The sequence below is a fragment of the Acanthochromis polyacanthus genome, chromosome 14 (genome assembly GCF_021347895.1).
Source record: "Acanthochromis polyacanthus isolate Apoly-LR-REF ecotype Palm Island chromosome 14, KAUST_Apoly_ChrSc, whole genome shotgun sequence".
NCBI classification, from domain to species: Eukaryota; Metazoa; Chordata; class Actinopteri; family Pomacentridae; genus Acanthochromis; species Acanthochromis polyacanthus.
Genome location: NC_067126.1, coordinates 19,726,024 through 19,847,919, shown reverse-complemented (window position 1 = coordinate 19,847,919; position 121,896 = coordinate 19,726,024). Strand labels below are relative to the sequence as shown.

The following is a 121,896-nucleotide window of genomic DNA, read 5'->3' as shown; positions in this document are numbered from 1 at the left end:
ATGGCCCAACACAGGGCACAAACCTCAGCATCCAGGGTGCAACGTCTACACTGCAAAAACTCAAAAATCTTACCAAGTCTGTTTGTCTTGTTTTTAGTCAAAATGAGAAAACTGCTATTTTGTTGCATGTCTGGCTTGTTTTAAGACACCTAAGCTTGACAATCCTGGGAAAATAACCCTCGTGTCACACTGCAGGTCAAAATTGACCTGTGTTGAAGTTTGAAAATGTGTGTGTGTGTGTGGGGGGGGGGGGGGGGGGGGGGGAATATATTTTCACAGTGAAATTTCTGATGTCCACATTTTCAACAATTTTTGGTGGAAAAAAAATGAATTTTTTACTCATTTTAGAAAATATTTAGAAGAATTTTCTTGACAAATTTGCGGGATTTTTTTTAAATTCAATTTTTAAGGGAAACTTTTAAGGAATTATTGGAATTTTCTTCTTGAAGGTTTTGCAAATTTTCAGAAATTTGGGGGATTTTTTTGCTGAATTTTTTGGATTTTTTTCAGACAAGGAAGCAATATTTTTTGGTGCTTGTAAATGAAAAGAACAGGAGGGTTAAACTAAGTTTTCCCAGCTATTTTTAAGATCTCAATATTCTAAATATCATATCTTATTTCAAAAAATCTTACCAAGCCATTTTTCACTTGTTCTGTTGGCAGATTTTTTTTTCACTTATTTCAAGGTAAAAGTTCCTTGAAATAAGTTTTTTTTTTCTTGTTTTGAGAGGGGCATTTTTTCCAGTGGATGACTTGTTAACATTCCACTAGCCTCCAAAAACTCCTGCTTCAAACAGTAACAAAGTCAAAGAACTACTGGACACTACAGCTGTATTTAATGTCCTGGGAATGAGAAGGGGCAATTAGTTCACATTACACATCCATTTAAATTATTATTGACATAAAATAAACTGAACAGAGCAGCTTTGAACAAACAACTGCAAAAGACATAGCTTCAGGAAGTGTAAAGTGACCACTGGTTTACAGCAGAGTACAGAGCAGTTACTGTATGTCAGAAGAGGAACGGCATCTGAACAGTGGGAAATAAATTATGGTTGGTCTTGAAGGGAAACCTGTTATCACTTGACAAACAGCCTTGGCGCTGGTCTGTGAGATCCCAGCCTCAGGTAGTGATGGAGCCAAATTAAACATCCTGCAGGAGTACCTGAGCAGGTCTGTCTGAGGTAACAGCAGTGACTTCATCCTGTGTAAGTTCACTAAATGTGCTGCCAACATCCAACAGTCTGAACAGCCGATTAAAGAAACAATCCCAAACCTCTGGAGCAGCAGCTGAGCAGAATTTTGTTTCTTCATCGACTTCAAGCCCTCTGCTTTCATGTTTGACATCTAAACAATGTTCATATTGTTAAGCTGGTGTGGTGGCAAGATGGCAAGGGTTGGGGGGGAATCATTTTCATAATCAAATTAAAAGAAGCTCACAGGAGGAGACCTGAATCTAATCAGTGACATGCCTGCAGCCATGAGAACAGAACATTGAAGTTTTTCTCACTCCCCTTTTGACAAACAAAGACAGCGGACACGGTTCCATTTGATGATCCAGCAGCTGCGAAGCGTCTGTCCTACAGACCTAAACATCCTTCAACTTTAAACATTAATGGAATGTCCTGCCACAGCCACTTTGTCCGTCATGTAACCCATCTCTCCTTCTTGATTGGGTATGTTGTGACAACCACTGGCCCTGAATCCATCTGAAGAATTGTGCCACAGCTGTGTTCTTTCCTGTTTCCTTTTATTTTCATGGTTCATAAGCTTTTAAGCAGCTCTTTAGTCACTGCATTAAGACACTGCACAACAGATTCAAGTAACTCCTCCATTATGTGATTTATCTTTTCATATTTAAAGTTAGGCCACCCTCTAGTGGAATGAAGGCACATTGCATATTGGCACATCACTTCCTCTTGTTACGTTCCTGAATATTCACATCTGCCTTTTCTCACTATACCTAACTTTCAGTTTACTTCTATGCCTCCCAGAATTAATTTTTAAAAATGGTATGCTTATTTTGAGTACATCCTGCTGATAGGAAACGTGGAGTATTCTTCTCATCCAGGCATTATTTTTTCAGTAAAATACCTCCAGAAAGGGTTGTGTAGTCGTTCCTTTATTACAAATTACAGTAATCGAGACATTATGGATGCTTTACTACTACAAGAGATATTCCAGTGGCTTAGCTTTCAGTAGTATTTCCACAATTTACACATAATGTTTGCATGCAGGGCTGCACAGTGGTTGGCACTGTTGCCTTGCAGCTGGAAGATCCACAGTTTGCGTCCTGGCCGGGTTTGAGATCTTTCTGCATGGAGTTTGCATGTTCTCCCTGTGCATGCATGGGTGTACCCTGGGTACTTCTGATTCCTCCCACAGTCCAAAAGCATGATGAGGATAATTGGTAACTCTAAACTGTCCTTAGGTGTGAATGTGATTGTCTCTATGTGTAGCCCTGTGATAGACAGGGATACTGTCCAGGGTGTCCTCTGCCTTTGCAATATGTCAGCTGGGATAGACTCCAGCCTCCCTGTGACCCTAATGAAGATTAAGTGGTTTATAGATAAAGGCCGGATGGATGGATGTTTGCACGTAACTGTACAGGATATTACACACAGAACTGCCAAAACATATCAACAAAACCACTTTTGTTATATTGTGTAGGCCACCAAAAACTGCTCTGACCCATCGGGGTATGCACATTTGACCTCTACGTGCCAAGTAACATCCACATGAATGCCATTATGCAGGGATTCCTGGAAAACCATTGCATTGTAAGGAGATGATCAATGTCATTCATTCACCTGTCAGTGGTTTTGGCTCATCAGAGTAATTTTACAGCTGTTGCGTTGTGCTTTCATTTATATAAACTTCACAAGCAATGCATCTCCGAAACAGAACAACGGTGTCAATACTCTAAACAATGTTTAATCTAGTTCAGTCAGACTGCATCTGTGGCAAGCTTATACTAAATGCATTTGGACTTGTGGATCAATGACTGTAGGCAGCTGTCGCTTTGAGCTCTGACAACACAGCAAATGTAATTTGTGCGATATCTGTCAGGCACAGAAAAAAAGTCAGACCTCTAAAATTCAGGGAAGCCTGATCAAACAGTATAAACCATGGCAGATGTGAGACATTTGCTTTCCTATAATACGTTGTATGTGATGGCTTAGCAAATCAACATTTAATTAACTGTGTTTTTCACTTAAAAATAATTTTTAAAAAGATGTTCTGACTAGCTCATTCTCATGTTTTAGTTTCCCAAAGTATTTTTTTTTAAATTGGGAGCATTTAATGATCATTGTTTAATTAAACATTGATTTTTTTTTTGATTTAGCTGTTGGTACCCAGTAATTGCTATGCACCTTGCAGACCAGCAGAGGGACATGTGATTAATATTTCTTTCTATTGCAAGAAAATCCATCCATCCATCGGTTATACACTGCTTAATCCTCATTAGGGTCTCAGGGGGGCAGGAGTCTATCCCTTAGGGTGAAGACAGAGGACACTCTGGACAGGTCACCAGTCTATCACAGGGCTACACATACAGACAAACGATCACACTCAGATTCACACTTACAGACAATTTAGAATCACTAATTAACCTCAGCATGTTTTTGGACTGTGGGAGGAGGCCGGAGCACCCGGAGTAAACCCATGCATGCACAAGGAGAACATGCAAACTCCATGCAGAAAGATCCCAGACCCATGCTGGGACGTGAACCAGGGATCTGCAAGAAAATCCATCTTAAGCATTTCTTTTTATTGTAATTGCAACTGTTAAGCATGCAAATGGAGTTTAACTTATGTGACTTACACGGTGAGAAAAGTATACTATCTCTTTGTGTATTTTTGCAGGTGCTGGGTGAACAAATTGTGCAATAAGGCTTTCAGAGCATCTGCAGCTCCGTAGCGCTGTTATATGTTGAGTGTTCTCAAGAGCTCATCCACAGCACTCTGAGGGGAAATCCAGAGCGCTCAGAAGTAGGGAGCACAAAGCACCAAACAGTGCTGCTGCTGGGTTTATCCTGCACTGAACTGAGCTCACACATTGTGGACGTTGGCAGTGTGTGCTGTCATAACTGGCAGGAGCCATTTGGTGCATGGTTTGCAGTGGACTCGAATTGTGAAAGGGAGGCTGGGGTGGGGTGGATAGGCGAGTGGCTGCAGATTTTAGGATCTTCTGTCTGTTTCAGAGGAGAAGGTTTAGGTCTTTTGAAGAAGCACAGGAAATGAAGAGTACTTTAATTACAGACAGGACATGTTCAATTCTAACCTCGAATCACTACAATAGGCCTAAATTATATGAGACTAGAGCATGTTGCAACTCTCCTTGAATGCTAGCAAAGTCCTTCTCACCTGAGATGCTCCATCAAGGTAGAATATCTCAGATGAAAATGAGGCAGGGTGCCGACAGCATCCTAATTCAAATGGCTTCTTCACTCAAAATTACTTTGAGAGGCAACAATTATGCTGTTTCCCTTAAACGCTAGCATACCCTTCTTCTGTGAAATAGAACTCTCAGATAAACATGTAGCAAGACACTAATAGCATTTTCATACAGGAAACCAATACAAACTAAATTAATCTGTATGTGAAGAACCAGCAGGCTGTAATTTCCCTTGAATGTTAGTGAAGTCCTTCTCATCTGATCTCATCAGCTTGATATTGTTGATGCAAAACATACTCAGACACTGCATGTTTTTATGGAAGCAAGGTTGCTTCTCTTCTATTAAAACAAGCCAACTTAGCAACCAGCAAGCAGGAGTTCAAATATGGATTTCATTAAGATAGACACAAGCATAAACTAAGTTTGAATAAAATATTATCCATTGATCAGCTAAATAGCACGCATGACCGAATAGAAACTCCCCCCAAAAAACTTCAAACCTTATGAGGAACATATGCCAAACACTGATTCAGCCCATACACTGTTATTGCAGTTGTCACTTTGAGCATTAGCAATGTTTAGCTGACTGATGTGCCAGTTCAAATTAAAATACACAAAAATTGCAAATGAATATACAGAGATAATTCAGTCATGCTCCCCACAAATTGTATCAAAGCAGTACAGCTAGAGGCTCTTAGATGTTTGGATGTAATATGGTAGCTTAGACAAAGGCTACCACTGTGCAAAACAAGCAGCACAAGAACTGTAGCATGAGTGACAATTTACTTCTTAATGAAGGTGTCCAAAATGAGATAAATTGCACTTGCCAGAGTGTGTCGGGTGAAACATTTGCACATTTCACTTGAACAAATACAACTGGGAGTTAATGGCTGCACAGCTGTAAATAAACCAATCATTATAAAGCAGAATAGAAGTGACTGGTGCCTTTCAGACAATACAAACAGAACTCGCACCAGAAGGGCTTTAAACCAGGATCCCTCAACAAGATTGATTGCACATCAGAGAAGGACTAGTGTACTAAACAGATATTTGGAGACAACTCAACCATAGATCTAAAGACTCAAAATTTGCAATTTATCAAAAGTACTTTGCTCTAACCAGATTTGTTTATGTGACAAAAATTCAAGGATTATTTGTCTGAACTGGGCTGAATTGCAGGTTATGCCTCCTGAGACAAGTAGGGAACCAAAATGCAACAAGAAAAGCAGTCAGAGAGCACAGGACCCTGCCAAGACTGCTCAGTCATTGTATGATTTGACAGATAAGTCTGGGTAGATTTGTAGTAGAATTGCAATCATGTGATCATCAGCAGACAGCTGACGCAGTCTTCACTTGTAGTCATAGTTAGAGTGACGCAGCACCGATATTGCGCAATGATACAAATATCTTTAACAAATCTGTGGGTGCAGACTATAAGCAGCATCACTGCCAAAATCTAATCACTTGTTCCTTGTGTCATTTCTGACCTTCCCCGAAAATTTCATCTAAATCCGATATTCTGTTTTTGAGTAATGCTGCGCACAGATAAACAAACGTACACCAATGGTCACTTAACTCCGCCACGTTCTTTGGCAGAGTAACAAAAATGAAGTTGAGTGTTTAGGTCCAACCAAAATTATTACAGATCAGGTGAATCACAGTTCATGGCATGGGAGAAAATTTTGTTTGAACAATGTGTGGGGAGGGGACACATTAAGCAGAGATCTGGGTGTCCTTCACCAGGAAATTTTGATTATCAGACACTGAATTTTCTGCATTCCTTTATTTCTTGTGTATCACTTTGTACCTCTTCTGCATCAATTTATGGTGTGAAAGTGTTTTTCTGTAGAAAGATACTATCTTTGCTTCTTTCTTTTTTTTTTTACTTTTTTAAAATTATTATTTTACTGGAGGGTCAAATGAATGAGTTCTAAATCCTGAGGATGACACATCCTCTGCATACCTCTGAAATCTACACCTATGCATCTGGTGCTCTATAGGGGCCAGTGGGGGTCTCAGACTTTAAAAGCCTTTTGTGTAAATCTGACAGTGTACTTGAGGCCTCAACAATGAAGCTGTAATCCTTTTGGTGATTAATTAATCTCCCCTTTGAAACTTCATGTAGGGATGGTGTTCTGTCTATGACTTTTTTCTGTTGTTTGTTATATATACTGCTGTTCAAAAGTGTGGGGTCATTTAGACATGCCCTTAATTTGAAAGAAAAGCATTATTTTCCGGTTAAGTTAAATGAATCAGAAATACAGTGTAGACATTGTTATTGTGGTAAATGACTATTCTAGCTGGAAATGGCTGATTTTTCATGGAATATCTCGGGAAAAGAGGCCCATTTTAAGCAACCACCACTCCTGTGTTCTAATGATACATTGTGTTAGCTAACGGTGTTGAAAGGCTAAGTGATGATTAGAAAATCCTTGTATGTTAGAACACGAATAAAAGTGAGTTTTCATGGAAAACATGAAATTGCCTGGGTAACCCAAACTATGTGGAATTAATTATTAATCATATTTGACAAGCAGTCTGTGAAAAACTCACCTGGGCAGTTAGATATAGAAAACAGCAATATATCCCACATGTAAATCCCCTCTGTGTTATGTGTGTGCATATAGTCTATGGGAGTGTGTGTTCTTCTTAAGAGGGGGCAGGCCCGTGTTAGGAGTGTATGATATATGAGTGTGTATACTACGTGTAGTAGTAGTAGTGGTGGTGGTGGTGGTTGTAGCTTCATGTGTTGTACCTGGGAGGACACACAGCTTGTTATTGAAGTGCATCCATCAGTGACTTGAGATGAGCAGGTTGTCCTCCACAGTCACGTGGTCACTGAGCATCCTTGGCAGATCCAGCAGGCTGCGTGGCGTGTCTTCACTAGGTTACAGGATGGACCAGCTCGACTGTGGCCGTGTGTAGCCGCAGCATTTCGTTTGCTTCTAGTTTCCTGCCGCTGGACTGCTCTCAGAAATCGCAGGTAGGTCGGCGAACGCGGCGGTTATGGATGCAAACGCGCACAGCTTTGAGTTTTGAGTGGGCAACTACGCACTGGCATCAGAACGATCCCGAATGCAACAAAGACGTGCACAGTTCGCAAAGTAAATGGCTGCCAAATGTTACAGATCGCCTCGAAGTGAGACGTGCAGCAATGGAAATCAGTGCTGAGGAGTGGGTCCGTGCAGGCAGCCTGTGGTGTTTGTGTGCACGGCTGCTCTGGGAGGCAGACACGTCTTCATTGTGTGCAGGTGGAGCAGCGCTGCTCCGGATCGGAGGCGGTGGCTTTGCCGAGTCCACTACGCTCATCGTGCTTGTTGTGCTGCAGTGTTTCTTGCCTGTGCAGAGCAACAAAAAAAAAAAAAAAAAAAAGTGCATTTACTTGTAGCGCAGAGGAGGATCACATCTCATGTAGTGAGCCGCGTAAAACAGCCCAAGTTGAAGCAGGGGCTGGAGGTGGCTCAGGTCACATAGTAATGACTCAGCATCGTGTGATGAGAGGCAACTACTGGGGCTGTAGAGGGATCCAGAAAGTGGACAGCTTACTGTTTTGTTTCTGTGCAAACCAGATCAGTGGAGCTAACCTGACACCTTTTAGCTTCTGTTTTATAAATAAGGGTTTTCAGAATTGAGTGCAAATATTGATTATTATACCACTTATGTGTGAGGCAGAAGCAGCAGAGTGGGATTTTGAAAGCTGTGCACATGACAGCATGTCCTCCAGAAGGACTGTTGTTAGCCATAAACTGAGGCTTATAATGCATTCTATTCATTTTGGGGAAAAAAAAGATGATTGGCCTCTTGTGATTAAAGGCTCAGTCCACTCTAACAACATGCCAAGTATTTTCTCTCTACCTGTAGGGGCATCTTATCATACACATAGCATAGGTTTGGCTATTATTCAAAGTTCAAGTGTAAAATTAAATTTTATGCAGCTAAATGCTAATGTCAACATGCTAATATGCACACAGTGACAATGCTAATAGGCTTGGAAAGGGTTAGAATATACTGTATGTGAATGAGGAGCTGTTACTTCACTAAATGGTCACAGTAACCAGTAATTCAATTCAAACTTACACATCTCACCAATGTATACTCTTTTGAGTTTTATTTATATTTTTGATATTTTCTGTATTGGTAAAATCTTATTGTGTGGTTGACATTGTTTTTGTTCTTGTTTCTCTATATATATACATATATATATATATATCTATGATGTTGACGCACACTTTATTCTGTTAAAGAACGCGTGGCTTCTGGCTCTTCTGACCAGCTCTTGTACTTAATCGTGAAAAAAACGACCACCAATAGAATCTATATTTACAAAAAGCAATTGTCCAAGCTCACAATTATGAACAGCCATATCATCAATTTATTTACCTTCTGGAGTTCATCAAAATTATCAAAGAGCAAAGTCTTTCCAACAGCCCACCACGTTAAACAACAATAGACCTCCTGTATGCGGCACACCTGTGTCAATCAGGCGTGAACTAACCGTGACGTCACCCGTTGGTTTCAACGCCGAGAAAATGAAGCCCGGATTTTGCTACTTCCTGGTCGCCATTTTGGATTTTTTGGAGCCAGTGATGTAAAAAGCGTCATCAAACAGGCTGGACCGGAGAGCAACTCGGGGCAGGACCAGTCAATGGGACTGTCAATCAAGTATAGCCACGCCCCCTGGCTCCGCCAACTTTAACGATTTATTTAAAATTCAGTATTGATTTATTTTAAGATCGGTCACCTGATCTCTCATTTTGACCATGAAAACTAACGGGAAGAAAATCCTGAGCTGTAGAAAATCAGTCTATCAAATTTTATTTTTTCCAAAAATGAATTGGGGTCTATGGAGCAAAAGCTTTTTGCAGCCAACCCTAGCGGACGGCATGATATTGCAAGTTTTTGACACTTCTGGGTGGGCTTCAATTTTGGAGCCAGATGGTACGTCCATCTTTATATACAGTCTATAGTGTCAATTAGTGTGACCTTTAAATACACAGATAACTAGGTCACAGCACCACCTACTGGTTGCCGATTGAAATGGCTCCAGCATATGATATATGTTGTTTGTTGACCCGGATTTGAAACAGATGTTCTTCTGACAAAGATTGCATTGGGCTCTGCCTTCTTCCACAGAAAAATGCATCCAAATGCTGCTACATTTCCATTTATACTGGCTCATTTTATGTTTTTTTTTTTATTCGTCGCTAATATCTCCTCCTTCCTGATAAAGAACTAAATGTGGCTCCGCTCCAGTCTTCAGTCAGTCGAACTCGGGTGACGTTCACACTTCTCTAAGGTAGCTGTGCTGGTATAGCTGTGTTCACATGAATGGAACTCAAACTATGTCATTAGTCGTTCACGTGAAGGCAGCATGGGCAACTTAGACTCGTGGGGCACGCAGGTGACATGTGAAGAAAGCAATTTTGCCCATATACAGTGCCTTGTGAAAGTATTCAGCCCCCTTGAACTTTTCAACCTTTCACCACATTTCAGGCTTCAAACATAAAGATATAAAATTTTAATTTTTTTGTCAAGAATCAACAACAAGTGGGACACAATCGTGAAGTGGAACGAAATTTATTGGATATTTTAAACTTTTTTAACAAATAAAAACCTGAAAAGTGGGGCGTGCAATATTATTCGGCCCCCTTGCATTAGTACTTTGTAGCGCCACCTTTTGCTGCAAGTCGCTTGGGGTATGTCTCTATCAGTTTTGCACATCGAGAGACTGAAATTCTTGCCCATTCTTCCTTGCAAAACAGCTCGAGCTCAGTGAGGTTGGATGGAGAGCGTTTGTGAACAGCAGTCTTCAACTCTGCCCACACATTCTCGATTGGATTCAGGTCTGGACTTTGACTTGGCCATTCTAACACCTGGATACGTTTATTTGTGAACCATTCCATTGTAGATTTGGCTTTATGTTTTGGATCATTGTCCTGTTGGAAGATAAATCTCCGTCGCAGTCTCAGGTCTTTTGCAGACTCCAACAGGTTTTCTTCCAGAATGCTCCTGTATTTGGCTCCATTCATCTTCCCATCAATTTTAACCATCTTCCCTGTCCCTGCTGAAGAAAAGCAGGCCCAAACCATGAGGCTGCCACCACCATGTTTGACAGTGGGGATGGTGTGTTCAGGGTGATGAGCTGTGTTGCTTTTACGCCAAACATATCGTTTTGCATTGTGGCCAAAAAGTTGGATTTTGGTTTCATCTGACCAGAGCACCTTCTTCCACATGTTTGGTGTGTCTCCCAGGTGGCTTGTGGCAAACTTCAAACCAAACTTTTTATGGATATCTTTGAGAAATGGCTTTCTTCTTGCCACTCTTCCATAAAGGCCAGATTTGTGCAGTGTACGACTAATTGTTGTCCTATGGACAGACTCTCCCACCTCAGCTGTAGATCTCTGCAGTTCATCCAGAGTGATCATGGGCCTCTTGGCTGCATCTCTGATCAGTCTTCTCCTTGTTGGAGGTGAAAGTTTAGAGGGACGGCCGGGTCTTGGTAGATTTGCAGTGGTCTGATACTCCTTCCATTTCAATATGATTGCTTGCACAGTGCTCCTTGAGATGTTTAAAGCTTGGGAAATCTTTTTGTATCCAAATCCGGCTTTAAACTTCTCCACAACAGTATCTCGGACCTGCCTGGTGTGTTCCTTGGTCTTCATGATGCTCTCTGCACTTTAAACAGAACCCTGAGACTATCACAGAGCAGGTGCATTTATACGGAGACTTGATTACACACAGGTGGATTCTATTTATCATCATCAGTCATTTAGGACAACATTGGATCATTCAGAGATCCTCACTGAACTTCTGGAGTGAGTTTGCTGCACTGAAAGTAAAGGGGCCGAATAATATTGCATGCCCCACTTTTCAGTTTTTTATTTGTTAAAAAAGTATAAAATATCCAATAAATTTCATTCCACTTCACGATTGTGTCCCACTTGTTGTTGATTCTTGACAAAAAATTAAAATTTGATATCTTTATGTTTGAAGCCTGAAATGTGGTGAAAGGTTGAAAAGTTCAAGGGGGCCGAATACTTTCACAAGGCACTGTAAACGACTCGCAACTGTGAACCGGTTCTCATCATTTAAAAGAGCCCTTCAAATGACTGACTCATTGCGAACATCACATCTCCACTGCACGCACCACTCTTCTCTGTAAAGGTGTGAAAACATACCTGTGCCAGCATGAACAATAACAAAACCAACTAATATCTGAATGTAAGCTGAGCAACAGCTCGCATTCACCAACTGTGAACTAACAACATGTCAGACAAATTTGGAATTACTAGAAATCATATTTCTCCTCTGTTGGTGGTAGCTGCCTTCCAACAACTCCAACCATCTTGCTAAGCTAACGCTGATGTGGAAACAAAGTCTCAAATCAGGGGCCAGAGTCTAAGACTTCACCGGGTTAAAATGTCCTAAAGCTTCTTTAAAGATCTTCATAAATCAGTAGAAGTCGACATTCAAAGGCAGCAGAGTTAATTTGTCGACAAAAATTCCAAGAGCACTTCATAACAATGTCTGGCATCATCAAAAGTACTGACTGAACAGAACTTTTCATGCCTTTGCATACTGTCAGAGTTGGCACTTTTTCCATGCCTATAGGGTGCATTATTAGATAATTCTGACACCATTATACTTTCTAAATCTATTGGTCAGATCATTGCATCAGATCTTCAGATTATACCATTAGGTCATGCTTTACAAGAGAACATATTCAGACATGCTCTGGCCTCACTTCATGCTTGCCCTTGTTATTATCCTCCGCCTCCACGAAGTGGAAAAGGGGGATATAGGTTTGGCCTCCGTCCGTCCGTCCGTGCTTCCGTGCGTCCGTACGTCCGTCCATCCGTACGTCCGTCCATCCGTACGTCCGTCTGTCCGACATGAAGGGGACAGCTTTTCTCGGAAACTATTACAGCTAGGATTACGAAATTTAGTGTGTAGCTTCACACCATGGACACCTTGATCAAGTTTGAAAATGAGACCTGTGCGATAATATTTAACAGAGTTATGGCCCTTGATCACTATTTTGGATGTAGACTCATAGACATCACATGTGGCGGGGGATATTGATGACCATGTCGTCTTGTTTCTTATGACAGTCGTCTTACATTTTCCACCATTTTGGATTGTATGTTCCTTGTACAAATTTTTAAAAGTTATATTACCTTAAGTAGATACCATTATTTTTTGAGTTCTCTTGATATTTCATTTATTAAAACAATATGATTTGTCTTCACACAAAAAATCCATGTTTTACTTTATGTGACCTTCCACCAACATTCCAGACATTCTCACTGCTTAATTGTCTTTTTTTTAAACCCTCATTGCTACACACACACACACACACACACACACACACACACACACACACACACACACACACACACACACACTGCCATCAGAACATCACTGATTACTAGAATATTCATCATTATGTACACTACCATTCTAAAATTCGCTCAGGAAATTTCGTGTTTTCCAGGAAAACTCGCACTTTTGTTCATGTACTAACATAATTGCACAAGGGTTTTCTAATCATCAATTAGCCTTTCAACATGATTAGTTAACACAATTTACCATTAACACAGGAGTAATGGTTGCCGTAAATGTTCCTCTGTACCCCTATGTAGAAATTCCATTAAAAATCAGCTATTTCTAGCTAGAATAGTCATTTCCCACATTAACAATGTCTAGACTGTATTTCTGATTCCTTTAATGTTATCTTCATTGGAAAAAAGGCTTTTCTTTCAAAAAGATGGATATGTCTAAGTGACCCCACACTTTTGAACATAGTATATTTCGCATGTTTTAACACTACTCATCAATTTAACAGCATTTGATTATATGACTATATCATCTTTTACTTTTTAGCACGTCACACCCAAAAATATTATACTACAACATATTCTACATCAGACACTCCAGTGAAAACAAGGTAGGGCAATTACCAAATTTCAAATATCTTAAGCCTTTGTACTCTTTTGTGGACACTTGCAGAGCTAAAGTCACAAAGAACATGCAGTTATTGTTATCACAGTAGTGTCTAGTCAGCTTCGGGGACCCTTCCATGTGTGTGCACAATGTTAGCATCTATGTATTTTGTGCATGAACTATCAAACATATGCCCACAGTCTCTTGTGTATTTGTAAATGTGGAAAACATAAGGCAAATGTTACGCTCTCCTTGTCCACATGTACACAAGGGTCAGCTGGGGTCTGTATAAATAAGCTTGAGTCCGCTGGGACACCTTCACTTTCGTCCTTGTGTGGCCCAAAATTTGTGTTCGTACACTACACTCCAAGGCAGTGTACAGTTATGAAATGGTGTCTTTAAAGTGATCTAGAAAGCAGAATAATAACTCTGCTCACATGGTGTCCATAGCAGTCTGTGTTCATGTTCACAAGGGAGTATAATGAAGGCCTACCACTGGACATTACTGAGAAACACACGTCAATGTAATGTGTCACTATAATGTGTTGGTTTGCATGCTAATAATCTAAGTACACTCTAGCAACACACACACCAAAGTACAGTGTTCTCGCCAGCACATTTCAGCGTAACGGTATATGTGAGTTTAAAAGATTCCGCTGTGATTACGGCCGTTACGCTGTTATTTTGACAGATAATGTCATGTGCGTTTGTTTTTATCGACTGGGTGCCTATCTAGGTTAATTTATGTCTCCCCACCTCAGCCGTACTTTCCTGTCGATTGACCTGTTCCCATCTAAAATTAAGAGTCGCTTCCAATCTCGGGGTTACAATTAGCATGTCTCGGTTGTTTCCGTGATGCCATGTATGGTGAATAGTGACCTAAATCACGAGCATTTGGAGCATCTGCGTGACGCTCATTGGCTGACATCTGGGCCGGCCGCTTGTGAGATTTAATGAAGGCTATTGTGCGTGCGTGTGCGCGTGCGTGTGCGGGAGGACCTGCCGTTACGCTGTTAAAAAATCCTGGTACCCTGAAGTACTAGACAATTTTTGACCTAATAGACTCTATTAGATTCAGGTATTACATATGATATTGAAATCCATTCAGAGGATAATGTGAGTATCTGTTCACAATACATTCACACTGGGTTCAATATTTGTCATTTTGAATGCTTTATGTTAACTTTCTGGTTAGAGACTAGAAGGAAAATAATGGGAATTACCTAAGTCATTATGCTAATTCTTTAAATAATTTGTGACAAAAAGTAGTAGACAAATAGCCTAGCCGCGCTAGACAACCCACGGCAACAAATTTAATTGTCTGCCACGGTGGGTCTAGTTACCCTCCATAAGGCTCGAGGCTGGATGCTCCTAAAACTGACCGGACGAATCACCATGAAGTGTAGAGTCAGAAGGCGGGCATAACGAAGTGACGACAGAGGCGCGACGATTCTGACAGAAACAACCGGCGCACAATAAACAGTTATCTTTCGACTCGGCTTTGGCCACAGCCCTTAAAGATTTGAAGCTGAAATTCAACTTGAAAGATAAACAAAGGACGGCACTGAAGTGTTTCATTGAGAAGAAAGACGTATTTGGACTTATGCCGACGGGATATGGCAAATCTTTAATATACCAGTTGGCTCCGCTGGTTGGGAAGCTAATGGGACTTAGCCACAATCCGCCGGCGCTGTAGGAAGTACGTCAGCCTATTCGTTGCACTGATTGGTTGTATACCTACCCAATTGCTGCAGAGTGATTTGATAGACAACCTTTTAGCCCGCCTCCCTCCCTGTCGAGCGGCCCTAGACCCTTGTGCCTTCAGAACATGGGTGTTGCGCGGCTAGGCTAGTAGACAAAATGACTGCACTAAAAACCTAACATTAATCTCTCCTTTCAGATAGTGTCCCCCATTTACTGTTGGATTTGTGAAGTGTAAATTTGTGCTTCTACAAGTAATTGAATATATTGATTGGTCTGGAAGAAGTGATTTAAAACTATTACAGAGCCACTTACCAGTACATTTTGATGTCTTTTTCTTTTCTTGTAATCATAGTTAGCTGACCTTCAATATTGCATGTTTTCTGTATTTTTTAAAAACAACATAGTGATCATAGTTGAGCTTGTGACTATCTTTAGTGATAGAAGTTTAAACTGAAGTTGTAGTTGAGGAATGATCAACTCAAACTGATGTCCTTCAAATATTCAAAAAAATTTTTTTCACATTTCTTCCAATCCCACTGTATGTGTGTACATCTCTGATCAATATATTCATACAAAGAGATTTGTTTGTTGCCTACATGCTTCAGTTTTGTCCTTGGTGCTTATATTCTTGCTGTTCTGTATACGCTCTTGGAATTTGAGGCTGCTGTACAACTTTGAGCCACCATCTCTGAGTTTGCAGCCCACTAGTCTGTAAATATAGATCTATAAATTAAGAAATAGCATGCTGTCTTTTCAGAGGTGGCCTGGTCTGGCCTGGAGTAGGGAGAGTGTTTTCAACCGGCAAAAACCTGTGAAAGACGATGACTTTCTGACCAGCAGGGGAAAGCAATGGCTGTCTGTTTCCAGAAGACAAGAGCAGTCTGCACTGACTTTATTTTGGCAGCGCTTCCTGTTGTATGAGGTTACACAGAGTACTGACTTGCATTGGTGCTACTTCAGACTGATATATGGGATTTAACAGGTCAAGTGTGGTTTTGCAGTAACTCACGATCTTACACCCTCCCTCTGCACTGTATGTGAAGTCCTGGCCGTGTTTGTCAGTGTGTTCTGTCAAACTCTGCAAGATGTCTCTGCACTGATGCCAAGACTGATACTTGGTCAGTGTTTGGTCGAAGTTTGTCCCAGATAATATGATAAACCAGTTACAACAAAAACCAGGCAGAATAATCTCTCACTGACAATATAATAAATTTATCATTTTGTTTATATATATATATATGTTACTCCGCCTAGGAACGCTGCAGAGTTATCTGATGATTGACGTACATTTGTCCATCTGTCTGTATGTCCGTCTGTTTGTCTGTCTGTCAGCAACATTACTCAAAGACTAGCGGATTTCGATGAAATTTTCAGGCAAGGTCGGAAATTACATAAGGACCAGCTGATTAGAATTTGGGAGTGATGCGGATTATAGTCTGGAGCCACGGATTTATTAAAGATTTCTGTATCATTGTGAGATGGCGGCACAGTGTCACTGTAACTATGAAAACAAGTGAACACTATGTTCAGCGCAAGGTCATCTTTTATTAAAGATTTCATCTGTCGGAAATGATACAATGACTAAGCAGCCTTGGCTTCATTTTTTTATAAACTTGCTACAAGTAACATTAGCTAATGTGCTGTTATTTGCTAACTTGCCATTAGATGAGTCTGCTACCCATACAGCTATTGTAGCTTACGTTATGTTTTGAATTCAGTTGACGTATAGCTCAGTGCTGCTATCTGCAGTCAGTATAATCACACTAATGTGATCATGACCCACAAGTGAGCAATAGAGAACGCAGAAAGACAAAAGCTAACTAATGACTGACTTGCTAGTTCATTGCATTTAATCAAATTAATTACTTCACTGACTAGCTAAACATTATGGAAACTATCTGAGATAATGTAAGTACACAAATCAACAAAATATATACCATTGCTTTAGACATTTTAAGCATTTTAATCTGTAAATTTGTCTTGGAATACCTTTGAAATAAACTTTTAAAGTGAACTTTTCTGACATTAAATAATCAGGTAATTATCATCAATGTTAGCTAGCTGACCTGTCATGAATATTAATAAATATGAATGTATTAATAAATACATTTAATCGGTGTTCTAGAAAACAGTGAGAAATGGCCCATGCAATATCTAGAGCACCTTCACTTCCCTATAATGTAACAAACACAGCCAATTTACACAATTTTGATAATCTATCAAAACAGTTTCTCATTGATTTTCTTTTAATTGATCATTTTCGCGTCTGAAAATCTTGTAGTTCTTTCTTCCTCAAAGAAAAAAGCAGTGCCATTAAATCTGATTGAACAGGGTCTCTTGTGCTCATGTCATAAACATGGTGTGTTTGTGACGGTATTTATGAGTGTCTGATTGTAGGAAATTAATATCAAGATGATTAATATAATAATTATTGAAATGTAAAATAAAATAAAACATCAAATTAAAAAATGAAAAGAATATAGGTTTAATAATCATTGTTTAGTGATAATTTTATATTTAAAGATCATTACCACTGGTGTCTTGACCCATGTTTTCATTTTACGCTGTCTTGGATCTCTTATTAATATTGTTTTAGATGTAGAGATTAAGTACAGTAAGACAGATGAAAGTAACAACCTTAGCTAATTAAATACGTATGCTGCAGTAATAATACATAAATTATAAATAAAAACAGATAATTAGTATTTATAACATTTGAATAATTTTTCAAGCTTTAAGTTCTGAGTTTTGTAATGTCTTCGCTAATTTTGTTCTATTTCAAAGTGGAGTTCTGGAGTCTGGAAAGGGATTGTTGATGTTTAACGTAGTTAGCATGTGGCACTTTGTTTCCCATTAACAGAACCAAGATTGTGTACAAACTCCAGATTTTTTTCCAACGTACACACAGAATGGACAGTGGCTAGTGGACCATGAGGAGATATTCAGTGAATTCGACGCAAAGCGTATTGAATTAGTGGCGCGCACTTGACCTTTAACCATGAAAAAAACTGGATCATCCTGAACTAGATCTTTAAAGACATGCTTTCCAACCAGCAGATGCAAGGACATCAGTAAAGCAGTGTACTCAGGTGAACATCACCAGTGATACTGAACACTTTGTGATTCATAACTGCCTGTGGACTGGTTTGCATGCCAGTTGATTGAATTCCTGGACCCATCTGGAGGTCGCAGGGGAGGAATCTGAGTTTGGCATCTGTAGCCTAATTTGTAAAGTGCTGCACCAAAGCATAGTTCCATTAGACACTGTGATCCACTACAGTTACCTTGATTAAATGGCGTGCAACAAACGCCAGGTTGCTGAAAAATAGCCACGCAAACATCCGTGCCTCACTGCTCTTGTGCACATCAAAGTGGTAGTTATGGCTCTGAACCCCTGCTAATTTACTTGTGACATCGTGAAACTCATCAAACAAATAGTTTGCAGTCAGAGTCATTTAAAAGATAACTTTCCTCTTTCACAAAACATCTCCACAACACACTACATTAGAGGTTCAAAATATATTGTGTGTTACTGTAAAAATCACACTTTTATTTGAATAGTCGTGCGAACATTCTACATAATTATTAAGTACTGTTAATGTGTGCAGCTATGTAGTAGAAGTGGCTCAAAGTGATATCTGTTTACACCTGTGGCAGCAGTAGTATTGTGACTTAAGGATTAGGAATGTCTGATAATATCGGTAGCCCAATATTGGCATAAAAATGTAAAATCAGTCAATATAATTATCGTTTTTTTTTTTTTTTTGCCTATTATGAAAACTGATAAAATATTGCCTGGATTTCGCTGGAATTTACTGGAGCGCAAATGATGACATGACAATGTTTGCATTTGAGAATGCATCTAATGGGACATTACAATAAAATTAGGCATGATATGCTAATTCCATGATAGGAGATATGCGATGTTACCTAAAAGTAGTTAAATAGCCCACATATATCGGTATCTGTTGATATCGGAATCGGAAATTGAGAGTTGGGCAATATCTGCATATTGGTTATTGCCAAAGGAAAAGCCAATATCGGACATCCCTATTCAGGATATATTCTAAAGATAATTAGAGAAATGACTGCACAGTGGATTGATGGTTAGCACTATTGCCTTGTAGCTAGAAGATCCCTGGTTCGCCTCCCCTAGTGAGGATTGAGCGCTGTATAGAAAATGGATGGATATTGATAACAGTATTAGTATTGGCCTCACAATACATTCCAGTGAACTCATTAACAAATCCTTAAAGCACTTATTCTAGTGAATCACCCTGCTACATTGTGGTTTTCATTTATGATACAGACCCTTGGAGCAATTCCATCATTACTGTTGGCAAAGGCGTAGTTAGTGCAAAGCTCTTGAAATGGGTTTCATCATTGTTGACTTGTTCACGGCAGCAAGTAATTTAAACAAGGCAGGTGTCATAAAATCCCGCTGAAATAAAAAACCCTGGGTATTGTCAAAGTCAACTGTAAGGTTAAGCATTTGCACTTGACACAGTAATCTGATGAAATCTGAAGTAAAAACACTATTTTTGGCTGCCTTATCTAACAAGCTAGTGGCATGAATTTTCAGTCTCATGCTCACATTTGTATTGTAATCAGTGTGTTATCAAAGGCAATATTTTAGTTGCTTTTCCTGCTCAGTCACTAATGTCATCAAAATCATACAGTATCTGTAGTATTGCTTTGTAGTTGAAATTGATGATCAGATGGTGAAAGATTAATGAGATTAATGCCTCGTGTTTTATTACTGCAATGAAATATGTAGTTGATCATTGCAGGAGAGTCCGTCCTAAGTTGCCCCCATCCTTTGTAATGTAGACCAGTCAATCACCAAAGGTTTTGTTTTCCCATTATTTTATGTCTGTTGGCATTCCTCAGCAACACCATGAGTGTCTGTCACATGTGTGTGTCCGCGCCCCCTTCACACATTCAAAGGGCGAGCCATTCAGAGCTCTCTGATTACACAGCTGGTGTGAAGGGGGTGGGACATTTGATATTACTGGTAGCGGTGAGTTTAGTGGAGGTGGGCTGGGCAGGAGCTGGGTCAGCTTTGGCCAAGGTGACTGCACATACCACTGGTGGCCAATTAGTAGACACATGGCACTTCAGACATAATGGAGGGCAGTTTGAGGGGGTGCGGTGAGGTCCTCGTGTTTTTCCATGGCCCAGTCAAACAGGAATCCTGCTTAATGGAAGATGTGAAACAGCGGGAGTTGCTCAGAATGGATCCATCTGTGGTTATGCAGAGATAGGTACATAGAAACTGTCAATTTAATACTTTGTACTACATGTCATCCTAAAAACTTTTAGAATAATTCACCACAATGCAAAACATTCATCCATCCATTGTCTTTAAACCGCTTAATCCTCGCAAGGGGACTGGAGCCTATCCCATCTGACTTAAGGTGAAGGCATTTTGAGTTTTTACACACTAAATCATACTCTACAAACTAGACATTTTACACACAAAAAAGAAAGAACAGAATTGTCCATAATTGTAAAACCTTTGAACATAAGAGAGGAGGTTTGGGGATGACTGAGAAAGACACTGTTGCTCATTCTTTGAGATGCAGCGCAGCGTAAAAAGGCCATATTGTGCACAATAACTGCTTAAATGTTCAAGAGACAACCCCAAACTGGTCTGCATCTCAACAGCTTACTTTTATTTGCGCAGTGCCTTGTGCATAATGTGAGCTATGCACCAGATGTAAATGTCTCCAAGGGAGCAAATGAGTCAGCTGAATAAAACTGAGACAGATGTAGAGGCTCTTATTGTGACAGCAGAGCCAAACAGAGTGGGTCATTTGGGATTTAGCAGCAATATTCCATCATTTCCCATGATGTCTCTATATCAGCAGCGCTCATATTTTATTTGCTTACTTCACTCTATTTTTTCTTTTGTTTCGTTTTTGTACATATTGCAGCTAAACACTGTAAAACCCTTTCACAAAACACTGAACTGTTTGCCTCCTCATAGACCCATGCCATTAAACTACAAGTGATACAGTTAGCTAGATAAATGAAGAACTGTACAACGAGAATGTAATGATTGCACACCAGAAGGACTAGTGTACTAAACAGATATTTTGGAGACAACTCCACCACAGATCTCAAGCCCTAAAACCTGCAATTTATCAAAAACACTTTGCTCTAACCAGATTAGGTCATGTGACAAAAATTCAAGGACTTTTCACCTGAACTGGGCTGAATTGCAGGTTGTGCCCCCTGAGACAAGCATGGAACCAAAATACAACAAGAAAAGCACTAAGAGAGCACAGTACTCCGCCAAGGCTGCTCAGTCGTTGTATGAATACCAGCAAATAAGTCCTGATAGGTCATCAGCAGTCGATTTGTAGTAAGATTGCAGTCATGTGATCATCAGCAGGCAGCTGATGTAGTGTTCACTTGTCATAGTTACAGTGACGCTGTGCCACCATCTTGCAATGATACAGAAATCTTTAACAAATCTGTGGATCCAGTCTATAAGCCACATCACTGCCAAAATCTAAAGATGTGGTCCTTGTGTCATTTCAGACCTTCCGTGAAAATCCGTTTTTGAGTAATGTTGCTAACAGAGACAGACAGACAGACAAACCAACGCCGATAGTCACATAACACATTCTTTGGTGCTATAGTTTTTTATGATTTCTGGCATTACAGCTTTCTCATATTAGGGAGAAGAGACATCTAGGTTTCCTCTCTTTCTGGCCATGGTTGTACTGTTTCCATAGATGTCCAGGTTTGTATTGAGACCCCAATGAGGAAAAATACAGCACAGGAGCAAAATCTACCGTGAAACTGCTCACGGTTCAGAGGGTTAAATGGCAATTGTTTTTGCTGGCCTCTCCCACCCTGCCCAGAGTAATTACAGACTAACAATCATTGGCATGTCCATATGGATGAGAGGCACCTGTTTTTCCTCCACATAAAACCAATGTAGTACATATTTTCTGGTTTGGCATCAACAGAATTATCAAGCAGGACCAATGTGCTTTTCCCCTGCTTCTTTATATGCATTTGTGCCTTCGTGGTTTTCAAATTAGACTGATTATTGAGAATTAATGCCTGTAGCAGCATATGTTCCTGGAAATTCATTTCAAGTGAAGACATCGTGTTACATAAAACCATTTGATCCCTGAAACAACGTCAGTAACTGTAGTCTAATTTGATCAGTCTGGAGCTGCTAAGACGCTATTTGTAAACTTTCATTTCTCACATATCTGTGTGCAGTGTAACACGGATCACTTTTAGTGATGATCCCACTGAGAGTCATCACCTAGCTTTGGGATTTGTCTCACCTCTGAGGAGTTTCTTCTTTATTTATTTTACAAAGCTAGAAAAAAACAACTTGGAATCAGCATGTACAATTTTCTGTGAGTGCTGTGAGCAGTGGTGTAGTCTACGTGATACGCAGGTATACGCCGTATACCCACTAGAAATTTTCCATATTTCCCTATACCCACTTAAAAATGCGCAAAGATACGTGTACCCAGGGGTGTAAACACACAGGTATATGTTGTATACCCACCAGAAAAGGTCCTGAATTTCCATATAACCACTTAAAAATGCGCAAACACATGTATCAGTATGTTTTTTGACATAATGTTCGCTTTCCCGTTCATAAATTTGCCTTCTCTGTGTTAGGAAGCCGTGAAGTTGTATGGGACGGGGGAAGGTGTCTGGCTGAGAACAGGGCTCACTAAAAGGCAGACCGCGGTCCGGATCTGGACCCAGACCCCGTCTCTACGGGTGTAAATTTGACAGGTCGCTTCTATTTTACCGGTGCAGCTTTCCAGTGTTTATCATTGGTCTATCAGCTCAGAAACACACAGACCAATTATGTACGAGTTCAGCCATCCCACGTGACGCTACTCAGCCAATGAAGTCTCTGCAATGCATCGCAGCTCTGCCTTCAAAAACCAGTTGAGAGATGAGGGACAGAGAGGAGGGCAGTAGTGAAGGAAGTTCGGCTCTTTTCAGAGAGCTTTTGACACGGCTTCCAAAGAAAAGCCGGTTCTTTCGGCTCCCATATGGCTCCTAATTTATTATTCTTTGTAGTCTCATGTTTTTGCCTAACCTGGTAAATATGAATCATTTGTATTTTGACAAACTCTTTTTCATTCAGTGTTTTTATGAGAAGCCTTGTAATTGACTCATTTTGTACATTTGCTCCGTTACAAAAACAGGTATTTTTACTTTTGTTTATTATTTCAACAAAACTTTTTTGCTCAAAAAACAAATGAACAAAACTCTGCACATGAACCCACAGAACCAGAACAGAAACAGAACCAGACTCAGTATTCAAACAGTATAAATGTCTTCAGAGCAGGCTGACATTCAGAAAAATCAGATGCCTGAGCTTGGATGGGCTGATACATTTCTTCTTTCAGTGAATATCTGCCGTGTTTTTGAGAAGAAGAGATGGAAGAAGTTGTCTCTCTTCCATCACCTTCACCAGGTGGGGCAGACTGAGGCCTTGTCCTGCCTCCAGCTCAGTGGGTCGTCTGCAGGTTGGATGAGGGCTTCCTCTAGATATGATCCTCCATTACCACATCAGCTGTAGGATTTCTCCTGAATCATCTCCTGTAGCTCTTCCATCAAAGAGGCTCCACACAGCAGACGTTTGAGGTTCCTCCTCCACTTGGTCCTCTAATGGTGGAGGTGTCAGGCTGCTGCTGCTGCTCTTATTCTCTGAACTTTCTTATCAACAGCTCTGTTGTAACTGAAGGCAAGCTTCTTTAATCTGGGATCCAGTAACGTGTTTTCTGCGAGGACAGTGTTAAACTCCATTAAATAAGTTGGGAGTCGACTCTTCAGATTCACTACAAAGCATCGGCTCTTAGAGTCGTATCTTTTGTGCCTTACACACCTCTAGAGGACAGACTGTGGTCACATGCTGACCATGTTTGGCTCAGCAAACAGCTGTAAGGCAGCTTTCTCAACTATGAACATAATCAAAACTAAATATCATTCCAGACTCACCAATGAGCTCCTCTAAATATGTTTGAGAACAGCTCTGACACCATTCAGGCCATGATTGAAAACACTGGCAGGACAAGCAGCAGCTCAGCTCTCCCATTAAGCTGCAGAGATATAAGGGGAGTGATAGAAGACAGAAAAAAATGTAAAAGTGTTCAAATGCTTACATTTATGAGATTTAGGTATTGTTAAAGATGTTAATAAGTTGGTTCAGGTTGTTCAGCCACATTTTTTTTTAAGTTCTTCACTTTTTTTAAGATATACAGTTATATATTAATAAATCTCAATGTTTTTGAACCGTACTGAATTTATTTGACAGTCAGTTTTTGATTACAGGCAGACTTCAATGTAACTACCAGGTTACATCAACATATATCACGCTAATTCAAGTTAGACAATATGATGTTCTGGACCTTTGCTTTAATCCATTTTCTCTGACTGGACCTCTCTGAATTTTTTACCTGAATACCCCTGGCTTAGAAGAAGAGGGACATGAGTCAACAACGTCTAATGATCCAACACCAGTCAGTAGAGGAAAAATAACAAAAAGAAAGCAAAGCCAAATGAAACTATTTCAGTGTTTTAATAAGCCTGTTGCCTGTCCTGTGAATACTGCCGCTTTAGGAAACACTACAGCTGGAGCTACGGTTAACATTTAGGAAAGGGAGCCTGATGAAGAGGAAACATCAGCTCTACCTGATGGCAGGAAGAGGAGCTGCTGACGCTATAACGTCTATAAGTATCTAATTGGTAGTTTGAAATAAAGGAGCTGCTGTTGCTGTGTGTGTGTGTGTGTGTGTGTGTGTGTGTGTGTGTGTGTGTGTGTGTGTGTGTGTGTGTGTGTGTGTGTGTGTGTGTGTGTGTGTGTGTGTGTGTGTGTGTGTGTGTGTGTGTGTGTGTGTGTGTGTGTGTGTGTGTGTGTGTGTGTGTGTGTGTGTGTGTGTGTGTGTACGTACGCACGCACGTGTGAGTACACCCGCACATATGAACCTGACCTGGCTGGAGTATACCCACTAGAAAAAACTAGGCTACACCAGTGGCTGTGAGTGCTACCAAAACTGGACGAAAATAGTGTCACTACATACTATAGATGTTGAACTTTACTCCACCAAGGAATACAGTGGAGTTATGTGATGATCTGCGTATATTTGGCTGTCTGTCTGTTCGCAACTGTACTTAAAAACAGACGGATTTGGATGACATTTTCAGGGAAGGTCAGAAATGACAAGGACCACCTCATTAGATTTTGGCAGTGATGCGGCTTATAGTTTGGATCCACGGATTTGTTAGTATCAAGTAGAAAGTCCAAAAAGGAAGCGAAACGAGTGAGGGCAACATCAGCGTAGTCCAGACAGGGGCCTCTTGTTGTCTGTCAGTGCCCTTTATGTCCACGACACCGATAAAAGCACCACCAGGTTCAAAAGAGATGAATTTATTCATTTAATAATAAGCCCACACGCAACCTTACAGTTGTGAAGCAACAGTGATATATCTAGTGCTTGATTAATTATATAATCAAATCAGATTTAGAATAAATTTTTCAGCTTTGACTTTGAATGTAATAAATCTATTTTGAACTATGTGTGTGTAGGTGTATACTCCTCAGCATACAGTGATCATGTACAGTATGTGCAGTAGCCTAGCCGCGCTAGACAACCCACGGCAACAAATTTAATTCTCTGCCAGGGTGGGTCTAGTTACCCTCCATAAGGCTCGAGGTTGGATTCTCCTAAAACTGTCCGGACCAATCACCATGAAGTGTAGAGTCAGAAGGCGGGCGTAACGAAGTGACGACAGAGGCGCGACGATTCTGACAGAAACAACCGGTGCACAATAAACAGTTATCTTTCGACTCGGCTTTGGCCACAGCCCTTAAAGATTTGAAGCTAAAATTCAACTTGTAAGATAAACAAAGGACGGCACTGAAGTGTTTCATTGAGAAGAAAGACGTATTTGGACTTATGCTGACGGGATATGGCAAATCCTTAATATACCAGTTGGCTCCGCTGGTTGGGAAGCTAATGGGACTTAGCCACAATCCGCCGGCGCTGTAGGAACTACGTCAGCCTATTCGTTGCACTGATTGGTTGTATACCTACCCAATTGCTGCAGAGTGATTTGATAGACAACCTTTTAGCCCGCCTCCCTCCCTGTCGAGCGTGCCTCGACCCTTGTGCCTTCAGAACATGGGTGTAGCGCAGCTAGTCTATATGTGCAGTACAGTTTATATGCTTTGTTATTGGTCAAATATTCCTCGTATCTGACCACTAACTTCCTCTCCTCTATCCATTCTCTTGTAGGTTATGCCACCCCAAAGGCTTCCTGGATCTCCAGCCGTGAAAGAGAAGGGCTGATCCCCGTCCTCCTCCAGGTTCCCGCTGCTCTGCACCCCATCTTTCCCTCCTTCCTTCTCCTGCTAACTCCCCTTTCCAGCGGCACAAACCCACCCGACTCTCACACCTATATAATCCCTGCCACCCTTGTCATCTTCCACCTCTGAGAGTGTTTGTCCAGTCACTTCGCCCTCCCCTTCCCACAGCAATTCCTTACCCAGTCTCCTAGTTTTATTCCAGCCACACGAGCTGACATTTCCTGCTGGCCCCTGCTCTCCTGAGAGGTCTACTCTTTACCTACTGGCTGCTTGCCAGGCCCCATGGCTACAGGAGGACATGCCCCTGACATAGATGTGTTGATCAACCTACAGCAGGTAGGAATTATTCTGTGATGTTAACTTAATTTGTTGATACAAAACAATATATAGCAAACAGTCATTATTTTACTGTACTTGGCATTGTTGCCTTGTAAAAGGAGATATGAAAGTGTAGATTTTTGCACTTTTCGGTTCCATGCAGCTCTAATAATCAGCATTTCTTATAACTTTTATTTATTCAGAGCTAGTCAGCTCCACACTGGGGAGATTCTGTTGTCTTTTGGCATACACTCCTCTCAGGAGGTTCATTGTCCAGGGCTTTTAAATAGCCTTGCATAAAAGCCAGTAACTTTCAGTCTGATGTGAAATGCCTTAATTAGACCTGAGCGCTGAAGTGTTGAAGAACACTGTCAGAATCACTGGGGCAAGGAAGGCAACTGACAGTTGTGCTCTTTCTGTGTTTACTCCACTCACAGGTGTCTATTACATACAAGCTTGTGCATATTTGCTGTTTAGTTGAGTATTCATGTTAAATCTCCAAAATTGCTGAGCAGTCTGAAGTATTTTGGAAATCTGGTTTTCACCTTCTGTCAAAGAGTGCTATGAGATGTTTGAGTTCATTAAATTTAAACCTTGAACCAGAATTGGTTTAGCTTAGCTTATCATAAACAGAACAACTAGGGGGAAACTAGTAGCCTTGCCCATTTCAAAGGTATCAAAAGTAGTCTTACCAGCTTGACTATGTAACACATATCTTTCTTTTAAAGTCCTAGAAATATATAAAAGTACACAAACGAAAGTTTACCATTTGAGAAAAATAATTCAAAATGTCAACCAACCAGCATTTCTCAAGCATACGAATAACTACTGTATGTCTCATTTGTGTAATCTATACAAACAAAAATGCAAAAAGAACAGTTTGTGGTTTTATGTAACTTTCTCTCAGCAAAACAAAATTGTTGCGGTGTCCTCAGGGTAGGTTTGTTGTTGTCTGTTGTTGACCTCATTAGGGTCACGGGGGGCTAGAGTCTAACCCAGCTGACTTAGACTGAAGGCAGGGGACACCCTGGACAGGTCACCAGTCTGTCACAGGACTACATGTTGAGACAAACAAGCACACTCACATTGATACCTACGGGCAATCTAGAAACACCATTTAACATCTGCATGTTTTTGGATTATGGGAGGAAGCCAGAGTACCTGGAGAAAACCTACACATGCACAGAAAGAACATGCAAGCTCCATGCAGAAAGATCCCAGGAAGACCTGGACGTGAACCGGGGATCTTCTAGCTTCAAGGAAAAAGTGCTAACCACACAGCCACTGTGCAGCCAGTCCAAAAACATGCTGAAGTTAATTGGTGATTCTGAATTGTCCGTAGGTGGCGTTTCTAGATTGTCTGTAGGTATCAATGTCAGTGTGATTGTTTGTCTGTACATGTGGTCCTGTGATAGACTGGTGATCTAGGCCTTCACCCTACATCAGCTGGGATGCACTCCAGACCCCCCATGACCCTAATGAGGATCAAGCGCTATATAGATAATGAATGGATGGATGGATGGATGGATGAACGTTGAACATGATTTGCCCTTTTCAACAGTCAGTTAATCTTTGGTGATGCAATATTAAAGAAAGCCAAGGAGTAGGTGAGGCACTGTATGCAAACATGGACGACTAAGACATGAAGGAGAGTTGGACTTGCAAATCAGCTAAAATCTTACAATGAGAAAGAGATCTGGACAATGAGCCTGTAGCAGATGTTACCCTGTCCGTTTGTGGAATGGAGTCTCAGCAAGCCTGTTAAACTGTCTCAGAGCTGCAGTCGGTTGCCTTTTTAGTAGAGATGCAGCATGGCTGGAAGCTTGAGAGCGAAACAAAGGAAGTGAGAAAGCAAATCTTTAAATTTGCCAGATAGCTTTGAAATATTTTTTTGATTTAGTGTTATCTCAGTTCTTCGCTGCAACATTCATTTCACAATTTCACACCAATCAGCTGCCAAATAGCTTGTTTATTGGAATCCAGGGAGCAATGCCTGTGGATCGGTAAAATGTGCTTTATGCTGCACTGTAAGCTGAAAATAATAATTGTTGTTGTTCTTGTTCCCTTTTTCCCAGACCTTGTATTTTTCTAGCTGGATGTGGTATTTCAAAAGGAAGCGTTGGGCTGTAACTGTTCTCCAGCCCCCAGGCGAATGCTGCCCTTTGAAACACCATGTGTATCATGAATGTCAAAAACAAAGGGCTTGTTTCTGTTCTTTCTGAAGGCATTTTTTTATATTGTTGCAACACAGTAATAAAAACAGACAGCTTGAATTCCAGTAAGCTGTGCCCTAAATTTTTATATTTAGTTAAAAGGGAAATTTATTGACAACAAGCAGTTGTGTTTTCTCAGATTTTACTCAACAATTTGATAACAGTTTGATGTGATTAGAGAATTTCTCTTCTTGAGATCAGTAGAGTATATGAAAGAAAAAATATGTCCGTCCCTTTTCCATTCACTGTGTACACTAACATTCTAAAATTTGGAGTTACCCAGGCAATTTCATGCTTTCCATGAAAACTCACACTTTTATTCATGTGCTAACATAATTGCACAAGGGTTTTCTAGTCATCAGTTAGCCTTTCAACACCATTAGCTAACACAATGTAGCATTAGAACACAGGAGTGATGGTTGCTGGAAATGTTCCTCTGTACCTCTATGTAGATATTCCATTTAAAAAATCAGCTGTTTCTAGCTAGAATAATCATTTATCACATTAACAATGTCTAGACTGGATTTCTGATTAATTTAATTTCATCTTCATTGAAAAAAAAATACCTTTCTTTCAAAAAAAGTGACCTCAAACTTTTGAACCGTAGTGTACATTATAGACACACAGGCGAAACAAAATGAACCTTAACATCTCAGAAAACGTACTTTAAGAAGGATGGCTGATGTAGCAGAATACCTGGTATACTACTGGTCACTTTCAGTCATCATACCTCGCTGAGCTCACTAGTTTGCTAACTGTAACATTGTTAGTTTGGTTGGTGTTTTTGTGGAGCAGGTTACGTGGATTGCGCAACTCTACCAAAAAAGCTACAATAGCTTTCTCAGATTTATAGTGTCCAGCTCTCTGTTCCCTTCAACGTCAGTGTTGGATGCTAAACTGGCCGATCTGCATGTCAGGGGTCACCAAAGCTGACGGAAATGCAGAGATTCCATTAAGTCATTGATTTTGCCATAAAATTATGCAGTTTGAACCACTGGTGTGATTGGGCTCTTATCCTTGCTCTCATTTAGTACCATAGAATTTCCTCTCACAATGGAATGATGGTTATCAGCAATGAAAAGAGCACTGAAATGTCTATAAGGCTGAATTGTTCCCTCAACACATAGATGACTCACACTCTGTTGAAAAAGCTCACGGCCTGCATGGCAGGATGCTTCTAGCTTTGCTTTGAGTGAAACAGATTAGCCTGTGTTCTCAGGGAGAAACGGCACTGCCAACTAAGTAGGTGATGTGTCATTATGCACAGTGAGGACCATGTCATCCATGGTGTGCTGAGCATATTGTGACACCAGTCGGAAGGAAATAACAGGCTGAATGCTTGCCGACATAAGTGGACCCCTCAATTTTCTACCCTCAATTACTTGTGAACTCTGCATCTAAATCCCGCACCTACAGAATCCACAGTGACTGAACATCTTCTCTGCAGTTACTTCCGATCGCTGATTGATGGCGGTAGGAGAGACTTTGTTTACTGTGGTTTGTCGAAGGATGCATCTGTATGAAGGTTATGAAAGCAAATTCCTGCAGCCCGTCTGAGTCTGGGTTGCCAGAGAAACATTGCCAGCTGCTGCCAGCTTATGTCACCTGCAATTTGTAAAGAGACGCCCTTTATGGGTGTTGGTGGTTTATCCATTGCATGGGTGTCTTAAGATGCTGTTTGATTCAAACAACACCGACTAGGTTCTACATTCTAACTCTACCTGAATTTTTTTTATCACTACTTGTGCCCTGGAGCAGTGTTTATTTGTTTTCTTCTCATGTCCATGCATGTGGAGGTAGCGTGCCAAGGAGCATAATGAATTGAATTGGACAGTGCTGTATGTATTTGCAAAATGCTTTATCATGCCACGTGCATGATCATATTAATTTATTTAACCACGCCCGATGGGTACATCGGCGGGGTTATTGCATTCGGTGCGGTATCTGGCTGGGTAAGTATGTATGTATGTATGTATGTATGTTTGTATGTATGTATGTGGCTATGTCCAGTCCGATATCTCTGCAACCGCTGAAGTCAGGATAATCAAACTTGGCACATAAGATCAGTCTAAGGTCCCCTGCTCAGTTGTGGAGTTACAGGTCAGCAAATCAAGTAGGGAGGGAGATACGTACGATGATCAAAATTGATACATATTGCATCAGTTGTATAGGGAGGACAGGGTTTTCGCCAGCAGAGGGCGTGGTTCTGCCCTCTACTGAAGGCTCATCTAGTTGATGAAAATCTTTACTTTAGTTGCAGTCCTTAGTGTGCAGGCGGTCAACATAGGCTTCACAAAAATACATCCAGCAAACTTAAACTGCTCCATTTTTGGTCAGTTGTTGCAAGCTCCTGTTGTGCAGCGTCATACTTGTTGTGTTTCCATAATGTATTGTCATGCACATTAAAAGTATGACATTATTAAAGTTGATAAGAAGAACAGAGTTAATTCACGTCCTGGCTGATGGAAACATCCACCCATCTATCTATACACTGCTTAATCCTCATTAGGGTCATGTGGGGCTGAAGTCTATCCCAGCTGACTTAGGGTGAAGGCAGGGGACACCCTGGACAGGTCACTGTCTGTCACAGGACTACATACAGAGACAAACAATCACACTCACATTCACACCTATGGACAATTTAGAATCACCAGTTAACCTCAGCATGTTTTTGGATGCACTGCACAGTGGCTTTGGCTTAGCACTGTTGCCTTGCAGCTAGAAGATGTGATAGACTGGTGACCTGTCCAGGGTGTCCCCTGCCTTCACCCTAAGTCAGCTGGGATAGACTCCAGTCCCCCTGTGACCATAGTGAAGATTAAGCGGTGTATAGATAATGGATGGATGTTTTTGGACTGTGGGAGGAAGCTGGAGAACCCGGAGAAAACCCACACATGCACAGGGAGAACATGCAAACTCCACGAGAAAGATGCCAGTGGGGGATCTTGGAGCTGCGAGGCGACTAGGGATGGGAATCTTTGGGCACCTCACAATTCAATAACAATTTAGGAGCTACGGTTTGGTTATGAAATGATAATTGATGCATCTTTAATTTATGTATATAGATGCACTTTGCCTTTTCCAATGAGGGTGGCAGCTTTCTGATTGCTGCCTCGATTGTTCTGTGGTCGGTTGCACCACTAGTAGCCGCAGCAACAACAGCCTGCCGTCTGCCCAACTATTCGGTTGGATGGAATCAACTTACATGGCTTCTCATAGATAAATAGATAGATAAAACCTTTATTGATCCCACAGTGGGGAAATTTACGGTGTAACAGCAGCAAATAGAAAAACAGTTTGACTAAAAAGAGCAGGACACAGTGCACACAGTGCATAGATATAGTATGTTTGTTGTGTTGCCAAAGTATTTGAGTTTTGTACGACACTGCTTACATATAACGTGGCTTTTGGCCAGTTCACTTCTGCCCTCGACGTTGTAGAAGCCGAAATGTTTCCACACGTCTGCTTTTAAATTAGAAGGAGCTGTTCAGATGTCACAGCGAGGTGGCTGGGGGTCAGCCATGTTTGTTTTCCTCTGTGCATGTGTCGATGTGTCGACTCCAGGTGCGCATCCCAAAGTGTCCTGGAGATGACATGTGCCGCGCTTCTTAGTTCCGCATTATTATAGCATTCCGTATTACTTTAATAAACAGATTTAAATAATCGAAATTTGGACATTAGTGAATCGATTCAGATTTGTACACTTCCAAATCGCGCTGCATCTAAAAATCGGAAATTTTCCCCACCCTCAGAGGCGACAGTCCTAACCACCAATGCACTGTGCAGCCCCTGATAGAAACACCTTCTCCTAATAAGTTCTGATGTAGCAAACATACTGGTGAGCTGTTTCTGCTACTTTGCTTGTCTTTGTCTCTTGAGGGCATGAAACATGGTCCTTACCAGCTGACTTTAAGGAATACTTACAACTTCCCCAACTGAAAACAATGCCTGCTGGCTTCACTTAGATGGCTGACTGGCTATTTGTTCGCCTTCAAGGTTTTTTGTTGGTCAACAAACACCCCTTTTTCTTTTTTCTGGCTATATCTGACAACCACTACAGTATATTAGAATGTGATAAAGAGTCTTAGAACAACATTTGCAGTATAATTCCATTTGACGGCACCTTGCAGCTACTACAATCATGTTAGAATAACAGCATAATTCATAAATCACAACATGACAGAGAATGTGAAATTAATTTTTTAAATAACCTTAATACTGAATGGAATAATTAGCATTTTCACTAGTAGCTAGCTAGTATAACATTTGGAATTATGTCTTTATTTCCTTTGTATTGATCTTACAGTAGGCATAAACACATAGTTGAGTACACTTTGGCATCACTCCAGTGGTTCGATTGAACTAAATCTGTTAGCCAAACATTTGTTAGCCACAGATAATAAAATAACACCTGAATAAAAGTGCTCTTTATTGCTGCTACTGTTTGATATTGCGAGTCCAAAGGAGGTAGGAGAAAAAATTGGGCTTGTGAGCATTTAAGTGCATGCAATAATTGGACCTTATTTAAGAAAAGTTTGTTTTCTTTCATTCTATTTTTAAAAGAAATGCTATTCAGTAAAAAGGCACACATGTTTAAATAACTGCTCATAAACATCAGCTGTACAGTGCAAAGAAAAGCAAAACACTGATGCTGATATTTATGTCAGTTGCGATTTGTTTGTCTGGGAAGTGTGCCAGCTCCTTCAATCAAAGAGGACCGGCATGAAGGGAAGAGGAAGCTGCGAAATAAAATGAGCAGGAAGCAACAGAAAGCAGAGGACTTCACTGGGGAATGCAAACTGACATATTTAGCATATTTTTATCAGTCTGAATTTTACTATGAAGGATTATCAGTGAAAAAAATCACAGTTCACAACTGTGTGATGGAGGACCAACATACTGAGTAGAACTGTCACACACTGAGGCTATAATACTGCACTGCAAAGTGTTCTTTGTTGTTCCTCTCAGAAATAGGAGTGTAGGGGCTGCTAAAAATGAGTCAAAAAGCATTTGTTGATTTATTTAACTGGTTTGACTTGCAATTGTAGTTCATCTGAAATATCCCTTGTGGAAAATTTTGGATTTTTTTAGTTCAGATTTGGCAATTTATTACAGACCTGCCAACCTGTACGCATTTTGCGTAGCAGGTACGCGATTTGACATCAAAATACGCTGGTATGCTCCGCCTTATTAAACTACTCAAAAAGCTGCAGACATCTGTGAGTGCTGTTAGAAATGTGGACGTGCAATTCTTATGCCTGACAACAGGATGCAGCAGTGTAGTGGTTCAATTTCAACCAATCATCATAGAGTAGCGGAGAATAACGAGTGTGCCGAACCCTTGTTGGCCCGCTCTCTCCTGTCCTCTGCCTCCATCCGCCTCTCTCCCCGTTCCCTGTGCCCCCACTCGCAGCAGCTGGCGGTTAAAATGGTAAAATGGTGTGTGTGTGTGTGCGTGCGTGCGTGCGTGTTTGCGTGTGCATGTTTGCGCGTGCATGTGTGACATAGAATATAGCAGCTAAGCTAGCTACACAAGTGGTACTCAAAATATTTCGCCAAGGTTGGCAGGTCTGTTATTGGACGTAAATGTCCATTTTAACACAATTAATGCAACCTCTTGCAGTGTGTTTGACTTGAAGTTCAGTTTTTTTCTTTAAAATGAGAAACTTCTGGTGGAGCCAATTGTGCCAGATTGATTCAAAGATGTGTTCAGTGAGTCAGACAACAAACGTGAAGGGCCAGGAACCGGAATCAATACCGGACTTAATTATGGTTATCTTATTTTTCATTATTATAAAGAGAAGCAACCAAGACTTAATTGAACGTGTTAAAGACACACAGCAAGTTTGGAGACATTTAATAATGTGGTTTGTTTGTCTCCTTTCACAACTTAATTCAGTGGGTTGAGTGAACTCGAGCAGAACATTCATTTACAGCTGCAGCTATTGATTGTTTTTACTGTATATTCTGCTAATTTTCTCATTAGTTTACTGGATAATAGGATAACAAATAAGTTAGTCAATATGCAATACAAAAGACAAAATAATGCAGAACTTTTCACATAAACAAAAGACAACAAAAATGGTTTCCTCCATCCATCTATTATCTAGACACTGCTTTATCCTCATCTGGGTCGCGGGGGGCTGGAGTCTGTCACAGCAGACCAGGGTGACGATGTTTGTTTGTAGCTGTATTACTGCTGGTAGCTAAATCAGCTTTAGTCGGTCTGACAGGTGACAGAACTCCACACTACTGACTCATGTGATTAGCTCAGCTTCAGTTTGCTAGCTGCCAGTGTGCTGCTTGTTGTTGACTGAAACAGAGGAGTCATGTACTTGAGTCTGCACTTTGTTAGCCTATATCTCAACTAGCAGTCATATTGATTTATGTTAAATGCCAACGTTAACTTGTATCAAGTCCCTCTATGAACAGGAGGCTCTGAGTTCATTTCAGTTTCGAGCTGCTCTTGTTTATAAGTTCTGAGATAGAAACATAAAAAGAAGAAATCAGGAAGCTCTTGTGCCAGATATTGCTCCGAAAAAATCACAGTTACATGAGAATAAATGCTGAGGATAGCACTAAAATATAAGTATGTTGTACTACTACTAATACAAATGAAAATAAGCTAAGAATAAATTCATACTCGAGAAGTAAGAAATAAAGCTGCATGCTTAGATTTACGATAACGAGCAGAAATGGAGAATAAAGGGTAGGATGCTCATCATACAGATCTGAAGATATATGGAAGAAACACAGGTCAAATTGTGTTTAAATTTACCGTTTTGTCATCAAATTAAACCATGACACATTGCAACACACAGTTGTGGACTCACTACCATTTGTTTTAAAAAAAAGAACAGCGTATCATACTATAATAAAGGCACTAAAGCCAGTTAAGCTGCTGAGGAACTGGGCCAGTAGTGTGTCTGCTATAGCTAGAAACCTGCTGCTGGCAGCAGAAAAAACTATAGTTGTTCCAATCTCATCTGGATAAGAGCCTTTAAAGACTTTTATCTTCGGGAAAGGAAAGAAAACAATACATTGTGTATCTTAATTGTTCCAGCATTTTATGGAGACTGTAGACTTCTACAGTACATTGTTAAAACAATTTAGATATTCTGGATGTCTTGCTCATGATTTCATACACAGTTTTCACTATTTTTAGCACAAATATACATTTTTCAAACTAGTACACTGAATAGTAAATTTGGGTTTAATGATAGATTTTAATGATGGACCTCAGCAGGTTCATATGTTGCATTGGTGTTCAGCTATTACTATGCAGTAATCCTAGCCCTCTTGGTAACTTTAGACCTGTGAATTGAAGGTGCAGCACTTTGGAAGTGTTTCCTGATCACTAATGTCAGAGCAATTGGTCCTCACAAACAAGGCAAACAGACACACACACACACAGGCCCTCCTGAATACTAGTCAGCAGCTGATAAATATTTTAATGCATCTCTCTGTCTCATCATTGCACTAAATATGAAATATTCATGCTCTAGTAGAAGTTGGCCAGTTCGTGAGAAAAGGTTAAATAGCATATTTGTAACTCAAGTGCAGCTCGGCTCTGCTGATCAAACTTTTAATTGAAGCCTCCCTTTCTTGTAATTGATTAGCGGTGGCCAGACCAGCCGCAGAGAAGTTTCATTTTCATGCATGAAATATTGTGTTTGATGTAGATGGTAACCCACAGTGATAACTCTCACAGTAAACAGGCTGGGAGGGGATAAGAGCCCCTATCCAGAATTAATTATCAATATTTATATTAGGAGATTTTAGTCTCCACCTCCACAACATGTCACTAAAAAATGCATTAGATAACTGCTATGTGCTCTAGTGGTTTTAGAAAACACATCAAAGGGGCCAACCCTAGTGACTCCTGTGTATGTTTTACATTTTCTCCCATTAATAAATGAGTCACATGGTGTGTGTCAGTGTCAGTAAATAGTTTCATAGATATCACTGTTCCCCAGAGACCAAAATGACTTGATCCAGGGGCCTTTTCTGTCCCGCAAATAGTCCAAAAGTCAATGATATTCAACAAAAGCATCTAATAATCAGAAATGAGACTTTTAATGATGAATTGTTATCGCTACAGAACATCACAATCCACTATTTGTTATAGCTCAATGCAAAACGTCTCTCCGAGTCAGTTTTTGGTAACCATGCTATCTGAGTAAAATTAAATCCATATTTACTACAACTATAACTATCTGCAAGAAAGCAGCTAGTGTAAAAGTTGGTCTGTTATAATTTTTTTTTAGAATTAATAAAAGAAAGTAGCTGCACTAGTTAAAATTATAGCTCAGTAGTGTATAGGTTCTAAATGTGAGTGCTTTGCATGCTACCATTAGCCTAGCCGCACGAGACAACCCACGGCAACGAATTTAATTCTCTGCCAGGGTGGGTCTAGTTACCCTCCATAAGGCTCGAGGCTGGATGCTCCTAAAACTGGCCGGACGAATCACCATGAAGTGTAGAGTCAGAAGGCAGGTGTAACTAAGTGACGACAGAGGCGCGACGATTCTGACAGAAACAACCGGTGCACAATAAACAGTTATCTTTCAGCTCGGCTTTGGCCACAGCCCTTAAATATTTGAAGCTAAAATTCAACTTGAAAGATAAACAAAGGACGGCACTGAAGTGTTTCACTGAGAAGAAAGACGTATTTGGACTTATGCTGACGGGATATGGCAAATCCTTAATATACCAGTTGGCTCCGCTGGTTGGGAAGCTCATGGGACTTAGCCACAATCCGCCGGCGCTGTAGGAACTCCGTCAGCCTATTCATTGCGTTGATTGGTTGTATACCTACCCAATTGCTGCAGAGTGATTTGAAAGACAACCTTTTAGCCCGCCTCCCTCCCTGTCGAGCGGTCCTAGACCCTTGTGCCTTCAGAACATGGGTGTAGCGCGGCTAGGCTATGCTACCATCAATTCCTTGCACATTATTCTGTGTAAAATACTGCAGCTGTGCCAGTAAAAACAAAGCATTCATGTTTAATTGCAATAGACTAACCTCCATACAGTTGTTTTACATGAGTTAATCTGAAAGGTTGTTTTGTCCTTCATTTCCACTAAGAAGTACCACTTTGGCTCTTTCTTCTTTTGACAGAGCCATATTTGATCTGTGGAGGCAAAAATGATTATTATATATTAATTACAGTTATCGAGATTTCCTATGTGTCCAGACTTACATAAATGCATCCAGTCAGATGTGTCTTAGAGTGACTGCCTCCATGAGAAGGGACTGTTTGGATGTTAACTGACAAACACATTTTTTACTTTTGTAAACCTGTATGATGAAAGTTGTAAGATGTGATGCTATGCTACAAGTCGCTATGCCTCGTATGCTGTATTTGATAAATTCACTTTTGACATTAGTCAAATATAAAAGATTTAACTGAAGCCCATCAACAGAAATATGTAACATTCACCTCTAATACACTGAAGTTATTGTTTTAGCAGTTCTGAAAATGTCACACTGAAACACATTACAATGACAAACATCTACATTTTAAATTATTCCTTTGATTAGTTGCTAAATGTAATATCTATTGTCTTTAAAATACCGTAGCATTTGAAATCACTTTGAATCACACTGTATTGTCTGTCATCCTATTCCTATTGAGACAGAGCCTCCACCACCTGGGCGGGGTTTGCCCACCTCCTGTGTCCTTCCACCCCAACTGACTTCAAAGCTGACATGAAAGACTTTAGAGTCATTTGCACCAACAGAGCTTGAGCAGAGGAAACCAGGTTTTCCTTCTCCGTTACATCCTCAGCTTAGAGAATTACTCCTTCTTGCATTTCATCACGACCATTAAATTCAGGGTCTTACTCTGATGAACAGAGCAAGTTAAGCAAATGAGGAAATGAATCTGGAAATTAGCTTGCAGGAACACAGAGCGTCTTAAATAATGAGTACAACTGAACTGGGGCCTCCAGTGAAAACAAGGCTTTTACAGCTCACTCAGTTTAAAATCTCCCTTTTCTATTCTATCTGGCTACGTCTGCCTCGGTCTTGTGTAGATAGGTAGCTCGGATCATTAAATGCATCCTGTCCCTTCATCCCACTGGTAATTAGGAAGTAATGGAGCCCTGGCATAGAGAAATGTGAGACCACTGAGCAGTAGCCAGAGAGCTCACTGTGCCAGCACCAATCTGGGGCAGAGGGAGCAGCCTGTCCCAGTGATTTGACCTATCAGAGGCACCGATCCTCCGAGGCAGGACACTCCCATCAGCCTTCACTGTCTCCAGGGGCTCTCTCTCGTGCATTAGGTCTTTGCCGCTTAGCACTTTGTTGTATTGATTTGATGTCTTCTGCAAATGTAGTGGAGGATATACAGACACTACGTGGCTATTCTAATGCTACAGGATTGTTTTAAACTACATTTTGAAAAAAAGAAAAAGCAATTTCTGGCTTAAATGTGGGGAAACAATGAAAAGCTTTGTTGCTGCTATCCACAAATCAAAATTTTAAGTAGACACATGCTGTGTGTTGTGCTTCTCTATAAAATAGGAACTCCCCCACATGTCTTTGTTCCTCCCAGATTGGCATTTTTACTGTAATTTGGCAAGAATATGCTCCCTGTGTGGCTGCTATTTCTGATTTCAGAGCAAAGCTGTGTCATGCTAAAGGAGTATCTGATTGGACTCCCCGCTTGGGTAATACATACACTTTAGCAATCAGGGTGGCACAATTCATGTAATCATCCAGTTCCACATTCATGGCAATGGCGGTGTCTTTCTGCATGAATAGATGTCCTTATGCATCAGAACAAAAAGTCCCCTATGGATTCCATAACAAACTGAAAAACTGACTGCCACATGATTGGCCATATCCCCTTTATGTGCTTTAGGACAGACAATTGCACTTTCGTATTCCCAAACACCATGTTGACTCATTTTTTTCTGTCACGTTGAAGGTGAAGGTGGAGGAGGAAGATGAGGATGGATCTGTGGAGGAACAGGAGGAAGAGGAGGAGGAGGAGGAGAACTGGGAGAAAGCCCTGTCTGTGGAGCGCTTCGGAGACATCATCAGTGACTCTGCTTCCACTAGTGGGGACAGGATGGGCAGACACTACACTGAGAAGGACTTTGAGTGTAAGCAAAGCTACCATGTTCAGTTTGCATGTACCGTGACTGTCGGGACCACATTTTATTATAGCCACAGTGACACTATAAATATTACAAACTGTTTTTGTAAGTTAGCATAACCCACATTATGATCCTAAAGTAAGCTAATGAGATATGAATTATAAATGACATTTTATTTGTTATATTTCAGGCTGAAACTTACTCCTTATCTTCAGACTTGATTTGTAGTATTTTCATTCACATTGACATTAGAGTTGATACAGTCTTTGAAGCATTTTTCAGATTATCGGTAGCTGTATTTTCATTGACTGATTATTGATCAATTAAAAGCTCTACTTCAGGTCTGAAGCAGCAACCTCTGTCTGTTGACACTGTGGTCTCAGAAATGTCTCAAGCAGAGACTGCAAAAACTGAACAAGAAACACGAGCTGCTGCCACAAACCAGGACACCACAGTGACTAAAACTATGCTACCAGCTAGCTGCTAAGTTAGAAGGCAGCCACAAAATTACCAAATAATTTATATTGCTTTAGGGTACGGATCTTCGAACATATTTTGAATACAATTTGGAAGATTATTATAATATGCTTTATACTTGACAGCTAATGTATTGAGATCAATAATGTCATATATTTTTAATGTTTTTAGCGCAACAAAATGGGATTGGATGGTGCATAAAAATCAGCATGACTAACAATTCTTAACTGCCTTTTTTGAAGTAAAAATATAGGGTCGATATTGACGCTGTAATTATTTCCCCATATTTCCGCTCCATAACTAAGATATGGAAGGACAAGTGAATTGTATAATATCCCACTAAATGTACTGTTAAGCCTTAAATTATACAGACTCTTACTAAATTGTGGTTTACAGTGAATTTTCATTTGACCGATAGGTTTCTTCTGGCTAGAAATGACATCACTGAGTGACAAAAGGCGGTAAGAGATTGGGTTAAAGATGCTGATGATACATTTAAAGTATTTTAATGTTGTTTTTTTCTTGTTACATTTTTACTAAAAATGTAATGTCCAAAATTGTTCATGCACTTTGAAATTGTTTCAAAATTTGTGAGAAATGCAGCCTCAGTGCCATTTCAAATAGTCCTAGTAATGTGGTATCTTCTTTCATGTTATAGAGCATACTTAAACACCAAGAACACCATCCTGTTGTCATAGCTAAGAGAACTGGATTATGATTTGAAGGAAAAACTCGCTCGGGCAGTACTGGATCTTCCCACATGACAATGATGTGAAACACACAGCCAAAGTGGTGAAAAATGATTAAAAGAAAACACCATCAATGTTTCTGACCTGCCCAGCCAGAGTTCGGATGAAGATCTATGGAGGGATGAAGACAAGATGGTTAGAAGGAAGCCTTCAGCCTCAAACTTGTTAGCTTTACAAGATTTGATTGGTTGCTGAGGTAGGCTTTGGACTGAATACAGGGACAGAGCATGAGTATTTTCAGAGATAACATTTCATTTTTTATATATTTTTTTTTAAAAAAAGCCCTAAACCAAACAACAGAAATAGTTAAATGTTCTGTAACACAGTTTCTTACTGTGTTTTGTCACTTGTTGGTGACATTTTCAGCCAGAAGAAACCTGTTGGTTGAATTCACGAGAATTACAAATGTACCCTAAGTGTGAATAATTTTGTGCTCAACTGTATTTGCGTTAATGTGTGTATAAATACAGTGCATGCAAGCAGATCGTGACCTTCTCCATCGTAGTTATATTAAGAGATCAGGGCACCATATTCTGGGAGTATTTGGGTGGATTAGTGTTGGAGAGATTAGCAGATGGGTGCCACATGCTCTGACAGGAGATAATGGAGGCTAAGATTAGATAAAGCTGCTTTCTTTTGATGTTTATTACACAGAGAGTGTCTCCATTATTACATGTTAATTAAAATTAGAAGCTTTTGTTTATGTTGTGTCTTTCAAGTGTTTAATAGGGAATTAGAAGGAGAGAGAGTCTCTCATCTGAGACCATTTTCCCCCTGCATGTTTTATTTAATGGAGTTAAGAGCCATCAACAGTCAACATTGTTTGTTCCAATACAGCAGTGGGAGTTGAAAACTCATGACTGTAGTCATATAAGGTGCTGTAGTTTTCCTGAAACAGTTCTGTGTTATCCATTACATCGTTAAGGTCCCATTTTTACTCTCTTTGGGCTAATTTTTTACTGCAGTATAACAAATGTTTTATGGCATAAATGATTTTAAAAAAAAGTTAAAAAAAAAGAAGGTTACAGTTTTTTTCTTTATTTCACAAATTGAAAAACCTAAAATGTACATTTTCCAACTGGCCACAAGTGTTATTAAAATTTGAGAAAAAAAAAGATGACTACCAGCTTTATATGCACTACTGTTCAAAGGTTTGGGGTCACCCAGACAACATCTTGTTTTCCATGAAAACTCACATTTTTTATTCATGTGCTAACACAATTGCGCAAAGACTTTCTAATTATCAGATAGCCTTTCAACAAAATTAGCTAGCACAGTGTAGCATTAGAACACAGGAATGATGGTTGCTGGCCTCTGTACCCCTATGGAGATATTCCATTAAAGCTATGCCATTTCCAGCTAGAGTAGTTGTTTATCACATTAACAATGTCCAGATTATAATTCTGATTAATGTTATCTTCATTAAAAACAATGTTTTTCTTCCAAAAATAAGGACATTTCTAAGTGACCCTAAATTTCTGAACGTAGTACATTTTTAATTTGTTGTCATACTTGTCTTCTATCTGCTCTGATTAAACAGACTGCAGTTCAGCCTCTTTCAGAAAAAAAATGTGCCCGACTTTTTGTCATGTGACCACTGGTCACTGCTCTCAGATGTACCAAGGAGGTCAGAATTATATTTATTCTTTTTTTTTTTAAACATATTCCAATTAGTGCAATCAGTTTATCTTTGTCATTAAAAACTGAGACATGTAATGAAATGAGACTTGTAAGAATCAAAGGATTTTAATGAAATATTACAATTTAAAATTTGATTAATTGTCCTGAAGAGCTACATCCTCCACAGGATTAGTTCAATGACTGTCAGGAAGCTAAAAATCTTAAGTATTCCTTTTGTTGTCACAGTTTCCTGGGTCTGATGAATGGTCTAATTCCTGTGACCTTCTAAAGATGACATGCCAAGAGTTTCAGTAGGTTAAATCCAAGCTGAAGTGCAGTTTTTACAAAGTGTTTGGGGAGAAATCATCCAAGAGTTTTCCAGACAGGCTGCAGTGTGTGAAGCAGCTCGGAATAATAACCTCGCCTCAATATTACTGCTGTCATCCTGAGGAGAACTCATAAGTTAGATTTGCAACATTAATTTAGTTTCATATCAAAATCCCAATAGAACAGTAGTGTGTCATCTGTTCTCACACTTTGCATACATACACACACACACACTCAGTATTAGACAGTGTGTCACAGCGTCTGCTCAGTCAGCAGATATATACCAGTATACTGACATTTGATGTATTTATGACTATTCTCCTTTATAATTTTTTTATCGCAGATCACAGACACACATTTCACCACACGCACCACCCCTTGTCCACCCACCTGCCTGTGCCACAGCGTTTACGTAAGAGGGTGCACAGTACGGACAGAAGGCGCAAAAAGAAACGTAAGAAAAAAAGACCTCGCTGCCCCCCTCCGATGTGACGCCCACCATACACGAGGTAGACGAGGAAGAGGCGGAGTCTGAGACGGAGACACCCGGCATGGCTGCCACACCCACAGAGCTGCCTGACATCCAGCCACAGGTAAAATAAGTCTGAAGAGCCATGGTGAAATAGATTTCTATGACAGATGCACACTCTTAACTGCTGTTGAAATGATATCCTGATAGATAGAACCACCTGTTGGCATATTCCACCCCTCTCAATGATCTTTGTCTTCCTCTTAGTTTAGTTTGGGGAGCCAAGAGGACTTGGAAGAACCCCTTCCACACACTACTGTCCACACGGAAAACGAAGAGCATCCACTGTCGAAGAAAACCGCACTGACTCTGATAAAGGAAGCAGCTCATAATGGGGATATTACTGTTCTTGGACAGAATGACGAGGTGGATGGAGAAGAAGCGGCATGCAACAGGTGAGCTGTTTCAACATCTTGATATATTTTCCTTGGACTGGCTCCTCTGCTGTCTGCATGGTTTTAAAATGTGAAACATACAATAATGGTAAGTCATTAAAAGACTTGCAACTCTGCTTGACTGTGTATAATGTGACAGTATTGACTCACGCTGATGAACCCGACCCTGCAGTTTGTCTCTCTTCTAGTGAGCCTCTTCCAGCTTTACCTTTCCATTCACTAATGCAATATTTAGCTTTAGTCTCACTGCTGATTCTTGCTTTTGCTTGGCTTCAACAACAGCAGTTGTTTTTAGAATACAGCAGCTGCACGCTACCCACTCAACTAGATAAACAGAGTTAGTAAATAGTTAAGTAAAAGCTAGGAGTTAATATGCAGTTGCTGTATATCTAGAGATACATGCTACCCTTTAGCAGTTAGCATTTATGGAGTCACTACAAAAAATTCAGCTCTTATACACAAGGAGGAAATAGGGGCGCTATTACTTAAAATAAACAAAATGATCTGCCAGCAGAACAGGAATTCTATATATTCTAAGAAATCTCTAGCCTCTGAAACACTGTAAAGGAGCCATATTATGCATAATGACTGTGTCTCCAATTTTACCATTGACTTATAAAATAAGAGTAAAGACCACCCTCTTTTTTAATTTTTTTTTCACCATTGATCAGGACATATGTCTCCTCCCGAGTCGTTTAGATTTGAAACCTGTTGTGATGTCACAGCAGGATAAGCTCCGCCCCCGCCAGACTCCTCCTCTTCCTCCTCCTTTTGGCTGCTCTCTGCCACTCACCTAACAGAACAGATGCAATGACAGGAGACCTCTGATTGTAAGAGGGGTGGCCAGCAACAGCTCAGTTTCAACTGCAGAAAGTAAACCAGCATGTTTGGGTTTGCACCAAAGACAAGGTAAAATTAACTGTCTATTCAGTGCTTTGAGCTGGAACTTGAAATACACGTTGTCTTTTTTCTTTGTTAAAAACCAGTAAAATTTGGGACCAACCCGTTGCGCTTCAGTGTCCCGCCCGCGGTACACTTTGAGATCTGCATCAGCAATTTGCTAAATGTCTGAAACTGCAATACAAACACTATACGCCGATGGACAGCTTAGATTCTCATGAATCCGCTGGTATAAACCACTTTCAGATGTGATTACCACAGCGGGTAATATAAACACATTTGTCCGACAAACAACGAATATCCATCCATCCTTTCTCTGTACGCGGCTTCAACGTACACAGCGCGACTCACATTTCCGGGTTCATTATTACACACAGATGAAAATATTCCACAAAAAACGGCCATAATCCAACCTTGGACATCCAGACGAAACAAGCCAGTAACATATTTTGTCCAAAACATGTCTTGAAGTCGGTATAAAATCCACGAATCGGTCGTTTTCAAGGAAATGCACCTCGCGATGCGCGTCCAATATTCCCTGTATTTCTTGTCATATTTTTATTTACAAATAGAATATTAGCGATTTTTTGTACTGAAAACGGCTGGAATTGACTGAAGCTTAAAGGGTTAAAATTAATGTGGCCCAACTTAATGCAAGTGCATTTGTCAAGATTTCAGAAAGATTTTCTCAGTATTTTGAGAAATATCCTTAAATGTAGCATCCACTGGTCTTCAAATAGACTAAATAATTTACTTCACAGAGACAATAGATTATTGAGTTCAAAAGATGTAATCCTGGCCTCGAATATTGTGCTTGAACAACTACAAGAAATGTGCTTGTCTAAAGAAAGAAATGAATTTCAATGCCACGTTGAGTGGTGAGTCACTCTTGACAGATCTCAGCAAGAGACTTTGAGTCTCTTTTCACAGCTCTTTACTTTCGACAATGAGAAGCGCATCATTGTGAGCACGCTAATCAATATCATTAACCCAGCAATCCACTGCATTCATGGTGCCACCGCTTTGCTACTAGTGAAGGTGAAGAAAAAACTGTATGACCAAATGAACCTTAAACATAATGGAGCAAATACGGAACCACTCAATAAGGCAGAAAATGTGTTTGGCTTTAGCTAACATATATAAGTGCAGCTACAAACCGTCAACTTCCCGGACGCACTGGGGACACCACGTTACATTTCTACACTTATTTGTTTAGGACTCAGAAGACATGTCTGCCTATCATGGTGGATACAAAACTTGATTAACAATAACAAGTAATTTGGTCATTTGTTCTGAATATATATGCAGAGATGAATAGGACAAAAATCCTGATGTCCACAAAGCAGTTTTGCTCTTGTCAGTGTTGATCAAACAGCTTCAGAATTCTGGCAATTCCCGTTTTAAGCATGAAAATACTCAAAACTGCTAATAAGATCTCAGTAACAAGTTAAAATGTGTCATTAAGATAATGAAGTGACCAACAAAGCTTGAAATAACTGAAATGCTCTAAGATTAAAAAAACTGTCTGGTATAAAGTAATATCTTGTCAGACAAAAAAGCATTTTTAGCCTTGTCAGATTTACTTTTTACAGTGTAGAGCCCCTTTTCATAAATATCTTCATATGGGCACATGCACTACCGTTCAAAAGTTTGGGCCCACTTAGAAATGCCCTTATTTGCGACAGAAAAGAAGTTATTAAATGAACCAAAAATACAGTCTAGACATTGGTAATGTGGTAAATGACTATTCTAGCTGGAAACGGCTGATTTTTAATGGAATATCTACATAGGGGTTCAGAGGAACATTTCCAGCAACCATCACTCCTGTGTTGTAATGCTACATTGTGTTAGCTAATATTGTTGAAAGGCTAATTGATGATTAGAAAATTTTTAGGAGGATCACAATCATGTGATTGTCGGCAGGTAGCTGATGTAGTGTTCACTTGTAGTCGTAGTTACAGTGGCGCTGTGCTGCTATCTCACAGTGATACAGAAATCTTTAACAAATCCGTAGATCCTGACTATAAGAAGCATCACTGCCAAAATCTAATCACTTGGTTCTTTTGTCATTTCTGAGCTTCCCTGAAAATTTAATTGAAATCCATGGGTCAGTTTTTAAATAATGTTGCAAACAGACAGACAAGCAAACATACACCAATTGCCACATAACTGCGCTGCATTCCTTGAAGTAATAAGCTGGTCACCTGGCAGAAGCTCAGTCAAATGTAGGCATGTAGAGATGACTGAATGGATCCACTGAAGTTCAAACAAGCATCAGAATGTGGACGGGATTTAAGTGACTTTGAGCGTGGCAATACTGTTGGTGCCAGACAAGCATTTTGAGTACCTTACAAACTGCTGATCTAGTGGGAATTTCATGGAAAACCCTCTCTAAGATTTACAGAGAATGATCAGAAAATGGAAAACAAAAAACATCCAGTGAGCAGTGATTCTCTGCATGAAAATGCTGTGTTCATCATAGAGACCAGAAAAGACGGACCAAACTGTTTTTGAACTGATGGAAAGGCAATAGCTACTCAAATGTCCACTTATTGCAACCAAAGAAAGGCATCTCCGAAAGCACAATATGTCAAAGCTTAGAGCAAAAGAGCACAGCAGCTTCTGCTCCTCTCAGCTAAGAACATTAAGTTTACACTGGGCATACACTCACTAAAATTCAACAATGGAAGATTGGAAAATGACAAGCTGGTATGTGGAGTCTCATTTTTGTTGTGATATTTTCATGGAAGGGCCAGAATTTGGCGTTAAAACCATGGAAGCATAAATCCATCCTTCCTTGTTTCAACAATTTAGACCAGTGGTGGTGGTGTAATGGTGTGGAGATAATTTCTTGGCTCACTCTGGACCTCTCCGTACAAACTGAGCCACATTTAAATGCCACAGTCTAACCATGTCCATCCCTTTATGACCACAGAGTACCCATCCTCTAATTGCTACAGTCTGCAGGGTATCACACCATGTTGTAAATCTCATATTATTTTGGCTTATTGAACATGACAGTTCATGTTCACTGCCCTCAGGTGGCTTCCACAGTCACCAGATTTCAATCCAATAGAGTATCTTTGGGAAGTGGTGGAATGGGAGGGTGACATCATTAAGAAGATGCAGTAACTGCTTGATGCCAATATGGACAAACAACTGTGAGGAATGTTTACAGAATCTTGTTGAATCTATGCCACAAGAAATCAGAGCATTTCTGAAAGCAAGAGAGGGTCCAACCCAGGACTAGAAAGGTGTAACTACTAAAGTGTATCATTTTACATGAACGAACCCTCCACGACTTCGCATGTGGATGCCATGAACAGTGATTTTGAAGCTCAGTGTGATGGCTCTGGTAGTCGCCATTTTGATGCTACCTGAGTCCTGCTAACTCCTAGCTAATTCAACAATGAACAAAAGGGTAGAATGTGAGAACCCACCTGTCGCTCAAAGTGGCCATGTCCTTCAATATGCCTTACTGTAAGAGATACACTACCAGTCAAATTCAACGCTTGTTATTTATTTGTATTATATTCTACATTGTATACTAATAGTGAAGATTAACACTTTTTGTTTATAACATTATTCCATATGTGTTCTGTTATAGTTGTCTTCAGTATTAATCTACAATGTATAAAATAAGTAAATAAACACCATTGAATGAGAAGGTGTGTCCAAACTTTTGACTGGTAGTGTATATCCAGTTTAAACTGGTGAATTATTTCAAATATTCACACTGTCCAGTTCTTGGTTCCAGTGTTTAAACATGTTTATTCCTGCTGTATAGTTGGTCACTTTGACATGAGGGTCTACTGGGACTGACTTGCTTTTGGAGCCAATTTCAAGTGGCCATTAGAGAAACTGCAGTTCTTTACACTTCTGAGTTGGCTTCATTTTTCATCTTTGGTGATTGCCACATGTTAGCAGATGTTAAAGATGTCTGCTTTTATATTTTTTTGCTCTGCTTTAGTGTAGACAAACTGATCAGATAAATATATAAATGCCTCAGTAATGTTCCCCAGCTAAATGCTAATGTAGTCTCTCTGCTGTCTGATGCTGGACAACTAGCATCCAGAATGTTTATTAGAACCGCTGCTGCTGGAAACATCAGCCTGCTGAGGCTGAAAACAAATCTGATCAAAGCAGCGAGACAGAATTAAAGTCATGAGCCATTAAAGTAAAATAACCTACTTAAAGATGCTAAAACACAGAGAGGATGTGGAGGAGCTTTTTCCTACAGGCTGTCCGCCTGCTGAACCTGGAAAACTAGACTCAACAGACAATCAGCTTCATGTTCACAAATGTTTTCTAATCATCAGTTAGCCTTTCAACACTATTAGCTAACTCAATGTAGCATTAGAGCACAGGAGTGATGGTTGCTGGAAATGTTCCTCTGTACCCCTATGTAGAAATTCCATTAAAAATCAGTTGCATATATATATATATATATATAATGTAAAGATTGGTGTTAATTTGTGTCTGTGTGTTTTTTAGCAACATTACTCAAAAACGGATTTGGATGAAATTTTCAAGGAAGGTCAGAAATGGCGCAAAGGCCAAGTGATTAGATTTTGGCAGTGATGTGGCTTTTAGTCTGGATCCACACATTTTTTAAAGATTTCAGCAGTTTGAAATTATACAACGACTGAGCAGCCTTGGCAGAATTGTGTTTAGTTGTGTTTATGACAAATAAAGATCTTGAATCTTGAATCTGAAAATACTTTATGTAAGCAGTTATTGATTATGCGGCTACAAAGATTATTTGCTGTCAGTTGATGCTATTGTTGCTGCAGAGCAATTTTACCAGGGAGAGTTTACTGGTAATAAAACATACCTCACACAGGGGTGCGTTGCTGTGGTTACCTGCGGTGTAATACACCTTCTGTGGACTTGCTTTCCAGCGACTAGTTAAATTCTCCCAAGCAGATTTAACAGCTACCTGCTGGCCAGACAAAGAGTAGCATTTTTTCATGTCAGATATGCATAGGAAGTGAATACACCAATTGATTAAAGATAATTCATTTGCTCTTCAAAGGTTTATTTTGTGTTCTAAATTTGAAAACTTTAAACAAGTCAGATGCTTTTCTGAGCATCAAAGGACAGAAAGCAAGATAGAGCAGACAACAATAGCGTATTGTTCCTTCTCTCTTTGCATACAGAGGCTATATTTTTAGATATATGAGCATGTCTTCAGCTGCTTCATTAGTACTATAACCCTCAAAGAGATCACCACTAATAGCTCATGCACTTCTTAAGGCAATTACCATCCACTAATGGCTCCTGCTTAATCCTACATAATATACGACCCATCTGGCTATCTTACATGCATAACCATCAGAATATGAATTATTTGGTGATGCTTTGAATTATGCATGGGGTCCACTCCTGGGAGGTCAGGGGCTCCATGGTGATTCAGGTGTTTGTGTCTGGATTTGTGGCTGGATAAAAGCACAGGGACAGCCACGATGCCCGTGCCATGTAATATTGTGTTTCTGTGTTTGGATGAGCACAGCTCAGGATGACTCAGAGGCTTGTTGAGTAGATCCAGGTCTGTTGCTGTGTTGTGAAGCCCTCTGTTGGTTAAATGAGAGCATTGCCACCAAGAGTCACAGAAGTGGATGTGTCATTTTGCAGATTTTATTAAACACTTGTGTTTAATTTAATGTTGTGAAGTCAGTTTGTAAATGCATCACTGGACAGAATGAATGACATAAAATCTTGGAGGAAACAAAAAGAAAGAAATGAGTTATGATCGGCTTTGGTTTGTCTGTTTGTCTTTCTGTTAACAACATTATTCAAACACGAACTAACTGCTCTGGATGAAATTTTCAGGGAAGGTCAGAAATGACACAAGGACCAACTGATTAGATTTTGGCAGTGATTTAGCTTATGGTCTGGATCTGTGGATTTGTTAAAGATTTGTGTGTCTCTGCAAGATGGCATCACATCGTTACTGTAGCTATGACAACAAGTGAACACTAGGTAAGCTGCCTGCTGACGATCACATGATTGTGATCCTGCTACAAGTCCACCGCTGCAGACCACGAATTGTTTAAAGATTTCATCTGTTGGAAATCGTCCAACGACTAAGCAGCTCCCTGAGTGCTTTTCTTGTTTCCTAATGTCATGTAATGTGGATCGCTTAAGGCAGCATTTAATAAAGTTTACATTTTTCTCACCAAAATCTTTTGCCTTCGTCAGTGTTCCCCCAGGCTCAGATCCCTCCAGTTCGACCTCCAACCGCGGCTGGTTCCGCAGGAAGCCTGTCCACCATCGACTGCCAGGGGCCCAGCGAAGCAACTATGACCTTCGGGAGCGGATCTGCATCGGCAGCATGACTGCTCTGGAGACTGCCGTCTACCAGCAGGTGCCCACTGATGAGGCCGAGGCCCAGATGTTGGCCAGCGCTGATCTGGATGACATGAAGAGTAAGAAAGATACTGTGTAATAAAAGGTTCTCAGGTGCACTGTGTGGAAGCCCTGTTGGGGGATTTTACGCACTGGATGACAGTGGCTCTGATTGTATACATAAGCATACTACAACATCTATCCATCCATCATTTATACACCACTTAATCCTCATTAGGGTCGCTGGGGGGCTGGAGTCTATCCATCAATGCTGGGAAGGCGAACTGGGAATCTTCTAGCTGCAAGGTGAAAGTGCTAACCACCAATCCACTGTGCAGCTCATACCACAATATAGCCAATTGAAACACATTCAAAAGGGATTGTGTATTGTTTTGTTTCTGTGTTGTTAAAACTAACAGCTCATTCAGGGCAGGTAGAATTCATCTATGTTCTTATGTCTCTGAAAAATAGTGTGTTATGAAGCTACATATAAGCTAGATAGTCCTCAAAATTGTGACTTTTAAATTTTCTGACAGTTTCTAACTTACAGATGGAATTAAGTGTAAGTTGTATCTTTAGTAGCAAGTGACATGCGGGCAAATACAAACTGGATGTGGACCTGTTGTATATGTAAGTTCACTTTAAACAACTCATATAATCATTTTGATTTCCTCACATATTATTCATAAAGTGTATGATCTCATTGCTATTTTTGTTACCATTTTGAAGTTCTTAAAAAGAGATGTGTGGCAGTTTTTATCCTAACTACGGCTGCCACTTAACACTTTTTGTAATAGTTATTATAATTGGCCATTTGCAGTTATTTTTTCAGCATTGTGATTATATTTAGCAGCTACAAGGACAAACGATATCAAAAAGCTCTCGCTGTGAATGAACAGACAGTGCTTTGGTTGTGCCTTTCTGGTGGTACGTCTTCCAGAGTAGTCAGAATAGCGTTTTCACTCTAGTAGTGCTGCTGTGCTATGCTACCAAAACTTTGCAGTGTTGCACTCTGATGCAGCTCTAGTGATGACTGCACCTGACTCATGACTGTAGCCAAAAACTCTATTTTGATGCAACGTTTGTTACAGTGAATGGAAGCTATTTGGAAATAAAATGACAAAAAACATGCGTTGGTTTGGAATATAGGTGTTGCACTATCAGCGCTATGAATTATTTCAGGGAACCAGTCCTCAGTTGACAACACATTTTGGAAAAGTTGAAGAAAACAAAAATATGGGTCATCATTCTGATGTTATTTTTAGCTGTAACTGACTTTTCTTCTCAAGTTGCTGTGTAGCACGGCAGCAACTCAAAGTACGGTTGTCATGACTAGAGTTTGACATGTAGCACTCTGCACACTGACAAGGGGTGTTGTTTACAGAAAGGATTTTTGGGTTAGGGTTAGTCCCCAGTTTCAGTTTGAGGTAAGCCTGTCAGACAGAACGTAGCTTGCTATAGTAGTGTTGCAAAGAAGCCATTCAATCAGTCATCAATCAAAGCTGAGTGGTGCAAAGGATTTGTACCAGCAGAAACGTTGTTGCTGACTGTATACTGGACAGCACTATGTCTACATATATACATTATATTGCATGTGCATAAGATACTTTGGAAGAGTTTCCTTCATTGTACCAGATTTGTGGTGAACTAAATGTTAGAAATGCTTTTCAAATGCAGTGCAGGCATTCAGAAATATATTTTTGTCCCAAAAACAGGTGAACTGTGGTTGTCCCTGTCTACAGATACAAGAGTGACTTTTATATGAAACAGTTTCAATGCGGTAGTGACTTACTAAATGATCAGATTTCAGGGGCACTTTAAAGTCTGATTGAAGAACTACCTTTGTATTTGTTCACTGCTACTAAGATATACAGGCCTCTGAGCAGGGGAATGGCAGTTGGTTCCCTCCATTTCTAAAAGCACCTTCTTAGATGACTCAGTTTTAGTTTTCACCCACACCACAACAATGTCGTGGGGGGATCTTTGTGATGTTTCTCTTTCTAGGTTGTTATACATCGGTCAGTGACTGTGCTCCTCCATTTCCTCATCAGGCCTCCATGATAGCACCAGATGTGTTTGTAAAGACATTATTCTTATAACTGCCACATCTCTATTGCAACTGATGTGGTCACACATGAATATTTTGATGGAAAAAGAACTTAAATTGTTGAACATGCACATACTCTAGACCAGGGGTGGGCAAACCTTTTGGTTCAGGGGACACATTGACTTTTGAAATTCGACAGACGGGCCAGGCCAGCATCAGATGGTTGGAGATTGTGCAAACTAATATGAATGACATGTTAAAGACAATACTGACAAAGGAAAGAATACTCACATTCAGTTTCAGTGGGAACAGTGTTATTGGTCACCCTTTTCTGCCAGTGCATCAAAGTCTGGTGTCAGTTTGGTTTTGGCACTTCTCAGGATGGATCTGAGGTGTTCATCAGTTAACTGGGATCTGTGGTGTGCTTTGTTGATGTTCATCACATGTCTGCTCACATACGTGGGTAGATCCGAACAACACCAACGTCCTCTGTGCCATCTTCCAAATGTTGGGAAATTTGGCTTTAGTTAGTGAAGAGTAAAAGTCATTCAGTTTAAGGGAGCTGAACTTCTCCTTTGAATATCAGTCAGTTCCAACTGCAACTCCTGAAGTGCTGTTTCTGGGTCTTGTGACAAGGGACATGATACCAGCTGAAATGTCTTGTCAATTTTTTCCAAATCAGAGAACAGACAGCAGAATTCTCTGTGTAGGTCTTCTAGTGATTCCTTATATTTCATCACATGTCCACTGGCCTCGGTCAGCGTCGCCAGTGCAGGGAAATGGAAGGAAATGGAAAGGATTTTTTTTTTTTGACATTTGTCTTGAGAATAAAGTCAGTTTGGCTTTGAAGGCTGTCACATTTGTGTACATTTCGTGCACAAATTGATCTTTCCCTTGCAGCTTCACAGTCAGCTCATTCATGTGCGTCAGTATGTCCACGGCAAAAGCAAAATCACAGCCAATCTCTGTCGCGCAGCTCAGGAAAATCATCAGTATTCCCGATTAACTCCAAAAATGAGCTAATCTCGTCTTTGAGCTCCCACACTCAAACCAACAGTAAAGGAAAGTGATTGTCAGCATCCATTTTACCTGCAAGAGAACATTTTAAACATTTAAATGTGTCCATAAAGGATACACGATATGTTTTGGTCTCAAAGTTCCTTCATCTGCATTCTGGATTCAAGGCAGTAGTTATCATTTGCAGATACAATTGAGCTCCCTCTACTGGCCATTGAAAGTATTACTACACGGTTGTCTATTACTGAAACTATTTAGATTTTAAAATTTTATTTTGTGACGTCTGTTCCTTTTTGGTAAATTGATAAAGGGCCTGCATAATAAGAGATATTATTTTCACTTTTTGTTTCCCTTATATATTCAAAGTTTTTTTTTTTTTTTTTGTGGCAGTTCATTGGTTGTCAATAGTTTCCTTCACTGATGTCTCAGCAGCTGCTCGTAAGCTTGAGAAAATCTGAAAAGATTCTATGCAATTTATGAAATCTTGACTATATTAAATATTAACTTCTGCTTATTTTCCATCATCTAAACACCTCCTATGCAGGACAAAAAAAGTGCATTTAAATGTCTTGTAAATGTCATATCCTGACATTCAAATGCACAACAGCGACCATTATCCATTATACTCCAGTCTTTCCTCTTAACTATAATGAGATCTTCTCAGTGGGTGAAGACAACATGTTTTCATTAGCTCCCCATCCACATAATGGATTTCATGTCAACAGTATTGGTTCAGTCACTTAGTCACTTCTGATAACCATAATAACAAAATATTGCTATTATTCCTGCTTCCTATACATGCGGCTCCACCTGGGACGTCTGTTACCACATCTACTGAATCTCTTGCTGCACTGAGGCTGATCATTGACAAGTTTTGTACGCTGCTGCTTGTGATTTGGCTCTACCATGGGCATCCCACACATTCTGTCTCATGAAACCAACCCACACAGCTCCTGGCCCACACATGCACAGTTTAAAATAAGCCTCCAACACAATCACACAAAGGATGCAAGACAGAAAAATCTCAGCATCCGCTCATATGCTCTCTGTAGATGATTAGCACATGTAGGTTGCTAGAATGTAACCAATGCATGATCAAGCATGTCAAGAACAGGCTCACTGCAGCTGAGAATACACTTAACATGTGTTTTTAATTTATCTTAACATGTGTTTTTAATTTATTTAGTCTTCTTTAAAAATTAATAAATGAAACTGATATCTCACTCATGTTGCAATTGCTATTCAGGATAGAAGACAAAGCTGTTGTTCTCCCAAGATGCAGACTGAAACCTAATTGTCTGTAATTAACAGGAAGGGAAAAGTAAATGATATGAAAATAATGGCAAGCAACAACAGGAGAGAAAGCCTGGCAGGCAACACTCGTAGCCAAAGAAAAAACGTCTCTCCATCAGGGCGCATTAATTAACAGAGGGTGCAGTCGATTCCCCTTCAGCAGTGACCCTGCCTCTGGCCTTTCCTGCTTTACCAGAGCAGAGCAATCATTGACCCATCTGGAAACGGAAAGCAGGGCATCGAGAGTCACACAGAGCGAGCTATCGGATTTGTAGCGACTAAAGCTTCATATTGATGGGCCACAAATATCACCTGTTTATGGTCATCTGTTCCATTCTGCTCACTTGAGCTTCAAGTGCATCCACTGTTAAAACTGTGTTTTTAGGTGCTAAGTTAGAGCTCAAGAGCTCATGTCACTCCCCTGTTCATCTCTCTTCACTGGCTTCCAGTTGCAGCCAGAATCAAATTCAAAACTCTCCTCCTGGCTTACAAAACATTTACAAGAACGGCCCCAGCCTACCTGGATTCCCTGATCCAGGTCTACTCCCCATCATGCCCACTTCGCTCTGCATGTGAGAGACGCCTGGTGCTTCCAGCCCAGCACAGCTCAATATCTCTAGCCAGACTCTTCTCCTCTGTTGTTTCCAAATGGTGGAACAAATTACCAAACTCTATGCATTCTGCTGAGTCCCTTTCTACTTTTAAAAGACAATTGAAGACTCAATTGGTTAGAGAACACCTTGGCACTTAATCTGACTCCACCTTAGGGGTAGAATAAGTCAGGTGGTCCAAAACCCAGCATTTATTTAGCGCTGACAAAGTTAAAAAAATATATATATAAAAAAAGGGGGGGGGGGGGTTGGCAATTCTTCTCCAACTTGATGGCAACACCTTTGACCAATCGCACTTGAAGCACTTTTTGCACTTACTACAGGTTTTTCCTTATGTCTGAATTCTTGCTTGTGTTGTACGTCGCTTTGGACAAAAGCGTCTGCTAAATGAAATTGTAGAATTGTAGAAGTTATGCTGTGAAATAGTTTTAGTCTGTTTGTGACCTACGAGCTAAAATAGGTGACAATAGATTATGTAGAAATAATATTCTCATTTTGCAAAGTAGGGCTGCACAGTGGATGGTGGTTAGCACTGTTGCCTTGCAGCTGGACGATCCCTGGTTCCCATCCCAGCCTGAGTCTGGGATCTTTCTGCATGGAGTTTGCATGTTCTCCTTGTGCATTCATGGGTTTTCTAGGGTACTCCAGCTTCCTCCCACAATCCGAAAACATGTTCAGGTTAATTCTAAATTGTCCACAGGTGTGAATGTTAGTGCGATTGTTTGTCTCTAAGTGTAGCACTGTGATGGACTGGTGACCTGTCCCGGGTGTCCCCTGCATTCATCCTATAGCTTGTTTTATTCTTGACACATCCACAAGGTTTGTATGGGTCAGTGCGGACGAATTATGTCATTTTAATAGCCATGTCCCCTCACACGGCCTTTCTCAAGCGGAAAATTTCCATGTTGTGCACCTCCAAATTTTTCTAACGATGCAGACGGAGACACACGAAAAACTGGCGGAAGAACAGGAACGCGAAATACAGGCATTTATATGATTCATCACACAGATCACTGTGATAACCGAGTTATAAATAATTCATGGCATGAAATTAAAAATAACTGCTGAAAGGCAGCTATTTGGTAAAATGGCGTGTTGTAAGTAGTGTAAACAACAGCAAACTTCTTCTACTCTAGTTTAGTACTAGAATAGACTAGGTGGATTTGTGGTTGCGATACACCGCCCCTGCAGTTTGGGAGCAGACGCTGCATGGAGTTAAAAGCCACACATGTTCTCCTGAGCGGATTTCCAAGCATCTCATTTCCGCGCAGCACGTTAGTGCGGAAAGCATAACCTACCCTTAAGTCAGCTGGGATAGACTCCAGCCCCCCTGCGACCCCAATGAGGATTAGGCGGTGTATAGATAATGGATGGATTTTGCAAAATGATTGCATTAAATGTATGTGATATGTCTTTGTATTTCTCAGTCCTTAACAGATCCCAGTCAAACATTATTTCTCAGAGAGAGGAACAACACTCTGCTTTTCAAACATCAATACAATACAGAGTGCTTTTTATTAAGTCTTCATCAGCAGGCCAAGTGTCAGTAGTGAGTGGTGTAATAGACCATAGCTGATCTGTGATCTGTACAAATCCTCATATGTGGTTCAGTAGTTGTGAACCACAGACAACTGCTACTCTAAAAGAGGATTTATCTGTATGGTTGTGTGGTTGTGTGCATACCATGGTTTCTCACAAAAATAATCGACAAATCCAAACCAGCCCTCTTTTCATGGGTTAAAACACATACTAATGCTTTCAGACTTAACTTTGATGACCATAATTGTGACAGTTTGTTCTTTTCATGAAAGAAGGTTGACAACTTGGTTCACAACTTGTCACCATGGTGTAACAGATAGTTTTACTGTTGCAGCTACTTCTAAAGTATCTAGGAGGACACCTGTGAGAGTGCAGTCGTGATCCTGGTTGTTCACTGCAGGAAGATGTTTAAAGAAAGCTGTATTTGGCCTTTTCATCTGGTACTGTGCCATGTAGAATCTGACAGATTCAACTGCGATGTCAACTCTGAGTGCAGCAAAATAAGAAGAAATAATGGACATAGCTCTAGTTCTGTGAGCATATAGAACATCGAACAGTGGAAGGTTTGCTATGTGAGCCTATATGAAGAATGGTGCACTGAAGATGGTGATGCTAGGGAGAGAAAGACTCGATGTTGAGACCTGAACAAGATGTTTTTCAGGACTAGGATCTGAGTCATGCCATATTGTCTGTTTAAGATCACTATTGACAGTTTAATGCTTCTAAATCTCTGCTGCCATGATTTTGTGACCATTTGCTAGGAAATGAAGCTAATACTTGGGTCACAATTGTGGCATATCAGCAATCTATACAGGAGTACATACATGGAGTGAACTAATTGAGTAACACTGGCATTTAAACATAGTTATGTGACTCTCAGATAAGAGAGGAAAAAAGAACATATACAAGAAGACAGAACCAGAACTAGAAAAGCACTCGGAGAGCGCAGACCTTCGCCAGGCCATCTGTTTGTCTGTTTGTCTCTTAACAGCATAACTCAAAATGTCATGGACGGATTTTCACCAAATTTTTACAGAATGTCCAGAAGAGCAAAAGTAACAATCAATGAGATTTTGGAGGTGATCCGGATCACCGTCTGGATCCAGGATTTTTTTTGAAGGACTCTGTACAATTGAGAGATCTCTCAATGGTGGCTTCAGAGCATCTCTGTGACCATTCTTGACTGGCCCAGCCAGAGCCCTGACCTAAACCCAATTGAGCATCTCTGGAGAGACCTCAAAATGGCTGTCCACCAACGTTCACCATCCAACCTGACAGAACTGGAGAGGATCTGCAAGGAAGAATGGCAGAGGATCCCCAAATCCAGGTGTGGAAAAACTTGTTGCGTCATTCCCAAGAAGACTCATGGCATGAACTTTTTTGATTTTGGCAAATGGCTGCAATAACACAGAGAGTGAAAAATTTCAAGGAGTCTGAATACTTTCCGTACCCACTGTATGTGCCCTGGGGGAGCTGCTGCCAATCTTGCAAGACAACAAACAGCTGCAAACATGATATGTTTGAAGGGCATGGTGAAACTATAATACAGGGTGTCCCTAAAGTCTGCACACATAGGAAATATCCTTGACTGTCATTTTTGCCTCCATTAATTAAATATGGCTTTATTGAAAGAAGAAAGAGTTGAACTGGTACTGCTGACGTTAAGGATGAACATATCAAAAGATAGGGTTAGGGCAGTGATTTTTGGGGGGCTAGAATGAATTTTAGCCATGTCCAATTCTTTAGTTTCAGCTGATACATTTGGTCATCCAGAACAGGGTTTGTCCATGACACTGCCCATTTCTTTAAACTTTATTACCACCTTTGCCACCGTGGAAAAACCAAGTGGATGACATGCATTGAATTCATCTGCTGTCTTTCGATATGTCCATCCTTCACATCCACTGAGAAGTACCAGTTCAACTCTTTCTTCTTTCAACAAAACCATATCTAATCTGTTGAGGCAGAAAATGTATAGTTAATGAGATTTTGTATGTGTCCAGACTTTAGGGACACTCTGTACTTTGAAGACCATCATTTGCTTCAGACTGTACATTATAGGAGAAAATCACAGTTTAAATTTAAATGGCATTCACAGCTTAGGTTAGACAAATGTGTTCTATTTATATATTTTCCAGGGATTGTTCAGTTTTATAATTAACTGCACTAATACGTTTTATAATCTGCCTTGAAGCAGTATAAACCAATTGGAAGTGTCATTTAATTGACCGCAACTACAAGTTCAGATTCTATGTAGAGACACAGTGGTTGTGCGTTTATGTTAATAAACTGAAGTCAGTATTGTACTGCAGGCACGAACACAAAAGGAAGACGGTGAGTCACAACAGCAACATTAGAGCATGTGGAGCACGTTTTTATGGCGGGTCCTCTCAAGCTCTCATTGGTGCACCTGTTGTAGACGAGTCAGACCACACAACACCTCAGGGATGCATGGTTTCCATAGAGACGCAGGGACAGTAATGGCACGGCTCTGTCTGAGAATTAGCCCCATGATATCTCCACTAAGCAGGGTGCTACAACCAATGGGCGTTATACTGCTATTCTAATCAGTTGGGCTTAATTTTGATGGTATTGTTTTTATACTTCTCAGTACTCTCCTTGGCTTTCCAATTTAATGCAGTTCAGGTGGAGGCACCAGCCTCTGGAACTTGACCTTTACCCTCCTACATATCACATGCTTTGAAAATGATGGCAGCACTATGGAAACAACAGGCATCAGGTCGTCTGCTCTGATTCTCTCTTTCTTGCTTTTCCGGCATCAGTGAAGATCAATAGGCTGTGGACATCGTTACAAAAGGCGGCACTAACAACTGGCTGACAGGCGGGTCTCACTCAGTAGACCATCCCTTATCAATACATCCTTTTGGAGATGCAGCAAAAGCAAATGCTACCATTTATGTATCTGTCTGATTGTGGATCCAACTGGGGGGCTTCTGCCTGAGGGTGTGGCATCAACATTTTACTTGGATTTAAGGCGATAACTATTTTTTGTCACACTGGGAATCTTGTGTATATTTATTTTTTGACTGGAAGGGGAATATTGTCATTGACGAATTCTCTGAGAGTTTCAGCACTTAAGAGTGGGTTTGTTTGGACATAGGTGCATTTGCACAACTAGTACAAAGAGGCAGGTGGACCCAGGTTCTTTAGAACAGTGACCCACGGAGAGCAACGGCGTTCAAGAGTTGGAAGCCCTGGATGAGCAGTGTGTCCACTTGGAGAGAGGTGGATAGGAGGAGGTACCGACCGCGGAGATGACAGACATTGAGGGACAGGACAACCAAGGACATGACACCTCTGATAAGAAGCCTTGCACTGACCTCCATGGACCAGAACGTCGGACCAGTGTCCAGAAAGGCCTCGGCACCCCAAACAAGCACCAGCATGAGCGCCACGGCTCATCATCAAATATGGACGGGTTTGAAGACTTGGAAGAGTTTGTTTTGGATTTTGATGACTGCGACTTGCTTGAGTCAATCCACACCCAGCTGGGGTCCCCACTCGAGCCTATACGTAAGTCGCGTGAACTTATCTTTCTGTGGCGATTCACCTCTTGCTGGCTAGCACTTCATTTCCGTACATTCAGTGAAGAGCTATAAATCATGCGCATTTGACATTAGTGGCAGTTACGTCATGCTTCCGAGGTTCTGATGCAATGGTAGCAATGGGAAAAATTTACACGGACAAGCCATTCTATTTTTACAAAAATAATCAATGGACAGAAGCTCACTTGTTTCCATTGACTATGCAGCTCACTACTAGTGGAATTAATGGTCATATAGCTCATTCATGGCCACACACAGAGCAAAGTTGTTCACAGTATTGAGTTAATTGACATGGGGCTGCTGTTTCCTACTTTTCTATTGATCCAGCACCACTCATTTGGCTTTGGGCTCAGCCATAGCTAGAGCGGAAAGATATTTCATTGACAAACCCTGTGTAGTTTTGCTCTTTTATGCCTATTTAGAGACATGACAAATTAGTCTGTTGATAAAGCTAATTTTTAGCACATAGAAAAGAAATTGAAGTGGTCAGAATGCAACATGATACCACATTATAAGCACTGATAAGTTCAGTCAAAGGCTGCATGATAATGGAAAAAAACTGACATTACAATAATTTGTTCTTGGAATAAGAAATAAATTCACTAGATGACATGAAGAACTCTTTATGAAAATCATTAAATATTCTAGAGTGATTAGGTTGGTTATGTATGAGAATACATCTGTATTGGCCTGTATTGGTCAAAGCTAATTTTCGATTGCCAGCCATTAAAAACCGTCTTGATATGGTGAAACACTGGCAAAGGCATCAGCAAATTAGTTTTTTTTTTTGCTCTTAATCAAGGATTTAAACCAGTGTAAATCATAATCAATCAGTTGACTATGATGTTCATTGATTTAAATCCTTGTGGTCAAAGAGATTGTCATAATAGCAGTGACAATTGCAAGTAGCCTGTTTACCACAATTATTAATTGTACTTGACTTTATAAATAAAATAATTTTCTTGTGCATTTTCACACATAAACAGAGCACTGCTTTCACTTCCATGTTGTGTAGCTTTCCTGTTAATTTACGAATGAGTTCATGAAGAAGGATCTTCATTATTTGAATTCTGTGAACCTCCAGGAAGCTAGATAGAAAATAATATTATCCCCAAAATGCCTTACTGGCTCAATATCTGCCTACTTGCAGACTAATTTTCCATTGTTCCCTGAATACCTCACTTGAAGGCGACTTGCTAGGCGATGCACCGATGAGACTCTAGTGTCCTAACTCAGTTACTTCAGCACAGCAACTTTGTGACCAAAAATGGCATTAAAAGCAGTGAGCTAATGTGTTCTAATATCATATTTTCAAAATTTGTAGTCCCTAGAGGGTGAATTCTATCAACTGATAATGCCCTTTCCCCTCTAGTAACAGTAAGTTTGACCAACATCCTTTCATGTTCCTTATGATGTCCACATCTACTGAGTGGATTGATATATTTGGTACATATATTTAGGATTTCTAGACAAATTATCGTTAAAGCTCTGGTGAAAAACTGAGTTTTCCTGTAGCACTATCATCAAGTATGATCCTCTTGTATTTTAGTTCATGACATACCTGCAACACTGACTGGCTGTTATCATGGCATAGTTTCATTTATTCTGTTTAAGTACTCTTCATCTCATTGTCACAAAGAATCTAATGATCTGCTTTGGCTGTTATTTACGCCAAGGTATCGCTGTTAGTCACATCTGAGTCAGATTATTCATGCTCTATAGTCTGTAAGAGTTACCATCATAAATAACAGTTCACAACTCACATACTGAAATGCTCTGAAGACACTTCAAAAGTGGTGGCAAAGTTTTGTGTCAAATTGACTTCTTCCTGCTTTCACTCAGTGGTAGTTCTGGACTCCCGTTTAAGGTTGTCATTCTGACAGCAGTGGTATCCGTGCTACATGTAGTTAGCTAACGTAGCTGACTGTACTGATTGATTAATTTTATTATTTTTGTGTCATGCACACAAGCGGGCCCAATCCTCATGGGTTTACAAGACACCACTATACTAGCATTGCAGCAATACTTCCAAAACACATTATTCTGCTGCTCAGTTCACAAGCAAAATATGTTGTCTTCTGTCCCAGGCCTGGCAAAGAACCTCTGCCATGAAAAAGGTTCCCCTTTTACAACATAATTCAAGTTTTTCATGGTCATCCAACCAAAGGATATCAAAATAAACAGAGGACATCTTACTGAAAAGTACCTCACTTCCATGTTTGTATACTGGACAGTAAAACATGTACTAGCGGCATGTTGTAGCTAACCAATAGGAAATGTCAAAACATTCTGGATGAAATGAATTAATGTTCTGGGAGTGTGACATTGTAGATAAAAGGACCATTTCTTACAGTATTTTTTAGCTTTCAGGACATACCCCAAGACTTTACAAAAAGATTGATGATCCTTCATGACGTCATCCATAGATTTGCATAGGGTGTCCCGAACAGCTGTGTTGAAGCTCATTGCGGTGGCTTCGGCAATTGCCCTCTTGACAGTTCCTGATTCCTCCTAACTCCTGAGTTATTCATAAATGAGTGAAAAGATGGAGCATTAGTGGAACTGGAGTAGGCCAGGAACAGTGCTGCGATGGCATCCACCTTTTGCTCAAACTGGCCACTCCCTTAACTCTGCAACACTTAAACTTGTGGGCTATATAGTACAATTTAATTAGGTGTATAGTTATCATGCATGAAGGAAAATATCTATAGAGACCAAACTTGTCTTTTTTGTACCGGGCTGTTCATTTGTGTTTGACATTTTCACATGGGGGGTCTGTGGGGACTGGCTCTACTTTGGAGTCAGACTAAGAAAACTTTTTGAGGAACTGTAATTTTTGGCACGTCTGCATTGGTTTAATTTGTAAGCCTTGAAGGATGCCACGGGCGTACTGAACCAAGGAACAGTCTTACTGAACATCACGTATGGAGCAGTTTGGGTTGAAAACACATACCATGGTCTTGAACTATGGTCTTGAACTAAAGCTTAGTTCAAATTTATTCATGTAATTAGAAATATGCTGCATATTAGATTTTTGTGATAATTTGCTTTTACTCAGGTCAGCAATACAATTAATTATTTGTAGCCTGCAAATATGTTGAGTTGTGTTTTTTTTAAAGCCAAAAATGTATTTTTTGATATTCTTTGCATTTATTTAATGTTAAATTTATACATAGATCTGTATGACATAAAACAGTTGGTTCAATATGGAGAAAGCCCAGTTGACTTCTTTTCCTTAGAATAAATATAACCTCAAACATGTCTTACGTTCACCCATGTGAACAATCAAAGCCAATCAAGAGGCAGCTCACACATGTTTTTATGTGGATCAGACAATAAGTCTATCCATCTATCCATCTATCCATCCATCCATCCATCCATCCATCCATCCATCCATCCATCCATCCATCTCGTGATAAGTGGTCTATGATTTGCCACAGCAGTCAAAAGCCAGTGTTTAATATTGAAGATATATGTGTAACTCAGACTTGACTGCTACGTGTTGGCTGTTCTGTTCCTGAAGTGATTCCACTTTTCATAGTCTATGGTTTGAAGAATTTACCAATGTGAACTTAGCCAATGAGGTGTGGGTACCCCCAGGTTTAAGCCTGAGGCACTAAGTTGTTACTCAGTTACTGTAGATGGTTCAAATACTTTGTTATTCCATGCATACTGTCTACTCAGTAAGAATAAAGGTCTGGGATTAAGTCAGACAGCTTGTAAAGAAGCGCTTCCTTACCTTGTCTTTGCCCTGCCCTGTAGTGAGAAAATCAGCACATTCAAATCAGCTAGAATAGTTCACATGAGGCCAAACTTCAGAGCTTTTCCCCTTGGGAGGCTGTCCAAAATGAAATACAGCCTAACTTCATTTTGATTTCCATTCCTCTGTGTTTCCCCGAGGAAGGCATGACGCAGCAGAATGGAACACTTGCAGCAGTTTTATACACACTCACGCACGCATACAGCCTCCAGCTGCTCATGTAAAAATTAAACAAGCAATGTTTGTTTAGCAAGACCTCATATTGAGCCATAGGCCTGTAACTCAACTGTCCCCTCAATCTTTACCATGACTTACAAAACCCCAGGCTATAACTTAACTGTGTGTTCTTCAGGCTTTCCCTTGTTACAGCGTGGTAACATCAAATCATGTTCTGCTAGAAAATAGTTAACCAAAATATAAATAAATGTCATTTGCAGCTAAAACATGCAAAACCATTAAGTGATGCCTGGATGTAATCAGATAGCTACATGTTACCATCTATAGTTTAAAAAGCTCATTCTAAGTCTTACAGTGATGCATTATTTTGCCCAATTCTATAGTAGTCATAGCCTTAAATTATGCACCACTCTTCCCACAGTCCATTTCCCTTTGACTTTGGATGTCCCAGTTTCTTTATTCAAATGAAGTGACCATCCAAGCCTCCTGCTCTGTTACATGGCAAGTCAGTGACAGGTCTCATGAAAAAACTCATTATCCTAAATTCAATAAAATATGATTTGCGGGTCAAGGAAATTGACACTGAAATCACTTTTTTGAACTGACAAATGTGTGGGGGCAAAACCACCTCCTCTGGAACAGTTTCCCATGGCACACTAACTGTAGAATCTCTCTCACCCATGTAGCTTTTGCCTCCCGCTACTGGATATTCTTCTGTCAGCTGGAAAACCCTACAGAGCTATAAATTAGATTTCTGGCTCTCCAGCCTGAAGCATATTTTCTAACTTAAACAGGATGTTCAGTGTGTTCCTCGTCTTAATAAGTGCATTTCAGGGTACTGCTTATAGAATGAGTCACGTTGGTTGCTGAATTAATTTAGGCATCATGAATTTAGCAATGTTGATCTTCTGGTTTATTTGACTTGAAACACTTGTTGTTCTTCAGGTCACAGATTTGAGGACAACCCCGGGGTGCGACGCCATTTGGTAAAGAAGTCGTCCCGATGTCAGATGACCCGGACCAGCAACAGTTCTACACCACTGTCCAGCCTGAAGAAGAAGAAGAGGGCAGCAGATAAGAAAACTCATGAGGTCTGCAGCTCTGTGGCAGAAATATATATATATATATATATATATATATATATATATATATATATATATATATATATATGTACACACGTGGACAAAATTGTTGGTACCCCTCAGTTAAAGAAGGAAAAACCCACAATTCTCACTGAAATCACTTGAAACTCACAAAAGTAACAATAAATAAAAATGTATTGAAAATTAAATAATCAAAAACAGCCATTACTTTTGAATTGTTGATTAACATAATTATTTAAAAAAACAAACTAATGAAACAGGCCTGGACAAAAATGATGGTACCTCTATAAAAGATTGAAAACTATTTGACCAGAGTGACATGATTAACTCAGGTGTGTCATTTAATTGACATCACAGGTGTTTCCAAACTCATAATCAGTCAGTCTGCCTATTTAAAGGGAGACAAGTAGTCACCCTGCTGTTTGGTGAAAAGGTGTGTACCACACTGAACATGGACAACAGAAAGCGAAGGAGAGAATTGTCCCAGGACATCCGAAAAAAAATTATAGACAAACATCTTAAAGGTAAAGGCTATAAGGCCATCTCTAAACAGCTTGAAGTTCCTGTGACTACAGTGGCTCATATTATTCAGAAGTTCAAGACCCACGGGACAGTAGCCAACCTCCCTGGACGTGGCCGCAAGAGGAAAATTGATGACAAATTGAAGAGACGGATCGTTGGAATTGTATCCAAAGAGCCCAGAGCAACCTCCAAAGAAATTAAAGGTGAACTCCAAGGCCAAGGTACATCAGTGTCAGATCGCACCATTCGTCGTTGTTTGAGCCAAAGTGGACTTCATGGGAGACGACCAAGGAGGACACCACTGCTGAAAAAAACTCATAAAAAAGACAGACTGGAATTTGCAAAAATGCATGTTGACAAGCCACAAAGCTTCTGGGAGAATGTCCTTTGGACAGATGAGACCAAACTGGAGCTTTTTGGTAAGGCACATCAACTCTATGTTCATAGACTCAAAAACCAAGCATACGAAGAAAAGAACACTGTCCCTACGGTGAAACATGGAGGAGGCTCAGTAATGTTTTGGGGCTGCTTTGCTGCATCTGGCACAGGGTGTCTTGAAAGTGTGCAAGGTACGATGAAATCTGAAGACTATCAAGGCATTCTGGAGAGAAATGTGCTGCCTAGTGTCAGAAAGCTTGGTCTCAGTTGCAGGTCATGGGTCTTCAAACAGGACAACGATCCAAAACACACAGCCAAAAACACCCAAGAATGGCTGAGAGAAAAGCGTTGGACTATTCTAAAGTGGCCTTCTATGAGCCCAGATCTGAATCCCACTGAACATATGTGGAAGGAGCTGAAACATGCCATTTGGAGAAGACACCCATCAAACCTGAGACAACTGGAGCTGTTTGCTCATGAGGAGTGGGCCAAAATACCTGTTGACAGCTGCAGAACGCTCATTGACAAATACAGAAATCGTTTAATTGCAGTGATTGCCTCAAAAGGTTGTGCAACAAAATATTAAGTTATGGGTACCATCATTTTTGTCCAGCCCTATTTCATTAGTTTGTTTTTTTAAATAATTATGTTAATCAACAATTCAAAAGTGATGGCTGATTTTGATTATTTCATTTTCAATAAATTTTTATTTATTGTTACTTTTGTGAGTTTCAAGTGATTTCAGTGAGAATTGTGGGTTTTTCCTTCTTTAACTGAGGGGTACCAACAATTTTGTCCACGTGTGTATGTATACACATATAAAACCCAACATGATCTCAAATGGGCTGGGCCGGTAAAATCATAGAATAATAACCTATAAATAACCACAACCTATAAATAACCACAACTCCAGATATTTCCCTTAGTTTTAATGCGAAAAAGCAGAATTTTGAAAATGAAATCATATTTAGGGAACATTTTTTTTGCAAGACATTATGAACAACTTCAAATTTCTAAAGAAAAATAAGTTCAATTTCAACAATGTTATGCCTCAGTTTATTATTTGCACATTACAATTTACAGGGAATGCACAGTTTGAATTGCAGCTAGAAGGTTCCTGGTTCACATCCTAGCCTTCCTGGAATCTTTCTACATGGAGTATACATGTCCTTCCTGTGCATGCGTGGTTTTTCTCCAGGTACTCTGGCTTCCTCCCACAGTCCAAAATCATGCTGAGGTTAATTGGGGATTCTAAATTGTCCACAGGTGTGGATGTGAGTGTGATTGTCTCTCTGTGTAGCCCTGTGATAGGCTGTGTCCGAAATCGCATACTAACATACTACATACTACATTCTCAGTGAGTATATACTGTATACTACATACTATAAGTATGATTAGAATGCCGACCGTTCACACTGTAGTATACTACTACGTTTCCCATAATGCATTTCAAACCTCCGACGACAAAAAACGGAAGTACAGCTATCAAATATCTTGGCTGAATGCCGGCTTTAGGTCGATTTTACGCTAACAAACAGTAGCATGATTAATGTGGTAATTTCAAGCCGGTACTCCTCATGCAGTTATTAGCCAGATTATGCGAATCGTTTCAATTGTAGCTGCTGGCGACTGGAGGTAGCTGCTACTTGTTCTGTATGCAAAGCGAGCTGCTGCAACTAGCTGCTAGCATTCAGTAGCACGTTGTGAGGCGTCTGACAAATTTAAAACGTTGGTCAGAAAACGCCTATTTCTCAAATCTGTGGGGTGATTAGGATGACTACTTAACCACATAAAATAAAATAGAAATCGCCCCGGTCTGACCACAGATCCCGCGGAGGCTTGCATTTCGGTGGGTAACTCACAAAGCATTATGGGGCGGTTGAGTATGACTAGTGTGGTCACCGCGCATACTTAAAAATTTTCTGGAAATAATATATATCCGGGTATTTCTCGCGTACTCAATCTTTTCATACTATCTAATGTGAACGCACTACATACTTATTTTGACGTCACACTTAGTATGAGCAGTATGTTAGTATGCCATTTCGGACACAGCCATAGACTTGTGACCTGTCCAGGGTGTCGTCTGCCTTCACCCTAAGTCAACTGAGACTCTAGCCACCCCCCACCCCCCACACGACTCCAATAAGGGTGATAGATTATAGATGGATGAACATTACAACTTACAGATCACAGTGGATCAACAAAGGCACAAAACATTTAGTCACAGGTATCTGGAACTGAACATTATAGTATTTTTTTACTTTTTTATCAAAACAACTTGTCAAGGTGTAAAAATTATTAAAAATTTTAGTTTTACAGATTTACAATTTGCAGTCAGTGTCATCTCTGTAATTTTTACACTTTGCAAAGTCATCCCGCGTGCCGGAATGGACCCTCTGGTGGGCAGCTTTTGGCCCGCAGACCGTAAGTTTGACACCCCTGTGTTAAAACAATCATCTTTAAATCACCATCAATGATTTTTGTGACCACATGGAGGCAGTGGAGCAACATATAAACACAGAAACACAGTGTAAAAACAGTGACACAATATCATCTCATCAGCTATTTGTTGATCAAAAGGTACTGTACAATGGGTTAGTTTGTGTTTTTTATTTTGCTGAAAGCAGCTGCTGTGTGCCCCTGTAAAAAAAATGGAATGGCAGAATTGAAAATTAACCAAAACATAAAGTTAATCTGCAGGCAGTCTAACCAAACCAACAGGCTTTAATAAACCCAAACAGACCAGCACAGCTGAGGCGTTCTCTAGAGCTGGATGATAACTGTGTTTGTTTTTATCACTACTGGCACCCCCTATCGCATTTCACACTGTCCTTTGATCCACTGATAATGTAGAAATATTGAGCAGTGCAGCTTTAATTAAGGTTTCTGTCTGGAGCTCAAACACAATCTACCAAATTGTTTCCCCTCAGTTTGATGGCAAAAATGTCACAAAAGACAGAAATAATATCAATCTATTTTTTGTTCTGTCTGAGAACAAAATGTGACACATTGTCCCTCCAAACCACTTTATTACCCTCAGTTCTGCCCAAAACCACTCATATTTTTCTGTTGGTTGGCAGCGTGTGCTGTCTGTGTCACTGCATTAGCTGTCTTTGATTATAATCATCATTTCCCCCGTCTGTATAGCATGCTTTAGTAATAAAGAAGAGAGAGAAGTGGAAAACAAATTGCATTGGAGATAGGAACTTGGAGAATTACGGGGGTTGTTCACAGCTTTTAATCTGTTTCCAGAAACTTGATCATAGACTATTAGCAGCTTGATAGATGAGTCAGAGCCTCCTAATAATACCCAGCTGTTTAATGTGTTCCAAAAGTAATCTTGGACAGTTGCATATGAAATGTAAATCTTGTGCTTTAGTGCTTATGTTTCCGTCCTGCTTCATCTCCAGTTGTTCGTGGAGCTGAACGAGCTGATTGTGGAGAAGGACCATGAAATGCGCTGGAAGGAGCGGGCTCGCTGGATCAAGTTTGAGGAGGATGTGGAGGAGGAGACTGACCGCTGGGGCAAACCTCATGTGGCCTCGCTCTCCTTCCGCAGCTTGCTGGAGCTTCGCCGCACCATCACACAAGGTAAAACGCTCCTGTATGCATACAGCAGCAGAGCACATCCTCAGTCCTATGCTTTAACTGTTTCCATGTGCAGCTGAAATAAAATCCAGAAGGATAAACATGACGTACAGAAGAATCTGAACTGGTTTACTTGTTTGACAACAGTGCTGTGTGCTTTTGGCTTGAAGTCTGTACAGAAATATGCAGACTTGAAACAAAAACCGTATCACCAGTGAACCACACTTCTGCCTGTGATGAAATCCTTTTCAGATAATCCTGTCACAGCAGCCATATTGGATCCCCATGTGCTTCTACCTTTCCTCTCTAGGTGCCATCCTTTTGGACCTTGAGCAGAACTCTCTGCCCGGCATCGCCCATCTGGTGGTGGAGACGATGATCATCTCTGATCAGATCAGAGCAGAGGACCGAGCCAGTGTTCTCCGGGCTTTGCTTCTCAAACACAGGTTAGGAACCACGCTCACGCTTACATTAATATTTCAAACAAGTCTTATCTGATGTGCTTTGCTGAGAGAGAACAGTTTGATCATCTGTGTCAGTCCAGGAGGGCTCTTCTGGGGTTATCAGGGCATTTAAAGGACACATTGCCGACATTAGTAGGAACTTGTGTAATATGAATAACTCTCTGAAGCTCCTGTATGACTGTAGGCAAATATTTTCTAGATACCTGATGCTTTTTTATCAAGCGAATTCAACTTCCTCCGACTCCAACTTCTTGACTGGAACTTGGCTTCAATAAGCCGCATCTTAATAGTTTTAAAGATGCAGCTGTACACCCATCAGCCACAAAATTATGACCACTGAGAGGTGAAATGAAAAACATCGATCATCTTGTTATAATGCAACGTTCTGCTGGGAAACCTTGAGTCCTGACGTTCATATGGATGTTTGACATGTACCATCCATCTAAACATTGCGGCGTATAGTCTGGATCCACAGATATGTTAAAGATTTCTGTATTGTGAGATAGCGGCATGGCGTCATTGTAACCACGACGACAAGTGAACACTATGTCAGCTGTCTGCTGACGATAACGTGATTGCGATCCTACTATAAATCCACTGCTGTGAACCTATCTTGACTTATCCGAAGTGATACAAGGAACAGTTGATTAAATTGCGAAGATGTTTCCGAGTCCCATCAATTCCCGCTGCCCGCTACATATTTAGGTCATGTGATTCGGTATAACGTACACATGAATAACACATACCTGTGCTCAGCGCAAAGGTTTTTTTTTATTAAAGAACTCATCTGTCAGAAATGGTACAACAACAGAGCAGCTTTGGTGGAGTACTGCACTCCCTGATTGCTTTTCTTGATTGAAATAGTGACAACAGAAAGTGTTTGACTCATCTGCCATTTGATTAAGTAATCATTTGGATAAGAATATATAAATCAAACAACAAAGTATGTAGAATCAGTTTGGGAATTCCTGTGAAGTTGTGGCCTTTTAGCTTTACGAACAACTTAATTTTTTGTCTTTATTTTGCTGATTAACTTTCTGTCCACCAACCGTCAGACACTTAATCAACTAAATTTTCGCATAATTTTAAGTTGATCCAAGTTTTTGTTTTTTGCCAGTGTTGACTTACAGTTGACTGATGATTACTTGCTTATTTTGTCTTCATTTATTTTTAAGTCAGAAAAAGCTCCTACTCATAGTTTTGGTCTGTGATGTTAGTTACCGCGACAACATGTAGCCATTTTTTGTGAGACCAGATTTGGTTGTTTCTTTATCCATGTCTTAACCGCCCTGTCAGTCATGGGTGGTGCGGATGCAGCTTTGTTTACATTTTGTTTCTGGATTGTAAATTTGGGAATATCGAGAATTAAATCCAAGCCTTCCTACTCATTAATCATTATCCTACAGTGGAGGTTGTTAAAAAAAAGAACAACTCAGTGAGCTGAGCTGGGAATTTCCAAAAAGTGACATTTAACAAGACTTGGCTCATCAACTGGTGTACTTCCCCGAGGTTGACTAAACTGCAAATGTCAAGACTGTGCTGTAGTTGCACTGAGTCCTAAAGCTTACACTGTTAGACTGCGTTTATTTGTGGAGATCATGGTGGACCTGATGTCTGTCTTTGTTAAAGGGAAATATTAGACTTTCCCTTTTTTCTGTCAGAAAGATTATGTTACAATGGCAGATAATTACAGTAAACACAGTCAAACTTTCAAAGAATGAGGTAAATGTATGTAGAAGAAATCCTTGTGGTGAGAAAAGCTCTGAATACTAAGTTTCCAATATTTTTTTTTCTACTTTGGCAACAAACTATACTTTAGTAAATGTATATACTACTGGTGGGATGCAATGAAAAAAAAAAATCTGATTAATAAGAGACTTTTAAATTAATGAATCACAATTTATTGCATTTTTGTCAAATAGCAGTGTTTGACACAATAAGCACTGTGGATTCCCTGATCCAGGTCTACTCCCCTTCATGCCCACTTCGCTCTGCATGTGAGAGACGCCTGGTGCTTCCAGCCCAGCATGGCTCGATATCTCTAGCCAGACTCTTTTCCTCTGTTGTTCCCAAATGGTGGAACAAACTACCAAACTCTGTGCGTTCTGCTGAGTCCCTTTCTACTTTTAAGAGACAATTGAAGACTCAATTGTTCAGAGAACACCTAGGCACTTAATCTGACTCCACCTTAGGGGTAGAATAAGTCAGGTGGTCCAAAACCCAGCACTTATTTAGTGCTGACAAAGTTTAAAAAAAAGGGGGGGTTGGCAATTCTTCTCCAACTTGATGGCAACACCTTTGACCAATCTCACTTGAAGCACTTTTTGCACTTACTACAGGTTTTTCCTTATGTCTGAATTCTTGCTTGTGTTGTACATCGCTTTGGACAAAAGCGTCTGCTAAATGAAATTGTAGAATTGTAAGCAAAGTTTTTTTCTTATCTACACTTATTAAAACAAATTTTGGCTCACAACTGAATCGATGAATAGACATATACGTGAACTTAAACAACAAAAATGTTTGTTTCATTTACATTTATCGGTGCAATTTTCATCAGTCTACTACATTCAAAGATTACTGCAAACTCAACTTGAAATTATAGCGATTATATTCAACATTTTAAGATTTTATCAAAACTCAAGCACTTTCAATGTCTTGAAAAGTGGTCTACTGTGGGCAGGCCACACCATTTGCCGGCACCAGGACTCTTTGTTGTACAATTTGCACACAACCACACTTGTCCAAACTTCCATCAGGAAGTTTTGTCAAAGATAACTTTCTGCTCGGTCTCATCTTCCTTCCCTAAGCTTTCTTGTGTGCTGACAGTGTGTGATGTGCGTCTTCTTCACAGCTGGCAAACAGACTTTAGGTTCATTACCACCACCTACTGGGCTGGAGTGTTCATCAGTGTTACTGTTGTGCCACAAATGAGGGAACTGAGAAAGGTGCAATTAAATGCGTTTTCTTTTTTCTCTGTAATTATTTGATTGAAACTAATGCGTTAAAGTCCCAGCCCTAGTATCTATGCAGTCTCACAAAACGTTCTATTAATGTACTCCAGCATACAAATAACTGATGGTGCTAGGAGATCATTTGCAGCCTCGAGCAGAATAACATTGGCATACCATTAGTCTTTCCATTCCCACGTAAAGATACCGTAATAGAATGAAAGAACAACTTTGTACTGATGACAAAAGTGGACTTAAATCATGCCAGCAAAATGCCCCCCAGAGTCACCAGATCTCCTCTCTGTAGGAAGGTTCAGGTTTTTCCTCTAATTTGTCACCCATCTGTATGAAGTAATTTTTTATATATGACTTGTGATTACAAGACTAACTTCACACTTGTGTGCCACAATAAGCAAGTAATGATTGCAATATTTACCAAACAGAGTCGTCCTAGTGTAATCTCTCTGCTGTTGTTTGTGCCATCCATCTCTTTCTCTGGATCATATTTGGGCTTGAACATAAATAAATAGGTTTGAGAAGCTACCAATTCAAATCAAAGGCAAAACATTGTGGGACTTAGTAGGTTTGAAGTCTGCTTTCAGGACTTCCATGTCAGCGACAGCATTAGGTGGTGCGCCCAAGCTAAGAAAGTGTGCTTTGAAAAATAAAGCCGGTTTCAGGCAGTTGATAAACAGATGAACTGCATGAATGCAGTATGAAATTAATCTTGATTTGGGAATCAAGTAAAGTTGCACTAGTGGAATCTCAAAATATACACATAGAGCTCGATATATCAATGATATTCCCCATTTATGGCGGTTTCTAATCTGATTTTGTGTTGAACTTCCTTCTATTTTATCCACACGAGTGTGTTCCAGTCTAATTACTACACAGTGAGAATGAAAAGGACAGTTTAAAGAAAATACATGACCTGGCAAGCTTAAGGCTTCATAAATCCATGCCTATTTTATGGCTGAGATATTTGGTTTGAAATAAGACAGGTCTTGAGATAAATGGAAAATGGCTAACTATCAAGGTATCTGGGTGTTTTCATTTTTAAAGTTCACCATTTCCTGCCAAAAGTTGTTATTTTCGCTCATGCGTTTTTGGTGCTTTGTAATTTCTGTATGATTCTTTACAGCCGGACAAGTCAGCCAGTGTTGGTATCAAGGTTGATGGTGTTGGAAGTTCTTGAGTACAATGTTAAACCAGAAAAAGTGTACATGAGTACATTTGAGTTCACAAAACGCCAGAGGGGATTACAACTTCAGATCCTGTGTGCTTTTAGATATAAAGTCCGATAAACACAAACATGTGGATGCCACTCAGACTGTAGCTGTCTCCAGTAGTTCCCATTTATGGATTGGCACTTGCATTGACATGCCAGCTACACTGACCCGACACACATGGCCAATGGAATACTGCGCTACAACATAGATTTTTCAGTTACATAACAGAAAAAAAAACAATTAGTGAAATGTGGACTGTCACACTGAATTACCAGTGGAAAGACATGACTTGAATGTAAGAACTACAGGAAATGTTGCCGTTGCGTTCACTAATTCTCCATTTAATATTTTCTGTCATTGATGATTTCAAATTCAATATTCTGCATCTAAAACATTTATAAGGTCTCCTAATAAAGCCTGCTAATTGAAGTCCTCTCCTGACTTTTCCTCTTGCACCACTATTGTATGGAGCTAAAATATTGATTGTGTAGGCTGTCATTGGAAAAAAATGAATTTGTCATTGACGAAAAAATAGGGGTTTTTTAGAGACTTTTTTTCCCCAAAGACAACTTTCTGTCTCTCTTTTGGCGTGGAGGGAAGGAGTCTGAGGGGTCTTATTTTCAATGACAAATAATTATTTCTTCAATGACAAACTTTATTTTTGATGACAAACTCTTTTTTTCCAATGACAATCTATACTGTCCTAGTTTTAGCTTCATAAACAACTAGTAAATGAATTGCAGTGAAAAATGGCAAATACAGTAAAAAGAAACTCTGAAGAGTTTGTGATCCCATATGATATTCTCCTAGTGCCACAACGATAATCAGCTCTTTCGCTTTGACTGTGAAATGTTTCACTCAAAAAATTCATTGTGGCCAGGTGATGAATCCTAAAGAAAGGGTTTCCTTAATACTAGCAGCAAGCAGACATTTACACAACAACTGCATGTTTTAGTGTTTTGTACATGGATTATTTGAAACCTAATGGGTGAGATGGGAAATGTTCTCCAATCATGCAGTGGCCCATGTGCTGAGATATATAAATATGTACATGATCAGTATAGGTCCAGTGTTCGCTGTTTTTGAGGTTTAGATTGAATCACACATTTCGCACATCCTCAGCAGATGGTCTTCACCCAGCTGTCATGGCAGTATAGACAGACTTCAGGTACTTTCATACACATTATCTAAGATGCTCATCTTTTATTGTGTGATACAGTGCAATAGAAAAGATTGCAGCATGGTGACTGAAAATTTTGACTGTACTGTTGAAGGCAAATCAGCATAAACATATTTTTGACTAAATCCGCTGCGTTTTTTTTGTAAAACGTAATGTCCACGAGATGAATTTTGCACACATACTCACAAAGTGACACAACAGATGCAAGCAAAAGAAGCAGGCCAGCGTGCCTTTGTTCCATCTTTCGCTGCCTTTCCACATAAATTCCCAGCATGTCACTGGCTGCTTCCACAGGGACAAAAACACTCTGTCATTAGAGTCATCACCAGCCTGAGATATCAGATTTACAACGTGGAAAGAAACACACTGAGGTGCTGCTAAAATTTTAGCTCATGGCTTACTCGGTCCACTTTAAGGATCCTCTGGAAACGTCTGAAGCACAATTCGCTTCAGTGTCACACCTCGTTCTTTTGTCTCAGGCCGCTGTCGTGTCCAATTTGAGTGCAGTCTTATTGGACCATGTGGGCCTAATGAGTGAGGTGATGTCACCAGTGGACTGAGCAGTGATGTAATGAAACTGTGTTGAAAAACTTGGCTAGTTTAAGACACTAAATGCCTCTTTTTAAGAGGGGGTGAAATGTGCTCACCATCACATGCACAAGAGCACAGAAAATGAGGCCACACAGATTAGTCTCTGGCTCGTTTACTGATGTTTTAGTGCAAATATCACACTTTGAAAAGCTAATTTTCTTGAAACAGCTTTCTAATTAGCTTGACCTGAAAAGTGGGTTAGATTTGGATGACTTTTTAAAATTTATGAGCTACATTGCAGCTGCATGAGGTAAAGCTCTTCAACGCGTCGAATGAACAAAAGGTGGATTAGGTGAATAAGAATCACAGCTGTGCTGGGCATTTCTTCAGTCCTAATTATTCTGCAGTATACTTCAGCCCAATTACCCAATTATTCATGTTTTTGAAAATCATAACAGCAATCCTATCATTTTAAATTACAGCATATTCAAACTGTGGAGCTAACATTTAGATATACTTCCTCACACTTTCTGATGTTTGTGAGAAAACATTAAAGCAGTTGAGCCTGAATGTATATATTTTTTGACCTTTAGTAGTAGTTGGATGAAATCCTCTTAATAGCAACTTAACTGCATGAAAACTTCATTCACAGAATAAAACCCATAATATATCTTGCCTAAAGTATTGGGATTTCTGAATTGTTGCTGTGTTTTGCTTTGATTCTTTCAAGCTTTAATCTGTGAGGCTTTAAATACATTTATCAATGTTTTTCAAATAAAGCGAAAGTAAATACATGGACTTATTAGTGATAAACTGAGAAAAATCCTTACTCTACTAACTGGTTTTTAGCCTCAAGTAGTGCTACTCTGTGGAGGACAGTGTTGGTTGGTCCATCACGTGTGCACAAGAGACAACAGAAAATAATCAAGCCACAAAACAATAAGTGTTGTGAACTCGAGTAACATGAACTCTCTTCATGTGTCTCTCCTTTCTTCTACTCATCTCCTTTCCGCTCTGTGTGCATGTCTGTTTCCGCGGTCTGTTGGACCGGAGCAGACATGTGGAAACAGACAGACAAGAACTGGAGCTTAAATAGCACATATAAACTAGCTAAAAGAAATACCTTTGTTCTGAAATTATTTGAATTTGTATTACACCAGCTGAAGTGCGTTTTTGCTTTTCCAGTGCAGGATGGGGGTCACTCTCAGGCCCCATTTACACGTCAACAATTTTAGGATGAAGTGCAAAGGTTTTCTTGCGTTTCGGCCTCTGGTTTATTCTGAAACAGCATTTTAGATTACCTAAAATGGAAATGTTTGAACACGGCCTCCAGAGTGGAATTTTCTCAATTGCAATAGCTTCCGTCGCCGTATGAATGAGTAGCCGAAATTTTCAGTGAGAACGCAGATATCATGCTTCACTTTGTGCATTACACTTAATTCTAGTTGCCATGCGCAACAGGAACAATGGCAGACTACCATGTTGGACTTGTGCTGCTGAGTCTACTGAATTTAGTGAATCTCCTTCATAAAAATATGCATTTGTTGCACTGTTACTGCAATCAGTGAAGACACATTCAGTATATACCTCAGATAATCAGTCCGTCTCTTCTTCCGCGGCTGTACTTCCTTCAGTCTGTGGAGGAACGGATAGTGATCATGTAGGGTGTACCTCTGCAAAGTTATCCCCCTGGCATGCACACTACAGAATTTCCAGCATTACAGTGTAAACGCTTTTTTTTTTTTTTTTTTTTCACTCCATAGTTGTGTAAACCCAACAAAGAATGTTTTCGGGTGAAAGGTTGTCATGTAAACGGGGCCTCAATGTAAGTGTCCAAAGGATCCAGCAATTTCATGCGTCCTATTCATTGTCTATGTGAAACGCACTGCGTTGCATGCTGGTTCTGCTGCAATGCATCTCCCCGAAGCTGCCCGTGGCTCATTTGCATTAAATTGACTCTATTTTAGGCAAATTCAAAGGTCTGATGTATCGCGAAACTTTTGTCGAATGTGACAGATTCAGGAACTGCACAGCTTATTTCTCACCTCAAATGCTTTCAGAATTACTTTTCTCTGAATTGTTTCTGTAATAAAACAAAAAGTTTACGACCGAGCAGCCATGTTGATCTGATGTTTGTACCAGACTGAAGCTCAAGTACTGTCATGTGACCACGTAGTGACCCGCAAGTGAACTGATTTTCAGATGTGCTGCATTTACATTCAAGAAAAATGGATCATGTGGACTCATATCATCAGTCTGTTAATAAGCTGGAGAAGAGCCAACAATTTCAAAGGGAGGGACTTAGATGCACCGTTGCACACTTACAGCCATGGCCATAAGTTTGGACACAAGTACCATGATGCTTGTGAATCTTAGAAAATACCACAAAATTGTCACTTACAATATACTTATGTTCTGTAATAGACAACAAAACAGACATAAGTCATGCTGTGTCCAAACTTATGGCCATGGCTGTATACTGTAAGTGACAATTTTGTGGTATTTTTTAAGATTCACAAGCGTCATGGTACTTGTGTCCAAACTTATGGCCATGGCTGTAAATGCTTGTATGACCTGAGCTGCCATCAAAATATAGAATAGAGAAACTCAGATTACAACACAAACAGAGGTCGCAGGACCACATTCTTTGCTAAGACCTGCTGCTTTATTAATGCTATACCAATGTTCAAAATCTTGCATATTAATATATCTTTTTTATTGACTCATAGTCTGGAACCATTATAAGATCAAAGTTTACGATAATGGTGATATGGCGATCAACTTCAAAATTTTAATTTGTACTTGTGCTGCTTTGTTCCCTAAACTGTAATACTAATGACATTCCCATTAAACTCAGCTGTACTTATGTACATATACTTTTGAAAATATAAGTATGCTGACATCAACATTTAGGTGAAAGACTCTTCTTTATGTTCTGTTTTTTTTCTTCATAGCCATCCGAGCGATCTGAAACATCGTTTTCACCGCCACCACTCAACTAGCAGTCTTCACGCCCCCTTCAATCACAACCATGTCCAGGACTCCAATCTGCCCCTGGTGGCTGAAGAGCACGATGAACATCCAGATAACAAAGGGGGAGTGTACGACCCCAAACAAGATGTGTTTGTCAGCCTGTTTGTACGTTTCCTTTCTTTTCTTTATTTGGCACTTCTTTGTCACTAGTTCTGAAGGTCACATCATTTTACACACCTCATTGAATCATGTGAGAAGCTCCTGACAGAGATCAGAGGAACAAGAGATCTGGCCGATGAAAGACTGTGATGTAGTTAAAACAGTGCAGGCAGACAGCAAGCTAAATATGTTTTCCCAAAGCCAAAGTAAGTGATTAAGTAGTTTTGACAAGAATCCACCAGGGTAATTGATCGCAGCTATCTAAATGGACAGAGATAAAAGCAATGCAGAGTTGTCTTTTTCTAGTTTATGGTTTGCATTAAGTTCTAAGAATCACCAGTAAGCATAGATTTAAGCATGATTACGCTAAATTCCTGATGTGAGGCCTGTGGCTCTTGCATTATTCTTTGAAACACCACTCCATGAGGTCAGAAGTCATGTAGGTAGTTCTTGAAGTCGGAGAATCCAAGTCTCCTTGTCCCACATGTGTTGAATTATGTTCTCAGTCAGCCGACAGGTGCTTCCAGTTAAAGCTTCTTGATAGGTTAACTGTGAAAACCTAATGCTCCCCATTGCTTAAAATGCTGGCAAATTTAAAGCTGACTATTAAAAAAATTCTCCTCAAACATAAAGAACCCGTTAAACAGCTGTGTGCTTTAAAATGAACTGCATAGGGGCATTAGAATAGGACTGCTGATGCGTACATTCCCACAGTACTTTCACATTATTGGTCCCACGGACTGTTATGGTGTCACATCACGTTGGTTGGGACAGTAATGTGGGTAATCTTTCTACTGTTCTTCCTCCAAGAAATCTCTCCACCCTCTGCCTCCTGAGAGCCATCCAGCAGCCAGATCTATGAAACTCCTCGCCAAGATTCCCAAAGACGCTGAAGCTGTCATTGTTTTAGTTGGTAAGCTCAGGGGACAAAGTAGATCAGTCAGAGGAATTATGTGTTTTCTTTTCTTCTCTGTTTTTTATAAACCGCTGGGGCTTAATCTGCTCATTGTAAATTCTCCATTAGACAGGCCCTCAGTGGAAAATGATTAAATTACATGAGAAGAACCACGAACAGTACCGACTTCTGTGTATTCTGCTTTAAGCCTTGCGTGTGAGAAATTGCAAATTGCTAAACATGTGTTGTGGTTTTCTTTCCCTCCAAGGGTGTGTTGAGTTTCTGGAGCAGCCTGCGATGGCCTTTGTCAGGCTGAATGATGCCGTCCTCCTGGAGTCAGTGCTTGAGGTTCCTGTCCCTGTTCGATTTATTTTCGTCCTGATTGGCCCCAGTCAGTCCAATGTGGACTATCATGAGATTGGACGTTCCTTCTCCACTCTCATGTCTGACAAGGTAAACACTGCATGAAATGTTATAAACGATCCTAATAACTCGGTCATTTCACTCTTACATTCTGATTTTAGAGTGAGTCTGTGACATCTGTACACCTGCTGTGCATTTACAGTAACATATGGGTCATTTCAGAATTGGAGGACATTTGGGCTTCATTTAAAAAAAAAAAATCTTCTCTTTTACAATTTTCGCCTACATATTCATCAATAATAGGTAATAAACTATCAAAAGCTTGATTGGCTCAGCTTACACATAAATGGTGCCATTTTTCTTACATGTTTTATTTGTTGTTTGCTAACCTTACTCTGGTCACAGGGTTGCTAATCCATGCTAATTTTAGCTTTTTCTCAGGAGTAGAAGCTAGATATTTAGCTAGCTGTTGCTGCTGACCAAGAGGACAAACTTACTGATGGAAAACAGTAAAGAAAGAGTAGAAAGAATTTGTTTTATGCTGATAATATGCATAACACGGTTGTATGAGGTAGAGTGAGATATTCAGTCAAGGCTGACCATCTTATGAAAACATGAAAAATAGAAGAAAAGACATAGCTTTGCTCTACACATTCTTTAGGATGATGTTAATGCCAGCATATCGTGTGATTCACGGTTTTCTTCTTCTACCAGCTAAAAGGTTTTGGTAACAGGGTTGCGTTCATGTTGTGAGACACACGTTCCATATATGATAATTGTTATTTAAAATATTATGTTGATTAAAAAAAATGTTTCCACAATTACAGTTTCTCTCTTTGAAAAACGTCGCAATTGTTCAGCTTTTGTAAAGACAACATGCTTATACCTGCTGGTTGGTTATGGGGTTCAGAGGCAGATCAGAATGACAAATAATATACATGTGGTTAGCTCATGTGACTGTGAAGAACTGATTCACAAGAATAAAGAAGCACATATTATGAATGATTCTATTTGTTCTTATGCCATTTTGTGTACAAATTTTTTTTTTAAATGAATCTTTAGTGCAAGGCTTTAAGACTCATCATGTTTTCTTTACTTACATAAAGGTAGCCCAGAAAATTATTCTTGTATTATAAAATGGAGTTTAAAATTAGAGAAGTAATCACAGTAAACCCACTTCTTGCTTGACTTGCCTGTAGTTGGCATTCTGGTGCTGACATTCAGCTGCGTTTTGTTGTAGAACTTCCATGAGGTGGCCTACTTTGCTGACGACAGGCAGGACCTCCTGAATGGTATCAATGAATTCTTGGACTGCAGCATTGTCATTCCACCCTCCGACGTGGAGGGCAAAGACCTCCTGAAGACAGTGGCTGACTTCCAGAAGCAGATGCTGCGCAAGAGAAAGGAAAGAGAGCTCAAGAAGCAGCAGTCCTCATTGGGATTGGAGCAGGACAACAAAGGTGCTCTGTCAAGTCATTTTTTTTCAGGGGGAAAAAACAAACTAATTTACTGTATTTGAAAGAAGCACTTCTGATTCTGCAAATCAAGATTTTTATAGCCATGCACCCACACATAGATGGTTTTAAAATCCTATGCAGCCCATTCCTTGCATTTGAATTTCTCAAATATAGCTGTGAAGAATTTTTACAGCCAGAAAACAAGAAGAAAATTATTATTGCACCTGGAGTACATTTACAAATTACATGAAACCATCACTGGTGCAGAAAGGAAAGTATTGGCATTTGTAGCGTAAATACGGGGAAAGAGATTTTTTTAAATAAACCAGACATGGCAATAGTCCATTTAAATACTTAATATTCTGACTTTTGTCCTCGTCTGTAGTACTCAACCCAAAGCCCACTGGTTTCCACTAAGGACATAAATCTTTGAAAACAGGTTACACTACCAGTCAAACGTTTTCAGTTCTTAAAGTAATGATAGACTATTCTTTCTTTTTACTTTGCTGATTGGTTCTTGTCATAACATGGATTCTAACAGTTGACAAACAGGGCTGTCAACTGTGGACCTACCTGACTTCTGTACAACACAAGTGATGGTCCCAAACCGATTAAGAGGCAAGAAATTCCACAAATTGACCTTGCCATGGCACACCTGTGAAGTGAAAACTATTTCAGGTGACTACCTTATGAAGCTCATACAGAGAATGCCAAGAGTGTGCAAAGCAGTAATCAAAGCAAAGGGTGGCTATTTTGAAGAATCTAAATATAAAACATGTTTTGACTTATTTTACACTTTTTGTTTGCTACATACTTCCATATGTGTTCGTTCATAGTTTTGATGCCTTCAGTGAGAATCTGCAATGTAAATAGTCATGAAAATAAAGAAAAACATTAAATGAGAAGGTGTGTCCAAACGTTTGACTGGTAGTGTATAAATATAAAGATTCTTTTTAAAAAAAAAAACAAAAAAAACAAGCACATTGAGTTCCACAAAAAGAGGGATTGTGAGTTGCCATTTTGTTTGTGGGGTTTAGACTTGCATTACAGATTGTGCCCTTAAGGTTAGCTGTTATGCTCAGGAGTAGTCTCTTAATGGAATGAAACCTGTGTTAACTCTCCCAGAGGTGAGCCCAGAGGAGGAAGAGGAGGGAGACCAGGAAGTGGACCCATTAAAGCGCTCAGGGATCCCATTCGGAGGCCTGATCCATGACATCCGCCGGCGTTACCCACACTATGTCAGCGACCTAAAAGACGCTCTGGACATGCAGTGCATCGCGGCCGTCATCTTCATCTATTTTGCCGCACTGTCACCCACTATTACTTTCGGAGGCCTGCTGGGTAAACTCAAACTACAAACAACTTGAAGAAAGCTGGGTTCCAAGTCACATTTATATTTAATGTACGTTATCTATGTCTTTGTGACTATTTGCACATACAGGGGAGAAAACAGACGGCATGATGGGAGTGACTGAGCTCATCATTTCTACTGCAACTCTGGGAGTTATATTCTCGTTGCTTGCCGGTCAGCCACTTCTCATCATCGGCTTCTCAGGACCCTTACTGGTGTTTGAGGAAGCCTTCTACAAGGTACTTTAACTGAACACAGAGTAAACATATACTTTACACACAGTAACTGGTCAGGTAGCTAACACATCTTGCTGTTCAGTTCTGTCAGGCCCAAAACTTTGAGTATCTGACTGCTCGAGTGTGGATCGGTTTCTGGCTCATCTTCATTGTTCTGGTGATTGTGGCAGCGGAGGGCAGTTTCCTTGTCCGCTACATCTCACCTTTTACCCAGGAGATTTTTGCCTTCCTCATCTCCCTCATCTTCATTTATGAGACTTTCTCTAAGCTCTTCAAGGTAACTACCTAAATATCACACAACACACTGAACTCTGAAAGAATTTAACCAGCAAAACACTCAATATGCATTCTTCCCCATTTGAGGATACCGGAAGAATTCCTCAGGATCTATTCTCTCCTCATTTAATTACCAGTAAATTTATTGTACAGTGTTTATACAGCTGTGAGCAAAGGTTTCCATGCACTTGTGAAGATCATATATATCATGGCAGTGTTGTGTTTCCACTAACTCCTACAGGTTTTAATTTTCTGTGGGGGAATCATTAAAACACATGCGTCTTTGTTGAAAAAAAAAAACAATCGTGCATAATGATTCTTTCATAGATTTGCTAAGGGTCTTCTGGAAATATACAGACTCTGCTGGGTCAAAAATATACAAACAGCAGTTTGATTTATCAGTTTTGCTGATGTAGAAAGATTCATTAATCAAATGTATTTAGTGGCTTCTTGTGACTTTTTGTGAGTAATTACAATTGACTACAGCTGGTGACTCCTCAGAGCCAATAGAATTAGGGCCCATTTGATCCTCTCAGTAGACTCAAATGCTGTAGTTGCTCAGCAAAGAGCTGGCAATTCAAGTCATTGACTTTAAAAAGCCAGGAAAGTCATTTGAATCCATTCAAAGCAACTACAGATCCCAAAACCATCTGTGCAAACAACAACTGTTGGAGTTTAAATCCTGAGTTGAATTCAACCAAAAACCTGTGGACTATGATGAAGAAATATGTCTGTGTCAAAAAGCCAACAAATTTAGCTGAACTGCACCAATTCTCTCAGGAGCAGTGGCCAAAGATACAACCAGAAGCTTGCAGATGGCTACCAAAAGCGCCTAGCTGAGGGGAACTGGCCAAGGGATATGAAACCAAATATTTGCTTTATTCTATGTATATTTTTGACCGAACAGATTTAGTCATATTTCCAGAGGAGCCATAATAAATCTCTGAAAGAACCAAAGTGCACAATTTTCTTTCTGTTCTTTTTCATTTTTCTTTTTTGTGTGTGTGTGACAGACAGCCTAGCCGCGCTAGACAACCCACGGCAATGAATTTAATTCTCTGCCAGGGTGGGTCTAGTTACCCTCCATAAGGCTCGAGGCTGGATTCTCCTAAAACTGGCCGGACGAATCACCATGAAGTGTAGAGTCAGAAGGCAGGCGTAACTAAGTGACGACAGAGGCGCGACAATTCTGACAGAAACAACCGGCACACAATAAACAGTTATCTTTCGACTCCTTTGAAGCTAAAATTCAACTTGAAAGATAAACAAAGGACGGCACTGAAGTGTTTCATTGAGAAGAAAGACGTATTTGGACTTATGCCGACGGGATATGGCAAATCCTTAATATACCAGTTGGCTCCGCTGGTTGGGAAGCTAATGGGACTTAGCCACAATCCGCCGGCGCTCTAGGAACTCCGTCAGCCTATTCGTTGTGCTGATTGGTTGTATATTCAATTCAATTCAATTCAATTTTATTTATATAGCGTCAATTACAGTCAACTCGTCTCAAGACGCTTTACAGAACCCAAATGCCTGACCCCCAGAGCAAGCCCAAAGGCGACAGTGGCAAGGAAAAACACCCTTTTAACAGGGAAGAAACCTCGAGCAGAACCCGGCTCTATATAGGGGGGACCCATCTGCCTGCTGGCCGGGCGGGTTGAGAAGGACAGAAGAGGGCAAGGGGGAGGGATGGGAGAAGAGGGAGGGGTGGGAAAGCAAGGAAAACACAACACACATTTGGATACATGCATGACAGGATATGTGACACAGACAAAGTATAAGCTAACATTGAAAACTGACTCATAATTTACTCTTATGATGTACGGCTCTGACATTAAACATACTCCATATATAGCTAGCAGTAAAATTCAAACAGTATGTAAGTTAGCATAACAGTATAGTGAAGGCAATGCAGAGTTGACTGGTGGAAAAAGGGAGTTGGAAGCAGAGGGCTGGAGGAAGGTCAGCAGCAGCATCCCACAGTGGACATGGTGGAGACTGGACCAGCTGGTGGAACATCAACCGCAGATCTGAAGCATCCAGCTCTGGGACCAGGGACACTCGGAGAAATAGCACAGGGGGAAACAGAGTGAATGTACTGCAATAACGGTATACATATTAAATGTAAAGGTAGATAGAGAAGGGCTCAGTGCGTCAAGAAAAGTCCCCCAGCAGCCTAGGCCTATAGTAGCATGACTAGAGGCAGAACGAAGGGACGTCCAAGAGGGAGTCAGCTGTGCAAATGAAGACACAAGCCGAACCCCTGTGGGTCACCCAGTCAGCCCCAACTATAAGATTTGTCAAAAAGGAACGTTTTAAGCCTGGTCTTAAAAATAGAGAGGGTGTCTGCCTCCCGAACCCAAACTGGGAGCAGGTTCCACAGGAGAGGCGCCTGATAACTGAAGGCTCTGCCTCCCATTCTACTTTTAGAAATTCTAGGAACAACAAGTAAGCCTGCAGCTTGAGAGCGAAGAGTTCTACTAGGATAATAAGGTACTATCAGATCTTTAAGATATGATGGAGATTGGTTATTAAGAGCTTTATATGTCAGAAGAAGGATTTTAAATTCTATTCTGGATTTAACAGGAAGCCAGTGAAGAGAAGCAAGTATAGGGGAAATATGATCTCTTTTGCTAACTCCTGTCAGTACTCTCGCAGCAGCGTTTTGGATCAACTGTAGATGTTTGAGAGAGCTATTTGGACAACCCGATAATAAGGAATTGCAATAGTCAAGCCTGGAAGTAACAAAAGCATGAACTAATTTTTCTGCATCACTCTGAGACAGAATGTTCCTGATTTTTACAATATTACGCAGGTGAAAAAAGGAAGTCCTACAGACTTGCTTTATGTGTGAGTTAAAGGACATGTCCTGGTCAAAAATAACTCCAAGATTCCTCACAGTAGTACTGGAGGCCAATGTGATGCCATCCAGAGTAACTATTTGCTTTGAAAGCGAGTTTCTAAGATGTTTGGGGCCAAATACAATGACTTCAGTTTTGTCTGAATTTAGCAGTAGGAAGTTAAAAGTCATCCAGGTTTTAATGTCCTTAAGACAATCTTGCAGTCTAGCTAACTGATCAGTTTCATCTGGCTTCATAGATAAATACAATTGTGTGTCATCTGCATAACAATGGAAGTTAATACAATGCTTCCTAATAATATTGCCTAAAGGAAGCATGTATAATGTGAAAAGTATCGGTCCTAAGACAGAACCCTGAGGAACTCCATGATTAACTTTAGTATGCTCAGAAGAGTTATTGTTGACATGCACAAACTGGAACCTATCTGATAAGTAGGATTTAAACCAGTCCAGTGCTGTCCCTTTAATGCCAATTGAATGTTCTAGACGCTGTAATAAAATGTTGTGGTCGATTGTGTCAAACGCTGCACTAAGATCTAACAAAACAAGTATAGAGACTAGTCCATTATCTGATGCTATGAGAAGGTCATTAGTAACTTTCACTAGAGCTGTTTCTGTGCTATGATGCACTCTGAAGCCTGACTGAAACATTTCAAACAAATTATTCCTTTGTAAGTGTTCACATAATTGATTTGCAACTGTTCTTTCCAGAATTTTAGAGAGAAATGGTAGGTTGGATATCGGTCTATAGTTAGCTAACATATCTGGATCTAAAGTGGGCTTTTTAAGCAAAGGTTTGATGACAGCAACCTTAAAAGCCTGTGGTACATAGCCTGTTACTAGAGAGAGATTAATCAGATCTAACATTGAAGAATTAATTAAAGGTAAAATCTCCTTGAAGAGTCTAGTTGGGATAGGATCTAAAAGACATGTTGATGGTTTGGATGTAGAAACTGTTGAAATTAGTTCAGAGAGACATATAGGAGTGAAGAATTCTAAAGATTCATCAGGTCTAACAGCCAATTCAAAAGCATCTGTGACATTTGTAGGAAGGGCCAGATTAATTTTATCTCTAATCATAACTATTTTATGTGTAAAGAAGCTCATGAAGTCGTTACTGGTTAAAGCTAAAGGAATACAAGGTTCAACAGAGCTCTGACTCTTTGTCAGCCTGGCTACAGTGCTAAAGAGAAACCTAGGGTTGTTCTTGTTCTCATCTATTAAAGATGAATAATAAGTTGTCCTGGCATTACGAAGAGCTTTTTTATAGATTACTAGACTATTTTTCCAAGCCACATACACCACATACAAGCCACAATTGGTTGTATACCTACCCAATTGCTGCAGAGTGATTTGAAAGACAACCTTTTAGCCCGCCTCCCTCCCTGTCGAGCGGTCCTAGACCCTTGTGCCTTCAGAACATGGGTCTTGCGCGGCTAGGCTATGTGACAGATGCATATGTAATAAAGATTCCATTATAAAAAAAAAATAATTAAAAGGTGTAAGAGTAATTGGAAACTCAGGAATACCATGATATGCAAGGTCTTTACAAGTGTATGTAAACTTTGTTCACAGCTGTTAGATCAAATAATTGGCTTTAATCCTACCCCTGTCATATGTGCAACAAGCCAATATACCCAATTAATGTAAACTAACTGGGACTCTCTTCTTGTTTTTAGGTGTTTAGGGAACATCCACTGATGGCACTGTACCCCTCTGACTTCAACCCATCTGCTGAGATGCAAAGTTTCGGTGATCCTGTCTTCAACCAGCCCAACACTGCTCTTTTGTCTCTAGTGCTCATGATGGGCACTTTCTTTGTGGCATTCTTCCTCAGGAAGTTCAGAAACAGTCGTTTTTTAGGTGGCAAGGTAATCTCTTTAAAGTTTTATTTCAAACAGTTGACCTTAATTTGGGAATATTAAGACACCCTATTGACATTTCTCCTAAAACACTGTTTAAATGTAATATTTCTCGCAAAAATGCACCAAGAGAAACCTAACAAATGTATGCAATGCATTTTGTTTCCCCTAAACATAGATACCTCTTTGAACATTGCTGCCACTAACTGCTGCAGAAAAGTTTAAAATCTTCTGCAGGGGTCTGTGTCACGTCTTGCTCATGCATGTCTTGACATACTGTACACACAGAACCAGTACCACTTCATGAAACATTGTTCTTTAGCACTTCTAGTGAAAAAAAATAATCTGCAGGCTACCTTTTAATCCATTGTCTTCGGGAAAAAAAAGATAATGCTTAATGTGTATTGCCAACACACCTTATATACAAAAAATCCCTTCATCTGTTGATTTGTTTTCCTTTTAAATGCAGTTCATTGTTTCAGTTTGGATGATTAGCTATATGATGTTTCCAGCATAGCTACAAAGAAGCTTGAGAAAAGACTTCTTTCAGCTGTGTAAATTCAAATTTTCCAATATATCAGTAACTGCAAATTATGCCTCAGGCTTTCATTTTAGCAACCATACATTCCCTTGCTTGGTGTCAATTTTTAGTTCAGAAGTTGTACACAGCAAAGGGATTGTGGTTAAAACAGTTTGTATCGGTCATATCAAGGCACCCAAAGTGAAAATTCTCTTTTTCTGCTAAATCTTTGTCTCATACTGCTGTAAACTCTCTCATGGGGTATTATGATGCATTTCTACTTTATATATCATTTGCTTTCTCGATATCCACAGGCCAGAAGAATTATTGGTGACTTTGGCATCCCGATCTCAATCTTAGTTTCAGTTTTGGTGGATTACTCGATTACTGACACTTACACACAGGTAACTTCACTGTCAGTCATCTTAGTCACAACAGTTCAGGTGCATTTGATTGAAGTTCTAATAAGTCAGTGCCTCTTTTCACTACTTAAACTTGACTGTTTTTACTTTTAGAAACTCAATGTGCCGTCAGGATTTTCAGTCACCTCCCCTGACAAGAGAGGCTGGTTCATCAGTCCCTTTGGTGACAAGCAACCTTTTCCAACCTGGATGATGGGAGCGTCTGTTGTCCCTGCCCTTCTTGTCTTCATTCTCATTTTCATGGAAACTCAAATCACTTCGTACGTAAACTATGATTGCCTCCAGCTTTATCGTACTAGGTGTAAAGCCTGTGTGTGTAATAGTAAACTGTATGCTTTCTGAATTGTCTTTCTCAGCATGAGTATTTTAAAATTTTTACTGTTGTTTCTCTAATCTCTCAGATTGATAGTCAGTAAGAAGGAGCGTCGTCTGGTTAAAGGTTCCGGCTTCCACTTGGATCTCCTGCTCATTGTTATCCTCGGTGCTATCTGCCCCCTGTTCGGCCTGCCGTGGCTCACTGCAGCCACGGTGCGCTCTGTCACTCATGTCAACGCACTGACAGTCATGAGCAAGGCCACGGCTCCCGGTGAAAAGCCAATGATCCAGGAGGTGAAAGAACAGAGGCTGACCGGGCTTCTGGTGGCTGTTCTTGTTGGTAAGGAAAGGAAAGAAAGGACTGGTCTACAAACTCCAGCCCTGAACATCTACTATCAAATTTAGCTTAGCAGCTGCAGTTAGGCACGCAGGCCTTTCAAGATTTGTTGTCCTGTACATGCCATAAAGGTGTGCAAACGGTTCATTTGGAGTAATACTCAAAGTCTCAATAAGCCAGAATACAAAACTAAATGTGAACAAGAAAAGCACTCAGAGAGCGCAGTACTCCGCCAAGGCTGCTCAGTCATTTCCGACGGCTGAAATCTTGAAAAGGTTTGTGGCAGAACTCACGGCAACCTAGAATGTGGCCATTTAATATAGATGTACCCACAAACAAAATGACCTTGCGCTGAGCACAGGCGTGTGTTATGCATGTGTACGTTATGTACTGATACCGAATCACGTCACCTAAATATGTAGCGGGCAGCAGGAATTGATGGGACTCGGAAACACCAGCACAATTTAATCAATTGTTCCTTGTAACATTTCTGATGGATTAGTCCTAGTAAGAGGAATTATTATTTGTAGTAGGATCACAATCATGCCATCGTCAGCCGACAGCTGACGTATTGTTCACTTGTAGTCATAGTTACAGTGATGCCATGCCGCTATCTCGCAATGATACAGAAATCTTTATCAAATCTGCCGATCCAGACTATAACTATATGTCTGGCCTTCCCTGGAAATTTCATCCAAATCCATCTGTTGCCAACAGGCAAACAGGCAGACAAATGTTGGCCGAGTGTGACATAACCCCGCCGTTCCTTTGCGGAGTAAAAAATCCTAAGGAACGATTTAAATAATGTGCTATCTACTTTTTAACATTTCTGGCTAACAAGCTCACAACCAAATGTGTAGTCACTTGCAATAGCTTTAGTTCCCAAGCCAATGGAAACTAAATTATTTTGAGATATTAAATCCTAAGTCCAAACAAAAGTACGCCAAGATGCTAGTATATTACAGAATTCTATTTGAAATTACTAACATTCAGATAAATGTATCCTGTCCAGTGTAGTTTATTTTTACCCGTGGTGCACTTTTTTGGATGTTGCTGCTTGATGTTGCTGATGAGGATGCAGATGGTGTCTGGTGCTGCCTGCAGACTTAGTCATGGCGCCAATGATGCCACCCTTCTGCTAAGGTTACATTAAATGGAAAATGGAATGAAAAAAGTTCAGCAGGCGCCATCCTGAGATGACTATAACTCATGCTGAGCTTATATGGCTGAAAGCAACAGCTGATGCAATATGACATCATCACATGCACATGAAATGCTATCTGATGCAACATATAAGAAATATTTCTATATATTGAGGTTATTCACATGATTACAATTGTAAGGGGTGATGCATTTTCTTTGAACATCAGTGCAACTGACCTACAAAACATAAAAAAGGTTCTTCATTTACTTCAGTGTCCCGTATGTGGATCATGAGGCTGCTGACTTTTTGCCTGAATGATGTTGGTTTTGCCTCTTTTAACACACCACCATGTATGCCGCCATCACTAATGCTATTTTACAGGGTGCTTATTTCAAAACAATTAAGCTGGAACCATTAAACAGTCAGTGAGGGGCAGATTCCAGCTAACATAGCCAAAGACCTCAGTTAGACTAAGAGTCCTGCTTTACTTTGGCTACCTGTGTGAAACTAGAGACCTGCTAATTCAACGATGACAGTGATTCAATGCTGAGAGGTCATTCTGCCACCATCATCTTTGTAAACTGCATATGTTTTGTGCGGGAGCAGAAAGCTTGACAGGTGAAGCAACAGTAACTAAGGCAGTAACAGTGCTCAGGGAACAGTTAATTGGTTGGTGGAATGCTCCTTTTCAGACCCATTATGTAATTACTATTACTTTCCATAACCGCAAATGTATCTGTAATTAATCAAGAACAGCCTAAGTTCCACAAAACATGGTGGTACTTTCATTACAATTCACAGCAGATTAATCTGAGCGACACACAACAGTGCACCTGGAAGAGATAAAGAGGAATCTTAACTACTGGCCAGTTCCAGAATAGTTATAGTATTTTGTTTTAGGGCTGCAGGGGTTTTATATATATATATATTTTTTTTTATTTTTATTTTTTTACACAACAGTAATTACAGTGGTGGAATTTCCTGGCAAGTAGTTGTTATGAGAGGCAAACATGAGCTGGAAGGTACAGAGTGGCACTTCTGCAGCTCCTGCATGTCTAGACATTCATGAAGTATGACTCAGTCTCTGCTACAGCTTAAAACGATTTTACATTCTGTTTACAAATTGTCTTCGAAATGAACCGAAGCCGTCGCCATTCCAAACGAGAACCTGCTCAATTCAAAATGCAGCCTCGGACATCGCAGGATTGTTTTTATCCTCTTACTTGTGCTGGTTGCCAGTTGAATGTCTTGTTTCGATTAAGGTAGGGCTCCCAAGCAGCCTTAAGTATAGTTTGATCCAGTTTTGTATACAACTGTAGTGAGTCATCATGATGGCTGAGCTTTTGTTTGATTGAAGTGCTGTTTGGATTAGGAGCAAGACTTTTTGGATTATCCCAGAGAGGGTTTCGACCAGGGCATCTGAACAGGGAATGTGTTTCAAATAAACGGCACTGACAGCGTGTTTGTTTTTAAGGGCTGTTCCCTTGTTGAATGAATAATTTTCTCCACAGTTGAAAATTATTATACATGTGTGCAGCATTAAAAATATAACAGAAAACCCATGTAAAAGCTTCCCTTTTAACCCTTCTTTGCCCATCAGGTATGTCCATAGTGATGACCGATATGCTCCGCCTCATCCCTCTGGCTGTTCTCTTTGGTATCTTCCTCTACATGGGGGTCACCTCTCTGACGGGCATCCAGCTCTATGAACGTATTACACTCATGGTGACGCCTGCCAAGCACCACCCGGACCACATCTACGTCACAAAGGTAACAATAACGATGTGGACGTTGTTTACATCTGTTATCAGTGGGAGGACAGAGACACTGAATCCAGCAAACTGCATCCACCATCAACATTTGAGTTCCTTCAGTCAGTACAGAAAAAAAAAAAAAACACAGACTGGGATGTTGAAGAGTGAGAGACAAAACAGAACATCTCAGAATAAGGACACACTCCTGTAAAAAACATTACTAAACACCACTATTCTGGTACTGAGTTGTGGTTTTTAACTTAGTTTTGAGAGAGTAGCCTCATCATTCAGTGTTATTATGAGAGTTGCAGAAGTTTGGACCCCAAGCTGACAGTTACCTCAACAGCTGAGGATAAATAGTCTAGTTTCTGGCTGCCTGATGAAGTAGAACTTGGGAGAGGCGAGGTAAATTCAGGTTTAACTCTGAGTTTTCAGGGCTGGGCTTTGATGCTTGTTCATATCTTACTTTGTTACTTATTTCACATAACTTATGCTATACACTTATTCTGCTTCAGAGCAAGTTATGTTCCAGATGACAGGTCAACACATGTGAAAGAACCACCGACTGGCCAATAGGTTCCCTATAGTAAATAGTATCACCATTACTGGAAGATCCTGGGTTTCTCTGACCATGCACGGTTAGAGGGTCTTTGATAAGGGAAAGTGTTTATAGAGTCCATCTAAACCCTTTTCTTTCTTTAATGAACATAGATATGAGAGATTCTCAGTGTAGTCTACCGTGCTTATTATTTTTCCCCATGACTGAAAACAATTTCATTGTTCTGTTGGCCTTTGCATAACGATATATCCCAAAGCAGGGACTGATAAAGCAACAAAGTCTTGTATTTGTTTACGATATGACATTTGCAAGCTACTTACTGTTGTCTTTTTGTTAAATTTAACTTTGTTTTTTACCACTAATGTTGCACCTGAAAGAACATGAGGCTAAATGACATGCATGCTGAAAAAATAAGCTATACCCTGCCGTTCAAATGTTTGGAGTCACCCGGACAATTTCATGATTTATATAAAAACTTGGGCTTTTATTCTTGTGCTAACATAACTGCACAAGGGTTTTCTAGTCATCAGTTAGTCTTTCAACACCATTATCTAACACAATGTAGCATTAGAACACAGGAGTGATGGTTGCTGGAAATGTTCCCCCTATGTAGATATTCGATTTAAAATCAGCCATTTCCAGCAAGAGTAGTTATTTACCACATTAACAATGTCTACACTGTATTTTTTGATTAATTTAATGTTATCTTCACTGAAAAAAACTGCTTTTCTTTGAAAAATAAGGACATTTTTAGGTGACCCCAAACGTTTGAACAGTAGTGTATATCAGCAACACATTTTTTAAAAAGTACACAATTGTAGTTTAATTATAGTCAGGTGATACTAGTGCCTTAATGATGACATTACACATTCACATGGTTTTTGCCAGCTGTCTTCGTGCTTTGGCTGCAGCAGCTGTGTTGCCTTTAGCCTGTATTATATTTTCATGCCTCCTGTTGGTTTAGGCTTATAGTTTGTTCGTTATGTAAGAAATATGTCATTGTAGACCTGTCTGGCCCTCCTGTGTCAACACGCTCATAGATAGATTCACAAACCCCAGGCTGACTGAACAAGTTGATAACTGACTTCATGAGGCTGCTTAGCCTGACTGTGGTTGTTATTAGGTGTAGTGATGCCAGATACCAAAAACATGTGCTGGGTGTTTTGAACTGGCTTCACAGTACAGGCCTCAGTCATCACCCTGCAACAAATTTACATCTAATCATTAAAATACAGTACACTTTATGCATCCTCTGCATCATCAGTGTCAAACATTACAGTGACTTTCATCCACATGTGTAGATCCCCATTCTGTGGTTCATCATCAAAGTGTCATATTAAAGGAGTAGGTGATGATGTACCTGCACACTGTTAGTGGAACCCTGTTCTCGTTTAACCAGCTCGTTTTGCATTACAGAATAGTCTGGCTGGCTTTTGTTTTCATTCTGCTATAGGGGGAAAAAAAAAATGCTCCACCTTGTTTCTTTAACAAATTATAATTGTCTTGGACGAAACTAAGCGAAGGATGCGGCTTCAGTGTTCACTCAAAATACTGACAGGTGGAATTGTTTTGGTGGAACATTTTACATGTAAGGGGGCGGGCGCTGTCCCAGAAATGGATAATCCACTGAAGAAACTAGCAGTGCTGCCTTACTGCACCACCCAGACTTTTGGAGACCGCTACCATGTTGTTGTTTCCCGTAGCAAAAGGGATGTTAAATATGGTAGTACGCAGATAGAAGAAGGCAGGATGAAGCCACCTGAGATGAGCGGACAGTGGAAAGCTGTACTGTTTATCTGGTGAGTCATACTACTAGAAAACTGGCCAAGGTGTTTCCATACTGTGGCACCCGTCTTTGTACAGTTGTACTCCAGCCATCCTAGCTGTGTTTTAAAAAGCACAGGCCTCGCTGTCTTTCATTTGTTTGCATGGCGTGGCTGTGTGCAGAGTGTAATATTCTCTAACTCATAACCGGTACCTGAAACAATATGACCCCACCAACCCTTTAATGTTTTTATGGTACAGACTAAATGCCCACTTAGCAGAACCTACTGTTGTTGTGTCAGACAATAAAACAAGAACCCGTATAAAAGTATGATTTTTTAGGAATCTTTCTGAATTTATTGTACAGCAGATGTCCGTCACAAAGCCATCCATCATTCACTGCATCATTACACATCATCCTAACTTGCAGTGCAGCCCGAGACACGAAAATAAATTCACCCTCTGTCTCATGTTTTAAAAGCCAATATGAGTGGATTTTCTTGCTTTTTAAAAGTTTATTCCTAGAAAGAATTACTTAAAATCCAGTTCCTTTTGCTCATTTTCCACCTAAATGCAGCATTTTCCACTAGATGGAGCCAGAAACATGTGAGATTTTCTTTATGGAAGCAAACTGTTGGTGAGTGGTGTGTTTAATTTGTCTTTATATGCCCCTTTGAGTGTCTCTGTGTGTCTGTGCTGTGGCCTATGGTTTAATGCATTTCAGCCCAGTCACCACCACATGTGTGTTGTTTCAGGTGAAGACATGGCGAATGAACATGTTCACCATCATCCAGCTGGCCTGCATCGTGGCTCTGTGGGTAGTGAAGTCCACTGTGGCCTCGCTGGCGTTCCCCTTCGTCCTCATCATGACGGTGCCGCTGCGCCGCCTCATCCTCTCCAGGATTTTCGAGGAACGTGAGCTCCAGGCGGTAGGTTTGGGTAGCAGAGAGATTCCAGGAATGTTTGAAACCTTGCCACCGTCGTCTAATCCCGCATCGCCTCAGGATACGTATTTTACAGCAAATTTAACATTAGATGGAAGTTGCCATGTTTTTATGCCTGTCTAGCGCTACCACCGCTTAAAGAAAAGCTGCAAAGGAACTTCACCCCTGACATTCCTGATGATTTTCTGCTCTGTGATCATGGAGGACTTTCCCATGCAAATATTTTCAAATGATAGGCAAATATTTCTTTTTGCTCTGGGTTCTAACCAGACAAAGATTCGTAGTCCTTCCAGAAGCCGGGTTTTAGATTTTCTTGGATAGATTTGCTAAACCCATGCATGTCATCACTGTAAGATTAAGACCTTCCATTTCCAAAATGTCAACCTTTTTTTAAGAGCGAGGATAAGCAGCTTTGCGCATAACTTGACCGCTATTCATGTTGTGTTCATCCAAAGGTCTCATGAACCTCTGGCACCGTAGAACTGCCCCCAAACCACCTTAAAATGAAGTAAAATTTACCAAAATTGAGTCTATGACGTAAGAACCCTCACCCCTTCTAACCTCAACCTTGTATGAACCAGATAATAAATGTCACAGTTTTTATATCTTTGCTTGACTTTGTTCTACCACAGATGATTGGTAGTTGGAAGAAGCAATGAAGAGCAATGAAAGAGCAATGGGAAAAATCATAAATTGTTGCGTGTTGGTTCTGGTTTTCTTGTTTTCACACTGGTACTGTTAAGCGTGACAACATATGAACCTATAGAAAACTTGTTTATTGGGTCATTTTAATGTTCAGTAGGAATCACATAGAAGAATCAAATTCCAGTGAGCTGCAGAAAGTAATGTTGCACTTTAATGGATTTTATTAAATTTTTTTGCCTGTTTTGTGTTCACAAAAACCACATGTGGAAATAATTGATTTGGACCATCACTAGTTGAGATAATTTTGCAATGTAATATCGCCTGGGTATACAGGGGTGTTTGAAAGTTTGTGAAAGGAATGATTTATTCATTGAGGAACGAATCATCCTATATTAAGAAGTATGTGAACTTTAAAACTTAAATTAGTCAGTCAGGTTAAGTGTATGGCCTATTTTATTGAAAGAGTAATTTATTAAACTTTGATCTTTACATCACATGTTTGTGGAAGTGTGTCGTGGCACAAGAAAGGAGAGTTTTAAATACCTAAGAAAAAGAGTTTTTGCTCATCAGGCTGGAAAAAGTTAGAAAACATGTCTAAGAAGTTTGGACTTCACTGACACATAGTCAGACTGTTGTCACTCCAACAGCAAGTCATGTAATAGTCCGGCAGGTCATAAAGAAACCACGGTAACTTCTAACAAACTAAATGTCCTTCTAACTATGGCTAATGTTAACGTTCCTGAGTCCGCTCCTGCGTCTCTAGTTTGCTAAAGATCACATGGGATGGAGGAGAACAAAGCAGTCCTTTTAGGTTTAAATGAAAAGCATCATGTTTGGAGAAAAAAACAACACTACGTTGCAGCCTAAAAACCTCATCCCATTTCTAAAGCATGGCGGTGGTATCATGGTTTAAGCCAAATATGGCTCATCGTCATTAGTCGAACAATGAAATATAAATTATACCAGATAATTCCACTTGAAAATTCTTCACACATTGTCAGTTACAAATACTGTGTGGTTGCTACATTTTATCATGGGCAGAGACAGAAATCTTGATAATGTTGCCAAAGACATATGCATTGCTTATGTGCTGCAAACAAAAAGACTGTACTCTGGAGAATTAGTTTAGCAATTGGTTTACGCTCACTGTCAAGTTTGTATGCTAAATATTCCATAAATATGGTAATTTAGCTTAGCGTAACTGGAAAGTGGGCTTGAAGCACTGCAGTCGAGTTGGTAGTCAAAATTAGTGACTTTGGCAGAGTTACACGAGCCATTTCAGGATGTTTCCAGAAAGTCCAAAAAGATAAGTTAGCTGGCAAGTTAAGTCAAACATGTAAGTCATAATAATTGATGCAGCTTGCACTTGGCTAGAAAGCAAATCATTTCCTGAAATGTACAAAAAAAAATTCCTAATTAACAGAATTGACAGTAATTATGTTGTTTAATTCATGCTAAAGTCACATATCTAGTATCATGTATCACTAAAGCTTAATTGACACCTCACTTGGAATAAAAATGACCAAAGATAATTTGTCTTTTCACAGCTGGATTGCGATGAGGATTCTCCAAACTTTGATGAAGATGGACGAGACGAGTACAACGAGATCCACATGCTTGTGTAGATTTGAACTTGACCCGTCCAGTAGGACCTCCTTCATCCTCCAGCTCTGACCAATCAGAGCAAGCAAGCCTCTTTGGAAACCTCAGTGTCTCTGGGTAGCAGTGACAAAGTGAGAGGAGCTACTGTAATGGTGTTTCTAAAATATACAAAAGCTATAGCTGGATAAGCACTTCTTACCTTTGTTTATACCAGTTTTTTTTGAAAATGGCACACCTGATGTTAGATCTTTGTGGTGACGGTGTTGTGTTTAACCTCCCTGAAGATGTTATTCTGTCAGAGACCAGAAAATAGATCGGAATGCATACCTGAAGTGGACGGTGCAAATCTAGTTGAACACAAAACTTACATGAACACTTTTTATCCCTTTAATTACTCTGCAGGTTCTGGGCATAAGTGCAATGATGACGTGACCTCTAGGACTACAGCAGGCTGAAACATTTAGGCAGATGTTGGCACTGAGCAATTAAAAAATGAACCAATTGGCTGTGTTTTTTCATGAAGAAAGTAGATTTTCATCAAAATTCATAATTGCTCAGATGAATTGACTCTTAACTGTCAAAGCCCTGAATGAATTTCACTGCCTTTGTAGTTTAGCTGCCTTTTTCCTTCATACTCCTGCCCTTGCCTATAGGTTGCAATGATGTGCAAACAAGGAGTTAAGTAGTCCTTTTCCTTTCTGTACAGACTTTTAGAAATGAGCACTTTGACTGGGCAAAAGTTCACTCTTGTCGCTGCCAACCGAGCTCCCTGGCACAAAGCCCGCTCTCTAAATGTAGTCTCCCCATGAAGCCAAAATCCCTGGAGGCGGTGCAAGCCTCTTCAAGGGTTGTTACTGTACTGTGTTAGGTGTTTAATGCCCTACATACCAGTCCGCTGATCTCATTATTGTGACCTTGGATGTATAAGTAAATAGCTAACATGGTCTCAACCTTATTTTTCTACTTTGTTGTATCTATTTATTTTGTGACCTGTTGGACTTAATGCCAGATTCTCAGTTGTGTTTATACTCCAAATAGCTTCAACTACTATAAGAGTTAGTATAAAATTTAAAAAAAGAACATTGTGTAGGTTGACACATTCAAAACAGAATATATGTCATTATTCATCCATTCTTTCATCTTCTCTGCGAGATTTCCATAGCGTGGTGCATTTGTTTTACAGATGTCATGAATAATATAGTAACACACGTGACTGGACAAGCATAGAAACTAAGCAAACACACAAGAAGTGAAAACGATGGGGAGCAGTCGAGTGTTGGCAGGATGTATGAATGATGCATTGTACAGAAAGACTGTGAGCTTGGAATTCTAATGTACCATCTGTGTTCAGAGTTGTTTTAAAATGCCAAGAGATTTCGTTTTCACTTCTATATTGCGAGCCCACTATAGAACACTTCTCCGAAACTTTCCTTCTGTCACACAGAATGCATCTTTCATAACATGAAAGGACACACAATTAAATAGGAGAAGTAATCATTTTGTAACAAAAGTCAGAATTTGATGGGTCCTAGCAGCTAAATATTTCATCTTGGAGGGGTAGTCCATGAATGTCGACCGCTGTTAGCCGGAGATGGAAAATCAGGAAAAAAACAGCCTTAACTGAACCATTGAGATGTTAGGAGGATGTTCAGTAACTGCCATCCAAAACATATTTCTTTTTAAAAGAGGGAGTAGCAGAAAAATGAGCCAATATATTTGATTTATTCTTATTTTTTTGACCTCCTTTTTTATCACTGACTCATTTGGGAAACCTTATTTCCTCTGTTTCCTGAAAAGTCATGGATAATCTTTTTTTTTCCCTTTTGAAACACAGTTCATAGTCCATTGTACTCCAAAAAGACCTGATAACTGATCACGTTCAAGGACAGTATAGATAGCCCTAACTCAAACCTCATACTCTGGGAGTTGGCCAAAAACAGTTAACCAATTCAGAACGGAAGGTTTGTGCGCACTGTCCCTATTCTCAAATAATTACTTCAATATTTCGTCATTAAACCTAAAATTTTCTGAGAAAAGTGTAGATAGGAAAGTCAGTAAAGGCAGAGCATGTGTGGCAGGACATTTCTGTAAATCTTTATCAAATACTACAGAGGCCCTGAAAGGTCATGGTGAGAATATTTGCAGGACTGCTTTTGCATCAAGTCTCAGTACTTCTGCATTCCCTCACCATAACTTTTGTTTTACCTTGCATTGGTTTTGTGTTACTTCATAATGAGTATGTGTCACCATTAATCCATGGAGAAAGCCTGAGCTGTATTATGGAACAATATCATGTCTTACAACCATATAAAAGAAGGGCGTAATCTCCGAATCTTAAAGTAAAGCCAATGCAGAAGTGACTTAAACCTGTACTCTTTCTATTGGCCACCTGGGGGTGACATCTGTGGTTGCAAAAAGAAATTTATTGTAAAAAGCTTGTACGAAAACAATCCTATTTCTCACTTGATTTGTTACCTCAGATAAACTGTTTCTGGAACAAGATTATTAGGGCTGGACCCGAATATCCGAATATTCGGTTGTTGTGGTGGTATTCGAATATTAATTCCGAATACTTGGAATTCCCGGAGATGGAGATATCCATGCTAATGCTATTGGCAAGATCAAAATGCCAAGCGAGAGATGGAGCAGTATTTAGACATGAATAATAGAGACATAAATAATAGAAATGAATGAATAATATTCTGTCATTACACCATCAGCCACCCCACCTCCCCATCCCCCCCACACGAATGAGCCAAAGAATCGGATATTTGTAATTAATTGAGCCCAAATATCCGGAGCCCAGCAACTGCCATAGAGATTATTTATGTTCCCATCTAGAGTAAAACCAACAATAAAGCAAAGTATGTTTAAGGACAAGGCTACCATGTCATTGACAGGTTGCTAACATATCGGTGTGTCCTCAACTTCTCAACCCTCATTTGTTGACTGAGATGGCAGTGAACAAGTCGTCTTTTCGACTTAAGAAAAGACGACTTCCAGGTTTTGACTTCAGACTGGAAGTCCATGGTTGCTATGTCCATTTTTTCTTCCTATCTATGATTATGATAGACTGTTGCTTGTTGTGACTGGAGTGACAGCTGGTGTACCCTCATCTGTGGCTATCAGGGTCTAGTCTGTACCATTGCATTTAGATAAGTAGCTTCATTTTGCAGACTTGGGATGGCACAGCTGTCACAGCAACTGTAGCCTTAGCTATGCTTTGCTTGTTACAGTTATGGCTGCAACAAATTCATTTTAAATGACTGTAGCTGACTTAATTCAGTAGTTGTGTCTGTATAGTGATGGTTTGGTTTGCCTAGCATTGTATTGAACTTATTATATTGTTAGGGTTAGGGGTTAGGGTTAGGATATCCTAGACATATCCATAGTTCCTTAGATTTAACCACAGAAGCAGCAATTCTCAGCAAAACCCATATATCCAGCCACAGTTTCACCACCACAGGCAGGCTGTACTGACAGAGATCGGCCATTTAAAATGAATAATGAGCACTAAATGCATTGTGTAAAGTGTCACATCATGTCTCTTCTTGCAGAGCCTTAAACTGGTACCGGACCAACACACTAACTGCATAAATTCTATTGCAAGGTAACGCAAAAGCACCGCTCAAAATGTTGTTGCCGTGATCTTTCAGGTGTCCCCTAAAAGACAACTAAACCTCATTGAAAACATACTTGTAAGAATCAGCAATGTACTATAATGCATCCATGCTAACCACATCTCATTTCACATAACCATGTCCTACATTATGAGCCATGCAACAATTCTGTCTCAGGGGAAACTGACCTTTGATCTGTAAATATTGCTTCCCAGCCTTTAGTTTGTTGTTCCTTTTGTGTACATAAAGCAGTCAAGGCAATCCAACACTTACAATGTAAAAATATATGACTTATAGTCCAGGCTTTTATGTTATACAATGGAGAAAAGAAGGTCACGGAATGAGAATGAATGTGTTTACTGCAGTGAAGTGATGTAGAAGTTTAACCGTAAATGAATCTTTTGCTCCCTGATTGTTCTCTTTAGACGTGCACTTGAAACTCCACTTTGATGTGAAGCATACACCTGCTGTAGTCTGTGTTTAATTCTGCAGCGCCCCAAGTTAATGAGTCACAGAATGTGCTTTACATTAGCCCTCTGTAGCAGTTTCATTGAAAATGGGCTGCGTTATTAATGGACCTTTTCAACCATGTGTTTATGTTGCAGGATGTAAAGAATGCAATGGCAAAGTAAGGGCAAACACACTGGGATGTTTTCTCTATTATACTTGCCCCACTATGTTCATAACGTTATTGAATGTATGTGTTTCACTGACTGGGTTTGCAAGGGCATGATTATATATACGGAAGGTCATTAATGACAAGATTTTGAAATACCGAAGATCAGCAACTTCTGCCACAGAAGAAACATGAAAAGGGGTTTCTAAAGCTTTTTTTTTGTTTTATTTTTCTTCTGGTCTGAAACTAGTTGACTTTAAAGAATGTTACACTCCCAGTGCCCAGATTTCCCGAAAGCAAAGTAAAAATGATTTTTTTCCTTAATACTTTCTCCGTAAGTGAGCAGATAATGGTGCTCTGCCCTTTGAAGTCCCACAGTCTTTTTGGCTGTTTATAATCCTTTCGTGTAAAGTTCAACTGGAGGCCGAGCTATCCTTTAGAAATTACCTGAGCTGTCAATGGCTGTGTTTCCATCAAACTGTTCAGCAAATGTGAAGCAAACTTTCAAAAGTTGCAAACTAAGCTTGTTTCAATTATGTTCTCCATAGAAAATTAACTAGGCTATGCTGTGCCATCAGAAAGTATGTATAGGCTACTATCAGTTTACCACTGATGTGAGATTAATGTTCGCTAGGTCAGAACTGAATTACAAAAGGTGTTTGCATCTCCCATGAAGTGCATCAGCTGTCTTTTTTAAAGAAATTTCAAAACCAAATCAAGCAAGCATAAAAACCTTTTTGCTAAATTGAGAATCGTTTTCCCAGATTTTGCTGTTATCACTGACCGTCCCTCATGTGCTTCATCAAAAAATGCTGTAAAAATATTTCAACGCAGCAGGTGTAACTGTAGCCCTAAAAATGCTTTGTGAAAAAGTAGAAGCAGATATTAAAAGTTGGCTTTACTCCAACTTTTGTTAACAAATATCATATACACCACCATTCAAAAGTTTTGATTCACTTAGAAATGTCATTATATTTGAAAGAAAATCTGTTATTTTTCAATGAAGATAACATTAAATTAATCAGAAATACAGTCTAGACATTGTTAATGTGGTAAGTGACTATTCTAGCTGGAAATGGATGGTTTTTAATGGAATAACTCCATAGGGGTACAGAGGAACATTTCCAGCAACCATCACTCCTGTGTTCTAATGCTACATTGTGTTAGCTAATGGTGTTGAAAGGCTAATTGATGATTAGAAAAGCCTTGTGCCACTATGTTAGCGCGTGAGTAAACGTATGAGTTTTCATGGAAAACATGAAATTGCCTGGGTGACCCCAAACTTTTGAACCATAGTGTATCTGTTCATGCAAGCATCTTGTTTACCGGTTTGATTTTAACTTTACCTTTTTTGTGTTTGATAAATCATTTTGTTATAATTAGACTTCTGTACATAACCAGCATAGGCGAATAGTAAAGGATATTCACAACACTTCAGTGCAATGCAATGACAGAGATTAGTCGGACATCAAACGTGATTGTCTGGCAAAAAAATTGTGGATCAAATTGAGAACAAAGATTTTTAATTCTGTACATTTTTTTGATAAAAAATAATAGTAAATTAGTCCTTTAACTCGGCATTAGTGGTTCACTTTTTAGCCAAAGTTAGTAAGTTTTTGCAATCTGAATGCAGTAGAATGACAAATTAGAAGATAACCTGAACCATTGACCCCTATGGTGAGGGCATCTAGTGCCTCCGTTATAGGGCTACTCCGGATCACTTATAAGGAGTTCTGAGTGATCACCTTAACAGTTTTATCCTGATGGGAATCATCTCTTTCAGAATGACAATGCTGCCATCCATGGGAAATGAGCAGTTTGATGAAAATGATAGGAATCATATAATTTTTCCTTCACAGTCATCAGGTGTTGACCCTGTTGGAGCTGTTGGACTAACATGCTCTCCACCACCATCATCTAAACACCAAATGAGGGAATATTTTTTGGACGAATGGTGTTCAGTTCCTCCAGTGGAGTTCCAGAGACTTAGAGAATCAATACCAAAGTGCTGAGGGAATGTTCTGGTGGCACATGGTCTCTCAATACATTAGTGAAACACTTGAAGCTGTTTTTTTTCCTTTATCTCCCATCTGTATATATCTGCTGTGCTGAATGACCCGCAGTGGTAAAGGAGTCATAAGGATTTATGCCTTTTGTTGTCTGAGAATACAAGTCTGTTAGACCATTCAACACATCCACGTGCTTTTGTTATGACAAGAATTGGTGTGTCTGAGTTTGCCAAGACTGAACTGGTGAACATATTCTTAGCAAAACATCCTTGCAGTATTTACACAGGAGAAAAAGTGGAATTGCGGGTATTATTTAAGATAATAAAAGGTGCGGTGCTACTACTCAGTACTGTCTGGCTGTTAGATGTTGAAGCACACAAGATGAAAAGGAAAATAGTTTTTTTTTGACCCCAAAAAAGTTCTGCCATGTCAATGTTCTGAGTTTACCGCTTTTCGTCACCTTATACCTCCATGGTAGCAGCGCAGACCACCCACTCAAATCTAAGACTTGCCTCTGTTATTTTTGAACCTACTCTAATTGAACATCATCGCTTTGAGTAAAGACGTCTGGCGATCTTGGAACTTGCATATGGAATAATGTATTGAGTTCAACCATTTCTAACTATAAATCAGATATGTGTGAAACGTGATAAATGACTCTATGGAAGGTTGCTCGAGCTGATATTTTCTCAAGAGCAAAAGAATTATAGTGGACAGTATGGTTTGGATATTATGGATATATTACTGCATACCAAAGGATTAGTTCCTTAGCAGGTTCCGTGTCCTAATTTTGGTCTTCAGTGTCGCATTTTGCTGATCTCCTATGTTGTAAATTTAATATTATCCTTTTCAGTTTTCCTATTTTGTGGCTAGTTCTTTTTTATTCTGTGAAACACTTTGGCATAACAGCTTTGATCTGGGTGTTGTGACAGGTATGTTCAGTCAGAAACAGCTATTATTTTTACAACGATGCCACAAAAAAATGCATTTTTTTTTTCTCAAAGCATTGTTAAAGCTGCATTAAGCAACTTTTTAACCTTTCAACAGAGCAACAAGTCCAGTCAAACTCGAATGTGTTAGCAGGTAATTATAGATCTATTCATATAATTCTTATAAACTCTTTGGAGTCAACTAGTTCTTAAGAAAACTAGTGGACTGTTCTTTGGATTGGACAGACACTGGGCTCTCCTCACTGCCTTGTTTACTGCAGCTCTCTGCCAGTCGACTCTCAGTGAGATCAACATCCATTTCACATTACAGGGAATCATTAAATCAGTGCTGAAATTCGAACCATTGCCTAACGGAGCTTTACAATGTTTTGTCGAGGTCTGCACAACAATCTTTTCACATATACTTTACTAAACAGATTATAAATGAATGAAATGCAGTATGTTTGCATTCATACCAGACTGACGTTTAGGTCGTGTGAATACTTAAATAGCAGGTCCAGCTTGCTATGGCTGTAAAGAGGTTTTCAAACTCCTGTAAAACATTATTTTTTTTGTCTGAAATAAATATTTATTATGTGTTTCAAATACAAACAGAATCATTCTTTTTTTTTTATTGATATATATTTTTTTGTCTGTGAAAAAAAAAAATTAAGGGCACAAAACAGATTATACAAGTATCAGTAGTTGTGAAAGACGACTGGAATGAAGTTGGACTGAACCAGTGCAGTAAATCATTGTTCAGACTTGGTTTTTGTCTTCTTACCATAGGTGGGTGGGGTTGAACATATATGACAAAATAATGAGTTCCAGAAAGTAGAAGTAATTCACAGAAAAGCATTCAGACAGTCAAGTATAATTTTTATGCCTACAGAATGTATGATATTCTAAAACCTCAGAGCACATGGAGCCATAGAGAAATATAGGACATTCTTCTATACATTTGAGGAGAAAAATTACTACAACAATAAATAGCATGACGGTTTCTTGCAGTGAAATATGAGGCATTCCTGTGGTGCACTTCTGATTTAACGGAATGTTTAAAAATTTGAATATATAGATTTTAGATTACTGAAAAATGATGTGCAGTACTTCCTTGTAACTGGTCTAGTTGAAAATGTTGGTGTGTATGTATATAATATTTAAAGAGCAGTCATGGGACTTCTTAAACTGGGTCACTGTCAGTGTTCTGATTATATAATTGTTTCATACTGTACATACAGTATTTCAACAGAGGTAAAGACAGATGTTAGTCCTGAAACACATTGCAGCGAGAGTAGCTGAGGATCTGAGGGGTTTTATATTTCATATATCATTTGTCTAAAAATAATGTGCATTGGCTTTGGGATGACCTGGGATTTGAATTTCCTGAATCTTTGCACCAGAGGTAGTAAATGCAGTTTGTAAGACCCACTGTCAGAATGGATACTATAACGAAAATACAGCTAAAAAGTATACTGCTATTTACATTTATCAGTTCAGTACATCAGAACCCCAGACAACTGGACCTCTCTGTGTTCCATGTAGTGAGGTGAACACACAGAAGGGGCAGCAACAGTGTGGCAATGATTGAAGGTGCTATTAACATGATGAGAGTGGAGAGTGAGGGGTCGCGGACCTGTCCACAGAGCGAAAAGTACGTCTGATGAAGCTCCAAGAACAGCTCATCGACCAGAAACTTGTGACCCCTGCACCAAGATTTCCTGGCCCAGTGGTCCACGCACTGATTCAGTTCATAGTAGATGCTGCAGAGGAAGAGAGCAAGACAGAAGAGAAAATGAAGATCACTCAACAATCCCAAGAATATCATTGACGGCATTGCAAGGCTTTGGGAGTTCAAATAGCTGTAGGCTGAGAATCTGATCTCACCAATTTAGTATACACTACTGCTCAAAAATTTCAGAACACCCCAATTTTTCCAGTTTTTTTGTATGCATGTTAATATCTCATTGTACTCTGAAATGAAAGCACAGAACAAATAAACACACGAAGTTAAAAAAAAAAAATCCATATAGAAACCAAGATGCATTCTAAACTTTTGACTCATCAAAGTAGCCACCTTTGGCAGATATAACAGCTGAAGTCACTCATGGCATTCTTTCTATGACGGAAATCAAATATTCTTCAGAAAGTTCTTCCCAGCTATGCTGCAGAAGTTTCCATAGTAAATGTGTGGCACTTGTAGGTTGCTTTGCTGTCACTCTTCTGTTCAGTTCATCCCAAATCAGCTCCATGGGGTTTAAGTCTGGAGACTGTGCTGGTCACTCCATGTTTTCAAGCTTACCATCTTGTGTTTTTTCCTGAGGTAGTTCTGGCATAGCTTGGACTTATGTTTTGGGTCATTATCTTGCTGTAGGATGAACCCCTGACCACCTAGGAACATACCAGAGGGTACTGCATGGCACTGCAGGATGCTATGGTAGCCGTTTTAGTTCAGGGTACCTCTCACTCTGTACAAGTCACTGACCCTGGATCCAGGAAAACAACCCCAGACTGTCATGCTTCCTCCTCCATGTTAATGTCACACACCAAGGAACCATCCTTTCACCTACTCAGTGGCGCACAAAAATCCCACGTGGTGAACCAAAGATTTGGTTGATTCATCAGTCCATAATACCTTCTTCCAGTCTTCAGTACTCCATTGGTGGCATTTCATGGCCCAGGCAAGCCTCTTTCTCTTATTCGGACTTCAGCAATAGCTTTCTTACTGCAATTCGACCTGCCAAACCTGCAACTCCAAGTCTTCTCTTCAAAGTTGAAAGTGAGACTTTCTTACTACGACCACTATTAGGCTGTGATTGAAGCTGTTGTCCTGTTATCCTATCACCAAGTTGTTGACTCGCAGAAACTTCTCTTCTGATTCTGTTGTGGCTTTGGGTCTTCTAGACCTCTTCCTGTCTGAATTTCCCCCAGTTTCTGAGTGCTGCTTGCAGAGAAGACAACTGTACTCACTGACACCTTGACTTTCTTTGCAATTCCTCTGTATGAAAGACCTACATTGTTCATTGTTATGATGGTCTGTGTCTCTTCTATTGTTAATTGCATTGTCCTCTCCATTTTTGTAGCAACACACTACTTTCTGCAGTACAATACTGTTCAAATAATTCTCTCAGTATGGTGCCACAGTGTGTTCCAACACTACATTTTATGCAGACAGAGGGGGTTGTAAGTAATCAAGAAAAGTTGGGACACCTGTAGGATTTGGTAGCATCAGCTTTCAAGGCTTGATCCATCTCCAAAGCAGAACAGCTTTAAGTTGTTAACCCACTTCTTGCTTCCTGAAAAAGGCCTTTTTGTATAATTCTATACATTGTTTTTCAGTTTTGGGTAACCTTACCTTCTTTTTACTCTGGCAGTTCACCACTTGCCTTTGTACTATTCCAAGCTATTCAGTAGACTTGAACCACTTGAACTTCAATAAAAAAACTGAAAAAATGAGGTGTTCTAAAACTTTAGACCAGTATTGCACCTTTATACCTTAGCAGCTCTTTGAAGCCCTTCACAGTGTTTTCTATTCTCCTGTTCACACACACTCACACACCATTGGCAGCATAGGTGCTAACATGCCACTGGAAGCAAAATAGGGTTCAGTGTCTTGGACAACGATACAGTGAAGTACAATGAATATCATTCCTGCATATAGGTTTGAGTTGTTGTGTTAGACATGCATATTAATACATGTACAACACAATAGGGCTGAACCCGAATATCCGAATATTCAGTTGTTGTGGTGAAATCCGAATATTCATTTTGAGATCCGAATATTCTGATTCCAATTTAATCATATTTCAACAAAAGCAATGTTCCCCATATGTATATTTCTGTTTCCAAAAACATAAACTGAAACAACTGAAGTATAAACATCAAAGTCACACTCATGTTTATGTAATGTACGATAAGCAACAATTATGACAAATGATTCCAATTCTGTCACGGTTGTGTAACACTCTTTTCTAGGTTTCAGAAGTCAGAAATAACTTTCGTCACTATAAATAGAGCATTAGAACATTAAACACCGAGCCTGAATCAGCCAGAAGAATAAAACTGTGAAGTGTGAGGTTCTTTACTGTAATAACAAAAAAGCCCAAAAGTGGGTTGAACTAAGACACGTATTTGGAATGTCATCACCAGTGTTTTGCAAATATGATTTATAATTATCTGACATTTAAATAGCTTGGCACTGACTTTAAAGCTGCAACTTTAATGTTCTAACTAATTTCTTTAAGATACTTTAGAGTGATATCAGCCAAAAATATCTAGCCTCAGTTACGTCAAGCTTTTTATAAATGGAGAAATCAGCCACTGATGTTTAAGATGCAGCTCACGTTTCATGCTTAAGTATTAAATTGTCATGTCCTCAGGATGGAGGAGTTACCATAGCCCCAGTAAAGCAGCATAAATCACACAGCCAGTTGTCACTGCAGTATTTTAGTGTGGAAAACATCCACTGAGATTCAGCTGAGCCTGACAGCTGGAAGCCTGACCAGCAAGCTGGGCTCCCTGTGATGGATGCTCCACCCTAACACACCATTTGAGCTGTATGGGACCTCAGCCCCAAACCATGTTAACTATAAAATATGGATTATTACAGCCATAATTAAAGTCTACTGCAGTCCACTGTAGGTAGCATGGCAAAAGCTAGAGTCTCCACAAACAACTGCTGTCTGGAAATATGAGCCCAGGAGCAACAGTCTAGCATGTTTTCATTAAAATATGACTAATTAGCTGAAACTTTGACCAGCGCCGAGTGTAGCCAGGAGACAGGAAAGTATCTGACTTTCCCATGACTAAAGGTTATATATCTTTATTGAAAAGGCAATAAAAAAAAGTGTGTAATGTTCCACTTATCCAGCCTTCCTGTGTTTTCACTCACTGTACTCTACAAGGCTGAGCTCACACGCATACCAAGGCTCAAACAGCAACCATTAGCACAGACTCATGAATACATTAATGGTTGATTAATCACTCACAACGTATTGGAGTCTTGTACCTCATGTGATCTACTTGTACCCTCCAATTCAGCTGATTTCTATCTATCTATCTATCTATCTATCTATCTATCTATCTATCTATCTATCTATCTATCTATCTATGACCACATTAGACAAGAAAAAAAAGAATCTTTACCGTTTTACAGTTGGCCATGGGCACTTGTCCTGGTAGCCACTTGTCTCCATGTTCTTGCTGAAGTTCGATATGCAGTTTTCAACTTGACTATCAAACATGTTCTGGTCACATGCTGGAACAACAAATTTCTCAGCCATTCCTAAAGAAAATGACACTGTAAAAGATAAGGTAGAGTGAGCAATCGTCACCAAATTCAAGCCAATGAAACAAGAACTAACACCATAGATGCCAGCTTCATTAATCTCCATTTGATATGCTGTCAGTGACATTATCTGACAAACACTGAAGTCGCTTTCATGAGACACTATATCAGTGATTCAAGTTTTTGATTTATGCAGAACTGATTAGAAAGCTATAATAGTGTTCAGCATTAGTTGCACTTGCAGGACCGCAGACACTGTGTAGCCTAGCAGAATACTCCTAACTGATTTAATCAAAGTCCATGCTAAGCGGCTAAAATGGAAAGAGAAGACATTACATGTTCACACTGTCATTTCAGCTCTGCAAGATCTCCAAACAAAGTCTGACAAATAATATCATAATATACAATGATATCAAGGGACCCACTATGTCTCATAACTGCATTTGATGCTCCTTCAGAAATACCATTTCCTTTATCAGACATTTTCGAATGATGCATCGCACATGTTTATCTGTTGTTGAAAGAAGTTAGTTTTTTTTCTTTTAACCTTGTAAATGTGTTTGCATGTTGCATGTTTCTCTGTATTTTAGGCAACATATTGTATGTAGGGCAGCAACTGAGGATTGGTTTTATACTTAATTATTATCTCTGGGCTGCACACTGGATCGGTGGTTAGCACTGTCACCTTGCTGCTAGGACATCCCCGGTTCGCATCCCCGCCTTCCCTGGATCTTTCTGCATGGAGTTTGTATGTTTTCCTTGTGCGTGTGTGGGTTTTCTCTGGGTGTTCTGGCTTCCTCCCTGTCCAAAAATAATCACCCCCACATGACCCTAATGAGGATTCAGCTGTGTATAGATGATGGATGGATGGATTATTATCTCCATTAAATGATTTATTGTTTGGTCTATAAAACGTCACAAAATTGTGAAAAATGAGGGAAGAGGTCGAAAAATATCTTGCTTTGTCCATAACCAAAGATATTAGATTTTATCCAAGATGGAATCAGAGAATTTCTGTTTTTTTGTTTTTTTTTTGTTTTTGTTTTTTTTTTTGGGGGGGGGGCTGTTTCTTTAAAAAATATTGAAACCAATAAATCAATTACCAAAATAGTTGGTGAAGAATTCAATAATAAACAACTTTTCCACCATGGAGCTCTAGTGCACTGATGGCGGACGGAAAAACACAGATTTAGACGGCCGGAATTTCATACTTAACAAACCAATCCAGTCAACTTGCTCGTGGGACTTTTTGTATCATTGTTCGTCTTCATTGATTTCTTTATCTTATCTTTATCAACTTGCCATTGTGTCATATAGAGTAACTTTACAGTGTGTAACAAATGCTGTAGGTGAGCTGGTGTGCTGAGCTGCACTGAGTGGGGAGGGGTGGTTAAGAGAGAGGCTGGGGCTTTATAGATCTAGAGCAGGGGTCGGCAACCCGCGGCTCCGGAGCCACATGCGGCTCTTTCATCCCTCTGTTGTGGCTCCCTGTAACTCTGGAAAATAAATAATCAGCAGGCTATTTAATTAAAATTTATTTTATTTTAGATCGTTAATTTTTAAAATTTAATTCTAAATTTGAAGATTATGGTGATCTTGTAACATCAAAATAAAACATCTTCATTTTTGTCTGTCAAAATATGCGTCCCAGCCGTCAATCTCCGACACTCGTCGGCCTGCGGGTATTCATTTGGAGTTCTGTTGATCTTCGGATCCCAGTGTTTGCTCTACATTCATTCAGCAGCGGCGGGCCACCATTCCTAAATCCTAGCCGTCGCTCCTTCAAATTTCTTTCTTTTTTTGTTGTCGCAAATACACCACTGCCGCACGTCTCCGCCTTCACAGCAGAGTCCTGCATTGTGTCGGGTACTCGTGAGTACTAAGGTAAACTACGGATAATTGGCTTGCTCAGTATCTACTCTTTGATATGTCAGGTTAATACGACGTTTCTCGCGAGAGCACGGATCGATGTCACGTCCAGCATCCAGGCAGCAGGTCAGAGAGTCAGAGGAGTGTCGTCTTGGAAAATAGGGCAGCGCCTTACCGGAGAAAAGTTATTAGCTTCAGACAAACAGATAAATAGATTTTAAAAGTTAAATAGACATTTGCAAAATATTGATTTCCAGCTAACATTACGTAACATATGAGGTCCAGGAGCAAAAATAACATTAACCAAGTAAGATAAATATTAGTGGAAGGACGCAATTTTAAAAATGAATCTATCTAATTAGAGGCTTTGTAATTAATTAATCACGACTGATTAACAAGGGTATAGAGGTACAAAGCGATATATGCAGTATTGTCTTCATTTTGAATCCCAAAAGGATTTTGCGGCTCCCGTTGTTTTCTTTTCTGTGAGTGTTAAAGGTTGCCAACCCCTGATCTAGAGGAAGCAGTTGTGTAGAGTTAAATCTAAACCTTTTGAGGCAGGAAGGAATTATTTTTCATGGAAAACCTTGAATAGACCAATGAATTTTTAAGGAATAAATCAACTAAATAGAGCTCGAGCACTTAAATTGCTGTGAAGACACTTCTAACAAGTCAATGTTATATGACTATTGCAGCAAACTTTGAGCAGGTTTGGGTATATTTGACTTTAAAAATTGTCTTGAATACTGAGCATGCAAATTCCACACTCACTCTTTTTTGGTTTTACATTGGTTGTGTACCTGACTGTATGCAGATTCTGGCTTACCTGTCCAGGTGAAGAGAAGTGCCAGCAGGTGCACAGTCAAGACCATCTATTTAAAAATATAAATCATGGTATTAAAATTAATAATTGCACATAATAGCTTTTATTGATGTGTCACAGGGCAGATTTTTTTCTATGCCAGTCAATTCAGACCAGCTGTTGCAGCAAGAATGCACATGAAATGATGGACTTATTTTACATGCATTCTTGACATGAATGTTTTCACTAATGGACTGATGGCGGTGTAGCGGCCAGATGAGTGCTCTGCTTCCTCTGTACAAAACTTAATTCTCCCTAATGTTTGTTGTCTCAGTTCTGGATATCACTCATGTCCAGGCAAACAGGCTCACACTTTGTCCAGCTGGAAAATCCGCTGCTTTTCTCTGCTTCCTCCCCCACACTTGAGTGATAATGAGGAAGGCAGGGCTATAATTAAATGCATGAGAAATCACAAAGGCAATGCGTGATCTCTGGACCCCAACTTTCTCTGGTGTACCTTACGGGTAGAAGATCTGCTAGTCTTTAAATGTAAAATGCCACCCAAGTTCTGTGTCTTCTAGAGATTTTTGCCATTTTCATCTCAAGCCCAGCCACATACTTTAATAATAAAAGAAAAAAATGTGTATGAAACAAACACGATGTCCATCTGCTTCCTGGACATTCCCACAAACTAATGAATTTATCTCGTGGGAGGCCGACACTGAAAACAGATGTTACCAGGGAATGCAGTGAGAGGAGGCATTTTCTTTTCTTAGCAATATTCGTAAGATGAGCACATGTATTGTCTGTGCATGTAGGAAACAAATAAATCACCAGTAATGTGAATGATCAAACTGTCAAGAAGTTATTTCAACGTCAAACACTTCCTAACAGTCCATCCAACATGCACCAACAACATGCATCAGTCTTGTAAGTAACATTTAAACTTATGAAGCCCTGAAGAAAGATTAAACATTCTACAAGCACATACCTCAGATCTTATGTTGCTCTTAATTTTTCCCCCTCTTTTAGATTTGCGGTGAATAAAGAACCTGCGCTGCAGATGCTTCCAATTGTTTATCAGCCAACTATTAGCTGCACAACTGGTCGAACAAAGCTGCTGTGGCGATCTGGTCCGGTTCCTTATCAGTGCAACTCGGAGCTAATTGGATTGTGCAACAGCAATGGACAGGCTGCTTCCTTTCCCAGACTGAGCCTGGCTGTTCCCATGCTGCCCAAAGGCATGTTCCTCTCACAACCCCCCAGAGACGCTTGAACTGAAAGCCTTAGTGTCAAAAAGCCTGCCCGGTGGTATTCCATAAATATATTTAAAGTCACTGTTTATGTTTTGTGGAGAATTTTATTCCCATCCAGGGTCAGAGGTGTCCAGTGGGAGGGGTGGGAGGGTTGGAGATTAGGGGATGGACTCTATTGGAATGTCAGCAGATGCACAAACAGTTTGACAATCAGATACGATTTACAGTTTCAAGCTCACCTTACGTACTGTGAAAGGACTCAGAGCAGCACCTTCAATGCATTAACTACCTGAGATACATGTGTGTGAACAGATGCACACAGATTTGGTTTTATTTTCATTTAATTTCTTTTTAGAAAGCATTTTTTCCCCTGGAGATCTGTCTTAAATTTTCACTCACCCCAAACCTAATAGATAAGAAACAATGATGAATGTAGCTCATATAAAACTAGTGGGGAAACTTGTCCAACAAGAAAAGCATTCAGAGAGCGCAGTACTCGGCCAAGGCTGCTCAGTCGGCGTATGATTGCCGAAGGATGAAATCATTAAAGAAATCTGTGGTCCACAGCAGTCGATTTGTAGTAGGATCGCAATCATGTGATCATCAGCATGCAGCTGATTAGTGTTCAATGTTAATCATGGTTACAGTGACGCCGTGATGCTGTCTCGCGGTGATACAGAAATTTTTTAACAAATCCGTGGATCCAGACTGTAAGCTGCATCATTGAAACAATCTAATCTCTTGGTCCTCGTGTCATCTCTGACCTTCCCTGAAAATTGCATCCAAATCTGTTTGTCCATTGTTGAGTACGGACAAACATACGGACAGAAAGACAGACAGACAAACCAACGCCGATCGTCACATAACTCCGCCACATTCCTTGACAGAGTAATAATGTGACATGTGACTACTGAAGTCCAGAAACAGTAGGGCCCATAACAGTAGTACTGTGAAATGTCCTTCATTTGTTGTTATTACTCCGCTAAGGAATTTGGTGGAGTTGTGTGACAATCGCCGTACATTTGTCCCTCTGTTAGTGACAAACCTGAGGAACCAAGGTTAACCTACAGGGTGGAACTTTCTGTATCATTAGTTTTCTTCAGATGTGGTTTCGAGTTCAAACATGTATGACGGGGGCACCCAGGTAGCTAAACGGTTGAGTGAGTGACCCATGAATTGGGGCTATAGTCCCTCATGCTGTTGCCATGGGTTCTATTCCAGCTCAGGGTCTTTTGCTGCAGGTGTTCCTCCCTTTCTTGTCCCTTCTAACCTGTCTAAAAAAGGCAAAACAACATTTAGGATTGAATCGCTCCAGTTTTTCTACTGTTGTAGTCAGTGCTGGAGTGAGACTCATTTTCAGCCCTGGACTTTCATCCCTCAGACCGGCCCACTTCTATTTCTATTAAAACCATGTAATTCTAGCCTTGCATGTTAAGTTTACAGTAGCGCACTGTTCTGCAAAGTCTTGTAATTCAGTGTGTTTTTCTAAAATATTTCCAATTCAGTGCAAGTAAGGGTTGCTTCACAATGTAGATATATTTCAACATGAGTGCACATCTCCAACAATATCAGAATCTATTTTCGATTCAAATAAGTGTTCAAGGATATCCATCCATCCATCCATCCATTCTCCATACACCGCTTTATCCTCACTAGAGTCGCGGGGGGGTGCTGGAGTCTATCCCAGCTGACTCGGGCGAAGGCAGGGGACACCCTGGACAGGTCACCAGTCTGTCGCAGAGCTACATGTGCAGACAAACAATCACACTCACATTCTCACCTACGGTCAATTTAGAGTTATCAATTAACCTCAGCATATTTTTGGACTGTGGGAGGAAGCTGGAGTGCCCGGAGAAAACCCACGCATGCACAGGGAGAACATGCAAACTCCATGCAGAACGATCCAGGCCCAGGCCAGGATTTGAACCAGGGATCTTCTTGCTGCAAGGCGAAAGTGCTAACCACTACAGTACTGTGAATAAATATGTGAGTAAATATATTTTGTTTTCCCACTACAGGCAAACAGGCCTGATGAATGTATGGCCCTGCTGGGACACAGAGCTGGTCTGAGATCAGGCAACTTCCAGGCTGTATTGTACATTTAGATTACAGCACAGATAAGCTGGATAATAAAATCCTCTCCTCTAAAGCGAAACTGATTGCAGGCTTTTCTGTCTTTCAGTGCTTGGAAAACTATAAATGACAGAGAAAATCTTTCCTGGGATACTTTAAAATGAACCTCTGCTGCTGATACTTGGACGTCTGTCTTCATCTCAGGTGTCTCATGTTCACTGTGAGGATCTTCTGAGTGAAGCCAACAGAAGGAAAACCTCATCTGGTTGTGAAGAAGGAGACTGAATGGACGACATCATCAGTGAACCACTTCCTGTTTAGCTTTCCCTTACAGAAGCACAGAGCAACTGTTTCAGCAGTTTATTATTCTCTGTTCAGCAGACAGGTGCTCTGCTTTGGAGTGTGACAATGCCGTCGGTGATGTGGAGAGTGAAGTTTCCGTTTCACCCACAGTGTGCTTTAGGACACCCGGGTCGGACTGATGTTTGAAATACTGACTGACAGCTCAGATTTAACTGTCTGCAGTTCTGTTTTGATGGATGTTAAATTTTCACTCAAAGCTGCCAGGAGCTGGGTCTTTAAAATAACCGCCGTCTCGTTAAAGAGTGAAAGTAGCAGTTCCTCCTTAAAGCTGCTGTCCAGAGTTTCCGTTTGTTTTCAATTTATGTATCATTTTTTAACAAAGCTTAAATGTGTTAGTCTAGTTCGATACTATAATATAAAGTTAGTATAACGCGATATGAAAATTTATTCCTGAGCTCCACCTTCCTCTCATAGACCCCCATGTTATTCCAAAAAGCGCCGGTTGCTGCCGACCAATCAAGTTCGAGCTTCAGCTTTGTCATGCTGTCAATCAACGGTTACGCGCACAGCAAGCAAGCCCATGCAGAGGTGGGCGAGCTACGCACTACGCAACCGCGCGCACATTTGTTTTGCTTGTGGAGGAGAGAGCATCAGGGCTCAGCAACTTCCAGAAGAGTTACCAATCCCACGGCTTGTCAGGCCAAGAGACTGCAGGACGTTTTTTGGCTCGGGGTGCTCGCGTCGCTCCCCGACCACGGCCTCCATAGCCCGCCTGACGGCTTCGTTTAGATGCCCGACCTCTGGAGGAAGATGTTGGGGCGTCTGGGACATACTCTTCGTCAGAGGAGTCATGCAATTCTGAACTCTAGATAGAAATAAATAAACAATGTAACACATATACACGCGTAAATGCACTAAGTTTGATAAACAACGTCATCGAGAGGGATACACGAGTGTAATCACATATTGAAACTTTACTCGTTCGTCCTAGCAGATTCATGTTATTTTGGTATTAGGACAAGTTAGACTCAATACAGCATTCTAACGTAATTCCTTTATTATTTACTAAATGTACTAAATGCAGAAGAGGGGAAAACAGCAAAACAGGCGAGATGCTGCAGCACTCCGGGCACTTCTCTCATGTACTGCGCGCGTGCACAAATAAAGGGGCGAAATCAGAGGGAGGGAGGGTGGGACCACCAGTGTTTTGGGAGACGCTGCGATTCAAACTCCGGACAGCAGCTTTAAGGTCAGAGATTGCAGCATCTGAGGGCCTCTTCAAAAGAAGACATAGTTGATGAAGATGGAGCAGGACCAGAAAGACCACAACCAAGCAGTCTTGAGATCTTAGGCAGCATCTCCCTCAGGTGGGTCAATGGTGTTCACGGTCAGGTCTGTGGTAATCCCATCAAAAAACAAAACAGAAAAACATCTAGATTATAAATCAACATGTAACCAAAGCACTCTGTGTATAATGCCATAGTATAGGATGTAGTTCAGAAAATGTCAAAGTAGAGTATACTTTTCAAGAATAACATCGTATGGCCTGTAGTTCATAGTATAGCATGTCTGCAAAAAAAACAAACAAAACAAAAACATAGAATATTATGTAGTTCAAAAAGCCAAAATGATAGGATGTTGCCTAAAATTGCCATGTATGATATGTGGTTCAAAAAATGTCAAAGTGCAGTATATTGTCAAAATAGTGTGTCATTCAAGAAAACATTAGAGTATAATATGTGGTCTAAAAAATGCCATAGAATAATAGTTCATTGCACAAGTAAAAGTATAGTAATTTTTAGAACTGTTCAAATTCTTATATGTTGCTAAAAAAAAAAACTAAAACAAAACAAAAAACATCATAGTAATATGTCAATGAAAAGAGCCTATAGTATAACATGTGGCCCAACAAACGTCATAGTACAGCAGGTCATTCTAAAAACATCATACTAGTTTAGCCTTTGGTCCACAAAACATTGTTCTGTCCCGGCTGTCTGAAGTAGGCGAGGAGCAACACAAAAACAGTCCAAAAGCTGCCTTACAGAGGGTTCGACAAGTATTTATTTGAAAGAGTAAGTTTACAACAACACAACATGTGAGGGGGTTAAACGCAAATGGGTGTTAGTAAAATAAATAAACAGAACTAAAAGTGAACTTCCCGTTGACATTGATGGGCATTCCAACCGGGAACAAAGCAAAAGATCATCAGTACGGGAAAAAAAAGCTCTTCCTGTTCACCTCTTAAAACCCCAAAACACACCACAGTAGCACTCTAAACTAAAACTACCAATGGGTTCCCTGTTTTCCTTTCTGAACAATTCAAAGGTCCCTCTCTATCCCCCCACACATCCACCAACCACTGGAACACATCTCCAAAGTTCTGCTGAAGCTCAGCTTCCCCTCAGAAGAAGTGCTGCCAGATGAAGGAGCCTTTTGAGAGACAGCTGCCATCGTGATTGGGCTGAACTTTGGTCTGTTCCAATCCAGCTTCAGCTCCAGAGACGGCAGGTGGGACGAGTCCACGGAGGCCAGGTGGACGATGGCATGCAGCTGAGAACAATCTAGAAAACAACAGAGGAGAAGTGCAGCGGCCCAGGGTCAGAACAGAGTAGCGTAGTATGTCTCTGAGAAAACATCATAGTATAGCCTTTGGGATGAAAAAAAAATTGCCATCATATACATCGTATAATGTACAAATAATTCAAAGGAAAGAGACATACATTGTAGAATTGTAGTAATTGTGGGCTGACTGATTATCAGTATTTTAGTTTTTACTGATTTACGGTAGGGCTACACAGTGACGTAGTGGTTAGCACTTTTGCCTTGCAGCAAGAAGATCCCTGGTTCAAAATCCCAGGGTGGGCCTGGGATCTTTCTGCATGGAGTTTGCATGTTCTCCCTGTGCATGCATGGGTTTTCTCCGGGCACTCCGGCTTCCTCCCACAGTCCAAAAATATGCTGAGGTTAATTGGTTATTCTAAATTGCCCGTAGGTGTTAATGTGAGTGTGATTGTTTGTCTGTATATGTAGCCCTGCGACAGACTGGCGACCTGTCCAGGGTGTCCCCTGCCTTCGCCCGAGTCAGCTGGGATAGGCTCCAATATGACCCGCGACCCTAGTGAGGATAAAGCGGTGTATAGAGAATGGATGGATGGATGATTTACGGTCATAAATCAATTTAAAAATGGCACTACTTTGGCTCTGAACCTTTATCTACCTGTGGTCGCTCTGTCTTCTGGAGTGATTTGATTGGTTATATGTCACAAAAAAAAACTCCTTTAACTTAAAGGCATTAGAGGAGATTTAATTTCCTACGACTTTGAACGTAGCATGCGCATGCGCACATACAAC

At 40.0% G+C, this 121,896-nt stretch overlaps 1 protein-coding gene across 1 annotated transcript; it reads left to right on the top strand.

The window, feature by feature from the left end:
- Positions 1–7,152: 7,152 nt before the first annotated feature.
- LOC110969841 (anion exchange protein 3-like) lies at positions 7,153–106,368 on the top strand. Its single transcript, XM_051958617.1, is given in 24 exon segments — positions 7,153–7,382; positions 26,338–26,744; positions 39,871–40,048; positions 43,559–43,675; positions 43,678–43,808; positions 43,952–44,139; positions 51,241–51,467; positions 66,343–66,488; positions 70,814–70,994; positions 71,302–71,437; positions 80,298–80,481; positions 81,286–81,388; positions 81,639–81,823; positions 82,974–83,193; positions 84,316–84,531; positions 84,632–84,780; positions 84,860–85,054; positions 89,593–89,784; positions 90,610–90,699; positions 90,811–90,977; positions 91,119–91,372; positions 94,114–94,283; positions 97,346–97,519; positions 99,727–106,368. Coding segments are annotated over 23 exon segments (3,735 nt in total). The 5' UTR covers positions 7,153–7,382; positions 26,338–26,690; the 3' UTR covers positions 99,805–106,368.
- The last annotated feature ends 15,528 nt before the right edge of the window (positions 106,369–121,896 follow it).